A 140,959-nucleotide genomic window follows, 5' to 3' on the forward strand; every position below is an offset into this window, starting at 1 on the left:
CTATCATTAAGGTCGGATCTAGCTTGTCCTTCCTCTCCTTTCCTCCTAGTACTCCCTCCAAGCAGTGTTGAACGAGCAAAGCCATCATCTTTGTCTGCCACAATCCAAAATCATTCGTCCCATTGAATTTCTCCACCTCGAATCTAGCACCCGACATCTTTACCAGCTCCGAGACCCATGCTTTGATACCAATTGATGTTCTAAAGACGTCCAAACGAGATTAAAATCACGAGAAATCAAAAAATAACGACACCAAATATACGTAGTAAAACCCTCAAACGGAGAGAAACATCCACGGACAGAGCAGGAATATCCACTAGATCAAAAAACCGGAGATTACAACTTATATATCACTCCCAAGCCCCCTTACTGACCCGAACCTCACCGAAAAGAGTTTTTTTCGACCTCTCAATTCTCTCACCTTTCTCACTCTAAAATTGTAGAATTGCAGAGAAAATATTCCCAAGAGAAATCCCGAAAGATCTCACCCAACACTCACCGTCTCTTGCAAAGTCGTACGCTTGAGTACAAGACTCACTCCCTATATATGGATACAAGACCCCTCATATCTGAAAGATATCCTCTAGAATATTCTTCCATTTGAGATATAGATATTTCCCCTTCTAAATAATCTAAAGATATCATAGAAATATCTCTAATATCTCATAGGAATATTTCACTCTTCAAATATTCAAAAATATAACGAAATCTCAAGAAAATAGGAAACATATTGCCCCTTCCTCTTTTCGACCGATCTGATCGCCGCCTATTGGGTCTTCGATTCTTTGGGACTTTCGAGCTTAATGTGAAACATCTCTAACAATAATTATGTGGTGCGAACTTTGTCGGTAGTATCTCAGTAACTGCTGAACCATGTGCTTTGGACGCACACACAGATGTATATATTTGAAAATTCTGCAGATAACATCCGAGCAAGTTAACGAATCACCATTAAGAATATAAATGTGACATGTCTTTATCTTTTCTTTTATTAATGATATGTTGTCAAATCATTTACTTTGTACAATGCAACCCAGTAACCAATTAATCTAACAACTCCCTTTGGGGACTATACTAGTTCCTGAGTAATATAAGTCCTCACCAGACCATGGGCTAAAACATTAATCTATATTATGACCATCTTTAAAAAAGAAAAAGAAGCTTTGATCGGGAAATGAAACGTGTCTAAATTATGGAGATGTTGCCACGTGTCAACCATTGGGAGGAAAGCTCGAACATAATCATTAAAAAAAACAACTATGTCGGGCAGCTAAAGAAGGCCATTGTCGATCAATAGCTGTCAGATTAGTTTAGGTTTTGTGTATGTGTGTGTGCGTGTTTTTCTTTTTTTTTTAATTTCCTCATTCCGTGTTAGTTAAACGTGGAGGAAGCACCATGTGTACGAACAACTCCGAGCTGGGGATGGGAGCTGAAAGAAAAAACTAGAAATCATCATCCCAAATGACAGCTTTTCAAGAGAGTGATAAGGGGGGGAAAAAAGAAAACAGGGAAACCCTAACCCTAATCCTAAAGAACAAAATTTCGTACGTGCAGGCCGGCAAATTAAAGGAATTTCTCAGTGATGATGATGAAAACAGAATAAAATCAGATTGCGACGGTTCTCAAATTCCTCGACAGGTTATTCCCTACCCCGGATTTAATTACATACGCATTAATTCTTTCAGAAACCATAGATTCTTCGAGAGGATAATGACAGTTAATAAGGTCGTGCATATGGCCGGTGCAAAGTTCCAAGGATCATCAAGATTGCAGATTACGTGAAACTAGCTAGCATTAACTTGTTTATCATAACAGATATGGTGAGATGTCCTAGAAAGAAAAAAAAAATAAGTAGACAAGAATTTTAATGAGAGGACCAATTTGAAGTGCAACTCCAAACTGCGCTTCATGAGACTTTACTCGCAGCATATGGACTCAAAATTCATGACAAGTATCTCATGGCCAGCACAAGTTAACAACCGAGCATTGATTAGTCTTAGCTCATTGAAGGAAAAAAAAAAGGAAAAAGAAAAAGACCGGCTCCAAATCTTCTTTCCCGAGTGCATTGTCCAATTTCACGATTTGGCCTACGTTAGTATTGTGGTAACATAAATTACCATTAATCGAACATAATTCCATGATACAATTTCACGCTAATTAAAAGACTGATGAGATTCCTGCTCAAAGATGGTCTAATGGTAATGCTTGTTCTCAACTTGAAATCAGTTATGTTTACTTTCATTCATCATCAATACTTGGGTTTTTCGGAGCTATAATTCCATGGGCATTTCATGTAACATATATATATATATATATATAGAGAGAGAGAGAGAGAGAGAGAGAGAGAGAGAGAGAGTTCTACGAGCTGAAATGAAAATAGCAACACAGTCCAGGGATCGAATTGAATCATTGAAGAACTTTAGGGGCAGTAACGTATTGTCCCTACATGGAAACTTATTTATGTTTATCTATTATAAAATATCGCCCAGAATCCATTATAAAATATCGTCCAGAGTGTGTCATTTCATGACGCGTGGAGCTGATTGAGCTTAAAAGGCGGCAGAATCTGAGGGGTGGAGGGGAGCGAGGAAGGATCCGACAGTTGTTTTTATTGCGGCATTAATTTATTTTTCTTTTCCGAATGCCTTTGCGACTTGAGAATGAGCGCAATTCATCCAATGGACTTAACTTATTAAATGAATATAAAACACATTCTTATTCGAGTATGGACTTCACCGTGTTTACAAAGTATTTTCGGTATGTTACTGTCAGGTATTAGAAAATTAGTCCGACTCGTGATGCCCGACTTATCATCTTAGTTCCATATTGATACTCTATATTAGGTATATTAAATCTTATTGAGCATATATACCTATCTACATCTCTTAATATCTCTCACATTATCTTTAGAATATTTTCTTGATATATACATTATATCTTTATGAGATATTTCATATCTTTAATATATCTACTTGTTATATACAATCAAATATTCTATAAAGATAATATATCGATATAGATATCTCAAGACTTCTATAAATATCCATCTAGGTACTCGTAAATCTTAATTTCAATTCTTTTACCTTTTTTCGATAGATTCTCATTTAAGTATCGAAGTGAAAAATTGGAATTCTCTCCCGTTCTTCCCTTTTTTACAGGTCATTTAAAACTCGTAATCTGTACGTGATCAAGATTCGAAAACCAAGATCCTAACATTGACGCTGTTTGTGAGGTACTACACGAAATGCCGTGTTCCTGACTTCTTTGAGAGAGCTCAAGGATTTCGTTCACATAGAATCTCTACAACCATCACAAGCTTAGTCTTCGCTTCTCAACTTTCATCCTCATGATCTAGCCAAAAGAAAATCATTTATATTTGAAATACTAGTCAATATTAACTGCAGAAGTATTGCCGCAATTCCAATCAATTCCCTTTTCTCCACAAACTCAATCTCAGCTTAAAGGGGAAAAAAAAGAAGAAAAAAGAGCTTTTGTGTGATCAAATATAAAATATTCAACTTCTCCAATTTGATATTTAGATTATTATCTTAATCCTTGCATGTAATTTCCCATCAGCACGAACCTCAACCCGAGAATGGGGGCAGCAAATATTATTTTTATGAGATATTTTCTATCTTTAACCACGTATATGAAAAGTACATACACTTATTATGTACAATCAAATATTCTATACATATTATAATATTTCAATATAGATATTTGGGACATCTATAAATATTCATTCATTTACTCATAAACTCTAAGTTCAGTTCTTCTACCTTCTTCAAGATTCTCTCTTTTTTTTCCTTTTTTGCAGATCACTCGAAACTCGTAATCTACACGTGATCATGATCCAAAAACCAAGATCCTAACAGTTACGGACTTTTACACTATAAAGTAGTTAGCCTATAACAAACAACTCAATTTATGAATAAACAAATTATATTTCGTCTTACCAAAAAAAAAAATATTTCGTCGGATTGAATTCATTTTGTTTGTAAGATCTCGTCCCGTTAACTGTTTCACTAAATGAATTTCAATGGGTTCTTTATTTAAGTTTAGAGATCATATCACCATCAACACAATTAATCTTAAACGGAGATCCCACAGCTGTGTTATAGATTTTCTTGCCACAAAGATGAAATGGTAGGAGGGACTTTATTTTTCAAATTCTGTCAGGTTCATGCATCTGTGTACTATTAGTGTACCTGACCAAGGAGAGAAGAATAAGTATATTTGATTTTTCTTTTATAAATTAAATTATTATATTGGAAGTGTATATACTGATCTCGATGAAATGTATATGCATAAGGAAAACAAATTGACAATGATTATAAGCTCATGACAGAATACTTCGAAGATGCTAATTGATTGGAAGAGTAATAGCTAGTTGTTTCGTGCAACATATGTACAAGAAAATAAACAAGTTCTATCAATGGAGCGCAGAGGTTAAAATCTTTGTCGTGCTTAATATATAGTCCAAAGTAAAATTCTATAATTATTAATTTAAAATTATCGGCAATTAAACTGATCTCGTTTTTTAATATATGCGAGCTTATGGTAATTGATTTAAACCTTAATAAGGATCTGCTCCTAAAATTGTTAATTTGACCTTTTAATTATACGTAATTGGAAGTCTTCGACAATTACCTGTCGATAATTACGGTCGAAAGTCTATGAAGTATACTGTTTGGCTTCACATATAATTAATTGAATAACGTAGAATTAATTGAATCACCCATAAGTTCTTATCGTATTTTACCTTATGGTCCGATACCATTTCTATTTTTAAGACAAGGTGCTAATATTATTTATTTTTAATGGGTGGGGCTATTTCCACCATATTTATGACTAATTCACCCCTTTTATGCATAGGACTGATATACCCTCCAGTTTATAATAATAATCTCCTAATTAATATTGTAAGACTATCTAATCACTCTAATCTAATTGCTTCCAAAAACTAAGGATCAAAATTTTCATTTTTACCCTCCAGACCTAAAGAGCAATCTCTTTCTCCTTATTCGTAGTAATAAAATGTCACTCTCTATATATTCAACTAAAATAGAAAAAATAATTTTCACCTAAAATAAAACATAATTACCGTAAATTTCCTTTCCGGAGACCCCGCCTAGCAGCATATCTTTTTTTATTGAAAGGCAAAAAATATTATTTACTCAAAAGAATTCATGTCTCCAATCAAATGACTTATCCATTGTTCTGTGTGCGCTTATTATACTGATAAGTTGTTATATAACCCTAAAAATGATGTAGAATGAAACACATTATATTCAATTATTATTTTTCGATTAACAAAGAAGCTAGTAACTATATTGAAATATTCAATGTACTAAATGATGGTGGACATACAACTACGAAATGATAATTATTTGATTCTAGCTTCGGTATTTTTCCTATGTCATATTTACAAAAAAAAAAAAAAAGAAGTCGTGCATATATTTTGTCAGTTTCTAAATTTCTTTAGTTTATTTTTTCTTATGAAAAATATTGTAATTATTGTAATATGGATTTTATTATGTAAATCAACAAAATAATTGATAATTTATAAAGAGAAATATATTGATTGTCATTTTTTTTGGGAAATTAACTAAAAGAACAATATAAAAGAGCGTTTTAAGGGATTTCTTGAGTTAAACAAGACAATGAGGGTATGAAGGTCCTACAAGTCATAAAAGGAGTGTATTAGTCAAAATGTGAATGGAAATAGTCCCACCAATTTGTAATATAACCAAATATACTAATTATTGCAACAACCAATCCTTATTTTATTATAAATGTAAATTTACAAACTTGACATATTATATGTAATTAATATTGACTCCACATTTTTCATGAGAAAGGAAAGGGGTGCCGACTTCACTCCAACTTGTAAAGATGATAAGTTTGATATTGTTGATGCGTTGGACACATCCAATTTTCGGCCAATTCAATTGGCATAAAAATCTTCATTGAAATTAACTAATAGGAAATGAAAATTATTAGTAAATATATATTATCCAATTAAAAAAAAAGAATTATTATCTACTTTTGAAGAGAAGGGAAACAGAGAGAAGTGCTTGGAGAAGTTAGGTTAAAGGCCTTCTGGAAAGACAAGAGAGCGAGCAATTCGGTCTCTTTGTCGGGGAAGGGTTTCTAAGAATAATTCTATTCCTAGTCCATCCCACGATGCGGCCGTCCATGGCTTTCAATTTTTTTAGTTCATCCTATATATTTATTGTTTTCTTTATTTTAACTCCAGTTCTGTCTAATAATTTCATATTTCAATGAAAACTACGCGTAACAAAGTTAAAAGTTTAAATTCCCCGGGAAAAAAAGTTAAAAGTTTCTAGTTTGAATCTCGATCACTTTTGGTAGATGCTCTAACAATTTAAAGGGAAAAAGACAAAAATTCTCTTATGGTTTGGAGTCGGAATAAATTGCACAGTGTTATTTTGATTGAGACAATTAATCCCCTTGTGGTTTGTTCCATTAGACATAAGGGGTTATGACGTTAATTTTTTTTTTCAGTCCTCAATCTTTAGCCTTTTAATCATTTTGATTCTAAATCTTTTTCTTTTGTCATTCCTAGCCTTAACTTTCCATTTTATTTCATTTTATTCCTATAAAGAAAATCGAAAGGGAATGAGGGGTGGGGGCCGTCAATCGGCAACCCCAACCCCTCCAATGAGGTCGTCGGTACCCACAAACGACGTCGACGACCTCGATGGAGGGGTCAGGGTCGCTGATCGGCGACCCCAACCCCGAATCGACCGGCGACTCCGAGTCGGAGGTTGCCGGTCGATTCGGGGTTGGGGCTGCCGATCGGCGACCCTGACCCCCTTTACCGAGGTCACGGCACCCACGCTGGCGACCTCGGTGGAGGGGTAGGGGTCGCCGATTGGCGGTCCCAATCCCGAATCGACCGGGGACTTCCGACTCGAAGTCCTCGGTCTATTCGGGATTGGACTGTCAATCAGCGACCCCAACCCCTCCACCGAGGTCACCAGCGTCCTCCATGAGTACCGACAACCTCGGTGGAGGGGTCGGGGTCACCAATTGGCGGCTCCAACCCCGAATCTACCGGGGACCTCCGACTTGGAGTCCTTGATTGATTTGGGGTAGGGGCCGCCAATCGGCGATTCCGACCTATCCATCGAGGTCGCCAGTGTCTTCTGTGGCTATCGACGACCTCGGTGGAGGAGTCAAGGCCGCCAATCTTCCTTTTCGATTTTCTTTAAAGGACTAAAATGAAACAAAATGAAAAAGTTGAGGATATGAATGATAAAAGAAAAAAAATTGAACCAAAATGAATAAAAGACCAAAGATTGAGGACTAAAAATGGAAAAAAAAATTAACGTCGTAACCCCTATATCTAACGGAGCAAACCACAGGGGACCTAATTGTCCCAAACAAAAGAACATGATGCGATTTGTCCCAACCCCAAACCATAAGGGAGTTTTTGTTTTTTTCCCAAATTTAAAATGAACTTCCATCTTCTGACTACTGCTTGATTTCCATAATGGTTAAGGTTAATCAAATGCATTAGAAGGGTTAATAAGTATTTAAATCAGTGTTATCAGAACCGGACCGGACGTCGAACCGGATATGGTACGGGTTCATGGGTTTATGGGTTCAACCGATGGTTCGATGGGTCGGATCGCAGATTTAATTAATCATAATATTTTATTATTTAAAGTAGTATTAATGATAATTAAATGCACAATATCTATCTCAATTCATTAACAATGCATAATATCTAGGGAACAAAAGTAATTGAGGAAAAAATAAAGCAACAACCAGCAGTTGCCTAGTTTGTTAGTGGGTGTGCACATAGAGGGGGAGGTTGGAGGTTCAAAACCTTCCATCATCAATAATTTTTATTATATATTTGTTCAACCATTGAACCCATGGATCGGCCAGTGGATTTTTAGATTCAAACCGACTAGTTCTGTGGGTTCAACGATTCAATGGTGCTCAGTTCTGTGGGTTCAACGATTCAATGGTGCTGGGTCCTAGTCCGATCGGTCGAATCGGCCGTTCCGATTCGGTCTGATAACAATGATTTAAATGATTAGTTCATCGAAAAAAAATATTTCAATTATTACAAATTCTTTTTTGGGCCAAAAAAAAAAGTTTAGGTTTAAGTATTTATTGGACTAACTGAATGTATTAGAAGGGTAAGTTTTTATGATTAGAAAATTATTATTAATAGATGTAAAACATATTCATTTCTAATTTTTTCGGTCAACTATGGTATTTGGGAACACATTGAATCATGACTAATTTAGTTTGAGCCGGGTCAACTTATTAACAGGGTATCATTTCTGTTTTTTTTTTGTAGAACATTTCTAATTTTTTATAGAAATCACTATTAAAAAATCATGATTTAGCAAGGGGCATATATGTCACTAAATTTGTCGCTAAACAAGTATAGCGACGGATTAGCGATGGATTAACAAAGAAAAAGGTTCGCAACTAAAACTCTCCTCGCTAAATTCATTGATGGAATAGCGATAGATATTTCCTTCACTAAATTTAGTGAGGGAATTTCTGCCACTATTTCGTCGCTATTAGTAACGAAAAACCCTCGGTATATTCACCCCTATTTAGCGAGGGATTAGAGAGAGAATTCTCCTCGCTAATCCCTCGCTAAATTTAACGAGGGATTGGCAACGGATTATCCTTCGTTAATTTGAAGGAATTAGCGACAAAAGCGAGGGCTAGCAATGGAATTTTCATCTCTAATTCAGAGGGATGAGCGGCGAATATTCCCTTGCTAATCTAGCGAGATAATTTCCATTGCTAAATAGTAGAAATTCTAACGCGTACCCATTATCGTCGTGGGGCATGAGATAATATCTTCCATTACACAGCCCAGGCTCATCAGGCCACTACTAGGTCGTTAACGCAGGCACTCTCTGACTCACAGTACCACTACCTTCCTTTGTTATGTACGAGTATGTCCCTGCGTTAAATATTGATGCATGGGTGCCTCCGGGTGTTGAGTAAATTGGTTTGGTGAGGAAAACGTGTAAAGATGTAACAAGTCATCATACGACGTCTAAGAATGGAGACCTCCCTGACATGGGATAGAGTCAGGGGGCACCGTGTAGCGGGTGTACAATCCCGGTAACCACGATTCAGCCTCAGTGTGTTGAATCGGGCTGCTGGTAGTGTATCTACGTGTCTATAAAGCTCCGCCTGTGACTGCAAGTCCCGCTGGATACCAGACTTGTCTGGTCTATAGAATAGATGATCCCACTCTGGTACTTGCATCGGAATTTCCTTTCAACGGGACCCCGACAAACCAGCTCTAGTTGTGCCTTTCTTCTTCCTCTGCCTGATTGTTCAGACATCTGCATTGTAACAAATTGACAGAATATATTAATCGCAAACGATAACAATTCGCATATAATATTATATTGCATTAATTTTAAAAAATGACAAAACCACCTTTTAAGTTACCAAATAAATATGAGCAAAAGTTAAACGGATAACGATATTTCTCTTTGTTTGAAAATGCATCCATTGGTCATCGAGACCATCACCACCACCACCACCACCACCACCATCATCATCGTGACCCTCAGCATCATCATCGTGCCTGCACATCCCATCTTCATCCTCTTGATCAGTGCAAAGATACTCAACATGATTATTTCTATCTACCAATACAAGTTCACAATCATCTTCAGTTACTGGACGAACGTGGAGATGGTCTTCATTTTGATAAGTGACCTCCAACACCTCGGGAACTTCTACTTTGCCACTTGGTTTCGTTTTAATAACAAGCCACCATTGTGATCTCTTTTTATCTCAAGTCGGGTATGACATATAATAAAACTAGCCTTACTTGCTTGGCGATAACGAATGGATCATCATCCCCCATTCTGGCAACACGCATTACCTCGACAATGCCAGTGTCGTCATCTTTACGAGATGATGTCGGGTTGAACTATTAGCCTCTGAAAAGCACGACCGTCTTGCTTGGTAGTCCAACATAGTCCAACTCTACGATCTCCTTTAGGATACTGTAATAATCAATCTTAACACCATCACCACAATCCCCTGTAACCCATATGTCACTGTTACATGTCGCATTTCCCCAGCAATATCATCCTGGAACTTGTATCTATTCACGAAGTACGTGGTAATTTCCGTCACAATGAGGGTAATTTTTTCCACTCTTTTTTTTATTCAACTACCTCACACGTTCTCTCATTTGCAAAACAAGTGCAGTGTCTCTCTCAACATTCCCAGCCCTCCATGCCTTGCCTTTCAATTAAAATTATGCCAAGTCAAACATCGCATGCTTAAATTAGAACTGAACTTTATTTTAATATTCTGGGGTTTGTATGGCAGTTGAAAATCGAAAATTTCTTTCCAGCATGATATTTTCGACCAAGCCTTATGACAGAATGGAACTCCATATATACCGAAATTGTGTCAATTGTCAAGGGTTAGGATCTTAGTGCACATATGGTACATGAATGGAAATATAATATGAAATAATACCTCTATTCGGAACTGGTAGCATATTCAATAACATTTCATTCCATTTTGTCTATATATATATATATATATATATATATATATATGTATATCCATGTATGGAAGGTGGCATTCAAGAAGGGTAAGACAACAATGCATAGTTTTTGAGTCGGCATCGAGCTTTCTACGTCCTCATAAAGTGAAGCGGATGTGAATCTCAATTGTTAAAATGTGTGTGAAGTTGCTTAAATATATCTTCGTCATTTAATTAAATATCGAGCATGATTCTAATTGCATTCTCTCCTTTAGATTTTTGGTGAACTTATAATTGTTAAAAGTACTAGGGTGCAACATTGCCGTGATGTTGCATGTTGAAAATTTTTTCTTTAATTTTTTATTTATCATGATAGTTTGTAGAATAACCAATATAGAGTATAACTGAAGTTAATGAAAAAAATTACTTATTAACTTTCTATTGATAATAAATGATTCAAATTCACAAAAAAAGTACTAATAAAATCTTAAATTGAATTTTTAATATTGTCACAAGCAAGTCAATATCCAAGCGAGAATTATTCTCAATCAATAAGCTATCGTAACCTTGCGTGAAAAATAAGGGCATTTAAAACATCACGATTAAAAAGAAATATACTTAAATTGGTGATATATTGAAGTAGACTTTTTACTAACGTTGATTGGTATCAGGTGATTCAACATTTGTTCCCATTAAGTAAGGTCTGGATGTGAGTCTTGTGCTATAGCTTGATCTCTTAATGGGCTAACCTTTACTCGAACCTAGATTCATTGAACTTGATAGGTTTCCGAAATATCGAGCAACACACACCGAAAAAAGTTTGTATAATTCAATTAAATAAAAATTAAAAATATTAGAAAATAACTTTATTGGCTCCACATGAGTAGACCCATATAGTATTACTATCTAGTTCACTTTTGCAGGATATAACTTGTTTTAGGCAATCTTATATATTAATAAGATAAGGAAAGATATGTTAATTTTGAAATTATATTGGAGAATATGAGAAGAAATCAAATGAAGAGATAAGGATAATAACGAAAAACAATCAAAGATAATAAGTTAATTCTAATTGACTTTGGAGTGTAACTTGTTTTAGTTAATTTTATATTTTAATACAATAAGACATGATATGATATGTTAGTTTTGAGATTATTTTGGGGATATGATTATTTTGAATTAATTTAAAGATAATAGGTTTTAATAAGAAATTTTATATATTAATAAGATAAGATATGATACGTTAAACTTGAAATTATTTTGACAGTAATGAGAAGAAATCAAAAGAAGGGATGAAATTGAAATATCATCAAAGTTTAGAGAAAATTATTGAAAAAAAAAAGGAAAGGAAAGGAAAGGGTAGAAATGAAGAGAAGGAAAGAAGGGACATGTGTCAATTTCTCATTCAATGAAGACATAAACAATAGTTTTAGTATTATTAAAGATTGCCCACATTATAACCAAAAAAGGAAAAACTACCGCCCATAGTTTCAAACTATTAAAACTAGATGAAATTCACGCATAGCACGGAAATTTTTTATCAATAATAATGCAATGGTTATACAAAAAAGTAAATTATTTTGAACAAAAAATATATAAAAAAATTATCAACATCTAACATTTCATATTATATTTTCTCATTTTGATATAGTTATCGATATCATTCACCAAAAAAATATGATTATCGATATTCTAACAAAATCCTAGTCTCAAAATTTCTAACGAAATATAAGGCCCAAAATAATTTGCACTTTTAAGAGCTGATTTAATCATGACTGATCCCCTCTCAATGATTGCTTAAGACCCCTTTATGATTCTTTAGTTCTGCATTACATACTAAAAAAGTCTCTGAGAGGATGGCAATGAGAATGAACGGAACTCAATATAATATGCACCTTTATGTATATATGTATGTATGTATGTATGTATAAAGAATGAATTGGCTCTTATTATATTCCATTATTGAAATGAGCTTGGTCCAATCTGAGTTGTATTTGCACTGGTGAGTGGGCCCCCACAGTGGACTCCTGAAAGTTAGTTTCCTTCTGAATATGAAGAGTTAGTTTCATGAATTAGGAACAAAAATGAAAAACCCCTTCCAATATTTTAATGACAAAGTCAAATGCCTCAGTGAAGCCCTGTTGGGTATAAATGAGGTTGTCCTCCATTTTGTCACTTCAGAGTTGTCTTTTGCACTCATCAGAAACTTTTAACAAGAAGAGGCCTTAGCTTTCTTCTTCCATTACAGAGGTTGACATAAATGGAGCCAATTCAATCAATGTTGGGAGCTTTCCCTTATGGAGATCAGTGGGACCCCCTCAGCATTCTGTTCAACAATGAGGATCTTGAGATGACGCAGAGGCTTCTTGGTCAGTGCCCACCTGGCTTGGAGATCCCGACGGACTGCTTCTTCACGAGCCCGGAGGAGTTCCCGGAAGATCAGACGATGCCTGCAGGAATGTGTGAGGGATTCTTGAATCCTGCGCTGACTCCTAGCCGTAACTCCCTGATGGGTTCCTCCTCCCAGGACGGGTCTTATGCCAGCACTGGCTTTGACGGGCATTATTACCCCGGGATGTCCACATTCTCGATGGAGGAGAAGTATTCCGGCGAATCATTCGTGCCCGACTTCACAGGCATTCTTGCCGGAGAAGGTTTTTGCCAGAGCGACAACAATGCTGCTGGCAGTGATATTCAGGCTGAACCGGTGGAGCAACAAGCGGCGGTGAAGAGGTTACAGCCGAAGAGGGGGTACACGGGGTCGAACTCATGCACTGCAGAGAAAGACGACGCTGAGACCGATGCACCCAAGAACCTGAAGAAGAGGAAGCCTTGCGCCTCAAGATCAGATGTAAGTACTGGATATTCAGATGATTTCTCATTCTAATGTATTTGAATTGATATGGCCTATTCGGTCTAGTGTCACCATCCATTATAGTTTCTCAATAATTTGAGATGCCACGGCCTGATAATGCAGCGTGAATTCTCTCCTCATTTCTATGCGTCGTTTTATTGAAAGATGTGCCTTGAATCTCTCTTGGCAAGGTCGATATAAGACTCGGGTCGATCTAGTTTTAATTTCCAATGTGGTCGGCGGTGAATTATTTTGCGTATATGTTTGTACAAAATAGAAGCCCGAAGATATTGGAGAAAGTGTCCTAATGGGTTTTTGGAATGCATCTGCAGAAGGGGAAGAAAAACGTGCTGCCAAAGAAGAAGCAGAGGCTCGCCAAACCAAACGGGGATGAGGGAGAAGAGGGTAACGTTATCGTGAGGCAACAGGGCCAGAGCTCGAGCACTTGCAGCTCGGAGGAAGACAGTGTCTCTCAAGAGCTCAACAATGGAGAATCGGCTCAAAATTCCAACGAGACTTCGGCCCTTAACTCAGACGGAAAGACAACTAGAGCCAGCAAAGGCACTGCCACAGATCCTCAGAGCCTCTACGCAAGGGTACGGACCTTACATTCTTTCACAATCAGTCATTCCAAGTCCAGAACAATTAGCTTCCTCGATAAACGACGTACCTTGAAGGATTTCAGTTACTCATTCCATTCTGTTACATTCTGCAGAGAAGAAGGGAGCGAATCAACGAGAGACTGAGGATCTTACAGAACCTTGTTCCTAACGGAACCAAGGTAACATATACCGCTTAACTCAAAAAAATTGATTCAGAAGATCGACTTATATCGTGTTTTATCTCTTGATTATAACGACTGACCAAGTGTACCTTCTATGTTTGGGGGCAGGTCGATATCAGTACAATGTTGGAAGAGGCAGTCCAGTACGTCAAGTTCTTACAGATCCAAATTAAGGTATAATAACCCGAAGAACTACCAAAAAAAAAATATATATATATATATATATATATTAATTTATAAAATCATATGATAATATTAATTAAAGCGGGCACTTATCTTTGGTCTCCTGATTTGCAGCTCTTGAGCAGTGATGAGCTGTGGATGTATGCCCCGATAGCCTACAATGGGATGGACATTGGACTGAACCAGATGCTTCCTCGTCACCTATAGTAATCTCAAGTCAATCTCGCAATAATATACATCGAATCCATCCATCAGACATTTAAAGAAATAAGAAAAGAAAAACAATCCAATGTTTTCACCCCACAAAGTGGGATGACCTAACTGATTCGGAACCGGTTGTACAAAGATCAGTTCATCGATATTCGCCGTGCCTAATGTGTAGACCCCATAATTCCGGCTCTTCATCACAGCCCCATCTGGAAGCAAGCAAGAACTCCAGTGGAAGAGAGTTACCAAATCATATAGATATCAGCCATTTTTTCAACTTTTTTTTTCGGTTCAATTATACGTAGTTATTGTTCATGACTTTGTACTGGGTCGATTGTTAAGTTCCCCATTCAGAAACATGTGAATTATGGTAAATAATATCATATGAATGTCTACCTCTGTTTCTTGTTTCTGAATGTACTTTACCAAAGTTAATTAATTAATTCATTAATTATACGAAATTTGTATAATTAATTGCAAATCTCCGTTCCCCTTGTCCAATTTTACCTTGAAGAAAAAGACTTCTACTTTTTTTCTTTTTTTCTTTTTTTTTTCCTTCTGCTTTGACCCCAATTTGCATAAATATTCATGGGATTCCAACAAGGGAGGTAGCAGCAAGTATTTATCGATCATCAAAAAGAAACTTACGGCCTGTTTTGGTTGGATTCATGAGATTGAGCAACAGGGGGATTCTAATACAGAATAGTACAACAGAAAACACTTCCATTGAGTATTTGATCAGACAATCGTCATGAGTGATTGTAGTGTTACATATAATTACGGTGTTCAATGCGAGATTTATGTACATTATTTGATGTATGGTTCGTGCTAGTGCCGATACAGATACTGGCAGCCACGAGTTAACTATTGAATCGATAGAAATCTAGAGGGACTAACATATTTATTCCTATTGACGTTCGATATTGACGTCAACTTCGAACAATTAAATTGGGCCACAAATTACACTATGGCCCAGTACATGCTTGTTTTCCGAGTAATTGGGCTCAATTGGGCTAAGCATCGGAGCCCGGCCCACAATGAGCAAATGCTGCGGTGGGGTCACATCAGTCCTTTCACCCCGCTTTCGCTGAGCGCTAAAACCGACGAACTGGTCACTACTTCTGCTACCGCGTGCCCTGCACCGCCATGGCTTCGTCGGAGCAGCCTCTGAAGAAGCGGAGGCTCTACGAGCTGCCGCCGGAATCTCCTCCCCGACCGTCGTCTCCACCTACCTCATCCCAGGATGGCCCAGCAGCTGCCCCTCCGCCGCCTGAGCCAGCTGTCCTCCTGGCGGCGTCTCCACAGACGCCGTCGCGGGAGGATACAACGACGAAGCGGAGTAACAGGGAGGAGATTCGACTCGTCTTCGAGTCGTACAAGAAGCTTAAATTTTGCGTCTCCCAGAAGGAGGCGCGCCTCATGCCGGAGCTGGAGCAGGCTTACCTCTCCCTCATCACTGCTTCCCAAGGTCAGTCAGCTCAGGCTCCACCTAAAAATCGTTCTTTTAATTCAGTGAAATCAGTTGCGTTAGCGGCAGGTAAATTGATTGGTATTGAATTTGATCATTGAGGAGAAGCTTTATGGTGCTAGCTTCACTCCACTGGGATAATGACAGAGAGAACCTTGACTTATGTTACTTAGAGAGGCCTTCACCTAGTACTGGGAACTTCAGCCACTGTCATTTTCCTGTCTAGTAAGGGTTGGAGCATTTGGTTGATTGTTTATGCGCAGAATGCTTTTAGATTGTCCATCATTTCTTAGAAGCAGTCTGTTATAGATACTGTTATAACATAGAATGCTAATTGGTTGCAAGAATACTGATGTATTTGGTGAATCAAATCATCCTACTATTTTATGCTTTGTGGAAGAGGGAACTTTGGGGTGATATGTCTTTGGACAATGGCATTCATGACGCTCTAAGTTCGGATGTGATTAGATATGGAGCTAACAATGGTAACTGTTCGTAGCGAGCTTTATGAAACCCCATTAATATATAAAAGAACAGTCAGGTTCCCCCCATTAAATTGAAGATCATCTACTATCTTTAGATTTCAGATTTTTGCAAGGACTAGTCTAAAGATGGAGGACCAATCTGTGAAAGTAAACATATCTCTTTCTCCCTGTCTCTCGATCCATCTCTCTCTCTTCAGAGTGACTTTTGCAGTACTTGAACGCATGGCAAAGAATGAAGAATTCTAGCTGGAAGTGATTATTCATCATGACTAATCATGTTCTGGAAGTTACATATTCGATGTATGTTAGAAGTAAGACAGACTGGCACTTGGATCATTCTCATTTGGTTCAGTTGCTTTTGGGGAAAATTTATGCCAGAAATGAAGCTTATTGTGGTTTTGAAAACTATCTGGTGAAAATTTATAATCTGTCCTATCAAAATTTTGTTGAAAGTACATCCTTTTTTTTCAGGATGTACCAGTGTGCAGCGTGTTGTAGCTGATCTCATTCCTCGATATGCGTCATTTTGCCCTACTGCTCTTGAAGCTGCTGCAACTGTCCTAATCAATATGCATAACTGGAACTTGGCTATCATAAACAGGGGAGAGGATGCTGACGACGTTGCATTTCAGATTGCAAAAACCTGCATTCTAGGTCTCGTTGATATCTGTCGCACTGCTTCGTCAGAGGCTCCAACTTCATCTGTTATACAAGGCATCAGCTCCGCAGTCTTCCTTAATGTGCTTACCTTTTTTGTATCCTCTTTTGGGGGGAAAAATATTTTCCAGATTGTTGATGAGGAAAGGACAAAGTTGCCAGACACTGATGAGAGTTTTTCCTATCTAAAGATGAAGTTGTCAGACGAGGATGAATTACCCGTGATAAAGTTATCCAAGTTTCGGGCAATAACCATCCTTAGGATATTCTTTGCTTGTCCAAAGAGCATACTTGCCGCCTGTTTTGAGCTCCTGAAATCCTCTATAGCAGAGGGTCTTCAAAATGACGGACAGTATTTTCTTACTCAGGTAATGAGCAGGCTTGATGGTGATGATGTGGCTTGCATTCTGGATCATTCAAATGATAAAGCTCAATCTTGTATCGCTTCAACGAATAAAGAAAACAATGGGCAGCAACCATCAGATGGCAGTCACATTTCTGTACCCATGAGATGCCTGTTACGATTGGTAATTTTCAATTCACTTTTTGTACCTATAGCCTAATTCTTAATAAATTAACCACAGATCTGATGCAGATTTTATTGTTTGTATCCCTCAGTGTTTTCATATTGCTTGTCGAGGGACATAGTCTTCGTATAATATATCTCAAATGAATTGGATGGAATCTAGAGCCCTGGATTATTTGTTGATTGGGAATAGGTAATTCAATCAAGAAATGTGAGGGTTGCTTTGGTGAATACCTTGTCAATCATCACATGCCTGTATGATGCCCCTACAACTTTTTGTTATGACAATTTATTTTGCCCTAGGCAGCATATTAACAGGAAAGGATAGTGAATATGAACTTCATTGGCAACAGAAAGAAGAAGAATATAAGATCATATTTTATGTGGGCTGCTCTGACGCCACCTCTCTAGTTACGCCAAGGCTAGTGTATGTTTCATTTCTTTATTTTTGGGATATTGTGGCAACCTTTTTCTAGCTGATTAGTCAGTTTTTTTTTCTTTTTTCCTTCTTTATTTGAGGGTTAGATTGAACCTCTTCATAGTAGATAGTTAGCATTTATTATTTTGTAGGCGACTTCTTTGGCCTGCCTGATGGATCAAATGGGTGAATTGTGTTGGTTCTTAGTGTTAAGGTGCCTCACAGTATGTCGTCAAGTTATTTTGCAAGTAACTTAGTATCGTACGTGCACAATTTTTGTGTTATGGTTTCTTGGTGAGGTTATCCTATTAAGATGCTTCCTTCATGCAGGTTATTGATAGAGATCATTCCTTGAGAAGCTGGATCATTAAGAGGTACCATAAATTGAAAAAATTCTCACCCTCTAGATGTGCATCAGAAATTCTCTCTGTGTTGAAAGGATGCTTGGAATCATTTATTGATGGGGTCAACTGGGAGGATAGTCAAGTAGAAAGTGATGAAGATGCTTCTGAATCTACTGCATCTTTCAATCAACATTATTGGGCCCCTGGGATGTCAAGTCAGCAGGGTATGCATACTGAACCATGTGGAAGAGAGGATAATGGAAGATATCATGATGGATCACGAAACGAGGGTTTTACAGGCAAGTCTGGCCAATATACAAACTCTCACAGCTCGGCAGATGTTCGTTCTATAAGTGTTCCTGATTGTAATGGTGGGGGCTCCAGGTTAAAGGACTTTGAGATGTCGGAGCATGCAGATTATTCCAGTAGGCCCTCAGTGTCTACGGATGTAGCGACTCACCAGTCATATTCACCTGTAGCAAAACAATCAGACTTTAGGAGCAATTCATTTGAAGGAAGAAATCATTTTGTTCATGGTGATAAAAGTCATAATCCTAATACGGATGCCAGCATACCTCCCCTGAGATCAGCTGCAGGAAGTGCAAATAATGCTGTGTCATCTCCAAGACATAATTATGCAGTCCGATATAGTTCTCCAAATCAAGTCTTTTGGTTATCTGATGGGGACCCTGCAGCTATGGATATAGTCTCAGCTTCCAGGCAGCTCTTGTTGGGTTATCTGGGTCCTGATGTATCTGAAGCTCATGTAAGATACCAGCTTGACAGATTTGGTCCTATTGATCATTTCTTTTTCTACCCAAGGAGAGGATTTGCGTTGGTTGATTTCAGGAGTATTATGGATTCTATAAGAGCTCGTGATTATATCAGAAGACATTTCCCATGGCGCATTAAATTTCTGGACATCGGACTAGGGACAATGGGAGCGGTAAATGGTGTTGCCGTCGGTTATTGTTCTTTTATATATGTTGGAAATATATTGAGTCAGTGGATGAGGGATGAGTTTCTGAATGAATCGAGGAAGGTGCTTTACAAAGGCCCCAACATGGTTACTGATTTGACCAATGAAGGCGCTATGCTGTTGGAATATGAAACTTCTGAAGAAGCTGTGACAGTGATGACACATCTTAGGCAGTACCGGAAGGAAATTAGTAATAGGTCGCACATGGATCCATCCAGATCTGCTGCTGTTCCTGCTCATGGTGTTGGCTCACCACATTCTCAACTAGTTGCACATAACATTCCTGACAGCACTAGGACTAGGATGTCTCAGTTATCTTCTCTATTCTCTTCATTACGTTCAAAATACAACATCAGTCAAAGTTTTAGCTACTTTGACAATCATAATTCCCATAATGCCAACTCAAGAGGAGAAGAAATGGCATCAAACACGCTATGGATCTACCTTCCAAATTCAAACACTCCGTATCTCATGGAGGATGAGCTAATGACAATTTGCAAACTGGCTATTGGCGATGTAGGGTCCATTATTCGGCATGCACGCACAAATATGCAATCAGGCTCTGGCTGGTTAGTTGAGTGCAGCAGTGCGGATGCTGCAATTACTGCTTTGAGAAACCTCCGTGGTTGTCCAGGCACATTCCTTCAAGTTGAACTCAGGTTTGTGCCCAAGATCCTTATTATTAACTGCTTCGATTTGTGCCTTCCTATGATTTTCCAAACGGCCGGGGTAGAATGTCCATGATCCTCTTTGATGATAGAAACGTTAGACAATCATTGCTGTTAACCTCAATATAGATGCTTCATATTCTGTTTCATAACACAGATTAATTTTCTGCCATTATTTGCTGGATGCAATTTCCATAGATTTGCTACTTAGTGATGCCCATGATAGGCTTTGTACATACAAGTGTTTAAGCAGTCACATTGATAATCTGACTTCTCTTCAATTGGAGTAAACTTTCTAATCCGAATCAGATGACTTATTTGCTGTGAGTATTTTCTTGAAGAATTTTTAGTTTGTATTGCATTAAATTATATGATTATGCTTTTCTCTTGTCTATCATACTGTCAAGAGATTTATTCGAGAAGTAGGATCTGTCCATTTATAGTAAGCTATTGGATTCCATAAGCTGGATTATTAGACAGGATTGAACTGATATCCTTTCTGCTTGTTGGTCTTAAACCAGAAAAAAAGTGTTCTTAAATAGAAGCTGTGTTTGCATATAAGCTCTACTCCAGGTTGCCAGGGGTTTTCATTGGAAGAAAAGTAGCTTGATAGCAAAACTCTATTTACAAAATATTATCGTTGAACTCCCGGATGGTGCAAAAGATGATTTACTAATTCTATTTGATTGTATGTATATACAAGTAGCTTTATGGCAAGGCTAGGGCAACGTGTATGAGAGTTTTTGTAACCTCTATTCAAGCTTGAGATGCATTTTGCTTGTTTAGATATTTCTCCATTGAATGATTTGAACAGTTGCATCCTTGTAGAGCAATATTTTAGCATATATACTCTTTTTATAAAAATAAAATGATATATATCTCATTGCATATATTACTTCATGAAAGTATTTGTCCATACATGCTAATAAACATATGAAACCTTTTCGAATGAATCCCAGTTGTCTAGAAAACATATACACCCTTAACTGCCTGATATTGTTTATCTTAACAATTAATTATTGCTCTTCTTTTGAGCAGTCATGGAGGCCAGCCACCGGTTCCACCTGTGTCATCTAATCCTGACAGTGGATCCAGTGGCCTTGTATCTCCAGGGCTGAAAGCTGATAGCACCCCAGTACTGGGCCCACATTCTTTCCAATCAAACTGGACTTCTTCTGGCGGCACTGAGAACATGGTGGTGGATAACACTTCACAAGGTGATAAAAGCCCTTTCCTTTTGAAATTTTCTGGTTATGGTATGCTCCCTCTCCAACTGGGATAAAGGAAACTACATCCTCAAATTGGTGTAAATATTGTCTTAAACACGGTTAATCCACCTGTTGGTAGTTAACAATCCCACAATGATTGTATTAAATTATGCTTATTATTGCGGTTAATCTGGTCTAACAGAATCTTTTTAACTCATTTTATTGTGGAGTTATAATTGACTGATTATATTATGCAGGTAGCACCATGGTCTCAGGTGTGAGTTCAGCTGCGGCAAGCATATCATGCATGCCAATGGCACCTCAAGGACCCAATATACCACCTCATCAAATTCAAGCATCTCCGTTCATGCACCCCACTTATTTCCCCCCAACAAATCCATGGGACCCACAAGGTTCTAGTCATCACGTGCCTCTAAATCCTGTTCAAGCCGGCCCAATGCAGAATAATTTTCAGGTTACTGCTGCATCAGCAGCTCCTTTTCCTCCTCCCTTGACCCCTCTAGCACAAGTACCAGGAAACTCAGTGAAGCCTGAAGAGTCTCCTGTCCCTCCTGAGATGCCACCACCTCCATTGCCTCCATCCCCCCCACCTCCACCTCAGGCACAACCACCTTCCCTGCCACCTCCTCCGAGTTCTCCGCCCCCACCACCCCCTCCTCTACCTGCTACTGAATCCTCTTATCCTGAGACCTCTTCACCGCCTCTTCAGTACCAATGGCAGGGAACTTTATGCAAGAGTGGAGTGCATTACTGCATAATTCGTGCATATAGAGTAGATTCAGATATTTGCAAGTATCCGATTGGCCTATCTGAGCCTGCGGAGTAAGAACTTGAATTCTTACAGTGATTGAGTCTCTTTGTATTGTAAATGATTTGTAAACATGTTCTCTTGCTGACATTTGGTGCAGATGGCCCGTTAAATTGGACATGACCAAACGTACGGACTATCGGCACGTGAAGTCAGCATTCACTAATACTCCATCACATAGAGTAAGCCTGGTTGCATAATGTGATTTGCCTATTTCTTAGGGTGAATAAATTGCTAGACTATCTAATAGTGAAATACATCTCATAAGGCTATAAGGACAAACAAGGGAACTACATTAGGAAAATTTTGACCCTCGAAGAAGACAGTCAACATCGTGAAGTGAAGAGAAATGTCAATTCGTGATATAGTCTCCGCAAACAAACACATGCAAAAATACATTAAATTAGCACATCAATATGAATATTTCTCATCAAAATTTTGGCGGACAATGTTCACACTGAAATATGTTATTGGATGCAACTTGGAATACAACTTAGAATTTGCTATATATTACGTTATGGAGTCTCTTCAACAAGCATTCATTTCTTTTCATAGTTCTGGATGTTCGATAGGTCCATTTATGCATTTTCTTGAGTTATATGTTCTTTTGGCAAATTTGATCCTAAATTATTGACATCTGATGCAGAGAGAAGTATGCCGAATGGTTCCTGCTTCTGTTGCTGACCGTAAAGGCGTAAGTGCCATCCTCCTTTCTATGCTTATCCTATTGGTTACAAATTTTCCAGTTTGCTCTTCCCAGAAAGTCATGGAACTATGCTGCTCTTTCGGGATATTGTTTTTCAAATTCTTTTAGCCTGTGAAACTCCTATCAGTCATGAATTCATCTAGCAAATCTTATATCAGATAAAATAGATTGATTAAGGGCAGACCTCGGGCATCTAGAGAAAAAAGGTTGACTGTGATATTGAGAGAAATTCTCTCCAAATGTATCTGAAGCTTTTTCTGTTGGGCATTACGATGATTTAGTCCTCATGTGAAGATGATATCTGCATGTCATGCGACAGATTTCTAGGGTTCAAGTGAGATTTTTAAAGCTTTTACTTGATGAATTTAGAATGGAATCGGCATTAACTCATCCTAGGCTTTGCCATCACTTGAGATTGAAGGAAGTTTGAGTACTGCTGGATGTCTTATTCCTTATTCTTATCATCTGATTTGAATAAAGCGGTGCTCCATGTTTATCCTGTGGTTTTGATTCTGCAGTTCCAGGACTTCATATCTTACTTGAAGCAGCGGGAATGTGCCGGAGTAATCAAGATCCCTGCAGTGGGTTCCATATGGGCGAGGCTCCTATTCATGCTTCCATACTCGGAGGAGCTTTGCTCGATGCTCTCTATTCCCCTTGAGTCCTCAGATGCCCTCATTGTACTGGTCCTGCCCAAAGAAACAAACATCGAAGGGGTGTGACCTGAACTTTCTTAAAATTCTCGGGCTTCAGGGATCCTCTTTTGTAATGTTGTTAGAAAGAAAAAAATATGTCGAAGGTAGTAATACATGCTGCGGAATTTCATGCAACGTAGCTCCTCAGCTGTTCCGCAATCAGTTTTTGGGTAGATTTGCTCTGTATACGTCCTAAAACATTGTACAGTAAGCTTAATCAGCAATTTTGGGAATGTCCCGTTTGTCGGGTTTTGCTGAGGAACTGAAAATGTACATTTTGGGGTAAATCTGTAAAACTGTGTTCCTTGCCCCTCCTTGGTCGAGCTTCCTTATATGATGGTATCTTAATAAATGCAATCTGGTCGATGTTGTAAGTTTTTTTTGCTCGAAGGTCGATGTTGTATGTTTCTTTTGCTCGAAGGTCGATGTTGTAAGTTGTTTGTGCCCCAGTTGCTATCTTGCATTTTACTCGTTTTGATTCAATCACACATTTGCTCTTATCCCTCCCATTCAGTCGCCCTGTGTTGCATTTACTAGCTCGATCTGATCGAAACTCAATCGCATTTGCTTTCTGGCATTCGATTGCCTATTTTGCAATTACGAAGCTCAATCTGATCGTGATTCGATCGCGATTGCTCTTATCCTGTCAACTTTTACGCAGGGTGCACTCGAGTTGAGATTCTGCTTCCCGACTAGAACAAGAGGAAGGGGGGAAAAAAAGTTTTTTCCCCCCGAATATTTTGGAAGTCAAAAGAAAAAGAAAAGATTATTTCAAAGGGAAAAAAAAAAAAACAAAGACAGGACTGTTGGGCAGCAGTGGGGACGGTTCTTCTTCCCCAAGTAATAGAATAGAACGGAATAGCAGAGGCGGCGGCGGTGCCACGCTCTCCTTCGAGCGTTTCCATCAGCTCGGGCCATTCACCAGTTCAGTCCCGTCTTCAATCAATCGCAAGTTCATTTCAGACACGAGCAGATCCGTTGGCAGAGATTCCGATCAACAACAAGAAGGAGCTTGAATATGTCGAACCGATACTCCAACAATCGACCCAGGCAACATGACACCGCCAACAGGAATTTCCCGAATGCCCAGAAGAAGTTCGCCCCCAAAACGCAGAACCCCACCGTCAAGCAGCCATCCCCTGGCCCCACGCTCTCCACTTCCCTCCGGGGATCGTCCTTGGAGCAGGCCGGTGATGGTTCTTCCTCCAGCGGCGGCGGAGCTGCAGCGTCGGCAAGCAGGGTGCGGCTCGGGGAGAGTGGACAGTGGGTGTCGAACGCAGCTCAGAGTGGCAGCTTCGTCATTTACTTGCCCCAGGATGAGGCTGTGGCAGCTGGCCTCGGGGCCGAGGAAGGCGGGTTGGACCCCGTGGAGTCACAGCGAGTGGTGGATCTTCTGAATAGGGAGCTCTCTCGGTTGCTCAAGCTAAAACCAAGAGACTTTTGGAGAGAAGGTGCGGATACTGACAGCAATATGATATCTTTGAATTGTATATCATTGCTTCAAGACATGATTCGTGCTTGGAAGTCAATTTTGGGACAAATGATAGGATTATTATCATGTGATTGCTAATGCTATTTGTTTTCGATCTGGTTGATGAATATACATAGCTGTTCTTTAGTCAACAGATTGTCACAAAAACTGGTGACTCCGTGGTTTAGCCTGCGAAATAGACCCAACCTTATGTTATATCTTGTTGAGGCAATCTATGATTTTCTCCTTGTGTGTCGAATAATATTGCTAGGCTGTCATTTTGGTTATTTTTTAATGGGTTTGTGCTCACTGTTCTGTTCGTCCAATTATTTCAGTTGCTGGTGATTCTTCACTGCATGAATTTCTCGATAGCTTCCTGAAGTTTAGAAGTAGATGGTATGACTTCCCGCATCATGGTGCCAAAGGAATGGTTGCAGGAGTTATCGTTGGAGAACTTGAGCTGTGTCATCGTGTCTTTATGGTATTGTATCGAATGTAAGTTTTTTGCCCATAGGTGAAGTCAGTAGCATTTAATCTTCCTATATCTCGTCCTCTCTTTCCACAGATGTTTCCTTACAGATATCTGGTGCTTAATATCTCATTTCAGATCTTCAAATAGAGATCCTGGTGCTCGTTCTGCTGATTCCCTTAGTCCAAAAGACCATGGAGGTTGGTTGTCTGTCTCTCAATTGAAGTTTTTCTTCTCTTTTGAATTCAACAGGGTCCGAGCATTACACATGCTATTTCATGAAGTTTGTGTAGCATGATAACTTTATATTCTATTAAGGTACTGAAATGCTTTCTGTTTGTTCATTCATTTCAAAACAGTCTTTTCAGTAAATCAATCAAAGAAGAGCAAAAGAACAACTTTAACCTATATTTTAACTGTTTGATCTTGTAAGACCAACTGAATCGACCACAATTAGACCATGAAAGATCTAATTTGGTGGCTAATTGTCATATTGATTTGGGCTGAGTATCAGCATCAAGGTGCTGTGGGGAATCTTGAGAGCTCTTTATGAATAAGCACTTGGTTAACAATGACGTCAAGATTATTTTGACTGGAGCAGTCATCCCAACATAGACCTTTGCTTGGATTAAGTTTCTAATGGAGTGGCTTTATGGGAGTATTGACCTGCCTTTGTTGATTTAATGGTACAACTGTTGTCACTAAAAAAGGAGATACTGTCTAGTGTGCATTTTATTTTTGGTGCCTTATTGTTAACTAACTTCAAGTATAGTTATTTTGCAGGACAAGAAGTTGCTTGATTTGCCTAAGTTGTTGGATATTTGCGCCATATATGGTCATGAAAATGAAGACCTGACCAGATTGCTGGTATACAGTTTAGTCTTTTCTCTTCAGCATCGTTAAATTGGTGAAAAGTACTTAAAAATAGGAGACCATACACACATCATGATGCTCCTCAGATGGATAACCTCCAGTAAACTCATCTTCTTTTCCATTCAGATAACTTAAAAATCTCTCTTTCTTTAATCGCTTTGTTCTCTTCCAGGTTTCCAATGCTTTAAAAGCGCAGCCATGGATCCATTACAATCTGACAGATGTGAATTCTCACTTCTTGAGTATTGTCCAGACAATGCAACATCGATGCAGCTCATCTTTGAAGGTTATCTTTCTGATCCTATCATAGAGTAAAGACATCAAGTGATCCTATAGTACTTTAACGCAATATCCTTCGTCAAAGATACCTTATTTTCATAGGCTGTCCACGGCACTAGAACACTTTGCTTCCTGTCACACTATTTGCTTACTCTTAGTTTTGAACAACCCAGTAAAATTCATGGTGTGCTTTCATAATATGACACTGAAAAATAGATTGCTTGACAATTAGGCACATTTTTACTGTCTATCCTATGATATATAGCCAAAAGTGTTGTGATCCATTACAGTTCTCATCATATCCTCATTCCTCATGGGAAGATGGAGACCCAAATTTTTGGCATGAGTCCTGCGGGCTTGTTGGATTTTGTTTAGTTCTGGGTCTCTCTGTTTTTCCTTTCCCGATTTAGGTTATCTCGAAGCAAATATAAATTTGAACAAGTGGATGTAGTTAAGCTTGGCATTTTTTTTTTCAATTAACCCTTTCAAGAAAAAAAAATCCAAGGGGTTTGGCCCAGTAGTTAAGGAGGAGCCCATGTATCCACCTGATCACTGGTTCAAAACTCTTTGGAGCCACCGGAGCGTCTTTGGCATGATTACCGGCCTCGTATGCCGGGGGTTCATGGAGCCCCGGGATTAGTTGGCGAAGCTTGGACACCCCAGGTCTAGGGGGACGCCAAGGGAAAAAAAAAAAAAAAAAAAAAAAAAAAAAAAAAAAAAAAAGAAGCTTGGCAGTGGTTTTCGAGTGTTCCTTTTTTTTTTTTCCCTTTTTTGCACCGTCAGGTGTCCAAGCTACTTGGTATTTTTAAAACAGTTTACTTCTCAATGCTGCTGTTTTGTTTTTTGCGTCAGGAATGCTTTGGTTATATTTGTTGTATAAGCGTGCATGATTCTATTTCATTGCAAGAAGAGTAACATATTTCAAATGTGATGCAGTTACTTTTCTCTAGGAGCGAGGGAAACCAGGACTTAAAGCAGCTTCACTCTGACTTCTTGGAGGTGAGGGACTGCATTTGTGATGCGCCCAGGTTCTTTTTTAATTGCACATTTATTGTATGAAAATTGTTGTCTAATAACACACCAGAAAAGGCTAAAACTAATTGTCCATTGTTCGGTCATGACTCCTCCTAGATGATTTTTCCCCCTTCTTCCTATCTAGGCAATTTTACCTCAAGTGTGTCCATTGCCTCTGAACAATAATGGAAGTATCACAACTATTAGTTGTATTAATAGGACCAAGCCCTTTGTAGATCAACCAATTTAGAGAGATTGTGTTCCTTTAGTTATGATGGATTCTATGATGTGCATGAGATCCTGATTAGTCTGGCAATTGCAATTCCATGTTTCAGTTATTTGATATTCTTTCTTTAATAGGTAATGGACTTTATCAATGATGCTATATCATCAATGGATGCTTTTGTGTCTGCATACAGACCTGCAGCTGCATTCTTCTCATGCCCGGTAGAGACGAGGTACTTTTTCTTTTTTTATTTTCATGGGGCTCAGAGCAACAAGATAGTTTGTGCCATTGACATACTCAGTTTTCTATCTTGTTGTGCACTTTGATATCTTGGCTATGGTACTCTGTGATGAGACCTTCTGAGTTGCTGATAAAACGATTTAGTTGGTTGCTGTTGACAAATTGCTCTATTTGTACTGCAACACCTTTTGGCAGTTATGTCCCGTTCAATCAGATAATAGTTGTGTTTGCTTCCAACAGCCATTAATTATTGTTTGCAGTGATGGAAATGACGATTTGCTCTCCACACTTGTGAAGCTACATGATTCGTTGCTTCCCTCATTGCAAAAGGGTTTCCGATTCATTTGTTCATCAGGCGACGCTTTGGGAGATGGAATAAAATCCACAAGCTTTATAAATTTAAAGATGCTATCTACGAGATTGGAGAAATTTGGTTGGAAACTATTGGACTCTTGTTATCTTAGCGATGAAGTTTTTGAAGAAAGTCTCGATGTACCAGCTACCACGAAAATATTCCCTGCCAAAGTGGATGATCCAGTCATACGGACAGATATTATAGTTCAAACTTTTCGAGAAATGAGCAATTTGTCACACCAAATTGTGGAGAATCAGGATCAGATGACATTTCTTCAACAAGTTGAGAGGAGTTATAGAGTGATGAGCAGACTCAGGAGCTTACAGAGCAATGGTGAGTGCTCCATTATGTTCCAGCGTGACTTAGCATTTTGATCCTGCTCTGAGGTTGAACTCAGCAAGTTCAATATATATGCACAATCATCTGTATCATACGGCCAATCTTTAATTGGAATTGTCAGCCTGGTTCAGTTTTGTGAATTACCTAAGCTAACTATTTGTTCACCTAAAGATATGCAATTTGTGTTAATCTAAGCTGAACTTGCATGCAGGATGGATAATAATGGACGATGAACAGTACCAATATTTATCGGGCACGACGATGTCTACTAGTCTTCCTGCTCAAAATGAGGACCCACCTTACAAGTCCACCAGTGCAAACACAACCAGTGAGGCCCAGATTGATGAAGAGACAGCAGTTTTGGCATCCAAGATCAGTCAAATTAAGGATCTCTTCCCCGACTATGGCAAAGGTTTCCTATCAGCCTGTCTTGAAGTCTATAACCAGAATCCAGAAGAGGTGATTCAGAGAATTCTTGAGGGGACTCTTCATGAAGATCTTCAGTCCTTGGATACTTCACTAGAGATGGTTCCGGTACCAAAATCTGTTTCTGCAACAGGAGCAAAAGATAAAGGGAAAGGAAAGTTATGGGAATCTAGCCCGATACCTCCATCAACAAATCCTGTGGAGAGACAAAGTGGGGTATCCTCATCTTCCGGCGGACGGTTTGTTAGGAAGTCTAAGTTACAGTCGCCTGATACTAAAACCCTGGATACCCGAGATAAGAGAGATGCAGAAAAGATCAGTGCCCTAGCTTCACAGTACGAGTACGAAGATGAGTATGATGATTCCTTCGATGATCTTGGTCTGGGAGGAGTGGAGTCAGGATTCGAGGAGAGTGAAGGATTGGAAGTGGATACGGTCTCTAGAATGGGGCACACACAGAGTGCTCCCAGCAGCAGCTCCAAATGGGGTTCAAGGAAGCAGCCTCAGTTCTATGTAAAGGACGGGAAGAATTACAGCTACAAGGTGGATGGTTCCGTGGCCGTTGCAAATGCTAATGAGGCCTCGTTGGTCACTCGGGCACAGAGTGAGCTGATTTATGGCCTTGGTCGAGGTGGGAACCTACCGCTTGGGGCCGTGAAGAGGCTGCAAGAGGCTCAAGAGGAGGGGGGAAAACAATCGGAGGTTTCTTCAGTGAATGAAGTGAGAGGTGGGTGGAATCCCAGAGGAAGGGGAAGGAGAGGTGGAGGAAGAGGCAGGGAGGCTTACGAAAGAAAAGATAATAATCAATCCGATGGCCCTGAGGGAGAAGTGAGGGAGAATTCAGATACTAATAGGGGAAGGGGAAGAAGAGGAGGGGGGAGGAACCATTATAGGAAGGATAGGGCCATGAATAAGCACTTTTCGAGTCTAAGTGGTCGCTAATCGGTAGTTCATTGAAGAGTTTGGCATAGGTTCACGTCATCGGTTCTTCAAATCGGTTTGAAGAACCGCAATTCAGTGTCAGGAAAAGCTAGTCGTGTCTGCTCATTATGGAGCTTTTGATACATATACAACAGCAAAGGGGCAAATTGGCAAAACTCAGGTCATGTATTCGCTCATTATAGAGCTTTCTGATGAGTGCGTGCCTTGGCCAAAAGGGCCTTCTGCGCATAGAACAGCAGCTAAGCAACGCTAATAGATGGTCCTGCGAATTACAATATTGGTGAATTCTGAATCTAGTGATACGAACTACAACATTATCGAGTTTTCAGGTCGGTTTTTACTGTACAAGAAGCTTTGTCTGCCATCTAAAGGCCATATCTCACGGAGAGCTTGTCTTAATTATATGGCATGGAGGGCTTCTCTCTTTTTCTACCGATACAGCAGCATTCATGCTTGCGTTCCTTTTCAATTAATATAGATATCTGTTCTAAATTCTGGGAGGATGTTCCCGTCACCGAGGTTAATTCATTCATATCAACAGCAAAGTCCAGTTTCTCCGTTCGGGGAGGATGTTTGCGCTATGGAGAGGACATACATTAGAGCCCAATTACATAAACGTTGCTGCATGACATCACTGCAATCCATGTTCATGGAAATGGAAAGAATCCATCCATATCACATGTTCTGATTATTCTTTCTACCCCTTAATAGATTCACCAAGATAATAGGAATAAATTGAGTTTCAAGAAACTCCGAGGCACAAAGAAATATCAAGGTAACTAAGGAAAAATAGTCGTCACAAATGTATCATAAAGGTGCTGGAAACAATTATTTGACAACTGATATAGTGTTACACTGCACTTTTGACAGTATCTAATTATGAAGGCTAGTTCTTTCAGAGCCAATCGACAGGCCAAAGAATGTGAATGTTTGGATCAATGTAAATCTTACATATTACCTCTCAATGACTACATCAAATTGGCTCTGTTACCTATTAAACAATAAATTTTATGAACTAAAAGCTCAATATTTCTATTGACCAAGGCAGAGCAAGGATGGAATGGAACAGTTTCCCGGAAGCCAATTATCAACTGGGCTTACTCATCATCAACAGTGACCGCGTAATGCCCAAAATGCTTACCCTGATATTATTTAAAAAAAAAAAAAGGAAAGAAGAAGAAGAAGAAGAAGAAGAAGAAGAAGAAGAGGGGGGGAGATCAGCATACAAGGACTTACCACAAAAGCATCCCGTACAAATGACTAGGGAAAGAAGGTTTATCTTTGAACAGTAAGATATTTCGGGAAGGAGCCAGAGCGTAGTTACCTGAGACATCATGCGCTGCTTGTTGAGATACTGAGTCCTTGCCTTGTTCAGGAAGGAATTTGGCGATTTAAACATTCTCTGACACGGAGGAAAAGAGAGCTCATGTCAGAGGAGAGATCAAGAAAATTCCACCTCATACCAAAATGAAGAGAGTTGAAATTTTAGATGCTGATTTTTAAATCACTAGACTGACCTTCTCGCCACAAGACATTTGATGTTCACCACCGAGAAGGTACTTCTTCTTTGGCGTGAACCCAAAGACGTCATGAAGGAAATCATTTTCCTGAAAGAAGAGGAGCATTAAGAAGTTCCGTCAGAGGCTGACCAAAAGTTCCACTATCAGAAGACTGACAAAACAGCAAGAGATACAAACCTGCATGTGCTTCACAAATCCTCCACCGAGAAAGTGCTTTATAAAGTTCAACTGATCGAAAGAAAGGCCAGTGAGTCTTCAGCACTTCTGCTAAAGCTGAGAAAGATAGAGAAAATGACGCAGGAAAGGATGAAGGATTGTGACCTGTATCAATTGAGACCACGATGATGTCTGCAATGACTCCCCACCAATCTTCATTGAGGATTCAGGACTATAACCATCCTGAGAAAAACGTAAAAATATTTATTGAACATCATTTTTAAGAATTAAATTACATATACGAAAAAGAGCAAATAATGGATTCACAGGTACCTCAAGGAATTCAAGTACATCCTTGAATAGATTCCTCTGGCTGGTCAGATCTTTCTTCGCAGAGCCTTTTCCACCAGCCTCCACTGATAGGGTTCTCACTTGATTCAGAACTTTCCCCCTTAGTCCTTGAATATGCACTATACTATCACGACGTTTACTGCCATCTTGCACAGAGCCGTCTACAGAGCCTGAGAACTTCTCAAAATTTCCTATCTCAAAAATCAGCGCCAGTGCTTCTCCAGCAGCAATACGTACTAAGCGGTCTTCCTTGTCTAACAGACTCGAAAGATATGAAATCGATCTGCATTTCCAATCACCGGAAATTGCATTGAACAATTACCAAACAGAAGAGCATTTATAGCCTCAAGTTTTTAAGAAAGAATAAAACAATTTTGAGGTCACTTACTCCTGCCAAATTTTGAGTTCTAGTCTATAGGTATCTGCAGTGGTAAGAAGAAAAGCCCAAGCAGATACCATTGCAGCTATTATCGCTGGAGTAGGCTTGATTCCTACTACCTGTAATCGGGACAAGACAGTCAATACAGTAATACCAAACAAAGCAGCATGCACAAAACAAAATGACACAGAAGAGTTTCAGATCGCCATGAAACATTTTTAGGAATAATATATCCAATAAGTTCCACATATTATAACAAAGACATAAGCACCTACATTAGAGCCCAATTTGGGATGAACCACTTGCCACATAATTTGCATCGACTTCTCAGTGTCCTCTCCAGCATTGCCTCCAACAAAAGTGATAATGGCCAGACATTCCAATAACTATAGTGCCGACAACATAGAATTGAAATAAGCAAAAAAACCCAGAAACTCCAAAAATGCTCCAAAAACAAGTATCTTAAACTACTTAATTCATCGATCTTATACCGATGATATTTTGGAAGAATCAGAGCTGGATTTAAGGGCTTGAGAAATAGTAGGAACAGAATCTTCTAATATCTCTCGTGCATTGTCCCCACAACCAACAGTTAAAGCAAGGACCCCTACAAGAGGAAAAGAAAAACTGAGCATCCAGTACCACCATAAAGATTTGTGTTAGTTTTGTAAGGATGCAAATGCTCACCAATAGCATGAGATGCTAAACATATTTCTTTGGCAGAACCCTTCTTAATTGAAGCTAGACATTGATGAAGCAAGGTAGCAAATCTGGACAATAGCACAACAAGATGAGGTTAAAAGCACATGCTTCTTAGCTGGTGAAATTATTAATTGACTAAAGGGCTAGTCATCCCTGACATATAAAGACTTACTTCTTTTCCACAAACTCGTGCTGCAATCCATTATTGAATGCGTCGATGATAGTTGACAAAGCCTTCTCTCTTGTAGAACCCCTTCATCGAGGAGAAATACGTACAATTATAAAACCGCAACAACTCGACTAAACGATAAGCAAAAAAGCAGCCACATAATGTTCTCATGTCTTAAAATATTCCTGAAAGCGAGATATATTTTTAATCATATGGGATTCCAGAACCCTAGGTATTAACTATAGAATACCAAGTAGAGAAAATTTACTATAAATTGACTTGCTATCGGATGGCGAGGCAACGGAGCAATACAATTGGAAAGAACTAAGATTAAGAATACCTCTTCTCAAATAGAGCATCGAGGGCTTGGTCGAGAAAGCTATCTTTTTCTACCTCAACTTCATCATTCACCAACACCGAGTTTTTATCCGATCGGCTAGTCGATGATGAAGTTACGCTGCTATCGTCGTCGCTAATGCTATCCAGCATAGCAGCATGCCTACGCTGTGAACTACCTGTTATTATTCAGAACAGGTAACCATCAGCAACCAACCACATATGATCTTCATTCTTCACAGGTGTTAACTCATAAGATCGGACAAGAGATAACACACACACAAAATCACATGCTCAACTTGAATTCCCACAAGATTTAACTCATAAATCTCAAATTAAAAAGGGAAAAGAGTCCTGAATCCATGCGAAAAATTGGAAGTATTTTTTGACACAATAAGGGGGAATTGGAATGGAGGTTCTGAGATTGGACCCAGTTCACGGATCAATCCAAAGCAAGGATCAAGATTTACGCCAAAGGGTCAAAGTAATCTAACCAACCAGCTGATTTGCACAATCTGGGCAAGAAAACCGGACTACCCTAAAAGAGAACCAACAGGATCGAAATCCCATGAAAAGAGAAAAAATGTCAAGACCTGGCAGCTCCGGTGAAGAAAAACTTACGTTTCCCCATTGTCCTCCGGCGTGGAGACGGCTCTAGATGCTTGCGGTCGTCAGAAGGAGATACAGGGTTGACTAAAAATCTGAGGATGGGAGGACTTGGAGAGCAGGAGATCGATGGAATCGAATTGGAGAAAAACGAGGGAACAGAGCAGCTGGGTGAGGCCGTGGGACAAAGTATCCATCAAAATTCCGAGGTGGGCAGATGAGTTGGGAGGGGCAGAAGATCGCCGTCCGGGTCCGATCGTACTCGAGGAGATATAGGATGAGGAGGAGGAGAGCCCAAGCAATTGGCGAACGGCGTATAATATGCACACAAGATATAGAGAGAGAGAGAGAGAGAGAGAGAGAGAGAGAGAGAGAGAGAGAGGATTTTCTTTTTTCTTTTTTCTTTTTTCTTTTTTTTAATTCGGAGAATTTCGTGTTCCAAATATTCTGGTGGCTTAGAATATTCGGAGTTGCAGAAGCGAGTAGAGAGAGGAGCGGGGGTGCGAGTAGGAATTGTACGTGGCGACTTAGGAGTGGCAGAAGCGACAGCGTTGTCGGTCAGCCGATTTTCTGAGTCGGCTGGAGACCGAAATGCCGTGACGTCTGTCTTGAGGTGGGCGCACGTTTGGTTTTTGGTTGGGGGGTTCTTACGTGGGAATACGTTCGGTGGAGTATCGAGGCGACTTTTCTCGGCGGTTCTTCGGAGTTCCACACGTATTACGTTTTGATTATCCACTCCAAAGAATGAATCAAATGGGACATCTTATATAGTTCTTTTTTTTTCTAAACGAATCTATATCGATATCTCCATCTGTATAATTGCAAGAAGAAAGTTAATTTGTCTAAATTTTTATTCTCGAAATATTTTTAAGGTAAAATAATTTAAGAAATCAAGAGCCCCTTACAGGTTGTTCGGTAATGTGATTACTAGTAATCCACATTGTCTTAAGAGAGATTTTCACCAATTAAATTACCAGTTATCTGCATTATCACGTTTAGTATCTCATTTAACATTATACTAAGAATTTTATTTTATTATTCTTATTTTATTACACCACCAAGGTGGTAATCCAAGTCTCATACATTAACAGTCGAGTAAGAATGTATAAGTAAAAATGTAGATTGCCACAATACAACCAATATGGGAATCATTTGACCTAGGAAATTTAAATCAACTTTTCTGAAAATTCACATATACTAGAGAAACTTGAGAGTAAATTAAAAAAAAAATGCATTACTTTTTAGAAAATTACAAGCTCTACATTCAACCGAGAATATTCTGATAAATATATTTTTTAGACATATCAAGTAATTATGTCAAAAAATTATATAAATACAGCTGTGCAGCACGAGTCACTATCTGGTATTACCATATATGTGAGGAGCAAAATAGTTTTTAACATTCCTTCTCCCAAAAATACTCTTAATAAAATATAAACATAATTGATATAAATCATAAAATAAAGGTCATAATTTCAAATTACAACAAATAACTGCTATTTTCTATTAATATTTTCTTTTGTTCAATAACCCACTCACCTTATTTTCTCCTCCTCTCTTCCGCTCTCTTTCTTTTTTATTGCCTGCAGTCCTGCCCCTCAAAATTGTAATTACTATAATCAATTCTAAAATTATTCGTGTGCGAAAAAAAAAAAGACGCATAAATTAGAGTCTAATATTCTTTTTTTTCGGTGGTACTATTCTTTTTAATATTATTTATATATTTAATTAATATTAAAATATTATCAACATGAGTAAATTAATTTCGTGTATAACACGAGTCTCTATCTAGTTCTTACCAATATGTATATATCTATTTATAGGTTGATGCTGTTTCCGCAACTCTAATGTCCCTCCTATTTTAGATCAAAAAATATTCTTCAATAGGAAAATGGGACCTGCTTTCACTTCTTGTTTAATGTTTAATTAATGTTTAATGTGTGTTTGTTTAATTCTTTGCTATGTTGTAATTAACTGGTCGAGTTTTATAATAACCAAATTCGTAATTTTCTTTCATGAATTAAATAGAATTTCAAAAAGTGAGAAAAAGGGAAAACTCTCTCTTTATTAAGTACTAGAGGTGCCTTCCCCGCATTCCGCGTGAAAACACATATAAGAAATATTTAAGAGTGCGTTTGGTTTCAGAGTTAAAGTAATTTTGATTTTGATTTTGATTGTGAAAAATGACAAATGAGATGGTATTATAAATTTGATTTGGGAAACGTGTGTTTTTATTGTGTAGTGGGTAGAGTTAAAATCAAAATTATAATTTTAAAATCAAACGCGCCCTAAAAGATTAAATATGTGTCAGTATATTTCATATATTTTGCAAATTACTTTTAATTAGGTGGATGAATTACTTTAATCAAAGAAGAAATTAATTATTTAAAAATAAAGAAGTTAACTTTGATGTAGAAATTTATAATGCAATGGAACAAAACATGAATAAAAGAAAGGTATCAATGCAAAATTACAACAGAAAAACACGTTATTAATGTGGAGAAAAGCATCTAGGCATATACTAGAATCTCCTAGTTGCTTCCTCCTCTACATTACACGATTCAATCGACTCAAAAACAAAACAATCTAATTTTTGTGCTTAATTGTCGGAATCACCTTCTCAAAAAACAGTGGCTAGAGCTTCGGTTAACAAAATCCGGGATAACAAATTATCGTCAAGATCATAGGACTCGTCTAGGACTGAAATTGTAATCAGAGTGCAGTCTATTGCATTGAACATTGTCGTTGTGATGATTCTGCTGCCATTTCATGTTTGTTGCATCTCCTTCGATGCCCAATAGAGATTTCCTATCCCCACGTCATTTTTTTTCAGTGTACATCCTAATAGTCGGAGGTCCAATGAGTCCCGATTAATCCAATTCAATCCGAATCGACCCACTAAGGGATTAATTACTCTTGGAGTGGATTTTCGTGTCAAGTTCTAGAAAACAAGTAAAGAAACATGTGGATCAAATTATTTATCCCAAAAGAAATGTGTGGATCAAATTAAGCCCCTTTTTTTTTTGGCGAAGAATTAATCACAATTAACTAGTTCGAATGGAAACTTCCTATTAGAGGGATCAGTTACAACGACCAACAGCCAAAAGTAGAAAGGCAGTTGGAAAGTTGAGCAATTAATTGCGAAATCTTCATACAAAAGCTCTTCTATAACCCTTACGACTCCGAAAATACATGCGAAAGCCGGTTAAACACTTTGGTCGATTTCATGACTGATTAATTTCAGACCTTGTAAGGCAAAAATTTTGGGGCTACAGAATATCGAGATGTGGATGACTGGCAGCAGCCACATGAGTTAGCTTTTCGGTGATCGAAATTCGTGACGGACCATCATACCATGACATGGACTGTACAGCAGCGGCGATGCTTGATGAATGAAAGCCCCGCTAAATTGATCTCTGGATTTCAGTTAAGAACCAAAAAAAAAAAATAGAGAGATGATCATATGAATATAAACAATAGAGATAGATCTCGGAGTTTCCTTTCTTAAATTTGTGTATAAATCACAAAATTGATGCAAAACAAATATATGCTCAAAATTCTGAGCAATATTTCCATCTCCCATTCTTCTTGATTCGTAATGAAGTGTTCGATGTAGCTAGCGCACTTCGATTGAGTAAGACAGTACATGTCAATGTCGTCAAACATATCATCAAGAAGATTAACACAGCAGCTGGCCGTTAATATATGATTTCCAAGTTCCAACAATTGTATCACATCTCATCAGAAATCGACCATTTGAGCTTCCAGGGTATGGTTCTTGTGGGCTGACAGTTAGGATTGTCGATATAAAAAAGAGAATGTATTTATTCGCGATCAACAGTTGGTTGAATTGGAGGCCGCCCTACTTGTTGTCGTAATTGCTTGACTGCTACTTCATGTCGCCGCATTTCCTTCAGTGCCTGGAAGCATTTTCCTATACCCTCCTGTCAATTTGATACAAAACCAGAAATAGTAAGGCAGTTAAAAAGTCGGTAACTAACTGCGAAAACCATGTGCAGATCTAATGAATCGATATGAACAAGTTGAGACTTTAATTAAAAAGGCTAAGGCCTCACTATATCGAGATGTAGTCGTTCAGCATATTCATTTGTTAGCTCATCTTCCATCGATTTTCATGCTGTTTCATCGGGCCATGCGCCTAATACAGCTGCAGCAGCTATGCTCGATGGATGAAACTCTCCCAGATGAAGCAGACAAAAACGAGAGCATTCATATACATGCATACGATCAGTTTTCATCACTCCCAAACTCGTAAAAAAATGTGTCCGGACACATAATTAATTAACCTAAGTAGATGTATACGAAATGGCACCGAAGTAACTACCAGCGTGGTAGTGCTAATCAGTACTATATGAAAACTTGAAATGGTCTTTGGTCCAATAACCACACCTTTCACTAGGTCGTATATGTTGCCTTTGGCTCTGGAGACAATGCCATCATAGGCTGGATGATTACTGTCCTTGAGGAACTTACGGACAAAGTACGGTATGAAGGTGAAAGGAGTGACCAATTGAAGCCTCCATTGAAGCTTTTTCAGTACCAGAAGCTCTGCCTTGATCATCGCATTGGGCGGGGAAGAGTAGTACACTTCCGTGAAGATTGGTACTAAAGGCGGGACCATCTTCTCCCCCCTCTCCCAATCTTTGCAGCCAAAACCAGACATACCACAGCCACCACCCGGGGTGGCCAAGAGTCAGTTTTCTGTTTCTGAACGTAGGATATTTCATAAGACAAATTCCAATGAAACTTATACAGCTACGAGCAGATGTAGGTCTTCTACATTCAATGACAATAATCATTTCGAAAGTGAATTTATATGAAAGGAGAGCATCGGTTTTTTCTTTCATTTTATATTCCAAATAACTCAAAGTGAATGTCAAGAATCGTAATATCACGTTAATATATGGGGACTTTCAGGCTATGTATACACATTATAGATCCATGACATACATAATACAGCGGATGGAGAATGCACTTACATCGATAATGTATTGTTGCTGAAAGAACCGATCGAAGTACACCATTGCCATGTAAGCTGTCTCGGCTCAGAGAAGAAATTGCTTAGTAGTCTGGATCATACATATCAAGTCAATAAAAAGACACAGATGGATCTGACCAAGAAAGCTAGTTGTAAAGATTGAAGAAAGCGATCGATCAATTACTCGCTCAATCCAAGAAATAGCTTCCTTGTGAGCCCACTGGAAAACTCGTCGAGCACCATATATTTCTTTTTGCAGCAATCTTTCCAGATATTGTTCGTCTTCGAGTCTGACAGCTTCTTGCGGCACAGCTAGTTCATCTTCTTGATCCATACCGATAGGTATATAAAAGAGAAAGAATGTGTACTCCCTATAGATATTCAACTTCACCACAGAAGCAGAGGAATAGAGGAGGGGGACAAACTGCATTTATAGTTTTTGGGAAATCGTCTTGCATAGTATTTTTTGGATAAATTATCACAAAGGACATAACAGTTGGTTAGGTATTGTGGTTATTCACATGAAATTTCTTATGTATATGTAATTTGTATTGACGAAGGTAATTTCTATTGGGGCCCGTTTTAGTAAAGTGATGTCGCATACAATTCGTCGGTTGATGTTGTGATTGCTGTAAGTAGGAAAAATATTGCCTGCAATTTAGTACGCATTGACCATCTGCCTATTACTGGTAATTTCCGCCTCTCCTCCTTATGGTATGTTCATCTGTTAGGATCTGCCCTGTTCCTTCGGCTTGTTTAAGTTGGAAAAAAAAATCAGTTGATAAAACATGGTATGCTAAATCGTGAATGTACAATATATCAAGACCAATTTCATCAACTATCGGGAAAGCAGAAACTACAGTACTGGAATCCGCTGGTTACAGTAAGGTATACATATAGTCCGTAAACAAACAAAAACTTTAAAATGCCGCTTTTTGCTTTCGAGCAAATTGCAGAAACACAAAAACACGGCACGTATAGTACAAAGCTAGCATCCCTTGAGAGGAAACAAATTCGAGTGAAATTCAGTTCCTAGCCTCTCTTCCTTTTGATTCCCTGCCGCCTCCTGTGTTCCTCCACCCTCACGATAATTCTCGCAAGCCAATCATGTTCATCTGAGGCGAAAGTACTACCAATAACCATTACGATCACTAATCCACTTCCATTCCCCATCAGGACAATTTTCCAATCAAATTTGATCCAAGTTGGGTAGCTGAAATATTCTGCTCGGGAAAAAGAGACACTCAAGTCCAAGATCAGTGTCCTCAGAGGAGACAAGTTCGCGACGCTCCTGGGCACTTCTGATGATATGTTCACGTAACTCAGGTTGAGCAACTATAGTTTGGTCAGGTTCAGAACCAAGCGGCTCAAACCGGGCTTGTCAGCTAAAGCTGTTCCTGACAAAAGCCAAAATCACAGCCCAAATTGAGCGAAACCAATTCGGTCAGTTGGGATATTTCCGGAGGGACATGGCCAGAAAAGGATGAGCCAGAGAGGTCAAGCTGAGTGAAGCCCGAAAGGCGCCCAAACCCTGATGTAATTCGTGACCTGTCAAAGTCATTGTCTGCAAGGCTGAGCCTCTGGAGGTGGGCTAGCCTAAAGAGACTACTACGCGAGCCAATAGAGCCGTCGAGACAGCTACTGCTGAGGTCCAATACTATCGCATGACCCGTTTCCTCATCACACCCAAGACATCCCACAAGCAGCAGTTCATGGAAGTTCGGTTCCTTGGGTCGAGCTTCCATGATTCTGTACAAATTTACGATGCAAAGGAACAAAATAAGAAAAAAATATTAAAAAGAAGTATCGATGCGAAATTACTATAGAAGAACGCGTTATAAAAGTGTGGAGAAGTATTTACTATTCGGCAAAACAGAAAAGTGTGGAAGCATCTTGGCATATGCTATAATCTCCTAGTTGCTCCCCCCTATAAATTTGTGAGCTCAACGGTCGGAATCGCCTTATCAAAAAATAGTCACGCTAGAGCTTCGGTTAACATAGTCCGTGGATAGCATATTATCGTCAAGATCAAGGCACACCTAAAGACCGACGCCAGGGTCGAACTGCAATCTATTGCATTGAACGCAGTCGTTCTGATAAGTCTGCTACCATTTCATGTATGTTGCATCGTCTTCAATGCCCAATAGTGATTTCCTATATGCCTTCAAGTCAATCTTTAATTCAAAAAACAAGAAAAGAAAGATGTCGATCAAGCCTTCTTTTCCCCTGTTGGGTGAACCGTTAAGCCTTAATTATAAATTAGTTTGAATAGAAACTTCCCATTACAGGGATCAGTTACAACGAACAACAACCCAAAAAAGAAAGGCAGTTAGAAAGCCTAGCAATTAATTGGGGGGGCAAAAAAAAAAGGTTCACTTAATGCTCTGCTATGACCCGAGTTTTTTCCTTTAATGGACCGACCCGTTCGTCTCAGGCTGGATTAGTCATGGCTCATTAGACTTGAATACCATGGTGCACACCAACAAAAAGAAAGAAAAAGTCTGCTACAACCCTACAACTCTCTGAAAATAATATGAAAATTATATACTTATATATTGATTTAATGAATCATTATGGCTAATTAATTTCAGACTTTATAACCTGGAAATTTTGGGGCTATGGTAAGATATAGATGATTGGCATAGCCATCAGTTAGGTTTTTGGTGATCGAAATTCGTGCCGGACCATCATACCGTGCCATGGACTGCAGCAGCTGCAGCCATGCTTGATGTATGAAAGTCCACTAAATTGATCTTTGCCATTTAGTTTAGAATCTGGAAAAAAAAAATTAGAGCATATATATGATGATGTGAACAGTACCAAAAGAGATAGATTTCGGAGTTTCGTTTCTTAAATTTGCATAAAACAACATTTGAGCTTCCAGGTTGTGGTTCTTGTGTGCTGACAATTAGGATTGTTGAGATAAAAAGGGAATATATTTATCCGCCGAGCATCTGATATGACGGTTGGTTAAATAGGAGGCCCCGCCCCGCTAGTTGTGGTAGTAATTTTGCCCAACTGCTGTTTCATGTCGCCGCATCTCCTTCAGTGCTCGGTAGCATTTTCCTATGTCCTCCTGACAATTCGATACAAAACCAAAAATTAAGGCGGTTAAAAAGTCAGTAACTAACTGCAAAAACTATGAGCAGATTAAAAGAATCAATATGGAGTAATTAGAAAGCAATGGGGCTGAGGTCTTACAATATCAAGATGTAGACGTTTAGCGTAGCCATTTATTAGCTCGTTTTCCATCGATCTTCGTGCTGTATGATCACGCCATGCGCCTAGTACTGCTGCACCGGCTATGCTCGATGGATGGAACTCTGCCAGATTGATCTCTACAAATAAATGAATAACCAAACAAGAACGGGGGTATGTATATACATACATATGATCAGTTCTCATCCCTCTCAAACTCGTAATAAAACATGTCTGAATACATAGTTAATTAACCTAAAGAGAGATACAAAATGGTACCGAAGTAACTAACAGTGTAATAGTGCTAATATATCAGTAGTATATGAAAACTCGAAATGGTGTTTGATACAATAAACCTCACCTTTCACTAGGTCGTATATGTTGCCTTTGGCTCTGGAGACAATGCTATCGTAGGCCGGATGATTTTTGTCCTTGAGGAACTTACGGACCAAGTACGGTATGAAGGTGTGAGGAGTGACGAATTGAAGCCTCCATTGAAGCCTTTTCAGTACCAGAAGCTCTGCCTCGATCATCGCATCGGGCAGGGAAGAGTAGTACTCTTCACTGAAGACCTGTAGTAAAGGTGGGTTCCTCGCCTCCCCTTCCATCTTTGCAGCCAACACCAGGCTCGCCGCAGCCTCTGTCCGGAGCAACCAAGGATCGGTTTTCTGTTTTTGAACATAGGATATTTTATAAGATCAACTTCTAAGAAAGTTATACGACCACAAGCAGATGTAAAACTTCTACATGCAATGAGAACAATCAGTCAAAAGTGAATTTGAATGAAAGGAAAGCACCTGATTCTTCTTTCCTTTTATATTTCAAAGAACTCAGATCGAATATCAAGAATCAGTATGTCATGTTAATAGGGACTTTCACGCTACATATCTATATACATTATTGGTTGATGAAATGCACAATACTCCAGCGGATGGGGAGTGCACTTACATCGATAATGTAACCTTGCTGAAAAAATCGATCGAAGTATAGCATGGCCATGTAAATTGTCTCGGCTCGGAAAGAAAATCGCTTAATAGTCTGGATCAAATATCAATGGTCAATAGAAAAAAGGCAGAGATGGATCTGACCAGGAAAGCTAGCTGTAAAGATTGAAGAAAGCGATCGAGCAATTACTGGCTCAATCCAAGACATAGCTTCCTTGTGAGCCCACTTGAAATGTTGTTGAGCACAGGAGATTTCTTTTTGGAGCAGACTTTGCAGATACTGATCATCTTCGAGTCTGACTGCTTCTTGGAGTGCAGCTATATCATTTTCTTGATCCATAGTGACATAGATAAACCCAGAGAAAGAATCGACCTCTTTATTAACATTCAACTTCACCACAGAAACAGAGGGATAGAGAAGAGAGGGAAGAATCTAATGGGAAAACTGTTAGTTCAAACTGCATTTATAGTTTTTCGCTAATCGTCTTGCATAGTATTTTTGGATAAATGATCAAAATGGACATAACAGTTGGTTAGGTATTATGGTTATTCACATGAAATTTCTGGTGTGTAAGTAATTTGTATTGGAGGAGGTAATTTTTGTTAAGGCCCTCATTTACTGATGTCAAATACAAGTCAGTAATCCATGTTAAGATCAGTTAACGTTGCGATTGCTGCAAGTGTTATCCACAGGAATGAAATATTGCCTGCACTTTAGAATGCATCTGCCTGATCCCGGTAATCCGTCTCTCCTTCTTATGGAGTATGTTAATCGGTTAGGATCTGCCCTGTCTTTCGGCTTGTTCAAGTCAGAAAAATATGTTGATGAAAATTGATGCAATAACATCATATATATGCAATACATCAGCACCAATTTCATCAATTATCAGCAATATAAAAACTATAGTACTGGGTTCCGCTGATTATCACGGTAAGGTATACATTACAGTCCAATGCAAATGAGCGAAAACTTTGAAATGCCTCTTATTGCTTTCGAGCAAATTGCTGAAACATGCAAACACAGCGCATACACATAAATCTAGTACATAAGTTTTATGTCCCACGAGGGGAAACATATTCGATTGAAATTCATTTCCTACGGCATCTCTTCCTTTTGATTCGCTGCCTTCTCCTGTGTTCCTCCAACCTCACGATAATTTTTGCAAGCCAACCATGTTCATCCGAGACGAAGGTAGTCCCAATAACCACTCCGATCACTAATCCGCTCCCATACCCCATCAAGACAATTTTCCAATCAAATTTGATCCACTGGCCCGAGTCACCGTCATCTCTGGGAGGGACTCTAACCAGGATGGGAATGTGTCACTCAACTGATTGTTCCCAAAGTTGATGAACTGTAGCGCGGAACAGTTGGCCAATGACCTCGGTAACTTACCATAGAACTTATTCCGACTAAAGATCGATCATGTTCAGCTGAGACCCGCTAACAAGAAACTCAGGAATGGTCCCATGAAAGCTGTTGCTTCCAAGGTTCAATATTGAGAAAGAGCCACCGGTATTGCCCAGGCAACTCGGGAGTACTCCACCGAGGAAATTGAATGACAAGTCAAGTATATCTAAAGAACTCAAATTGCAAATCAATTCTGGAAATCGCCCCATCAACATGTTGTCAGAGATTAAGTATGACCGCATTGATGGAGGTGGAACTGGGACTGATCCTTGCAGCATGTTCGATGCAAGATCTATAGTTTCCAGACGTCTCCAGTTAAAGACTACCGGGTTCTGACCAAGTCCTGTCAGGAAATTATGTGAAAGGTTCATGTAACAAAGAGAATTCACACTCATGTTCAATACCCAGGGGGGTATATCTCCATATATGTTGTTGTTAGACAGGTCCAAGGCGATCAGCTGCTCTTGATTTCTAAGGAAACTCGGAAGCTCACTCAGATTGCACGAAGCCAACTTGAGATATCTGAATTGAGGGAGAGTGACATCTGCTTCCTTTCCAGGAAGGCATGAGAGCTTGTTCCCCGATAATATTAACATGTCCAATTTTTTGAGCTGAAGAAAGATATCAAGGTCTATAGTTCCACTCAAATTATTCCCAGAAAGGCGAAGGGCCTGGAGATTTTGGAGTTGAGAGACTGAAGGCAATATTGGGCCATCCAACTTATTGTTCGAGAGATAAAGGTTGGTTAGTTTGGTCAAATTCATCAACAAAGATGGGATATTACCCGAGAGTTCATTGTCCGCCAGGGACAGAACAGAAAGCTGGCTGAGGTTCATTAGCTGAGGTAATATTTGGCCCTTTAGCTGATTATTCAGCATTGACAAATAGCTAAGTTGGGACAGATTTCCAATCGAAGACGGGATTTCACCTTGTAAATTCATTTCGTCGAGGTTCAAACCGTCTAGATTGATCAGCTTCCAAAGCCAGGACAATGAATCAAGTGTTTGAGCTTTGTACTGGTTTCGTCCAACATCCAAGTAAATAAGCTCAGTAAGGTTACCGAACGACTGGGGGATGGATCCTGAGAAATTGCACGACCCTATGTCTAGGAAGTTCAGTGAACGAAGGTCCCCAACTGAACTCGGCAATTGCCCACTGAACTGGTTCCCTCTCACGACTAAGTAGTTGAGCTCGGTAAGATTACCGATGGAATATGGGAGTGACCCTGAGAATCCGCAGGAGTCTATACTTATGAACTTCAGGGGATAAAGCTTTCCAATAGAAGTTGGTAATGGGCCCGTGAAATGGTTCCACATGAGGTTTAGGTGGGTGAGCTTGGTAAGGTTACCGAAGGATGACGGGATTGGCCCTGAGAAATGGCAAGATTGCAGGCTTAGATAGCTCAGGGAACGGAGTTTTCCAATGGAGTCAGGCAATGACCCACCAAATGGGGCAAAATCTAATTCCAGTGAGACCAGTGATTGAAGATTACCAACCGTAGCCATTAGCTCTCCAGAAAAGTTCGTTTCGGACAACTTTAGCTTCCAGAGGGGACTGGTCAAGTTGAACTCAGGCAGGATCCCCCCTGCAGGAAGCAGTTATCAGCCAGACTGACGAACTCCAAGTTGGGTAGCTGAAAGATTCTGCTTGCGAAAACGCCACGGATACCACTCGAGTCTAAGATCAGCGTCCTCAGAGAAGACAAGTTAGCAATGCTCCCGGGCACTTCTGATGATATGTCCACGTAACTCAGGTTGAGCACCTGTAGTTTGGTCAGGTAATGAACCAGGCCCCTCAAAACTGGGCTTGTCAGCTCAAGCCAAAATCACAACCCAAATCGAGCGAAACCAACTCAGTCAGTTGGGATATTTCCGGGGGGACTTGGCCAGAAAATGATGAGCCAGAGAGGTCAAGATGGGTTAAGCCAGAAAGGCACCCAAACCCAGACAGAATTCGTGACCTGTTAAAGTCATTGTCTGCAAGGCTTAGCCTCTGGAGGTGGGCTAGCTTAAAGAGACTAGTACTCGAGTCAATAGAGCCATAGAGACAGCTACTGCTGAGGTCCAATTCTATCACCCAACCCGTTTCCTCATCACACCCGACGCCATCCCACAAACAGCAGTTCATGGAAGCTCGGTTCCTTGGGTCGAGCTTCCATAATTCAGTCCTGGGATAGGCGTGAGGTGCACGCGAAGCGGACCCTCTGGAAATAGAGAAGCTGTTTTTGAGCAGGAGAAGTGCATCCCTGTCTTACCTGTGACACCGGGATGCGATCACAGGATGAGACCGGAAACACGAGCAAAGCAGTTGAAAGAAGAGAATCAGAAAGTATAGATATGGGGCCATAGCCAATTATCTACTGAATGAACTCAATCTGATTTCCAAGTTCTAACTTGATCGGAGAAACCTCAACAGTTTTATAGACATTTCGTCTCTTTGAAAATGTTTTCTCGACTTCATTGGGCAGTTGACTCGGGTCTTCCCTGGAAAAGGACTTGATTCCATTCACATCGTGAATCATGGTCGACGGTCAAGTCGAGACCCTTAGTCAAGGATCACTATATCAGTCAGAGCATTTGATTAGAATGCAGAAAGAGGAATCCATAACAGAGACACAAACAGAAAATGCACTAAGTTTCTAAGAAATGCACTAAATTCCCAATGCAAAGATGAAGCCGATTCCAGCACTTCCAGCTCAGACCCTGGCTGCCTGCGTTCACGTAGAGTATGTCCCAGAGTTTGCAGGGCAGGTCCTCTTGTTGTACTCAGGCCAAGTAAGTTGACAATGGATTTAGTATAGCACTGACCGAGCTCAATGCCATTTCGATGATTGTCGATCGTAACACTATACACCATGGCCAAGAAGCGATTCACTAACCAGAAAAGTTGAGATGTACGGCATATTGATTTGTGACTGCTTTGTTGTTCATTAGAAAAATCAAGCTGGTAGGGTGATAATAAATTTGATGTCCATTAGAGTTGCACTCGGGCATTCCTTTCCATGCCCTTTTGCTAATAAAGGGCATTCTCTTCAGGTTTCTCCATAGTTCAATTATTGCAATTTGGGAGAAGATCAGAATTAACTCCGGATCGACTGAACCTGCAATGCTCAAGAGTCGCCGGAATGATATACCAATCTCAAGAAACCCGAGATTAGGGTACACAAATTCTGTCCCGATCGATATCAATAATTTGCATCCAACGGAGTTAGCCTACTGACTAGTCCTTGGTCCTCATCCAAATTTGAGAATTAGGATGATCCTGGAGTATCGCCTTCTTCATTGGCCACATTCAATTTCCCCGACGTATAACAACATCTCCAAACACAACCCCAAAGCGTCAATTTGACACGATGATAGAGTGCAACCCCCTTCACCGGAGGCCCATAAGGTCCTGGGACCGCATCTCACCTGAGGTCCGTATGGCTGTTCGACCTTGTTGTCATTGAGAATTTTGATGAGTATCAACTCAAGTTCTTGGGTTCGGCGAGTTATGATAATGATGGTACTACGACATATTATATACGGATGGCATATAGTCTATGTTGAATTATAATATTTTTGGACACCTAGGCCTTTGATGGTTAGACACATGCGGATGGCGCATAGTCTATGTTGAATTATATTACTTTAGGACACATTGGCCTTTGATGGTTAATAGCAAGGCTAAGGCGTTCGGTTCTTATAGTTATCGTGCTAGTAAAGATTAAGTTACATGCCATGGCAATGTGAAGCTCACCTTATACATAAATTCAAAAATCGCCTAGTAAACTACATAATTGGACTAGAATATTAACATTGCGTCTGGTAACGAAATTAAGTTTGATATAATTTGATTTAGTTTGATTTGAGGAAATGAAAACAAAATAGTTGGAAAAAATATGTAAGAGAACCTGAAGAAGAAGATAAAAAAAAAAGTAATTATTGTATTATTAAATTGAAGAAAATTTATTGAATTGAATGTTGAATAGTTGAGATAATTTAATATTAAAAAATTCAAAGTTATTTACATGACAGTGGGTCACGCACTCACGCTGACCCAACCCACCCGCATCAGATCCGTGTGGGGCCCGCGTTAGGCGACACATCGGACTGTGGGGGACGCGTGGGTCACGGTAACCAACTATTATGATAGATTTTCCTTAAAAAATTAATTGTAATGATAGATAAATAAAAGAATGAGAGAGAATTTGAAGAAAAAAAATTGTGTTGTTGAATTGAGAAAAAAGTAAAATTAACTTAAATTAAGTTAAATGTTATTTTGTAAACAAACATAGTTGTATGTTGTGACCCTGAAAAAAGGTATCGACTGCATATGTGCTCTCGATATATGCAACATTTTTCGATGATCTTTGACGATCCAACTGTTTAATGAAGTCAATTGTCCGTCATCTTGTATCACACCCTATTGTGGTATAATAATAAATGCCTATACTAAACAGGGCTAGAATACTACATATTTTAATAAATTAATATATTATATAGAAATTGAATAATATTATTTATTATTATAATTAAAATATATATATCCAAAAGAAACATTAAAGAAGGATTTTTAATCACTTATTGTGATTCTATAAGCAATTGCTATGTTACTATTAAGTGAATATACATAATTTTAAATAAATTAAGAATTATTAAACTTTACTTAATTGATTTTAAAAATCATTTTTAGCTTTATAAAAGTTAAATTAAATTATCTCTCATCCACGTGATTTGTCATTTTATCTAAAACTATTCAAATTTATAAAATTTAATATATGAAATATAAGTGAGGAACTTAATGTTAAAATTTTATATTCTCTATAATTATTAATATTTCTTTCATTAATTAAAGCTAGAAATTTCGTATTTTTTAAATTTTATAATTATTTTCTTATAAATTGAATTGATAATTGAGATCATGTCTATGAAATATTTTATACGAATTATTTGCTTATGAGCTCTTAAATTAATATTATCTAGCATGTGTATGAAATTTATCGTATTAAAGTTTATATAGTATAAAAAACATATAAATTAATATTAATAATTGTCTTATTATGTACATTTCGCAATAAATTTTCATTAATAATTTTATTTTTGCAATATCGGTGTAGTGCATAGATTCAATAGCCTAATTAAATACTAATCCAAATCATTTTAAGATTTCTCGAATAGGAGAGATTGTCCAACTATTATGAGTTAGGTAGAGATGTAGAACTAGGTGATGAATTTAAGCACGCCGTACACGTGGATGATTTGATACAGGCATAACACTACTTAGACCAATGCTATGAGGTTCAAAACCTCTTGGGTCTAGGCTAATTGATTTAATCATGTGAGTATCCTAGGCCGCCGGCAAATGGTCAATTTTTAATTCATGCAATCAGATCAATTAGTCGAGATACCTATCAATCGGTCATAGATGACCTGATATTATTAAGAAAAAAAAACGACGAAGTGTGGAACGAGAGCCCCCATTAACATTATGATTAGCAGCCCACTTTCCTTAATCCTTGTCCCTCTTTTTTCATCGTGTAGATGTCAATCTCAATCCGGCTCCCTACCGTCGGTTGTTCACATTATAAGGGAATGTTACAAGAAAAATAATAAGGGGCTAGAATGGAATGGTATTACAAGTTATGGCACCGAGGATCTGATGCACAATTTTTTTTTTTTCCATTTCCCTCCATCACAAACACGACTTGCTTTACCCTGCTTTACAAATTACAAACAAAGGGGTTGTGAAGGTATGGCTAAAAATCGTCAAGAACCCTATTATCCCATATCGATCAAATAAGAAGAAATTAATGGATTTACAAAATAATTGAGTCTACTATTCTATCAATTTAAACTTTGGGGTTGAACATGATCACAACTACTTGTAAGCCAAGTGCTCCTATGCTAGCGTGCCAACATCGCATCTCGTTCGGCAACGTAAACCATTTTGTATTCACGCTACGTGTGAGGACGGGCATTAAGGATCTTAATTACGATCCTGCAATGATAAGATAAGACAGGTAACAATTGAGTCCGCGGTCCGATCAATTTGAGCCTTCGGTTGGACAGTGGCTCGACTATTTGGAAGCCCCGGCGGAATTCATTTTCTTGTACGTTCAAATCAAAGGGCGTCGCCGGTATTGGTTCTCATAATTTAAGCAATCTGCAGTTCATGAGAGAATAATATGGACAGTCGATAGTAATCAGTATGCATGTGATGTATGTTTATTAGCCAATAGGATGTTGACGTTCGACCCAAAAAAATAAAAAATAAAAGGATGTTGATGTTCAGCTTTCCTCAAATGGAGCAACAGGAAGATGGAGAGGAGCGCGAAGATAGATAGATATGGCACGATCACTGCGGCTTCAGCTCTTGGAAGCCTTGGCCATTTTTTCCACGCACGACTAGCTCGTGGACTCCTCGGTCAGAGCTTGCACGAGAGACAAATGCAACGAACACAACCGCAGCATTCACTTTCCTTTCACATTAGCCCTTTGTCATGGCCGGGTTTTCTGGATGGATTTGGTGCACATGGCATTCACCCAACTCACTAGAGCGCTTAAGCTTCAATCACGTAGTCAGAGTGAGCTCTATAGATAGTCATTGCGGTCTAAAGCGTGCCAACAATGTCTCCTCCTTTATGCGAAGATCAGATGATAATTCATTCTGGTCTCCTCGCAATCAGTGGCACTAATTACACATATTTTTCAAACTTATGAGCCGGTAAAAGAGGCAATCTCAGAGCTTAAAGTCTCCCTTAAACCAGAAAACCCAAGAAACCTCGGATCAAAACAACACCAGACTCAAGAAAACGCGAGCTGACTTTCACGAGCCTCTGGCCAAACAAAAATGCTAAGCTGACATGGTTTATCACAAAGATATTTACAAGGTGTTTTTTTTTTTTTGTTCTTTTTTCTTGGGAGGCTCTCTTTCTCGTCTTTTTCTTTGATGATGATTCTCTTCTCTCTAATTGTTTCTTTACACAAAAAAAGTAAAGAAAAGAAGAAGATAAAGGTAAGGTAGGGAAGAGGAGTTGGGCCTCGACCGACCGACACTTGGGGGCTGCGGTCGAGGCGAGGATTCGCCTTTAAGCAGTGGTCCTGCCGGATCTCGGTTGCCGTAGGAGCTCTATCAGTGCTTCCGCCTGTCAACAAATCAATGCCCCCACATCCCGACAACAATCAGACACGCCTCGCCACCCAATCCATTAAAATATATATACATATGCACAAAATTAATTAATTAGAATAATTGGTGTTGGTGTCAGAGTTAACGTGGATTTCTTTTCATATGAAAAACTCCGCGATGGGGGAGGATCGAGGAGTTGTCCTGGTCCGACACAGTTCCTTCCTCCCACACAAGAATATACTTAGCTGTTCTAAGATTTTTTTTTTAAAAAAACGAAATTAAAATGTGTAATGTAATGGACATGATGACACGATTCCACTTTCACTCTCTAGCACGATTCCGCGAACATGATCTTGCATTATGAAATCGATATTCATGCATTTAAAAAATGTTTTGGTCTCCCTTCCCGCGCTTGTTTATTTTTTTTTTTAAAAAAAGAAGTTGAATCTTTGTCCAACTATGTCCAACCAATGAGGACATGACCAATCCATCAATTGTTTGATTTTGCCCTTAAAACTGATTAATCATCTGTTGCATACTTAATAATGTCTTTAATTTATTCTATTTATCAAAAGGGTTGCTTTTTGCTTCAAAATCGCTTACATAAATTAAAAAAAGAAAAATAAAATAGGAAAAGCAAAAGTACTTGCTTCCAACTCAAAGTTAGACAATCTTGAGGAAAATGAACATCTTCTTCCCTTTTCTTTATTAATTAAATTAATTTCTTGACCTTAATAATCCGCTCCCCTCGTCAAATTCGTTTTCCATTTTGGTGGAAACTGGAAACTTCATTCTTCTTCTTTTTTTTTTTTTTGGGAGAGACCATAATAATATGTATTCACTCCATTGACTAAGAGTAAGACTTACGCTCGGGCGGTTTTTTTTTTTTCTCATTTTTAACTTTTTCTATCTATTTGTAGATATTTTTACATTTTTAGCTTGTCCACATTACCGAATACTTCCCCGAGGATTAAGTGACGTGGCACAACATCGTTCTCTTCTTTTTTTCCCCTTAAATCAGAAAAAAGAAAAATATGCGGGAATGCATTATTACGAAATTTTCCTGCCACGTCACTTGCTTGCCGGAGCAAAGACGGGATTTCCGTTCAGAGGCACTGAGAAATGATCTCAACCGTCCGTACCTTTTGTTTGGCGCGCTTCGTGCCGGACTGCGACAGAGCCACCAGCGGCGGGATCGCTCCCTCCCGTGCCACCATTGTACGGAACACCACGCTCTCCTCGCATATCTGCAGGAGGATCACCGCCGCAATCTCTTTCTGCCTCTGCGTCCCCACCTCCACTATCTCCACCAGCACCGGGATCCCCCCTTCCTCCACCACCGCCGCCCTCGCCTCTGGCACCGTCACCAGCTCGCTCATCACGAACGCCGCTTTGTCCACCATGTTCGAGTCGAAGTCCGCCATCAGCTCCACCAGTGGCCTCATGATCCCCGCCACTACCGCTCGGATTTTGTTCTCTCTCACCGAGCAGAGCGAGTACAGGGTCGTCGACGCGTCCTTCTTGCCGCGGAAACCTCCGGTCTCCAGAAGGTCCACTAGGAGGGGAATCGCTCCCGACCGCCCGATCGCCGCCTTGTTCTCCTCCATCTGTGACAGTCGCAGCAGAGCGCAGGCGGCGTTTTCTTTCGCCGTTGGCGTTCCTGTTGAAAGCAATACAAAAGAATTCACACTCATCAGCCTTTGTGTGTCCCATACCTGAAACCGCTTCCGATCAGTATAACCGAATCGGAGGCACCTGCTCTGAGAGCTCTGACCAGTGGCCGTATCGCCCCGGAAACGGCGATGAGCTCCTTGTTCTCATCGCAGAGGGAGAGGTTCAAAATCGCGGTGACGCCGTACTCCTGGAGCTGGAGATCGGTGGAGGAGATGAGCGCGATTAGAGGCTTAATCGCGCCAGCTCTGGCGATTCTGAGGCGATTCTCCGGCTTGTTCTTGGCGAGGAGCCGAATCTCCATGGCCGCCTGCTTCTGCTCGTCGATGGAACAGGACTGGAGGTCAGACACGAGCTGGCGAATCAGCTCCTCGGAGTTCTCCGCGGCGCAGGCTATGAGCAGCCGGCGGCTCTCGGACGAGGTCGTCGGGAACTCCCCGGATCTGTCACTGTTGCAGTCGCTGAAGGCGGAGGAGTCGTCATTGACGCTCAAATCGCTGAAGTTCCTCCCGAGGTAGGAGTAATTCACCGGGCGCTCCGCCTCCATGTCCGGATTCCTCTGATCGCCGGTCATCGGAGGATCGTGTCCCCTGCGGCTGCTGAGTTGGATGAGAAATCAGCGGTCGGTGGGGGGTTTTGAAATGAGGGCTCAAGGCTATGACTTGGGACAGTGAGAGAATAGACCACAACTCAGCCCCAGGAACGAATATATAAAGGGCCAATTTTCTTTTCTGTTTTATCCCCAAGTTTCACATTATTATTGCACCCTTAACTTTGCATATCACCAAATTTACCCTCTGAAGTTTCATACTCGATGCAGTCAACACCTACAAAGTACTAATGGCATGATATAAGTTTGTTTTTGGAAGTTTTTAGTTCATGTTCAATTTTGTGAAGAACATCGATATCATCCAAAACCTCGTTCAACTAGAAATGACCAACTACTAGGAAGAAAACAGCACAAGAATTTTGACGAATTTCAACAAAATTTCGAAAAGATGAACCTATTATGATTATATTGGAGATTTAATGGAAATGAACTTAACAAAATTTAGGTATAATTAGAGAAATAATGAAAATGTATATGAATAAGAGAGAAGAAGCGCCTGCTAGCTTGGTTATGGTATGATATTTGGCACCCTTTGAATCTTCTGAATTCAAGTGCTCAAATGAGAAAAGGAACCTTTGAAACTAATCTCATGCTAAAGTAGCTAAAATTGTTAGAGGACGTGAATGAATTTGGAAGCCTCATGCAAGGGTTGAAATAGATATAATGAGAGAAGTTGTCGGTGATACATTACTTAATAAGAATAAATCAAAATATTATGGGTTGCAATAGCAAAAAGAGGGTTGTTATTTAAGTGGTTAGAAAGCTATTTGACAAAAAAGGCGGCAAGTTAATTAGGCTAATGTGTTATGATTTCAACTTAATATCCCTCGATTCTATTTTATTACAAGCTGTTTCGTGTGATTTAGTCTGACAAATTAGGTTTGACATCTCTTATATCATGTCTAGAGGTGAAGAGAGGAGTTGCAATTATCTTTTCTCTAAATGTCATTTCTCTCATTCGGTTTAGGAGAAAGTCTTGCAAGTAGTTGGCATGGCCAGAGAAGGGAGACACCACCAGTATGAGATCAGCTTAACCGGGCCACAAAATGCAGGCTACAGAGTAATGAAAAATTCTTCGAAATTTGAAAGCGCCAAATCGCTTGTATGTAGTTGGAGGAGCAAGGTTGATGAAAGGTGAAACTTTAGGGGTGCAAAATGTAATGCTCCAATAAAACGAGGGACAGTGTGAGAAGCCATCTTCTAGTCGGGTCGGGGCGGGCATACGGGGCTCGGGGTTTGGGTTGGGGGGTCCACAAACCAAAAAAGCCACGGCTGCCCAGACAGGTTTGCGCACGTGTGAAAGCTGGTCTTGGTTCTTTAAACGCATGCGTCCAGTCATTTTTCACTTTTTATTATATTAAATAATTTAACTATCGCCATTAAAAGTAAAGAATAATCACAACAAGAAAAGATCAAAGAGCTGCTTATGATTACAACGAACAACTGACCAACTGTATGGTTCCTAGCTAGGATATTTGCTTTAATTATTTTATTAGATTAGATAAGATATGCAACATAATGGGCAAAATTACTGTACAAGTCTTGACTCGTTGATAATATAAGCAATAAAAAAACAATAAATGAACAACTCGATACCGTAATTTGATTCAAATAATTCGACACTTGTTCCCTAAAACAAAAAGCAATAAATGAACAGCTCAATACCATCTTGGATTAGTTTAATTGGTTTAACGCTTCTTTTTTTTGAAGCAAAATCTCGAATTTCAGCCTTGTAAATGAAACAAATTCACAACCATGAGCATTTTATCCTTTAATGAGCTGAAACGACTTGAATCTAAATTAGTTGAGGTACATTAATTTTAAAAAAAATATGGCAGTGCATACAAAAAAAAAAACAGAGAAAGAAAATGAGCGACTCCATTGGCCCATAGATCCTACTTTGTATCATGCTGCTCTTAATCTATATTATTTATTCTTGGTTAAATTCCATAGTAAATCCATGAAGACGAGTAAAAATTCATCAATATATTTTTTTTCACTTATTGTTGCACGTATAGCTCTTCACATATAATTACTTTTGCCAGTGGCGGAATTATGAAAACAAATAGCACCGGACATGCGAACCCCCACAGCACATGAACATGTTTTATAAAATCATCATAAATTATTTTTTAATTAATTCTATCCTAAATATTGTTACATGAATGTTGTACATCATGTTACGGTAGATTGAGTCAATCAATAACCGCACATGCGTGAAATATCTTGTGATTAATTATAAAAAACAAAAGGATTAGTCTACGGAAATTTGAGAATAGCTAGGGGTAGTGTATTGTAATAATGTATTGAGGAGCATCTCGATTGACCGGGTAAGAGAGAGAGAGTGCGTACGTCTCTGATGGGATGGAAATGAGATCATGAAAAAGCTGAATGCATTCACGTTTTCGGGTATGATAAGTGATACGATATCCTTGAGCTAGGATACGCTTTGCATTATCCACGATTTTGGTCAACTTCGATAAATCTCGTAACCTTGTTTGCTTAAGGACACGAGAGATCTTATCGGATCCAATTGGGTCGATAATAGCTTGACAGTAATATAAGTTTTGATGGATCGAGTCACATGATAAAATTAACCGAATTGCAATCATGAAAGGATTCGGAATTATCTTGCATTCATGGCACGACAAGGAGTCACTTATTAAGAACTAAATTCGCGTTTTCAAGAGAATAAAAAAAGTTGAATTTAAGGACATCATTATTAAAATTACTACCTATATATGTGAGAAGATACAAATGACTATTTCCATAATTTACTCACTTTATTGACAAGCATCCAAACTTGCACGACTGATCCAATTTTTAGTGAAATCATGTAACTTCAAAAATAATAGACACCCAATATAAAATTTTGTCATTTTAGGAAACAAGAAGCTACTCGTATTCAAACAATTTAGTATTTTTGCTGAGGTTGATGACATCTTATATGTCGAAGATTTTCTTTTTATTGTTTCAATGTGGAACATCATCTCGGGTCTGTGGCCCAGCCTTACTTGAGACTCTAGGGACGACTCGACTCAATTAATTAGAATCACTTGCATAACTTGATCGAAGTCATGTGATAATTAGCACATAGTTGATGGAGAATGCACACCCAATTATTGATTAGATAACTTAATTAACCTCCCTCGTGAGCACATGATTTTATTTTTCTCCACGACACTGAACATGTGAATAATAAATTACTAGTAATCATAAGCCTTCTGAAATACATTTATGCGAAAAACAAAAAGGGCAATATGTAGCGCCCACACATCAAAAGATCGACCGACATGAAAATACGTTTCAACGACTAAGCAAGAAAAGCAGAAAAACTAATGATTCCTATACCTAAATATATTATTTATACGCCCTATATATTATATATATGGTTTTCGAGTGATGCCATAATGTAAAACACACGGGCAAGTGTAGAGATCAATCGTGGAGTTCAAGACTTGTCAGGATTTAATTTTATCAAATCCACCCGCTATATGAACATGTGATCACCCCTAGCAGTTCCTAGCTACATATACACCTGAGGTATATCCGTGCTTGAATTCGTCTCAGTTTCATATTGAATTAAATAGTTAATATGGATGCAAACCCATCATAGATCAGCCATTAAGTGGAGAAATTTGATAAAGACATTGGGGGAGTTGCTATGGACCCTGCGCTCTTCCCGTCCAGGAGATGTTGAAACCTTTGGACGGGACCCCCTATCACTACAATAAAATTAGGCTACGGTGACGCTTTCTTGGAGACGCGCTGAGCAAATGTCACAATAGAACGGAACGAATCTGTCTTCAGTGACGCCCTTTGAATGAAGTCTCCAAAGCAAGGGTTAAGAAGACACCATGAGCTTGCGTCTTCTTAGGTTTGGGTCTATGGTGACATGGAGATCTCTATTGTGGGAGTTGTGTTGATTTCTTGTTATTCATACTTTTAACAGCTCGGTACATTATATATTAATGGCATTATTCTTCATCAGATGTTCATGATTTCTTGTTGATTTCTTTTCTTTTTTTAATTGGGAAAAGACATACGGTGGTGCGAAGATGTGCCGTCCATTCTGGATCCTATATAGACGTGAGCATAGCGTCTCCTATTTATGGTATCTACAGAGATGAGAGACAAGCATCGCCGATGTCATAATCTATGGTGACATGAAGTAAACATCACCTCAGTATCCTATGGCGACACCTATCTTCTCGTCTCCATAGTTCCTACTATGGCGATGCTTCACTTTCCGCGTCGCCCGACCTAAGACTACACCACTATTAGTGACGCAAGCTCCAGCATTGCTGACCACGTCGTCATTGCTTAGACACTAATAATGCGTCACCATAGCTCCTTCGTGTTGTCACCATAAATCGCTTCTCTTGTAGTGTATAATAGAATGCTGACATCTATCCAATAATGCAGGGGCCTTCAGGACTGCTCAAACTCAAATACTGTTGAATAATTAGATTATAAATTCATTTGGGTTTGTATTTTGGAGGATTACTTGTAATTCACGCACATTTGATCGAAATCAAGGTTTTAGATATGAACTGGATTGAGTATCACATTCGGAGGAATAGAACTAAAACTAATATTAGTTCGAACCCAACGAATCCCATATCACGGTCTGGGAGCGAGAATGACAGTTATTAATGGTTATTTCATATGAAGGCTAGAAAATGTTCAAATATAAAAAATGTATGTCCGTATTGTTTCAACATAAAAGATATGTCCAATGCGAAAATAAACAAGTAAAAAAGCTCTTTGGTTTGTGCACATCGAACACAAATAATTTTAGGATATTGATGAGTGAGAGATTTAGGGAGTTTTTCGAGTTTGTTGATTGGAGAATCCGATTGTAAGATTCCGCTGTATTCCGAGAGAATTTTTGTTTTAGTTTTACCTTTTAGTAAGTTCGTACAGAGACGAGAATAATTCTTTTTCGAAAGAGTCATTCGCATCTCAAAGTTCATATCGAATTTCGTATTCACGTTCTTTATTGACCGTCTATGAAATTAGCCTTCTCCAACTGTCAATTCGGTTCCCTATCGATCTCCGATTTGATCATCTCAATTGATACCATCCCAACTGGACCGAGACTGAAAGATATTCCGGAGTTGGAACGTGCATTTAGGGTAGGGGAATGGCTGGCCTCCCAGTGGGGAACAGTGGCATCAAACAATATTAATGGAATAACGTGCAGAGGTTGGTCAATTTTCCATCAACAACCTCACACCACACATGACAGACCAATTTCATTCATCTTCCTCCGAGGAGACACTTCCAAGGGAAGACTGTCCCCACCCGATGGTGTCTCTGGCCAACAAGCTAGCTCACGATCTAATTATTATTTCTGCAGTTCTCTTACCACCCGTGAAAATAGATAGTGATGCGCATTTAAATTGTTTAGGTTAATTACTCCTTCATAAACTTTGAACAAGATCCGATTTGTTAACGTTAGTACGATCATATCGAATTTTTCTTGCAAAAAATGATTTCATATGTAAAAGATGAGATACGTAAAATTAAGGAGGAGCCAATATAAAGAGACTACCTAGTAAAATTTCCTAACGACTATCATGAATGATATTTCACATGTTTATTACACTAATAAGAGAAGGACAGATGGTATTATGTAGGTTTGACACAATAGATAAAGTAACGCTTTTCGGTAGATTATTAAATTAATATTAATATTAATCGGATAGAACGTGGAAAGTCCAACAAAAATTGTTATGCTCCGTTTGTTTTCAAAGTCGTGATTTAAGATTTTAACTTTAAATTTAATTCAAAACACTACACAACAAAACACACATTTCAAAAGTCAAATTGGTGGGCCCCATATATTATTAAAATACAATCCCATTATAATTAATTATTTCTACCTTCCATTCATTTTATATTTCAAAAGTCAAACTGGTGGGCCCCATATATTTTTGTCTTCTTTTACAATCACAATCACAATCACAAATTCGTGACTTTAACTCCGAAAACAAACGCATTGTTATAGTCTTTGAAATTAGATATTATCTTGGTCATTAATTGTATCTGTTCTAAAATACTGTTAAGGATATTTTGAGAAAAAAGGATAATAACTAATTATCATGTGCCCTTTCGATTATAAGGAATATCTATGAGCTTCATATATGAAAATGGAAGAAAAATTGAAGAAGTATAGGAAATTATTTCACTAGCAAAAGTCAGTTATCCTCTTCAACTTCAACAAATGAGTCCTCTATATTTTCGGATATAGGGGTCCATGTGCATAAAATAAAAATTTTAATAAATCTTAATAAATAAATATGGATAGCCTTATTACGAATATCCAATTTGAAACATTTTCGTCACTAGACGAGGTCCAATTCTTTCTTTCATGCAACACTACCCTACATCCTTATTCTCATCAAGTTCTCTATATTTTATAAGTTGTAGAATCCCCGTATCTTTCAATTACTTCTCACCAACAAAATGTTGGTTGAGTGATAAGCAACTCAAATCCCGTAAGGATGAGAACACAAGTTTGAATTCCGGGCTTTGCACCTGTTGAGAGATGAAATAACCTTTAATACTCAATTTCTCGAAAATTTTAAGAGTAACGTCTCCTACAATTTTTAATTTACCAAAAAAATATACACAAAAAAGAGTTACACCAAAGAAAGAATACTTTCCTATCTAAGTTTTTTTTTTCATTTTGAGTGCGCACTTTGATATTCAAAAGTTTAATGGTTTGCACAACTTCAATTTGAATCGATGAGCATACTAAGGGCTAAAATTCTCCCAATCGTAGTCTTATCTGTTTAAGGGGAACAAGTATTGAACATTTCAGATTTTTTTATTACATTATGAAGTTAAATGGAGTAAATTATTAAAATGGTCTCTAAACATTATCACTTTTATCCCTCAATATTCTTTGCCATAAAAAATGACATTACATTCTTGATCTGTCATTCAAGATGTTCCTACCATTAACAACGTAAATGGAATCATGACGAGAAGCCTACATGCTAGCTGGTGCGGCTAGCAAAAACTTTGTGAGCCGGTAAACGAATTACACGTCTTAAAACATTAATAGAAAAAAAAAAAGAGGAGAAAACGTGGCTCTTCTCACAAGCCTGCCGTCGGCTCCTCCATCCCCCACAGGTAATGTTGTCCCGATTTGCCCCTTTCCTCTCTCTCCAAAAAGATTGGAGAGAGAGAGAGATGATGAGGGGCACATCGGGACAAGGGCTTCTGTCTTTCCTTCCTTCCCGACAGGGGTTAAAGAGAGGAAGGGGACCAACTCGAAAAAGAAGCTCCCTTTAGCCTCCAATTCCACAAACGAGGTGTTTATACCGTTTGATTTGATTTCACAGTTAAAATTATAAAAATTTTAATTTTAATTATAACTTAATATATTATATAACAAAAATACACATTTTCAAGTAAAAAATTTTAATTTTAACTTTAACTCAACACACTACACAATCATTTGTCCTTTTCCACAATCAAAATCAAAATTACTTTAACTCTGAAACCAAACGCACTATTAAGTCTTTAGAGGTATCCGCGACCGTCTCCCTCCTTTGTCATTCTTTTTTTCAAACTATACTTATTTTTAAAATAATTAATTTAGATTCATAGATTTGTTCGTTTTTCATGGTGTGTGTGAGCCACGTTAATTTCCAGTCAGTCTCTCATTCCAATTCTGTTAATGCCATTGACATCCCTACCATTTTATATAATGAAATCGAGACTGTAATGTTCGTCATGATGGCAAAACTTTTTTGGGGGATTAAAATGATGACAATTTAAACATTTAGTGATCATCTTAATAATATCTTTGTTGGCCAAAACGATTATGATAGTGTATTCTTTAAATTAAGGATTTTTTTGGCCTAATTTAAATTGAGATGAATTTGATAAATAAAATAAAAAACTAGGAAAACATAAAAGAAGTCAAAAATGCTATTTCATACGAAATTATTTCCTCCGATTATGCCGAACAGTGAGGGATCTAGCTGCGTTTGGTTTTCAAATAAAAATTGTACTCTATCCAACTCAACTCCATTCTTTCCTAAATTTAAAAATATTATCATTATTATTCTGTCTTTTTCTTTCATTTAATAATATTTTTTCACACATACTTTTTTTAACTATTTTATAATTAATTCTCCATTAATTTTCACATCTATATACACATATATATTTTCTCACCCGTCCATATATCTATCAACACTCGATTGTTTTTTTTTTTTGTCTTTTTATTTCAAAATGCTAATTCTATTATAAAACCAAACATAAGCTAAATCGCCCTCCAACTTGATCAAAATTACTGCTGTGCCCTTGCATCTAATCGGCATTGCCGAATTCGGCACGAATAGCATTTCTCAAAAGAAAAGAAACCATACCTCCCGCGCCGGTTGATCTTTCCATCTTTCGAGGCGAAGGCGTAACGCCAACGCTGTCGTTTTAGCTTGCCGGGTCTTCTTCCCAAAACAAGACAAGACAGTAATTAAATCCCCTGCTCAAATACCAAAACCCTCAGAAAAAAGAAAAACAAAAAATAAATAATCCCAGAGGGTTTATACGGTCATAAACCCTAAACCCTTTCTCCTCCTCATTTCCACCTCCGTTTCCTCCATTGCCGATCTTCAGAGTCTCTACCCCCTCGGCAGACATGAGCAAAGGGCCTGCTTTCTTCTCTGAATTCGGAAAGAAAGCTAAAGGTATCTTCTCTTCCTCTCGTTCTGCTCGCTCTCCGGCGCTGTGGGTTGATGTGAATTTTGTGGATGTTCGAGCTATTACGTGTAGTCCTGTGGCCGTTCCGGCTTTGATTGATTAATCTGGTTTCATTTTCAGACGTGCTCACCAAGGACTACTGCTCCGATCAGAGGTTCACTGTCTGCAGCAAGAGTGCGACTGGACTGGTATGATCTCTTCTTCTTTCATCTCTTACTATTCCAAGAACTCTGTACTGTTTCATTTGAACTGGAGCCTGTCTCCTGTTATGCTCTGTTGCTAATGGTCAATTAGTCGAGTCTCTGTTTCTGTTGTCAAGATACTGTCGCTGTTATGCCATTTCAGGTGATATATGCTGGATTTTGATTCTTCATGTTGGTATTCTGTAATTCATGTCAAATTGGGTCAGTCAGCTACTTGGTCAGAGTCGTCATTCTTCTTCCTATTGAGTGGGGGAGATAGTTATCGACCGTTAATGCTTGCTTATCCGCTGTTCATTGGTTATCAATGGAAAATTTGCAATTCTAGCGATTTCTCTGTGTGCTTATGCCAGAAACTATAACAGAAGAGTAGTAGGTTGGCTATATCATGTTCTTATAATTAATTTTGCTTGAATCTTAGGGAAAATTTTAAAACGAGAGTAAGATCATAATGCGTTAAAACAATTGGCTATTATTAGATTTACATCACGTTCAAGATCGGATTTAATTAAAATTCAATTCAGCCTTTTATAGTATTTTTGGGGTCATTAGCTGCTCTTAGGATCATTACCAGATAGCCATCTATCAGGTTGTTTGATGCATGGTACTAAATGCTAATTGTTAAATCCCTGAACTGATTCACTCTCCTATTAAGCTGATTTCGCATTTTTGGATTTCTCTATCCATAAATTCGCCATTTACTGTGCTAGTTTCCAATGTGTTTTGAAGTATGAAATACTGTATGTTCTTCCAGGCCCTTAGCTCCAGTGTTGGGAAGAATGGCGGTCTCTCCTCAGGAAATCTGTCAGCACGATACAGGCACAAAAATGCTGTTCTCAATGTCAAAGTCGACACAGAATCAAATGTATAATTCATCTCAGCTTCTCAAAGTTGGCTTCTCGCTCCTGTTTGTCTAACAAGCATATTCTTTTCTAAGTTCAGCAGATCTTAACAACTGTCACCATTACAGACATCTTGCCATCAACAAAAACAGTTGCCTCTTTGAAACTTCCCGATTATGACTCTGGAAAGGTATCAAGTTCTTTGTCCAAACATAGATCCGGCTCCATTGATGTGTTTGATATTATTTTCTCAATGTTTTATACCTTATTTTGCAGTTGGCGACACAATATTGCCATGAACATGCAACGTTCAGCATCGCTGTCTCGACGAATCGTTCCCCAGCTGTTGATTTTTCTGCAACAATTGGCACCCCAAGTATTGCCTTTGGGGCTGAATCAAGCTACATGACTGGCTCTCGTAAGTTTCTGAAGTATAATGCTGGAGTCAGCATGACAAAGCCAAATTCAAATGCTTCAGTCATCCTGTGAGTTCCTTGACTCCACTTGATAGCAATACTTATGTTTTCCCAATTTCTCGGCTGCTTGAACAGCAACCGCCAGCAAACCACATCCATTTTCAATTGGATGGTCCTTGGATATAGGAAAAATATGTTTGTTCTTGATTAATAAAGAGTGACCTTAATGGAGCTCCGTTGTGTTGTAAATTGGGAGAATCCTTAACATCACCCTGTGGAGGAACTTATATGGGATGCTCCTAGACTAATATTTTAACCCAATCATATTGTGCAAGAACATGTGAGCTTGCTGTGGTCCCTGCAAAAAAAGGGGAGGGGACATAGGTCCCACTTGAATTCTTAAAACATAATTGTTTTGAACGTCAAGGTTCCTGCTGGAAGATCCACATGGAATCTTCTCAATTTATGGTTACCAAATTGAGTTCGATGAGGACTTTTGGGAGAGAAACGAAAATGCAAGAAAGTTGTGCTAGAATTCAACCTTAAATTTCATAAAGTGGAAAAAAGGCATCCTGTGATAAAGGATTCCTCATTTGTTTCCGTTTCCTTATTTTGCAGGGCTGACAAGGGGGACTCATTAAGGTTTTCATATCTGCACTATCTAGATCAGCTAAATGGGGGTGCTGTGGTCGGAGAAATCAGTAGAAAGTTCTCAACCAATGAGAACACACTTACTGTCGGCTGTTCATATTTGGTCGATCCTCACACAGGCATGAAGGCAAAGCTCAACAACCACGGGAATCTTGGGGCGCTGCTACAACACGAGCTCAGGCCCAAGTCATATCTGACGATATCAGGCTCCTTCGACACCAAGGCACTTCAGAGGAATCCAAAGTTTGGGTTGGCTCTCTCTCTGAAGCCCTGAACAGTACAATTCATAGACATCGTTGATTCAATGCAGCCGATGGGAATTCCATCATAAAGGATTTTTAAACGGAAGATATCTCTTCTTAGGTAATTTACACACAGTATTCTTGTGCGATACTTGGTTCGATTCTTGTAAGCCGAACCAATTAGACTACATTTTTGGGGACTCGGACGATTTCCTTGGATAAAACAATGTTATCTATGTGAGGCCATTGCCCTCTGATGTGGATTTGATGAGATTGGACTTTAGCTCACGGGAGGAGCCCTCTTGGCCCAATGCCACCGTCCCCCCGGGGACCTGGTTGAAATATCCACAGGGCACGACCACATAAAACAGCTCCTGACTATTTTGGCCAAGTTAGAATATCATACATGAGAAAAAGACGGGCAGGTCATTCGCGATTTGGCCCTGGGTTATTAAAGGTGATTGGTCAGGTCATGCGTTATACATCTAACCTTCCCCGATCGAGTCTTAAGATCAGATGATGCTGCTAGCCTAAATCCTAATGTAGGCTTAGTGCCAGATAATTGAATGATGCTGGTACTTTCAGTTACCGAATTTGGATCGATGTTCTGCGTCCCTCTTCGGAGACGGATAAATCTTCTCGAGCAGTGCACAATGCTCTTAACTATCAAGGGTGCCTTAACTTTTGATCGAATCTTGCAGGAAAAAAGGTACAAACAAAAAGGTGAGGACATGTAAGTCAGATAATAAAGCTTCCTCTGATGGCGCCATAACCTTCTCTAAAGATACTCCCATATTGTTTTTCACCCAAATCATTGAACCCTATTCTCAATTTTAGTGAGTTTCGGAGCTTTAAAGGTTTACTCATCAGCTCGAGCTTTTAATAAAGAGATTTTCTGAGCTCACTGCAGTGCAAACAATCGGGTAGTTCCTTTAAGAGGTAGTAGCTATTGCACTCATATTTTTTAGGTTCGAAACCGATAGTTGGAGCTCTCCGAGACTTTTAATCCTCGTGTACGTAACGATGCTAAGCTTCAGCCTAATTTTGCGGATGCGAACTCTATCAAATTTTATGAGCATGTTTATATATGATATGATTTCGGTGACTAAACCATGCCCATGATATCATGAGACGAGGAATAATCTTCTCCCAGAAAAAGAGAATTAACCTGGTTAATTGATTGTGAAAGAAAGTGCAGTAGCGGTATGGACCGCGTTTAATAGTATTATTATATCTTCCTAATAATTAACTTAAAAATCCTTCTAATTCAAAATTTTAAATTCAATAGTATAAGTTGTAATTTACACAATTTTCAAAGATATAAAATTTTGAATCATGAGAATTTTTAGGCATGTGACAGTTACGAGGATTTAGCATTTTTGTGTTTAATAATCTAAAAAATCATTTTCAATTCTCAGAAAAAGGATTACTTATACCCTTTGTTTAACTTTTCTTTCAATTTTCTTATACTAAAAATATTGTTATATTTGATAACAAAGTTTGCTTTTACTTAACTTAATTTTATTTTTCCTTCGATTCAACAACACAATAATTCCATTTTTTTTCTTTAAATTCTCTCACATACTTTTCTTAATTACTTTTATCTTTATCTCCTCCAATCAAATTAAATCTAATTAAATTAAACTTAATCCATTATTAAACGCTATGTTAATATCTTTCTAATGAAAAGAAAATTAATAATTCTCTTAATCTAACTTGTCAGCTAGGATTTGTTACAAAAAGTCCAACTCTGTGGCCACTTCACTTCAGCAATCGCACCGCGTTTGCTTTTTCACCCTCGAATTAAAAATTTTAAAAAATTGTCCAGAAAAGAAGAAAAGAAGAATAGAAAAGACAAACTGGGCAGTGCTTACCTGTCCCTATGATTTTGAATTCAAAACCGGGAATTGATGCGGGCGCCTGCTCCTTTTTTTTTTTTGACCTCCACTCTTCTATATTCGATTCTACGCGAAGTGAAATGCATGTTTTTCAAAATCGAATTCTAATCGATTCTGTACTTACATTTCGAGATTAGTTAAGTGAAAATGAAACATAACAGGAAGCGTGCGTTTACCTACTTGCATAAAGTTCATTTGGATTTCAAAAAACAGAGAACTAATTATTGTTGCATCGACCTAATATTATAAAAAAAAAGAATTCATGTAATATCCACTTGTTTTTGTTCAGAAGCAGAATGGTTAATACTTATTTTATTGTAAAATAAGCTAAAACAAATAGAAGATTTGCATAAAAGTTGAAAAGCAATTTCAAATTCAGACTTGTTCTCAAATTAATTCGGTCGTACGTCATCAAGGATTAGCTTACTTCCTTTCTGATCTGATGCTCTTAATAGTCTTTCTTGCAATATGCTCAAATCCATATATTTCATACGTCATATTTTTCACTTGGAGTTACCATATTTATATGTTAATTTTTATATAAACGACTCATTACTTTAAACATATACATACATACAACATCGGCACATCATGACGACATTGTCGTGCATGAGATGAAATCCTTGGTTTACTTCTTAGTAATAAGTCCGAATGTTTATGTTTCCATGCTAAGCCATAAATTATAAATTGCATGTATTCTCTTCGAGGAGGTGCCCGTAACAACTCGGTACCAGAGAGAGAAAGAGTGTGTGAGAGAATCTGCGTGTGAATCCAAACATTCATCATCATCATCATCATCATCATCCTCTTGCCATTTCTTGCATCCGTCCCCAGCTCAGCTCTGAGCTCTCTGCCATCTCTTCCATACTCACGCATAAGGCCCGACCTTCAGAACAGAAACAAACCAGAGGCAGAGAGAAGGAGAAGAGAAAACAAGAAAGACCCTTCACCTCCATCTCGTCGCAACATCAGATCTCTCTCTCTCTCTCTCTCTCTCCCCATTTTCCTTTCCTTCTCAACTGTCAATTTCCCATTTAGCTCAGTGCCCACATTCATGATTCCTTCATGCGGTGAGTGAGTGAGTGAGTGAGAGAGTGTGATTGAGCTCTGAGGAGTGAGGAGCCATTTGTCTTCTCTCCCCCGTCAGAGGAAGCTAGCAGCTCCTCGCTTTTGTCTTGGGCGAGTCAGTCCGAAGCTCTCTGTTCTCCTTCATTCGTCTCGTCCTTTTCCACTCGCAGAGTGTGTTTTGTCTGTTCCTGTGTCGATAACGGGGCCTCTGTCCCGTTCTTGTTTTTGACGCAGAATTTCCTCAGAGCTCTGTTTGTTTGTTTTTTTTTTTTTTGGGTAATCCTTCCTTTGTTTGTTCATATTGTGATATGATGTTCATGCGTGTCTCCTCCAATGTCCATTGCTTGAATTCGGAAATTGAGGAGGAGATAAAGTGGTTTCAGCTCATTCATTCGAGTTGGTAAACAAGAAAACATATTGCTGAACTGAGCGAGGCCTTTCCAGTTAGTTCTCAAGAAGAGCTGTTTTCTGTATCCTGGAAAACTGGAAAACATTGAAAGCCATTCATTCATCACACTAATCTCTGGGCAGTCTCTGAAACTGAAAACAGAGCCCCTTGGCCATTGAAACTCTGCGCGCGCGCGCTCGTGTGAGATTCAGATTCAACTCGAAGGTTTGCGGAGTGAATACGATCACCCGAGTACTTCGCCTCATAAGACGAGTTCTTTTCAGCTGCTTCAGGTGAAAATGCTGTGCTCTTGCTCTGGTGAGCAATTCAAGTTCGAAGAGCCCCCACAATCTCCGGAGTCGTTAGCCACTCGTGACTTCTCTGCCAGTGGACTTTCCTCGAGAACCGGTGACTGGGAATCTAAGTTTGATGACACCCAGGTCGAAGAAGTCGAGTCTTCTCTCAGGGAGGCTCTTTCCTTAAACTACGAGGTAGGGCTCGAATGCGGATTCTTTGCCTCACATTCTCTTATCAAACTAGCTAGTCGATATGGTTATATATAGCTTCATTGCTTTAAGTGGTGGCTAGATCACGATCTGATTGTATGGGCGAATGTGGTTCAGGAAGCAAGAGCCTTGTTGGGGAGGCTAGAGTGTCAAAGAGGGAATTATGATGCCGCCCTTCAGGTGTTTCAAGGGATCGACATTCAGGGCTTGTCTTCTGGAATGACAAGGGCTATTTACGAGAGGGTCCGACGGAGGAAGCCTCGTAACAAAGCCATCAATAATGTTCCCACTAGTGTCATGTCAATGCATTCTGTAAGCCTCCTTCTCGAAGCAATACTACTCAAAGCTAGATCTCTAGAGGGACTTGCGCGTTACACAGGTACATGCTTCTTTGTCTCAATAATCGAATTTGATCTGTTAGGCTATAGAATATATCCTGCAGTTTTGGCTGATAATGTTATAGCTAGCCCATGGTGTATCTTTTTCCGATATCGGGTTTTTTCCTTTTCTAGTTTCTCTTTACACTGAATATGAGCCTTGCAATTTGGTTCATGCAGTCAAATCTATTTTGCAAATTGGGTTTAATGTGAACCATTTCTACAGTTTGAAATTATGTCCCAACCAATTGATTGTGTTTCAGAAGTTCCTTAAGTCTTTTATTTTACAGTCAAAGCTTTAAATGATTTCTTCCTGTATCAGAGGCTGCAAAAGAGTGCAAGATGATCTTGGATATTGTCGAGTCGGCACTCCCCAATGGGTTGCCCGAGGGTGGTGCTGAAGATTGCAAGTTGCAGGAGATGTTGCACAAGGCACTAGAGTTGCTCCCTGAACTCTGGACAAGGGCCGGGTCCCTAGACGAGGCCATAGTCGCTTATCGGAGAGCTCTTACCAAGCCATGGAATTTGGATCCTGAGAAACTGGCAAGCATTCAGAAAAAGTTGGGGTCAAATCTGCTCTACGGTGGCGGTGGGATTGAAATGAGTCACAAAGCAGCGGGCCTGAGAACTACCGAAAATAACACGGAGGAAGCTATACTTCTGTTCTTGATTCTTATGAGGAAGGTGGCTCTTGGGCAGATAAAATGGGACGAAGAAATTATGGACCATTTAAGTTACGCACTATCAATCACGGGACAATACGAGTTATTAGCAGAGCATTTTGAGCTTGTTTTGCCTGGTGTATATGATCGAGCGGATCGGTGGTATTACCTTGCGCTCTGCTATGCTTCTTCAGGTCAGAACGAAACAGCCATTAACCTTCTGAAGAAGGTTTCAGGCCCATCCGAGGCAAAGCGCAGGCCTCATCTGCATTCTTCTCTTCTAGGTGCAAAGTTGTGTTCCGAAGATCCAAATCATGCGCGTGATGGGATAAATTTTGCCCGTGGATTAGTCAGCTTGGGTGATAGTAAGATGAAGCATTTCTTGGCCCAAGCCCATAAGTTACTTGGACAATGCTACGGGCAAGCGGCAAGAATCTCTGTATCAGACTCTGAGAGGGTTCGATACCAGAAAGAGGCTCTCAGGTCTCTTAATGAAGCAGTTCTTGAAGGGAAAGAGGATCCTCTAATAATGTATAGCCTCGGGCTTGAGAACGCAGTCCAGAGGAATCTCGATGTAGCTTTTGATAGCATGATGGTGTGCTCAGATATGGTCGAGGGCAACTCAGGGAAATGTTGGAAGTTAATTTCCCTCATACTCTCTGCGGAGAAGCGGTTTCCTGATGCCAGAGAGATTGTAGGTTTCGCTCTGGATGAGGTTGAAAGGATTGATCAGCTTGAGCTTCTACGGATCAAAGCTTTTCTCGAGATAGCTGAGGAAGAGCCAAAGCTGGGAATAGAGACCTATAAGATGTTGCTGGCCTTGATCGCAGCTCAGAAGGAAATCACAGCAATAAGTTCGGATCAAGTCAAACACTTAAATAAGATGGAGGTACTGAAGTTTTGCGTTTCTGAATTACATCTTAGTAAAGACTAAGCTCTGTCTCTTAAGTTTTGTTTTGCATCCTACAGGTTGAAGCAGAAAGGAAATTGGAAGCTACGGCGTGGCAGGATTTAGCAGCAGTTTATGCCAAACTCGACTCATGGGCCGATGCCCAGATTTGTTTGGATAAAGCAAAGTCATTGGATTTCAATTCTCCAAGAAATTGGCACTCTTCAGGTAGAAATATTGCTTGCCTCTCATCTATCCTTGGAACAATTTTTCATCAAGCTGGATTGGGCCTGTTGGTTTGGTTAGAAATAGGTCATAAGGCCAACACAGTTTATTAGACAGTCCGATACACGAGCCGGTGGAAGCTAAACCCAACTAATCCATTTACAGGACTGGACTGAATCAGCCAATTCTATATGCTTCGCATTTTAGTATAAATCTGATTCTGTCGACAGACCGTGGACATGAGCCAGTAGAACATAGACCCAACTGACAGATTCATTCACAGGAGTGGACTGAATCAGCCAGACCTTTCGATGGACTAAACCCGGAATCAGATGATTTTATACATTTCATATTTTAGCATAATTCCTTTTCTATATTATAATATAACATACATAGGCAGTTCGACGCGGTGAACCTTGGTTAAACCTACTATCCCTCCCTCGTCAGTTTAATGCCCAATCTGGTCCTCAAGGGATGCAATCTACTTGAGATCTCCACAATGTTTGGAACCTGGAAGTACTAAAAGTGCACCAAACAATTGCAGGTTTGCTGTATGAAGCCCGGTCACTCCACAAGGAAGCCCTCGTCTCCTACTGCCATGCCTTGGCCCTTGAACCAGATTATGTCCCGAGCATGGTTTCGACAGCAGAGGTACTGATGAAGCTTGGTACCTACTCTCTCCCCATAGCGAGAAGCTTTCTGATGAGTGCCTTAAGATTAGAGCCCACAAATCATCAAGCGTGGTGGAATCTCGGGCTGCTCTCGAAGAAGGAAGGATCCTTGCAGCAGGCTGTGGAATTTTTCCAAGCTGCATACGAGCTTCAGTCGACAGCTCCGGTACAAAGCTTCGTGTGAATGTTGATCTTCCCTAACTGTATAGGATTTCCATTCACTTCCCTGTCATTCTTTATTCACCAACACAGAAATCCACCTCCAGTATCTAGCAGAAGCTTGGCTATTTGTGTATCACGATCGTATGCGTGATAGAGAATCGTGTTTTCTTAGTTGGGCAAGAAAAAATATTGCACCATAGAAATCAAGTTTTGAGCTGTTAGCTGTAAATGATCCTTACCTTCGAGGAGATTCATGCTACTTGATGCAAATTTAGACATGGCTAATACAGTTCCTTTCTAGTGCCGACCAACTGTAACTTCCGTTGATCACTAGAGAGGATATTTTTGGAACAATTTCCTAAGTTGCAATTCACTGAATGTGGTCGACGGGGTCGCAGGAAGAGTTCCCTCCCAAGCTCTTATTAAGACAATGGTAACATTAACAATGATTTTTTTTTATTATATGAAAATGCTGTTGGATCCGATGAATCAACCAACTTGAGATATATATTGCTGTGATATTAACATTTCACGTTGCTGTACAGTAACATCACCGGACTTCCTCTTAGCACAAACGATTCATACAATTTCCTGCACCATACGTTGTATAACCTACTCTATGTTCTAATGCTTCTAACTTCCACGACCATCCCAAAAAAAATGGAACTCCCAGAGCTTTTACATCTCAGCTCAGTCCAACGAATAAATTCTGTATGAAGAAAGGAGAGTTGGGTTTCATTTGCCCTGGTGCACCAAACCTGGCCTTGTCGCGATTGGAGCTTCGACGCTTTCCTCTTCCCGAGGGGTGGGAGGAGAAAGATGCTCGGAACTCCCCATCTGCTTGGATATCAAGGTAAACTGGAAATAGGCCTTGTGCAAGTCCCGGTGAATCTCTTCCATCCTCCCGCTCTGCTCGTCTTCCTGGTCCATCTCAATCAGTATCTACCAAAATTCCACACCTCTAGTCAGACAGATCAGACAGAAAAGTTGAGCCCTCTTCATACAAGTGATTTCCAAAACTTCACCTCCTTTGTTTCTAGAAAAACTGAGGGAGGTTTTCAAGTTTCATTTTTGTGCCATCAGAACAGGAAAACAAGGAAGAACATTCTTTCCGGATGGCACTTCGATTCATGTAAGATGGAGAACATTTCCACCATCATGCCAAATTTCTTAACTTTCTTCATCGTTTGTACATAGAAAACTTAAAACTCAAAATATTTTCCAAATTCTTTGGAAATAAAGCTTCTGTCATGGAAAAAAATTTATGTAAAACTGCAAAAGACCATATCAATCATGAAGAAAATGACGAACACCACATGTGAATTGGATACATGCTTGATGAGATCTTATGAAGGGCAATACCTCTGCAGCGGTGTTCTTAAATACAGGATAAAACCTCTGCCTGCAGTACTCGTTGAATAGGATAGTGCAAATAACCAGCAGAAACGTAAAAGTAACTGCTGTTTTTGATCTTTTCAGCCCGAAAACACACATAGCTATCAACTGCATAAAAACAAGAGAGAAGATTGTTGTGTTGTGCACAGTAGGCCAAAGCTGCCCTCCACTCTCGTACTTTGTAATATATACATTGAGGATCTGAAAACAGATACCAGAGACATGTCAGAAACAATGAAAAGAGAACCCCACCAGAGGAAACAATGAAAGCAGAACAACACACGCAACAAACAAATAATTTCTGCAAGTGATTATCATGAAAAAGTGCATAAGTTCTTCGCAACATTAGAGAAACTTCAATTTGCAATTACTGTTAAAAATCGGTGACCACAAGACCACATCAATCATGCAAGAAGTAGGACCTACGTTCTCTAGTGACGCCTAATGAACACAACAGAACATCAGCTAGCATTTTTTGGAACATATTATGATGGTAACACATATAATATCAAATACTGTGGTCATTCATAATGGCTTGTAATCTACGCTGCCCTAAAGACAGAACACAGGGCTCAAGCGAGGGACATTGCAAAGTACCAAATTCACATTGACTACAAGGTTCCTCTAATACTAGTTGCTTCAGAGATGGTCCAATGACTATATAAAATTTATTGTATCCTTATATACTAATACTCTTAGAGAGAGCCATGCTGGACCTATGATGACTCAAGACAAAGACTTGCACTAGGACCAGAAACTTTTAGATATTGGCTTAATGCCATGTCAATAGAGCTCACAGAGCCCCAAATAATGTATATGATACCACGTGAGTAAAATCAGGGTTACAGAAACCCGATCGTTGGAGATGGATAAATAAATAAAAGATAGTTTTGGAGAAGAGTCCTTAGAACCTGGTTCCGATACACGAGAAATGCGAGGAAGAAGTAGACCAGCAGGCAGGGCAGGATTAAGGGTGCGAGGACGGAAAAAGTGAAGCCAAGAAATCCAAAGAGCAGCACTCTCGGGACTTCGGTGTGGTATGGAAAAGAAAAAGCAGTCAAGTCATCCTTCCGTCTCAGAATGGCCCTTTTGAACCAGTTGCATATCAGCATCATTGGCTGCATCAGCTCAGATGATAGACTCGCCCAACCTGATGTTAAAACATATGTCATGAAAAAGGTCGCCTGCAAATAGTTTAACACACTATTAATTTTTGGAGAAAAGCAATGTTCTTAGACTTTACTTCCAAAAATAAATATAGTAAAGCATAAATGGTATTATGCATTGAATGCTATAATATAAATGATATATAGATAAATTTTTCTGTGAGAAAAGTAATCGATTTTAGATCAAACTTTTTATGAAAATGGTTTATACAACAAATCCTAAATCTTTTCTACCATGATCAAGGCAAGTCTTAATAATACAGGTCCATAGTCTAAATTATTTTTACACAAGAATATATACATGTAATAAAAGATCTAAGATCTTTTCATATGAAGCATTTTCCTAAAAAGTTAAAACTAAAATTGAATTACATGTTGTAAAGAATGTAATTAAGTGAATAGTGGAAGCAATTTGAGTAAATAATTGTAGTAATTTAAGTGAATGTTAATGTTAGGTCATTGTAAGTTGATCAAAATTTTCTTTTATAGTTCATACTATAATAAACTAAATTACATATTTAAACTAAAAATCACATATCAAAAGTTAGTTGTGTATTGGATATATATAATTTTCATCATAACATGTATCAGATATCTATATAATCTCTTGAGATTACATACTTACAATTATTACAATAGAAATATCAATCGAATCTCATTCCAAAAGAGTTTTAATCGTATATATTTTATCTATTTAATCAAAATTTTCTCACTAGACACTGACCCGCACTATGCATGACACATCAAATCATATGATTTACTAACAAAATGAACCAAAAATAGAAGACTATTTCATTTTCATTGTCTACATTTGAGTGTGGTTTTTCAACAGCATCAATCATAAAAAAGCACATTCAATTATAATGTGAAGTTAAAAGCACATATTTAGAAGGAGAGATGGGAATGGTGGGAGGTTTTGACATATGGGAGAGGGGAAGTAGCGCGTAGTTATCTCTGTGCATTTTATTAATGTAACCTTATTTTAATGGCTTAAATGAATCAAAGTATATCAACTAAGGGCAATTCTGGAATATAGAAGTTACACCAAAGGTTCTTCTGCCTCTATTACAGTATAGAATAGATATAGATAATAGCATATTAACTGTGTTTCATTCGTTAATTATAAAATATTGAACTATGATAAATAGCATTTAACTTTATCTCTTTATCAAATTTACTCAAAGTTGAAGGTACCAAAAAAGAAAACACTTCAATCATAATTTAGACATTTAAAATATCTCAAATACAAAATTAAAGAAAGAAAATGTGAAGACATGAAAGCCTATACATTGCATGGGCAAAAAGCTAGTAATATGAGAGACGAGGCGAAATAATCAAAAAATGGTTCAATAAACATGCAGCAAATGCAAACTTCTTTCCAGTAGCACTACCCCCGAAAAGCAGGGGAAAAAAAAAACACCCATGACCAGTTGAAGATGATGTAACTGAATAAGTGGGAGAAGACTCACCTGAGCTGGTACTGTTTGTGCAAGTTCATTAGGCACATCTTTGGCTTTTTTAGCCAGGGTATTTTCTATATATTTAATGACATTATTCGCGACAATGTTGAGAAAGAACACATTCCATATCATGAAATAGAGAACTTTGTGGCATGCGCTCTTTTTCCTTCCACTACGAGATATAGACCCTTCAATCCTTGCAAGCAGCATCATTGTGGGAGGGACAGTATAGAGGAACAGTATCAAGATCACACTTGGGAGGTAACCCGTAAAAATCTGTTTCATATGATTCCTACAGCAAAAAGTTTATGCCAAATGTCACGAACAATGCCTAAAAATTATATATATGCAGATGTAGATTGTGTAAATATATTTCCAGGTCGTGCGAACATTCTCCATTCATTCTTCATCAATGTTAGTCAATAGAATCAGGCCAAAACATCTTATAATCAGTTATGACTAACAAGTCCAATGATCATTGCAAAGAGAAGACTAAACTGCTTTTGGTGATAAGGTCAAGCACCACTGAATGCTAGGTAGCACCATTAATCAATAGAAGCATCATGAAACCTATACTGGACAAAACCAAGAACCCAAAGAAGAGAGAGCATCCTTCCTTTTTTTTTTTTTTTTTTTTTGGCTGTAAGAAAAAGAAAAGAAGATTATGAAGAGAATGCAACTTTAATTGCAGGTAAAGTAAATATTAAGCGAAATATCTTCACTTCAGGCACCAATAGACATTTCAGGCCCCAATCTTCACAAAGATGAACCATTATTCAAGAACAACTGGTTAATCTCAGTTAAAGATCAAAACTTGCATGATGGCATTCCATGTCTTGACTCATTAAGAAATCTTCCAGGCATATCACACCACAGATGAAATGAGCACTTCCCCATGTAAATTTTGCATGCTTTTTATTCGAGGATGCTCAGAGTCCCATGTCAAAATATTTCTCACCCTAGGCCACCATCTACACCAAATCAGGATCCATGAAAGAAGTGTAATGTGAAAATTAAAAGGCTTACTTTTCCAAGAGTCCCCTGAGAGCGGGAAATTTGTGTTGCAAACGATTTAGTTCAGTGAGTGATTGAACAAAAGTGACAGGTGCGATAAACACAACTGAGAAGCCAATGGCAGTGAGCAGAATAGCTATCTTTCGAAGCCAGAGTTGTGCAAATGGAATAGAGAGGTTTTTCCAATACACATCGTGTGGCTCTGGAGCATAGTTAGTCACCCACGACATGGGATTAGTTGATAGAAGAACCTCTGCAGCAACATCAGCAGCATAGCGAGTCTTGAAAAAGACAAATGCAGCTGGAACTTCCTGTTTGAAGATCCAAAATGAACGTGAGATGGATCTTCGTAATAATAATCGATGAACAATGGATAGGCAGTTGAGGAGAATAGCATGAAATGAAAATCCTTGATCAGTCATATCTAAGTAAAAGAGAAACAAGAAATCTAAAACGTCAAATAATCTCATAAGAAAATTATATAGCTGCTCTTGAAAACCATGGTTTTAGTAAAGATTAACCCCACAAAGTTTAATTTTTGACGAATCCCCTAACTATTGAGCAAATACCAATATCATTCTCTGTCCAATTTTACATGTTGAAACAACAATGTGCAATCTACTGCAGATAATTATAGTTATAGAAGAAAACAGAGGATCCATGCACTTCTGTCGAAGAGAAATTCATCCCAAGATAATCTTTCACTATTCCTGCTTAATAACATTACGAGTCGTGCTGCAAGTGAACCGATTTCATCTCAAGTTTGCGAGTACAATCAAAATGGCTATGTTAAGATCAAAGAATTAATCAAAATGAATTTAAGTTTATGTGCTTAATAGTTTAAACTGGAGAACAGCCCAAAGGAAATTACTAATTTAACAGAAGATGCAGAGAGTACAAATCTTTAATACGATACTAACCAAGCAAAAGCTAGAAACCAGCCTTCCCACAATTTACTTTCTTAAGGTTTACTTGCTTAAGCAACCAGAATGTTAAATATGCGTCATGAAGACCACTTTGACACAAAAAAAAAATCAACAAATCTAAAAAAGTGTTTATGCATTTGATCAAAGTAGTTATATTGTCATAGATAACACAAATGCAATTTACATATCTCGAGCAGAATTTTATCCGATTGTTCCAGGAGAAATTATTTTTATTACCTTTGCATTTGAAGCAATTGCTGGATCACTAAATGGAGGCTTTCCATGGATGCTCTCTGGTTCTTTAGAAAGAATCCTAAAAGCACTGGATGAAGATGGGCCAGTGCATAAAGCGGATCGTAATATACTTGGTGTTCGAGCAAAGTCATCAGATATTAATACTTTGCACATCTTCTCTGTGTCAGCCTGTATGGCATGAAAAAATAAACATCACTAACTAATTGATTAGCATGAAAACCACTAGAAAATTTCGAAAATAATGAGAATATTTGCAAATCCACTAAAATGCATAGCCAATATACCCTTAAGATTGGGGAAATTGCCACTTAATAATAAATAAAAGAACAAGAAAGAGAATATAGGTGAAATACAGTCGAGGACTTTGAGTTGTAATTCAAATGATGGGATACTCCTCATTGCACAGGTTGTTATGACAGTAGGATAATCATACAACATTGATGACAGCAAGCAATTTCATTAAAATGTCCAATTACCCCACAGGGAGGATGGCAAGGGACTTTCAGTAAGGTAGCCCCTTTAATTGATAAGGTGGTGATTTCTCAAATGTCAACACCCATCAGAAGCGACACCACTAAAATAATGCTCAATCTTAGATCATGCCAACATTTCTCCAGCTCGATGGATCTAAACCAAAAGTTGTTCATAACCACGATAAAGCATGGCAAAAACAACCATTTCATGAAATCAAGTTGTTCAACTGTAACAGATGTTCCAGAGATCAACACAGGCTTTATTGAAGTCAGTCTACCAAGAATAAGCAAGCACTAGGGTAAGTCAAGGCCTGAACATGTTTCAAACGGTGATCCTCCAGAGCACAAAGATGATCCTTCACAACACTCACAGAATTAAAAAATAATTCGCACAAATCAGAAAGAGCCTAAATGAATTAGATAGAGCAATTGGAGTCCCTTATTGATAAATATTATGAAGCAAGTTCCATACCATCAACTTTTGAACTGTACCACGCCCATATACCATTTGATGTCCCAAATAGCTTGCACCATGATACTTTGTGAAAAATTTCTTCACTTTATCACTGTATGACTCATCCGGGGACCAAGGAATACCACGGACAAGCACGGCAAAATGTCTTGGGTTTGGAGGGGATGTTCTTATATGTGCGAGCCTCATTTTAGCTATGCTCTTGTACTCCTGGTTAAATGGAAATAAAGGCATCAGAATTTCATAGGATATGCTAACCAAAAAAAAAAAAGGTAGAATATTGGAGATCACTTACAAAGTAAAGAAGCAGGCAAGCTGTGAATGATATGATGTACAATGCCAGACAATGAGTCCAAAGCCTGAAATGCATTTGAATGAGGAAAACAACGAGTAATTTTGACACTCAGAAACTACATCTACAATCAATCACTGCCCCTTTTCCGAACTTTCAAGTTAAGCATCTGGCTACTGGCTTAAGAAAGAAGTAATAAGAAGCAGCAGAGGACAAACTTATGCTTCAATAAGGTTGTTTTCTTTACCACTTTGATCCTTGTTTGACATTTGCGATGGTAAAGACCTCCAGAGATTCACTATGGATCTGCTTGTGGCGCATCGCTTGCCCATAATAATTCACCGGAAGAACTAAAACAACACCGACAAAAGCAGCAACTGCAAAGATTCGGAGACTGCACAGAAAGTCAACATATATCTATATAAATACGCAAGCACTCAATCATCCAATCAAATAAAAAATGATAAAAGAAAGCTAAAAACTGTAAACCTGGATAAAATGGAAAAGAATCTGACGCCATTCTTAGGAGACCAATGGAAAAAGGTGGAAGTGTTCGTGAGTAGTTGCAAGGGAGATAATTCACAGAGCATGAAATACTCTTATCGCTCTTATCAATTCTAAATCCGAAAACTGTTGGAAAGTAACTTCATAAAGCTAAAAGAGTTCAGGTGCACCACTTTTTCTTGGAAATTAGAGAGAGAAGATAGAAACCCAGACAAGACATATGATAAGTGCTCGGAAAGCAGCGGAAAAAAAAAAGGCCAGATTTATCTCTTGAGTCTATAAATGCTATTCGGCATGTGTTGTTGGGCAGTCATAAAAGGGTCATGGGGTTCTATAAATAAAAGAGACTCCCTAATTTAAGATGTGGCAATATATGAAGCTGCACTGTGAAGAAGCTTCATTTTGCCTAATTTACGACTGATGCTAAAAGAACTGTAAATCCCGACAATTACAATAGAATCACCATAGTCAGCCCCCACACTTTCTCCACTTCATATGATAATTCAGTAATCACTCATGTGCCATTCACCGAAGATCAACATCCGCAGCTGCTCTTATGCTCATGAATGTAACCCCAACCCCACCCTACCACACTAATCACTGATAAAAAGTAAACAAAATAAATGGGAAAACGAAATCCTAACATGCCATTTTCAAAAAAAAAGGGCACTCGATCTTAAGGTGCAACCACTAACTCGTAAAAGTAGTGTCGCAATTCCCTCTAAATAATTGATATTGCCAAGAATCATGTCAGATCATTAGGAAAGCAGTGAGAATAACTAGAATACAGATTGAATAGTTCCAATGTTAAGAAGGATTATTGATCAAACACAAACCACATTACCGTGAAGTACTGACAAAATTGCCTGCAACACTTAAGATACAATCTTAATCTTTGAACACACGAATAAGCTGCTGAAGAATGTTTAAATCACCTGAAGACAATTAGCCTGAGGAAAACTACAGCATCAACACCGGCGCCAGCTAATATTTCAGCTTCCGGCGTCCCCCATGCCTTCACAATCCAACTGGGGGAAGGGACAAATCTCTGGAAGCAGATATGCTGATTGGGCCTTGTTGGATATACATGGGTAAGCCTCCGTCCAAAGTACACACTCAAGTTGCCCGGCTGTTTTCTCAATACGGAATAAAGTGACGAGAGCACCACACACACAGCAACATTAATCCCAGCAGATGTTAAGAGAGCAGAAAGTTCCATCTCCTTCAACTTCTAGCAGGAGCGGCTAACTACTATCCAAGTATCAAGACCCGACTGGAGCCAGAGGACAGAATAAACTCCATTTTCGGATAATTCCGGGGACCTTTGGATAACCTTTATGGCTTGAGCATAGAAATTGTCCCCACGCAAATCTGCACTATCAGGAACTAATTCTAATTACATCAACTGCAAAATAAAAAGAAAAAAAACCAAAAACAAGTTATGACTGACATCAACGGGAAACTGATGCAAGTCAAAAGGCCTTATCAGACAGCTTGTACTTATATTACACCCAGCAATTCATAAAAGTACTCAAATCAAAGCTTTGGAAAGCACGATCATATATTCGGTAGCAGTTCAACCAAGAGCAGTGCCAATGTGAAGAAATAAATCATCAGATTTTCAATCATTTGAACTCAACCCGTCCCGATGACAACATCGGTCTTTTCTTCCGCAACTCTGTACCCCACACTGGAAACTCACATCACATCCTTTCCATTCCATTCCACCATTCCTGCCTTCCCCTCTCACCCGAACAAAAACACAAAACACATTTGAGAAACTTTACCGACTTTCTGCACTGAAAAAATCACGCAACCGAACCGGAAGCCCGAGCAAAGAACAGGAGATAAACACGACAAACCAATGTAAAAGCAGGACTCACCTGGGCAATCTGACCACCGAACCGCGCAGGAGAGGACGGAAAGCAGAGAACGGCGAAACTCAGGCGAGAGATAATTAATGATCGTATTTATACTTAAGTAAGCAACCCACCAATGGCTGGCTTCCCTGACTCTAGAGTGAAATCGAAGCCACTTATCCTGCGAAGCGACGGATTGGAGCCAGAAACTTGCACGGCATTGCCAAAAAACCTCCTCCTTCAGCTTCACAGAAGCAGGGGAGACGGAGGAACGAACAGCGAAGCGAGGAGATTGATCTGAACAGAGAGAGTAAACCCAATGAATCGTCGCCGGAATCAAACTCGCCGGAATTTGGAGATCGCGGGAATCGAAATCGACGGGGAGTGAGTGAGCGATTTGGGTTGCAGAGATTTATTTTTCTTTTCAATTAAAATTCAAATTTTAACGAAATTCGGTTCCGCATGCCACGTTGTATTCCTTGATCTCGTGGAGAATATATTTTTTTAATAATTGATTCATTTAATTAATTATATATTTTTCTTTTCGTGGAGCAGAAAAACGGGAATAATCGGGAAGAGAGCGACGGATGCGCCACGTGGACGAGAACGGAATGAAACGGACAGACACGCGGGACGGTTGGGTAGGCGGCGAGGCAACCGCCATACCACTGCGCTCAACTGTCGCTATACGAACCGTCTAACTTCCCGCTTAGCCTGCCTCGTATTTTTTTTTCCCTATGCACCTGCCCCGTATCCACAGATCCAATGAATCCCGACTAATTGAGTTCGAGTACGACCAATTCATTAAAAGTTTTCCTCATATTTTTCTTTGTTTTTCTCTGTCTTTTTCCATTTATTAGTAGAAGATAAATTCATATCTATGCACAATAATAAAATTGGGACAACACGCCGGGAAGAGCTAGTAGAATGGAGGGGGGCCTTCGTTGCCCGGCCTTCTATGTCACTGACAACATGAACAACACAAAGGATGTAAAGTCATAAGTCACGTATTTATATATTACATTCATAACATATTTATATTTAAGCTATTTTAAAGGGGAAGGAAAGTAGTTGTTGTGACTTTCCTTCTTCAAAAAATACCCATAGCAAGATTTCCCGTGCATGCACGGACCAAATGGTGCTGTTAACATGGATAATGCTAGAGTAAGACGTGTGCTACGCACGGAAATGACATAAAACATGTAATGAAAAAAAAAATACTTCTAACTAAATGTTCGAATTCTGGCTTAGCAAATACGGCAGACTCTCGGACCGTATTAATTTTTTCAAAGATTATTACACAAAATAATTAAAAAAAAAAAAGAAAAAAGCAAAACAATTGGAAAGCACGGATAGGGAGGAGAGGGGGAGTTAGGAGAGAAGAGAGGGAGAGGAAGTGAGAGAGTAAATATCGGAGAATGTGTAATTACTTAGATAAAATTAGGAATATATCCTAAACCATGTTGGTCACTATTAATTGTTTTTATTTTTCTGGGGGCTTTTTTTAGACAAGTAAAAGTTAGGCCAAAGTCTCCCTTCTAACGTTATAATAGTATAGATAGATATAGATATAGATATAAATATTATCGATCATTACTACGTATAAAACTTTACCGCTAAGGTAGTACAAATATACAATCTTAGCCTAGTATAATATGTCCACCTATTTGTTTTTGCCTTACTATGTGTTGTATTAATTGGGCTTATCAATCAGAATTTTCGGAAGGATATACATGTAGAAGGATATGAAACAATAGTTGTGTATAAAGGGAGAAGGAAAGTAGTTGGTATAACTTTCCTTCTCCTAAAAATACACATAGCTAAATAATATAACTGAATAAGAATCACTAATAAGTAATTGAAAGTCAAAGGTATTCGGAAATTAACGGGTCCAAACTAATTCAATTCGAGCTCAATCGGCCTATTAAGAGAGAAAAACTCTCCTCGAATGAATTTTCTCAATTCATAATATTCGAATTCAAAATCTTGTTTAAGAAACAAGCGTCAAAAGACAACCCATATTGGTAATTAAAGAATGATTTAATCAATTTAATTATAATATATAAAAGCTGAGCAACGCTTATGAGACGTCTTTTTTTTTTTTAAATCCTCAACTTGTGGTTATTCGTCTTTTGAATTACTCGAATAATTTAATTCTTAACTAGAAGCTTCGTATATATCACTACAAGAAAAAAGTTCTAGAGCAATGTTTGCAGGAACCTAGGGTGACCCACACAAGCGTCGTAATAGGTTTCGCAATGTTTGTGCCGACCCATACCTATGGGTCGCCTTAGGTCCAGTCAAGATAGGGGCATCGCGACGTTTATGACAGGCGTCACCATAGGCTAATCTATGCCTACTCATAACAGTAGTTGTCGCAACCCCTAGTCGGCGGAGGACCACCTAGGGCAATGTTTGTATGGGTAGCCCTAAACCTGACTATGGCGACATTTGGTAAACGTCAGGCATGATCACTCTTTGACTACCCATGCTAACGTCGGCCTCAAATAACCTACACCGACGTTTAGCAGATGTCGCCTAACATTAACATGGGACGACCCATGTTTGTGTCGGCTTAGAATCACCATGATGGAGCATCCCATTGCTTAGATGAAAGGCTTTCTGTCATCAAGTGTCAGCTTGGTGGGAATTTTTTTTTAATCTGTCAACAAGTTGTGAGTTTGTTATCTAGATATTGTCGTGAAATTTATTTTAATCAAACACAAATAATTACTACATATATGTAGTTAAATTCAACAATTACATCACAGAATTATGCCGAATATTATTATTGCACCATAATTATCAAACCTAATGTTACAATTCCCAACCAAATTAGGCCAACATCACAAGTTCAACAACAATAGAATATTACCAATAACATCCCAACAACTTAAAAATATGTCAACACCCATACAACACGAACCTGTTACTTAGTTGATAAGCTAGAGCAATATCGCATCTAGAGCTTTCTCTCGAGCCGTAGCCTCCTTTTGCATTTGTCTTTGTTGAGCTCATTATTCTTCTCTAAATTGTTCTTCCCGATATGCTAGAGCCTCCTCCTCCTTCGGAGTTTTTCTTGTAGAGCTCGTTGTTCGACTCTATATTCTTATTCCCTTTTGATGTGGTAGAAGAAGCAGCAAGTCGGTAACTGGAGAAAAACAGGTTCTGACTACTTTGTTTTATGGGAAACGGCATCCGGAGCAAAACTCACGCATTCGGCTGTGAAATTACGAGATTTATGCCGAATTTCATCGTTTAGGGACTCAAATAGGCATTTTATTGTTATTATGGTGTTTTTTGTAATTTTAGAAAAGTTTATGTTTTTCGTGCAATTTAAGCGTTTTTAAGACCTATTTAAGTTTTGTACAACCCTAAGGTTGAAGACAGTTATTTTTCGGATTATCAATAAAGTTGTGGAGCTACCGTGCTCTTTCTCCCAATCTCGAATTTGATTCGAGTTTGATGCCTATTTCCTGGTATTCGTAGAATCAACAGGTGATAGAAGGTTGTTGTCTAGTATTCATGCGCAAATCAACAGATCGCAATTAGTTCCGCCGCGTCAGTTGGTATCAAAACCTACGGTTTGATATTGAATAATCATGCCACCCAGGAGAAGGGATCGTGTGGACGACGTTCATGACAGTGACAATCTGCGACATCTTGAACAAAGGCTAGAACAGATCGTGGATCAGAGGATGGATCGCATGATGGAGCAACTAACACAGCAAATAGCTGCACTTATGGAGAATCAGAATCGGAGAAACAATAATCCGAATTCTGGCCCTAATCAAGAAGAAACTGAAGAGGAGTCGGAAGGAGAGAAATCAGAATTTTTGCTGCATGATGGGTTTTTGTTCAAGGGCAATCAATTGTGTATCCCAGATTGTAGCCTTCATTTGAAGATTATTAAGGAGTTGCATGGTGAGGGCCATATTGGGCGAGATCGGACGTTACTGTTAGTGCAAGGCTCATATTTTTGGCCAACTATACGCAAAAAGGTAGAGAAGTACGTGCAAAGGTGTCGGGTCTGCAACGTATCCAAAATGACGGCTACCAATGCTAGGTTGTATATGCCATTACCAGTTCCAGCGCAGCCTTGGGAGGATGTTAGCATGGCTTTTGTGCTGGGTTTATCGCGAACATAACGTTGTAATGATTCCATTTATGTTGTTGTTGATCGGTTTTCTAATGATTCCAGCGTGGTAATGATTCCATCTTTGGGTGGCTCAACTGTACTTTCGCGAGGTGTATCGTCTTCATGGATTACCGAAGTCCATTGTTTCTGATCGGGATACCCGGTTCCTTAGCCACTTTTGGCGTAGTTTATGGAAGATGGTGGATACACAACTGCAATTCAGCAGTGCTTATCATCCCCAAACCGATGGGCAAATTGAGGTCGTGAATCGGTTATTGGGTAACTTGCTGCGAAGTCTGGTGGGGGAGCATGTGAAGAGCTGGGACCTCAAGTTGTGCCAAGCGGAGTTTGCCCATAATCATGCAGTCAATCGTAGCACGGGTTTTAGCCCTTTCCAGGTTGTGTATGCTACTATTCCCAAGGGTCCTCTGAATTTAATTCCTTTGCCTAACCGATCTAAAGTCCATGGTAAGGCAGCAAATTTTGTGGATAACTTGCGAGAGATCCATCAAACAATGTATGATCACTTGACAGCAGCTAACGCTAAGTAGAAGCAAGCTGCGGATAAGAAGCGCCGTTTTGTGGAATTCGAAGTGGGTGATTTTGTGTGGGCTATTCTTACTAAGGATCAATATCCTGCAAGGGAGTACAACAAGCTTTCAGCAAGGAAGATTAGGTCGGTGGAGGTCATAGAGAAGATCAATCCGAACACCTATCGGCTTAAGCTTCCTAGTCACATTCGTACTACTGATGTGTTTAATGTGAAGCACCTAATTCCTTACACAGGTGACAGCTCGGATGATGACGATTTGAGGGCGAATTCTCTCCGCCCTTGGGAGAATGATGCGGTAGAAGAAGCGGTAAGTCGGTACCTAGAGAAAAACAGGTTCTGAATGAAAATTTTATGAAAAATGTAAATACAATATCGTAAGATTTTAGGACTTGCATAATTCCATTACATTCGTTGAATTTCGGGGATTAGCGTCTTGTATTTATTGATAGTGCCATGGATATTTGCTATCCAATAATTATTACATAATTTAGGAATGCACATATTTTTGGGTGAATTAGGACCGCACATTCATAGTTATTATTATTGTGATTCAAGATGGTACTCTCTCTGTTCTTATTTATTAATTGTAATGTTTTTCCAAAGTAGGGTGCAGCACAATCTATCAATATCTATATAGGTAATGCTAAGATAGTTAGCTGAAAAATAATTATCGTGATTTTTTTTTAAATCTCATAAGTAAAATATACACATGTACAAAATCTTTTTATCTGAAAATGCACTTCTTATACTTTGACTTTTGATATTTTCGACTATGCATCTTCTCGGCTACATCCGCTCGCACCCTGAGTCAAGTCCGATTCGATATTAAACCTAACGAAATCTACTGGTTTCAATGAACTAATTACAATTTTATAACTTTAAAACTAAAAGAAAAAACAAATAATAAAACAAATAGTTTTTTATATCATCGTTTATTCCCCTTCCAAGATTAGAACAGAAAACACTGGCAATGTCAAATCAAGTAATCCCTAAAATTCAATCGATAATTCAATCCGATAACGGCGTCGGTTGTCTCTGATCGCCCGCTTGTCCTCAGCTGGCTGTCACAACTCCGTGGCCGTTTCCTCCCCTCCCATCCCTCCCTCCCAGTGACGTCCGTCGAATTAGGAGGTACTTGGTACACTGTGAATTAGAATTTACTGCGGATTTGACTTTCAATGGATCCGATCCTTGCCTGCCATGTCATCCTCCAAATCTACTCTGCAGTCAGCGGCCACTCCTGAGCTCATCCTCCTCCCGATGGCTGAAAATCTTGTCAACAATTGCTTTCATATAAATGACTTTGACTTCTCTTGTCTACCCAACGCACGAAGATTAAGACCCCTTCCAGCAGAACAAATACTGAGCAGAAAGATGAAGCAATCAGAATCGGGGCTATTGAAGTCCACCTTTGCTGTTTCAAGTATATCTCTCATCCAAATAATTATGTCATTTTATCTAAAAGTGTTCAAACTTATAAACGTTAGTATAATATAAATTATAGTAAAGTACAAGCAAATAGTAGAGTTTAAAAGTTCCGATAGGCTCTAGCAGTATTGTACTTTCATAAATTTAAACTAATAATATTATCTAAAAGTATTCAAATCCTAAATTAATTTTCTTAGAAATTAAATTATAAATTACAATGATGTTATATTACACGAATTTCTAACTTAAGAACTTTTGATATAATTTGATATATATTCTTCTATTACAAGTCTAAATTTACCGCATTAAAATTTATACAATATAAAAATTAAATTTTTTACATGTTAATATAAACTATAAATTAAATAATTCAAATTTTGAATTAATTTTCTTAGAAATTAAAATGATAATTGCAATGATGAATATATTACATGAATTCCTTACTTGAGAACTTTGATATATCCTTTATGTATATTCTCTATTATAAGCCCGAATTTACGGCATTACAGTTTTTACAATGTAAAAATAAACTTATATTAGTAATTATTATAAATTATAAATTTATAGCAATTATTGTTATTATTTTAAACTTTTATAATAGAAATTTCTTTCTAAAATCCGTGCAAGGCACGGATCCAGAAAACTAGTATATAAATTAACTAAAGATCCATTTTTATTCATTGCATAAGTTTTTTTTTTTTTTGTGTTTCTTATTAAAAAAGAAATCTATTCAATCGACGAGCTCAACTCTTTGTCTGGCTCGGGACCCAAAATTGAAAGGGAAAAAAGAACTTGACATTTGAAGGGAAATTTTTTATATTTCTTTTTATTGTTTATCACTTTCTGATTTAGAAAATGTATTATGGATACAAAATTGGAAAGGGACATCCTTTTCTCGATTTTTTAGATTAACCGATTATGCTAGTTTTTTGTGACCATTTTTTTTTAAAATTTTCCGTTGTGTAAAATGGGAGATGGGAGTAAAGGATCTATAAGATTCATATTTGCAATTCAACCTTTCTAAAAAAATAAGTCACTGTTGCATACTCATTGCGGCATGCTTCAGTCACAATAGCACTATAGTAATCATCCACAGTATGGGACCATTTATTTGACAAGCCATCCTATTCAATGTACCAAAGACAACATAAATAAGTCTTTTTTTTCCCCACTTGATGACGTCAACATTGTCGAGAGTCGAGAAGAAATTGCAGATATTGGGCGACATTATCATGGAAGAATGTAGTTTCTATCAACCACTGGATGACATCGACATTACCACGGAAAAAATGTAGTTTCTATCTCCCACTTGATGACGTCGACATTAACATGGAAAAATATAGCTTATATCTCCTTCTCTCCTGATGAAGTGAGAGATGGAAATACCATTAGAACTAAGGAGGCTCGAATCAAATATAATACAAAGGCATATTGTACTGCAAAAGACTGAGTTTTCTTAACATTCATTACACGGCATTATATATCAATAGATCTTTGACTGTCATACGTTTAGCAACATTTTCATTTAATTGATATTTCTTCCGTGAATGTAAGGTATGCACTATTTTCAGCACGACATGCTTCATCCAGAGCAGGATGGTGGTATTTATGAACAGCATGGTAGTATTTCTCCTTTATGGATTCAATGCAGCCCAAATCACGAACGAAATTAGTCCTTTCCCCAAGAAGATGCCATGCCACGATCATAGCTGGCGAAGCCGATGACGGCGGCCTAGAGTCTCTTCTTCCGTGCAGTTCATGACAAGCACTTTGTTTAAGTGAACGGTAGTTGAAAATAGAGGTTCTCAATGGGTCTATGACAATGGGTCATATGAAGAAACTCTGCCAGATGATTGTCAATGATGAGGAGGTCGATTCCAGGTGAAGGAGCTCCCCACCTCCGACTAGCAAGGAATTGTGCAATGGAAATGTTTTTTTTCCAAAACTCTTGGGCCTCCATGTGCAACCTTATTTTCCTTGAAAAATCTCGAAATTCCGCATGGGTCCTTCTCGAACTGCCTCACCTCCCTCCGCAGACTCGATATCAGAGTCTTGAACTGCCTCACCTCCCTTCGCAGGCTCGATATCAGAGGTTGTGACTGGAGGTCAATCTGCTGCCAGATTTGCTCGGCACCAAAACCATTGATCAGGAGCTGCTCAAACGACGATTTTGGGCAGAATGACTTCAGAGATTATAAGAGTGACAGAGAAGAGTTATCTTACCTCAATATAGAGGCATTCAAGGATTTGAGTCGAGGAAGATGAGAATTGCGAGTGGCTCGGGCCCATCCCTGAAAAGGTTGACAGGCTCATGGCACTACGCAATCGAATTCGCGAGCATGTTGCGGTTGCGGATGCTGGGGTCGGGGATTCAAGAGAAAATTAAGTGTATGGGTTTGATGGTTGTTGGAGTCTATGGGCGCATACTATGTTTTCAGAATAATAATGCTCTATGAACCGTGATTTGTGTGGATTATTACGATTTGTTAGGTTTTTTTTTTTTTTTTTGATAAGAGATTTGTTTGGAATTGGATTATAGAGGATTTTTTTTAGACTTCTGTTAAATTTTTTTTTTTTTTGGTCTCGAGCTGTCTGCTTGAGAATAAATCAAGACAAGACAGAGGTGTTTTGTGGAGATCAGGATGACGACAATGTCATTGAGCCATTGCAGATTACAGGTTTTAGAAGAGGTTTTCTCACTCTCAGATATTTGAGGCTTTCCCTTATCTATGGTAAGCTTTCTCTTGCTAATTGTGAAGGTTTAGTTGAAAGAGTTGTTAAAAAGTTCGAAGGGAAGATAGTGATACGCAAGAAGAATGCAGCTAGTGAACTGTGTAATTTTCAAAATGGCAGCATATTGGTGTCCTAATTTTATTTTGCCAAAGAAAGTGATTTACATGATCAATCAGAAATGTCGATCTTTTATTTTGAAGGGTTTTAGTGATTTTAAAGCATGTTGTGAAGGTGGGTTGGGCATTACAAATTTGGAGGTATGGAATAAGCCTATGTAAAGTGAGGAATAAGTGGTTGATTAGTTTAGTCAGGTTCTTTATATGGCTGGTTTGGGTGAAGAGATACTTGATATGAGGCAGGCGTTTTTGGACTCTGAAGACACCTAGAGATTGTTTATGAAATTGGAGAAAACTTTTTGATTTAGGTCTTAACTTAAATCCTTTTTTGGTTATAAGGTTGGCTCAGGTGAAGGTATAAATTTATCGGCATGATGCTTGGCTCCTGGTGGGGCCTTTGTCATATTACTCACAAGAGGAACTCAGTGTTTCCCTTTTATAAAAAAGAGTGAGCAGGTTAGTAGAGTTCTCGGAAGAAATGGATGGCAGCAGCCCAGGAGTGCTGACCCACAAGCTGAGGAGATGAAAATGCTCGCTGATGGAAATTACTTTGGCTCCTATGACACAGTTGTTTAGCTTCATAGCAGCTCAGGATACACTACCCCGTGTGCTTGGTGTATATTTAGAGACAAAGGCCCAAGAGTTCCATGGAGCTAGGCACTGTAAATTCCCGGCCATTTTGCTAGAGCATATCCTTCATAAGCTGGTTGGCTGTGCTTAATCAATCGGGCACCAAGGACAAATTGCAGGAATGGGGGATTTGTATTTTTTCTCCCTGAATGTGAGTTCTGTTGCGAGGAGATGGAGTCCAGAGACACCTTTTCTTCAACTGCATATTCATTAAAGTGGCTTGGAGGAGCCTACTTAGCAGAATAATCAAGGACAGGCAGGTATCTATTTGGAACTCTGAATTGCCCTCAGTCTCCAGCTTGAACGGCAAGTCTGTAGACTGCACTAATCAGAAGCTTTTGTGGCCTATATATATATCAGATATGGGCTAAAGGAATGCAAGAATTTTCCTCACGAAGACAGCCACTTCTGCTGTTATGGTTCCGGGAGTAATTGAAACTCTTATCATGAGGATATTGTCCATTCCTGGAGCTAGTTTTAAGTTGGCCAGCTCTATTGTCGCCAGTGCTAGGGGTGTTTGGATTGGAAACTTTGTCCAACTCAACTCAACTTATTTCATAAAAGGACAAAATATGATTGAAATAAGTGAATATAGTGGGGCTTATACCCCATGACAATTCCTTCCAAGGAATTCTTCCACATGAGTTGACCTCAGAAGGCCACGGCATACACAGCAAGCGGTTGCCTTTAAGGGAATTTTTTTTTTTTGCTTTATCTCCCTTTGACTTTTTTTCGGGTAAACGTGCTGCAACAATCGGGTAATTGTACGCATGAAAAAAAAACGCATGCATACAAAAATCAAACTGCAACAAGGATGAATCATAACAATAATTATTATTAATTTCAAATACAAACACCTCAGTGTATGTCATCGCCCTCCTCGCTCCGCACGCCATAACCGATTAGCGATACGGTCGCGTACAACATTCATTTCCGCGCTACTCACGTCCACATCAACTCTAATTCCGTGTTGTTGTGGTGGATTGCGAAATTCATCATAATCCGCCCACACATCGCCATACTCCATAAATAATCTGTCATGATAATTATTACGGCGTATAAAATTATGCAAAACAAAACAAGCAAGGACAAGTTGTCCTTGAGTATACGGTTTGAAGTTCGTCATGGCAGTCAGTATTGCGAATCTCTTTTTCAAAATGCCGAAGCAACGTTCGATAACATTACGCACTGACGCATGGCGCTGGTTGAATAGCTCTTTTTCCGATGTTGGTGGATAATGATTAGGGAAATCGCTTCGGTGATACCGTTCTCCCTTATATGGAGCCAAATATCCCGGTATATTTGAAAACCCTGCATCAACAACATAATATTGTCCTGCAAAAGAACAAAAGGAAAATTAAAGATAACGAATTTCGGTAAGCAATTTCATTGAAAATTATAAAGGTAAAAGCAAATACTCACGACCACGCGGTGCTGGAAAGCGATCAAGTGACGCAGCGTCAGCAAATATTCTTGAATCGTGTGTTGAACCCTCCCAACCCGTCATCACGTATGTGAACATCATGTCGTGTGTACAAGCAGCGAATACATTTTGTGATATATCGGCATTACGATCGCGATAAGGTACTCTGTTCGCATGTGGCATGCATGCATCGACATGAGTTCCATCGATAGCTCCAATACAATGCTGCATGAAAAAACGCATAATTATATCTAACTCACATATTATACCGAATACAGTTCTATACAATATGAAATTAGTAGATAACATACCCTAAAGAAGCGTCACCTTTCATCATTTTCAATTTCCGGCTGGACAATAACATTCCGCGGTGTTATAAAATCGGCAGATAATTCTTGCATTCCGCGTGCAATTTGTTTGATAACTCGTGAAACCGTTTCCTTCGAATGCTGAAACCTTTCAGCCACCATTGAAAATCTCATACTATGTGAAATAACAAACATGAACATGCCGACTTGCTCTTTCACGGTAATACATTTTCTAGTATCTGTGATACTACAGCGCAACCGCAATGTGTCGCATAGATTTCTAAACACGTGTGGTTCCATTCTGAAGTTTTCGAAGCACCGGACGTCACTCCCTAATAGTTCAACAATATACTGTCGTCCTTGAAGTGCAGAATTTCTACACGGCAAGTTCTGTGGAACGGGATCTTCCATCTGATCATATTGCATCATCAAGGAGTAGAACATAAGTTGCAGACGTTCATTCTCGTTGTCTCCGGGGTTATTGTCATTGTCTGAAGACGTGCCATAACGAGACATATTGTTCGCCAAATGATCGCCTATAACTGTGGAAATGAATTCATGAATAAATCGTTAACAGTGAAACAACTCAATTATAATCATAACACAATAACATGCAACACACACATAAAATAAAAACGCATCAGCATAACCAAACACACATAACAAACATCAGCAGTATGAGTTCAGTCAGAAAAATTTTAAAAACGTTGTTTTTCAATGCTACGAAAAAAAAAAAAGAAAGATCTGATCATGCTTGCTTCAAGGATGCTCCAGCTGCAATATCCATTCATTCGTGACTCCTCCTTGAACCACATGAAAAACCTTCAAGAGCCCGGATAAAGGAGTGTTTTGCCTGCTTTCACAAACAAGGATTGAGGGATTCTCGATTCCAATTTAGCCAACTCATTGAGGGCTTCCTCGATGCTATTCTTCTCAGGTTTCTCGGGGCTCGATACGGACTTGCTTTTCTTTGCCGACGGTGGGGTGTCCTGTTGGTTCTTCGTGAAACTCCCCTTGAATATGTCCATGCACTCCTGCATTTGTGAGCTCTTGCTTTGCGATCTTTTCGGCACTCGACGTCGAGACTCGGTTAAAATGGGCTTTGCAACATGGACATGGTCGTCACTCTCGTCGGATCCTTCTTCGAGATCGACATGGTGTTTCTGCTTTCCCTTCCCCCTAGATAAGAATTCCGCATTCAACTGCCGTTCTTCCTCTAAAGTTGATGGTGGATCGATCGAGGATATGCGAAGAACACCGGTGGCCACGGAAGAACTAAACAGTTGCTTCTGCATATCGTAGTGCTTGCAGCCCTTACTCCGAAAAGTCTTGTACGCCCTATTCTTCTGTACCAAGAACAACGACATGATCGAAGGAGATCAGTGACATATGCTGGAAACAACAGTAAAAGCCGAACAAACAAAGAAACAAGCATGTACCTTTATAAACATATCCCAAACATCTGAGTCGGCGGTGATGATGTTTGTGTCTGCATCCCATCCGACGCCTGTATGCTTTACTATTTCAGAAAATCGGGTGAAATTTGTTTTCATTCTTTGATACTTGTCCTTCACCTTCTGCAAGCACAGATGCTTTTCGGGAAAAAGATTGATCATTTCATCTGTGATCTCTTTCCAAGTGCTAGTCTTCCATGTTGTAGTGTGTGTTCTTCTCATCTTCTCAAGCAGTACGTTTAGGAAAGCTAAGTCCATTTCATCACTCCATTCGATGATATTTTCCCCTTTTTGAGCCATGCTGCATGCAGTTGCTGTAGCAAAACCTCAACAAATAACATGCAAAACAAAATGAATAACAGCCAAACAACAGTTCGCATCAGAAAGACAATGCAGAAACAGAGCACTTATAGTGACTGCCATCTTGTGTAAATCCATGAGCCTATTTCATTGTTTAAAAAGAAAGGGCGGCAGTAGGGTATCAGTCAAGATACAAACTTCTATGGTGTTTTTCGCAACAAATTGATCACAAACACTCACGATTTTAGCAAGTATTATAACTCCGTATAACAAAACAATCAAAGTCCTCAAACTGACGCTTGCAAACTGAAATTTGACTGACTTGCAGATCGTTCTCTCATACAATTTCTCAGCAGAACAGATGCTTTTCGAACCAGCAAAAACACATCAACATGTCTGAGCCTCATAGCAAGTTATCAAACGTTTAATTAATCAACATTTCATTGTTTAGTTTACCTAATATTACTTGTAGAGAACACACAATATAGTATAACATGCAATTTCAAATATACATTATCATTCGTGCATGTCTTGTGCCATATCTGAAGCATGTTTTGATTGAAATTTCCTATAAGAACAGAGACATAGTAGTATAAGTGCAGACAGAAACCGCAATCACAGTCACGAGTTGAAGCTTTCAAAAATCGCAGAATTCAATGGCCTAACAAACATCAGCAGCAATCAGTCATCAAGTGCATCGCAACAATGAGCTAACAAACATTAGAGTGGAAATTTTCAGCAGCATGCAGCTCAGCCCACGAACAAGCAGTCAACAAAGAAGAACGACAACAGAGCACTTGGAGACAGATGCGAGCGAACATACCTGAACTGAGGAATGCTTCGGCTGGGATTCGCGTTTGCCGCTGCTTAAATAGGCAAATTCAGCCGAGAACAGAGCACGTCAAGGGGCCCCTACAACTTTGCAAGATGCGCGAGATGTCAGACAAGTGTGCTGATGCACAGAAGAAAATCGAATAATTCCTGACAAGATTCGATCTGATCACTGTGAAGACGATCCTCTGCTCGTCACGGACGAACAGTGTCTACATTCGACGCCATTGATGGAGTGGAAGTGAGAAATCGATGAAATTGAAGGTATGGAGGTGAGTAATCGATGAAATTGAAGGAACCCACTTACCAATCGGCTTTTTCCGCGCTCGATTTCAGATTATTGCAGCCAATTTTGTTGATGCTATGCAACCCTAAGGACGCTGGGAACGGGATCTTCACGGCTTCTGTCGTTCTTCGGTCCAACGGTCATCTGTGGGAAGAAAATTGGTAAATGCCACTTTGACCCACCGACAGAAGAAATTGGGTCCCACAGCAAACAAATTTCAATCCAATTTTGTCGTATAGCCATATGGATGGAGTTGAGTTGGAAAATGTTTCCAATCCAAACAAGCTCTTAGGCTTGCGATGAGCATCTCTGGATTGTTCTTCTCTTTGTAAATACCATTTGATCATTAATACTACTTATTAAAAAAAATGGCTAAAGTTCATCTCAATTGCTCAGAAACCAGTAGATGGGTTCATACTAACATGAAGAAATAGATATTATTGAAAGTGTCAGGCACTAACTTTTTTTTTTTGGGTATGAAGTCAGTTGCAGCACATAAAAGGAAATAGTAAGTTATAGTTGACTGTAAATTATACATTGTCCAACATTAAATTTTCGAAATTTGCCATGCAAGGAGGTGGAGAAGGGAAAGGGATGGCGGTGGCTCAATGCCCGCTACCACCACCCCGCAAGGCCACTTACTGACCTAGGGGTTGCTTACAAGCTTGTCTGAGGTAGTGGTGGCCAACATCGAGCCATCGTGGTCAGCTGTGCAGAATGATTCTCAATCACATGGATCATGACAGAGAAAGTAATATTATGTCGATATTTTTTTATTGGATTTCGGACAATAAAGGATAAGGAAAATTTGGAAGCAGCAAGACAGAGATGCTATATGATGTGGTGAACACTGCAACGAGATTGGTCCATATATATATATATATATACGGTCCTTTGATCCCTTTTGAGTATTAATATGCGATGATTTTCACTAAACGGTATTGAATATAATTTTTCCGTACAAATCGGAGCCGAAGCTCTATTGAATATAATAATTTAGATGGGAGTAAATGAACGTACGGTCGAAAGGAAAATTTCATAGGAAAATACACTCGAAACCTTTGCATATATTAATAAACTATCTCTCGTCTGGGACCATTAATTTAGGACCCACAATGTGAATATAGCATGAGATACTTGATTATCCTCAACCCAACTAATTACTTCTTATCAGTCGACATGCATGGAGACGGTGAAAGCCTTAATTCGCGTCACGGCAACCTCGAGGGTCCGTACATTCATGTTAGCGAAGCAGATTCGGAACCAGCCGGGCTCGGAGCAATGGCAGGCCAACCCAGGGGAGACGTTCAGCCTGACCTCGTAAATCAGCTGCCTCCATAGCTCCATCTCTGCCTCGAACGTTCTTGACTTAAGCAACCTCCTCATATCAACCCAGCAAAACAGGCCCGAGTTCCCCGGCAAGCACTCTATTCCCGCTTCCCTGAGGCCCATAACCATCTCCTCCTTCCTCTTCCTCAGCCTTTCTCGATTTTCTATTATGTACTGCCCCGTGAAGTTCTCATCGGAGAGCATCCCTGCAAGAAGGAACTGGGTGTGGGATGACACAAGCCCGAAGCTCGACATCTTGGTCGCGGTGGATATGAGCGCGTCATTCCCAGTGTAGATCAGCCCAGCCCGGAAGCCTGGAAGTCCCAGGTCCTTGGACAAGCTGTATACTAGATGGACCTGGTCCAAGCCTATTCCGTTGTCCCTTGCCACTTCGGAGATGCTCACAAAGCCCGGTGAGTGAAACACCGTGCCTGAGTAGATCTCATCACTTATTAAGTGGATGTTCTTGGCCAAGACGAATTGTAGAATGTTGTCTAGCTCGTCCCGGGCCATGGTCGTGCCAAGCGGGTTCGAGGGGTTCGTGATGAGGATGCCCCTTACCGTGAGATTTAGGGTTTCAGCCTGTGAGAAGGCTTCTTCCATGGCTGAGGCAGTGACCCTGAAGTTGTTCGATGAGGATGTGTTTATAGGAACAATTTCCACCCCAGTTCTCCATTTAAGATCCCTGTCGAACCTGCATTTGAATCTTAATATATTACTATGCGTGCTCCGTACCATGCAAATGAATTACGGCGAAGAAATCATTCGACAAAATATGCATCCTACAAAAATATAAATGAGAAAATATACATAAGAAGATTACAGGGAGAGATTACCCAGGATAGTAAGGCGTAGGGACAAGGAAAGCATCTCCCGGTTCAGTGAGACAAAACATTAGAATTTCATTAGCTGAAGTTGCGCCTGCTGTGAGAACAATCCGGTTGGGATCAAACTTCACCTTGTTTCCTCTTATCTTTGCCATGAAATCTGCCAAGGCCTGCAGCGAGAATATACGTATGTACAAACAAATTATTTAATTGCCAATGATCATTTCCAGCTAGACAACTCGATTAAATCCCTATCATATATATATATATATATATATATATATATCTTGTTTGTCACAAATTTCAGATTGGAGGTTATATTCGCATGTGTATACCTCCTTGAAAGCGGGCAAACCGTGATAGTCTTGGAAGAGGGCAAGTTGTTTGAATGCGGATGTGAATGATCCTCCACGTCGCAACCCGGTCGCTTCTGGATTTCTCTCTATCCATGACTCTATCAGGTCGAGAGAGAGCTGTGCAAAAATATGGCACAAGAACCCAATTTTTTTTTCAGTAAATTAGCAACTGAGGTTAAACATATGAAATTGATAAATACATGTTATCACTCTTTTTTTGCCTCAGACCAGTAGTTTATATGTATATGCCATAATTAAGGAATATATAACTACCAACGTTGGTTAGTTAAATCATTTTAATACTTATTCTATTTAAGTAAGGTTTGGATTCAAGTTCGAGTTCTTGTGAATGCAAAAATTTATGTTAAGAGAGCTTTAGCCCTTAGTGGACCAATCCCGATCGACTAGATTAGTAGGTGCTCAATTAGACTTTCGAATATCAGAGTTTACACCGAAAAAGAAATATATAACTATATATATCCAAAAAGGGCTATATGCCGTTGAGCGGGCTATCTTAGGGAGAAAGAAAAGAAAAAGTCTTTTTTTTTCCTTTCTAACTTGGAATATATAGGCTTTATCCGACTAATTTTAAGGATTCCGAGAACCCCCGACAACGCACGGAATGGGTAATCACGCCAAAGGCGCTCCGATGGCTACAAGGGATTTTGAAATCGGGATCGGTTGATACTTGAACTCCTCCTTAACTACTAAATCAAATCCCTTGAAATTGGATTTTCTCTTACTAGGCGTGTGGTATGAAGCAATCTATCCTCGTTAAGCTACCTTTTAAATTCTTGCGGATGCTTAAATGGAAAATATGATAATATATATATATATATATATATCAAACATTTTAGATGTATATATATATATAGCTGTTTCCTGACTCGTGGCCCGTGGGTCGTGAAAAACTGCTCAAGATGCATGTATGTGGATATAATTGCATGCATGTGAAGGAAGATGAAGGGGCATGCAGCAGCTATAGCTAGCGACTCGAACTATATAATATAATTCACGTCTCATGCCCAATTGATCTAAATTCAAGTAGTTATGCTAAACTATAACTGCATGCATGTTAGGAACCTGATTTTCGGCGAGCCCCATTTGAATTATTCCACTGGCGTTTCTAGCTTCGTCGTACGGATTTTTCTCATACTCCTGCCATCCTAGGAAGTAGGACGAGTCCTGCCCATGCGAATCACAACTTGCTTTTCTAGACAACATCGTTATCGTTGCACACTCTTGTACCTTGGAATATCGAAAAGGATTTCCTAGTAAGATACAAATATCACAGGGAAAGCTAGCTTGGAAGAGGAATACAGGTCCAATGATCTTGGCTAATCCATCTCCTACATTTACTGTGTATATATACATGGAGAAGTCGAGGAATTCAAAGAGAGGGAATTAATTAATGACGTAATTCGTAAAGTACGGGGCTTGACTTTGAGTGGTTCTGCTCTTATGGAGGCCATTGTTGTGTGCACTGGTGGATTTGATTTGATGGTGTCTGCTGATACTTTTTGACCACAAGTGATGTTCAGTTACAATTTCTATTTCTTCTGTGAAATTTCATGTCATTTCCCTCGTCGACTATTTTTGGAAAATACATATCATGTATGCCGTAAGATTATCACACCTGGTCATGTATATCGATCATAGGACCACGACTTTTTCCCCCTCGTTTTATATGTGCAAGGTTGATTACCTTAGGGTAGTTCAAAGGGGCTCATTATGAGCCAGTCCTCTCCGAATATTTTGAAAAGCTTGTCGTTCACTTGTTCTTCTTTTTTTGTTTTAATTTATGTTTCATTTCTCTCTAGTCTCACCATAAAAATCCACATATTTGTCCTCGCAATATGGCTCATGTGCTCATCGATAATTAAGAAATTAAATAACTCAGTACCTTATACTATATGTCACATGGTATAACTGATAACCAATATACATAAAGAAACAAATGCATAATATTTCACAAGTCAACAAAGAGTTTCACCGCTAATCTCTTACAATATACTACACATATGGTACAATTAAGGTATTGGCTACTATTGTCTCATCGCTAGTGTATATGTATATATATGACTAATGGGTCTCTTTATACTGAACTGTCCACCACGATCTGCAGGTCCTTTTTAACTTGTTTGGATAGCCTCTATAAACACCTCTCCATAATCCTTCTGACCCGCAATCCAAATAAGCTATTAGAATTCATACATGCATAAAAAGTCAGATTTGTTTTTTCTCTTTTAATTAAGTGATAACCAGCTGCAAAACATTTACTTGTTCTTACTGCTCTCCCGTCGAGCCATATTAGCTTATCTTGGGGCACAGTTTCCAAGCGTTGAAAATTCAATCCCAGAATTAAATCACAACGTGACGTTACTGAAATAGAAAGTAAGTTGGTGGAAGGTAATTACTTGTTGGATCACGGCATGGAGAAAATGGCAATGTATTCATGTGCATGCAGATAAGAGCTTGTGAGGGCTTGCCGGGAAGCTCCAGATAGAGAAGAAGCTAAGAAAAAGACCCACTGCACCGACAAAGTTTCAGACGTTGTGGACTTTTTCCGATAATGTCTGATATGCCTATGTTGCATAGGCAAGCCCTCTTCTGAGTCTTCTTTGCTAGGTGGGAATGTATAGCAGACCATCAATAATTGACTTTATAGTTCTCAATTGTGTCACATCCGAGTGGAATATTTTGTACTCTCGGCTATCATACAATTGATTCTTGATCCCACTGATGGCACATGTAAGCGCTTCATCGACCATCGGGTATTTCAATGTCATCCCATGACTCATATCGATCTGACTTAAACAGAAGAAAATTTCGTTTCTTTCATACCGCACTCACACAATGGTTCTCACCAATTTCACATAATAAATAACCACCGACGAGATTAGTCTCAACCAATAAAATAAGAATAATTATTATTAAAAAAAAAACCTGTTAGCAAGTTTACTAATGCATTCCTCATGGAACAGCTCTTAGAGTGATGCATTCCTCATCGAACAGCTCCAAGCAGGTTCATCTACACACTAGCACGGCCTTCCACGATGACATTCCACTTCATAATTCTATTCCGATTTGGGTGCTGGGAAAATACATAATAGCTAGGCACAACAAGTATATATGTATATATCAACATCGATTTTGAGTCTTCCACTTGGTATCCTTGTATCCAGAGGATGCATATATATATGTATTGCCTTAATTAGTCTCTCCATAAACGTTAAGAGTGAAATCCTCATTTCCGCGATTGGCTGTTCTTCAACCTCCGTGATCGGGATACTTATCGCAGCAATCTTCCATGGTCTCTCATCTTCGGGGTGGGCTATTGACTTTTATGGTCCTGGAGAAAAAAAAAGATTATTTGATGATAATTTCTCATATCCCTCCACCGGCTCGGGTATTATCCTTAAGATTGCGAGAGATTTCTCTAAGGCCTGGAATTTGAATAACCGAGCTAGCAAACCAGCAAGGGAATGGCGTTTAATAGGATGGAATCCTCCACCTGCTGGTTGGTATAAACTTAATACTGACGGTGCCTCGAAAGGTAATCTGGGGCCAATGGGTATAGGGATTCTCACATGATATTGGCTGGCTACTGCTGTTACAGTGGAGTTATGGGGTGTACTCATCGGGTTAGAGCAGATATGGAGCCTGGGTATTCGTTAGGTCGAGATAGAAGTGGATTCACAATTAGTCAGTACGCTCATACTTGGTGCTCGTCGTAGTGGTCCACCCACCGCTTCTTTGGTGGAAGGTATCCAAGCTCTCTTGGATCGGGAATGCACTGTTAAGGTAGTTCATATGTATCCTGAAGGCAAGTGCTGATTGGTTGGCAAAGAATGATTTGCAGTTATCTCCGGGTACTCATACTTATCCACGTCCACCAACTGCGTTAGGAGCGTTATTATTCAGCGATATTATTGGGATTTCCATGCCCCGTCATTGAATTCTTTTAGTGTTTCTTTATTCAGGCTTCGGCCTCTTTACTTAACGAAAAAAATCCTTATTTCCATTTGCGAGCCATCAAACTCCTTAGTCATCAGTTTATCTTGATGGGTGTTGTCTTCCCCCAAAATGCGAGCAACCGTATTCCACTATCATATCCCAATCCAAATGGTTCGTCCATTACTAGGTGTTCTTTTTACTTTCTTTTTCTTTGTGAATTCCTGTCTTGTCTTTCATATTTATTTTTGTGTTACCAATCTATTTGGACTCACTTTGACGATAAACCTTTACCCAGTTAACACGTAGCATAAGCCAAAGTCAGCCAAGATCTTAAATGGAAGCAAAGGAATCAAGGGGGTGGACAAAAGTTTTTCCAAATATCAGCTCAGGTTGAGCATGATTACATTAGAACCAAAAAGGGTACTTGTTTCCATGTTCAAGGGCTCAAAATTCATGCTAAATGAAGTCGATCATGACTATTTCCACTGGAATTTTCATGAAAAGGATACTCGATTTTGATATGCGAATGAATCAATTTGCCCATAGCTCATGGCTGGTTAGGGTTCATCAGGTGTTGAAGGTTTTAATGTGTTGAATATATAGCTCAATATATGCAAAGATTAAAGATGATAGACATCTCTCACTAAAAAAAGAAAAGATGATAGACATCAGATATATCTCTCATTTCTCCAGTAAATATAAGGCATACCGAGTTATCCGATACTTTACATTGTACGCGACCGATTATTCTGACATGGAAAAAGGAGCTACTTGTCAATAGGATATCGGTAGTTAAGGATAGTACAAGAAACATTAATAATGCAACGAAGCGCACCATTAAGAACTCTTCTGTCTGAGTATATATATATATAATGTACTGTTTTGAAGTTATCGCATGTTAACAAATAAAACACACAACAATAAAAATGTTTTATTCATCCCGCCTGAGCCGAGGTTTCAGCACCGACCATTAATGCGTCGAGTGGAAAAATGAGCAAATCTCTTTCTCGGGGCAAATAAAGCTGCGCCCTCATTTGCAGAATGAGAACACTCAATGGGATTCCACAAAGAGCTGCTCGGGATATGTCCTTTATGTTTCCCAAAATTGCAGTTCGTGTGGAAGTTGCTTACCACTTCATCTCATTTCCATATCCGCGCCAAGTTACTTAATAGCCCGACCAGTGATAATCCAACCGCTAGGATGCCGTGGACCCCTACTCACATGCAGCCATAAACACACAAGGGACCTCTCTGACGAACGTACGTATATGCTGGGCCATGTCGACCTAGAGATGATAGTAATGTGGGCAATGTCGTCGATGGATGATCTTTATATGTTTGTACTTGGATGACGAAGAGGTCCACCAGAACACTTGGAATGCATATATATGTGCCGAGATCGTGTTTGATTGGCTAGCAGATAACACATATGAGATCAATTATATAGCTATAGGAGCTCATCTGGAAAGTATCTCATGCTTTGCATATTGATCTACGCAGTAGATCGATAATTAGGGAAGTTTTACTACTTTGCGTTCAATTAATTTATAACTGTTTCACCCAAAAGGAAATCACTAATAACAGTATGATTACGTGTTGATTAGACGTATCAGAATTAGCCTATCAACTGTCAAGTGATACAACTGTGATATTATCGTAATATGATCGATGACCTTCCTTTCCATTTAATATTTGTTTATTCATGATAATTTTGTTCCGCCAAAACTGTTCATTGCATCAACTGAGCTAACATCTCGCGTTGTGTCTTTCTTTTTATTTATTTATTATTTATTATTTTTATTGTCTTAATCTCATCTCATGTCAAATGTTAAATTAATGTATCTCTTTCTTACGTTGCATACAGATATTATGATTGACATATAATACAGAATGACATATATACATGTCACAACAGATGCCTCATATAATTCTGGCCGAGGAGCTGTATATAATGTGCAGCATGTCTTCATATTGGGGGGTCCAGGGCCGCAACTGAGAACGGTGACCGGCCAACTCCACGTCACCATGTAGATAATATATCGTACTTAATTTTAGCTCCCTACTATCGTGTAACGGGAGGCCTCGACTCATGTAATAATACTCTGCCACATCACTAATTTCACAAATTTAGGAGACTCATAACGATAGACTCTTCATATTCTTGTATTTAGTTTATAGGGCCAAAAGTAAACAATAAAAAAAATTTAAGAAAGCGAAACGAAAGCATGAGTTTGATGTTGCTGCTATAATGGTACAGACCTGGGTAATTGTGCATATTGTCAAATGTTTGAAACTCCTTATTCAACTTTTCTCATTTTTTTATTCTTTTTCTTATTTATATTTTTTATATAGTAATTTATAACACTCTCACGGGAGTTTACGATTTTTTTAAAGAAGAGCTTCTGCATAAGCCTTCTCAATAAACCCCCAATTTGTGGTTTAATCAATATCTATTTCCAGAAAAATATTCTTATAGGTTGAGTAAGTGTTTTTCTTTTACATATTGATGGGATATCATTTAATTAATTTGAGCTTTTCGACTAATATCCTCACTAATTTATATTTCATGTACTTTCATCTGATTATTTGGTCGAAATCTACTATTATATTAATATATAAGAGATTCCTAAGTTCAAGGAAATTTAAAAAAAAACACAAGGCAAATTGATAAATTAAAAAATAGAGTAAAGTGCCTACAAATAAATTGAGAAATATAAAAATAAGAAGATTATATCTTATATTTTCACATTTTTAATACTATTTTCTAAGCTATTTCAATATTTTTTTCTTAAAATTATTTTTTAGGTTACATTATTTTTTTCGTATTATTTTTCAAGTTTTGATTTCAAAAAGTTCCCCCTAATTTGCATAGTTTTATACTTGACTATATAATATTTCATTATATTTACTTCACTATTTGATATATAACAAGCATTTGAATTGTCCATTTATTATTATATATTTCATGCCATCTACGGTACCATTAAAAATGCAAATTACAAAATATATAACTAAAATCATAAAAATGCAAAATTAGTTACAAATAAATTACAAATCAGTATCGAAATAGTTTTGTCGACTAATTGAATAAATTTACTACAAGTCATCAATTAAATATATTTGCAAAATATATTGCACAAAATATTAATTAAAGTATATAAATATAAAAAATTCATGCAACGAGCGGATAAGAGGTTTAGGCCCCGTTTGAAATTTGGGTTTGATTTTAGAATCGTAATTTTGATTTTAACTCTACTCACTAGACAATAAAAACACACATTTCCCAAGTCAAATTTATAATACCATCTCATTTGTCTTTTTTCACAATCAAAATCAAAATCAAAATTAAAGTTACTTTAACTCTGAAATCAAACACCCCCTAGTTATTTAGGCCCCATTTGAAATTTGAGTTTGATTTTAGAATCGTGATTTTGATTTTAACTCTACCCACTGAATAACAAAAACACACGTTTCCCAAGTCAAATTTATAATATCATCTCATTTGTTTTTTTCCACAATCAAAATCAAAATCCAAATTAAAATTACTGTAACTCTGAAATCATACCACCCGTTAAATATTAATGCCCCCACTCGTGCAAGGAGGTAGAGCAACTATTATTGATCCCACTGCCACGTGTCCGTTTCATAAAGAGGACCACCATTACTATCAGTTTATTTATCATGACGAGAGGCGGCCTTCTAATTATGCACCAAAAAAGAAAGAGGCGGCCTTCTAAAGATCAAAAGATTGTCGTCGCCGGTCACATCACCGGTCGTTGCCGATCGCTCGTTGGAGGACTTGGATCAAGGCCGGTGGGATTTTTAGAGCCGCAAATAAGATTATAAAGTTTTTTCTAAATTAGGGGCAAGAGTATATGTAATTTTATTGAGAGTCGAAAATTTAATGTGTAAATTTTCATTAAGTATCAAAATTTTAGAGAGATGATTGTCCCTTCTTGATCCATCCCGAGCCAATTGGCCGAGTTTTCTACGCATTATTTTAACACCGTGCAAGAGAAGTTTGCGCGAGGGAGCTTCTATGCATGGTGCATTAGGTAATGCTTTTGCACCCTTAATTAGCCGTTGAATGGCACCCATGCTCTTTAATTTTCCCTCTATGGAGCACTACAATGACTGTTAAGTATGGAACACGGTATTTTAATGACATCATAGAATTTGCCGAAATTCGGGGGATTATAATCATTCATCCTGGCTATAGTCTATCTATCAATAAGAGAGTGGCTAGACAGGGAGTTCGAGACCCATTAAGTGGACAATACATACATGCTCTCCCAACTGGCGACAGCCTCTTCTTGGTTTAATCAATTTCTTCGCCTCATATCATTGCTTGTATTGCTTTGTCGAGACAAAAGTGTCTAATTGAGCACAATATGATAGAGATCGATATGTATAGTATCGGTTGACTTTCGCTTCGGTAGGGGACCGACCCATGAATTTCCCTTACTCCTTATGGAGTGTCATGTCTAGCTATCCTTTCTGATCTTAAGATAAAAGTCACCTATCGGTGAAAATTTTTGCCAAAAGTTACGTCAGAAAAGAAGCCGGTATTTCACTGATATTTCAAAATCCGCATACGAGAAGTGTATATTATCTGATTTGTCATGGATCTTTTATGCGTCTTTTTGTAACTTAGCTTTATCGGTTTTTCGCCGGGAAGCTCGTTCGTCATGCAGAATTCGAGTCTACCTATAATTGAGCTCGATCGACTCGCCCCGACTACAACCATCACCCATATATCCACCTTCACTGTACTGGCCTATTTTATTTTTTATTTTTTGGGTAGGTAGATACCGGCCTAATCTACCTTAAATAAATTTAACTTGGATCATATAATTGGGCCGGTTAAAATGAGGCCCGGTCTACTAGAATGAGGCCCAGATTAAAAAACCGACCTCTCTTTTGACGAATCCAATCTTTCAGGAAATGTGATCATGGATCGCATATTTGGGCCCTGACGCCATTTTGCACCCTACATTTTTTACTTTACCAAATTATTCCCCTAAACTTTAATTTTTTCACTTTTGCCCCCATAATACCACCATCCTGCAATTTAGCTCTGATGGCGAGCGATGTTGCGACATTCGCGTGCGCTGCGTCGAATGATCATCAAGACAAGAAGAAAAGAACATGTTTTTTGCATTATTCTGCCGTGGACTCTCATGAGTGCGGCCGAGGTCTACGTATTGCATTTGTCTAAACAATTATGAGTTCAAGGATATACTAATACTATGATGATTAGTTAAACTTGCTGTGGAGATGCCGAAGACGATAGGAGCGGCTGCTGCTGTTCAACATATCATTCACATAGTTAGATTGCGAGTTCTTTTTTTTTTGGTCAAAATTGAAATACAAGTTAGAAGTTTTTATAAGCAGTTAATAAAAGATTAAAGGCTTTGTCTGGAAATAAAGTGGAGTTTAACTCCACTCCTTTCCAATTATAAATAATTATATTTATTTGGAGTTGTAATATTGTATTTTTGAATTATCAAAAAAAGTATGAAAAAGTAATGAATAAGTGAGAAAAAGTAATAATTATATTGTTAAATTGTAAAAAATGTAATAAATAATTTAGATATTTTAATATTAAAAATTGAATTGAATCGTAAGAAAAAGAAAAAAGAAAAAATGTAATAATAGATAAAGATAAAATTGAGTAAAGTTAAAAAAAATTACTCATTTGCCGAGGCTTATATTTACTTTGATCAGTCTGTAAATACTTTGTTAAAATTCGTAGTTGCATAATAACATTTTCTACTTGTACCAAATATTATTTTTCGAGTCAGTCGATTACATCAACATGGATGCGATATGTTCCCGGCGATAACTTTGGGATGCGAAAAATAAAATTAAGATTTGCCAGTGGCTTCTTCCTTATTTTCGGAGAAACAAACGACCTGCCGGTCGTGTTCACCTCCAGGAACACCGATTCCCGTCCGGAAAGTGCTTAATCAATTGACAATCGTACCGTGAAGGCGGTGAACGGCGAAAGTCAAGGTGCTTCTTCCGGTTTCGGCGGCGCGGGGCCGGTTCATGGTCTTCAGTTTTCAGTTGCAGACACCATATTGTTGAATTGGGACCAAGTTTGTTCGTTCGTGTACTAATAACAAAATGGGGGGCGGGGACGACAGCCCCAACAGCGGGAACAAGTGGACGCCGAACCGAGGCCACCACCGGAAAGAGGCGGAGGAGGAGGAGGTGAGCCTCTGGGGAGTCCTGGCGTTCGGTCTTATTGGCGCCACCGCCACCACTCTCGCGGTTAGCTTCTCCCCTGAATTGCTTCTTTTCCACCATTGCTGTTCGATTCTTCTTTTTTCTGTTATACTTTGTCAATCGAGATCAAATGGACGCGCTTGTAACGTTGAGATGCATTGTCGACCTCGACTTGCTAATTTAGATGTTAAAATTGAGGGGTGGGATCTAATTAGTGGAACAAAGTTAATTCCTTTTGCTCTGTACTTGCTGAGATTGTAGCTTTCTTGCTCGTAGTAGATGTGTTTTCGGTTGCTTTTGATGAAACTGATCTCTATGCTGATCCTTCGTTGCAAATGTGACAGGCCACGAAGCTTCGGCGAACTATCGATTGGGTCTACTCTCAGGTGTGTTTCCCCATTTAGCGCTTATGGCTTGTTTCTGTGATGTGCTGTGTACTACAATTAGCAATTAGTGTTCTGATTTTGTTTTTGTGGCGCTCCCTTTATGGGGCGTTAATCGCTTGATAGGTGGTAGAGTAATGCTTGACTTCACTGTGAATATGCTACATAAAGAGAAAATGGATTGACAATTTTATGATTTTCCTTGGTAAGAATTTCTTAAAAATTAAGTAGATGAGCTGACTGATTTTTATTTATTGTTCGTCAAAGTTTAACAGGACTCGATCTTCAGCAGAGTCCTTTCGAACATCTTTCCAAGAGGGAGCATGGAAGAGGTACAATCGGCGAATGCAGGAGGAGTATGAAGAAGAAATGGAGAGAGTGGTGAGTCTTGTACTTTGGCTGCTTTTGTTGGTGATTGCATTATTAGTAGTAATGACAATGAAAAGCATCGTTCTTTTGTTATCTTTGTTTGGGAAATCTTCCCTATGAATTTGCCTGGTCACAGCTGCTTCGCAATTTAAACTGTACACACTTCCTTCATGATTTCAGTCCTTTCAGATATAATGCTGCAAAAGTAACACAGCAATTGCACGTGATTGGGCAAATAATTAGAGTCAATACAATGAAAGGGTGTTACACTTTTGAATGGTTATTTTTTAGTTGTGTTCTTGATTTGGCCTCTGTAACAATGATAAGTGCATATTGGTTAAAAAGAAAGACCTGATATTAAAATGGACACTTGCTGTAAATAGTTAATCATGCTCTCTCTTTTTCTCTCTCCTCCTCTCTCTCTCTGTGGGTATAGTTCCAAGTATTTCATGTGGTTAGCTTAGTGATAAACTAGTCCTAGTCTGCAAGGTATTGATTTTAGAGTTCTAAATGTCACGTAAGCAAGAATTTCAAGACCAGCCGGAGAATCTGACTCTGTTCTCTTATTACTCTTTCTCTGGGGACAAGATTTTGCACATACTCGGAGCAAAACATGTGAGGCTGGTGAAATAGATTACTTTTACTTAATTTAATTAGTTGAACTAGTTAAAAAGATATCAGTTCCCAATATTATGTGAGGGCACATCATTGGGTAAGCTCTTTCATCTAAGATGTTGTCATCATGCATTATAATTCAGAAGAATTAGAACCATCGTCTTAGCAAGTGAAGTTATTATTCTTATTTTCTCTGTTCTAAGTGATATGATGAGCCATTTCTTTATCGATAATTTGGTTCTTTTTTAAATTTCGGCCACTCTTTCTACATCCTATTCTTTTGCAGGAGCGTATAAAGCGTATGCAGAGTGTGTTTAACAGGGAAAGAAACAAATACAAGAGGGGTTATGAGAGCTGGAGGGAAACTGGTCCAGGTGCATATCAACAACAGTTCCAGCGGGATGATTGGTACTGGAAGGCTGACAATTCCTTCAAAGATTATAGGACCCACTCTCGTGGACCTCCAAGAGACGGTCGAAGCCATCATCCACTATCACACCATTACTTGGTGTTGGGTCTTGACAGGTGATGATACATATGAATCTTGACCACCTTGATATGAGGAATTCTGCCTTTTAGGTGCTGATGAAGCCATGAAGATGATATAATGATATGTTGCTGTTAAATTATCTATCATGGTAGCTGATCATGCTCATTTTGATTTTTTATTTCCTTTCTAATTAATAGCACATAAATTTGACTGGGGACCTCTGTAACCGTTATGTCATCCTTGACACTTGCATATAAAACGAAATAACCTTGTCTTAAATTTCTTTGCTGTAGGTCTAGGACAACTCCTTACACAGATGCCGAGATTAAGGTATGAGTGATTGCATGAGCTACTTTATCTACTGACTTTGGACGTTCCTGTAGTTTATTTGTCTATTTTGTTACTGTGTGATTTTTCAGTCCCAGAATCTTGTCACTTTGTTTTTGAAGAAATAGACTTTACCCTGTCTCTAGCTCTTGTTGTCTGATCTAAATAATCATTGCCTCTTGACTAATTTGAAGTTGGAACATTTTCGATAAATTAGAGAAGGTTTGGTTTAATTGGATGGAAAAAGAAATTATTTGTGTACAGACATGGAGATGGGAAATTTCCCTTCTTCTTAACACTTTATTCTTTTTATTTGTTAGATTAGAGTAGTGGCAGTTTCCAAGAGAGTGTTCTTTTGAACATTGATGAAATTTTCAGAATGTCAATACCAAGATTATTTTCTAATTATCTGCCTTGCATTATTAGCACATCATTGCCGTCTTCTAAAACAAGCTTGTAACTTTTTATTGCTGCAGACAGCATTTAGGGCCAAGGCTATGGAATTCCACCCTGATCAGAACCAGGATAATAAAGGTAATATTTGCTAGTAAATAAAACTTCATTGCGGCAATATTACCTCTTTTGGGTAATGCTGAATTTAAATTTACTGCTGTTTCGGCTGCAGAAGCTGCTGAGGCAAAGTTCAAGGAGGTGCTTAAGTCATACGAGGCTATCAAGCAAGAAAGGAAGACCGGGAAGTAGTGCATGTGCTAAACATTGCTTTTCAGGATTGTGCTAAATGCACAAGAGCGAGGTGTGCTCAGGAGGCATTCTCCTGCACATTCCTAGAAATGCAGAGGCCTTGGGGGTGTGGTAAATTCTACTTTTTGCCATATCATTGAAGATTTTCTCGGGTCTAAGCTGCTGATGCGAAGATTCGTCATTTGAATAAGGTATACTACAGCTTTAATATCATTAGTCCAGGAAGAGTATGTATATAAAGAGCAATAATGGTTCGATGCTGACATTGAAGTCGTGGCCTGAGAGTTGTCTTTAGCACTGGGTTGATGTATAGTAGGTTCTCTTCAGTACATTACCTCATTCTGCGGACAAGGGGGGAGAGTTCAGAGGTTGGATCCGATTCTTTATATATTTCTTTTTCTTTTTCTTTTTTGCCTTTCCATATAAGCAGTTGTACAATAAGGATACGAAGCGAAAGGAAGAAAATTTTCCGAGCTTGTTATTTTGCTGTGTCTCGGGAAATTTCCCGTATAATCTCGAAGTTTGAGCTGATTATCAAGATGTGGCTTTATGGCATTCAATTGACCATTTGGTGGTCTGAGAATACTCCTTATGGGGCTGTCTAAACGATACGTTGCGTCGGACTTATAAATTCCGTGAATTTGCGGATTATTCACAGTTGTGTGAATGTCGGACGGAGCCCGTATGGCGTTTATCTATCGTTATGAAAAGAAATATATATATTTCATAAAAAGGATAAGGTACATTTTGCAAAAATTAAAAAGAACAAAAATAAAAGGAAAAAATAAGATTTAAATTTTCATATTTATGAAATTGGAATTGAATTGTTGAAGCTTTGGCGGGTTAGCGCTTAGCAGTAGCAGAGGGTGGCAGAGGAAGATGGAGTTCAAGTGCTCCGACGTGAATCTATGGAGAGAGGCTCTCTCCGCCTACTCGGCTCGGATCGAATCCCTCAACAAGCCCGACCTCGTCTCCCTCGACTCCTTCTACCGCCACCAGCTCCCTCCTCTTCTCCGCGGCCGGAACCCTAACCCTCACATCACCAAGTCGGAGCTCTCTCAGCTCATGAAATGGAAGCTCACCCGCGGCAAATGGAGGTGAAGCACCGAACCCTACCCACTCCTCTCTCTCTTCTCTCATTCATGCACCGCCAGCACTTGGTGTAACTGCGCTCTTCTGATTCTTCAAAATCAATGGCTCCATATTAGTTTCGATTCATCTCAACGTGAACGATAAATTCAACTCGGTCAAGTTAAACACGACGAAGGCGCAGTTAGTTCTATCTGTGATGGAATGTCTGAAGTTTGAAAATGATTCTCTCTTATAACCATGTTCTGGTTAACATTTCAAGTTTTGTCAAAGTGATTGAGACGCATTGTTAAGCTTGATGAACTTTCCAAAGCTTGTGTTTTTCTGCTGAGATTGAGTTTAGGCCTCGATTGATGGACTTTGTGTCGTCATTGGACGAGGGAACGGTCAAATCTGCTTCTCAAAAGGCTTTTCAAGCACTTCCAGATATCTCGAAAGTTGTATCTGAGCTTACGGTATTGAAAGGTGTTGGCCCTGCTACAGCCTCAGCTATTCTCGCTGCATACGCGCCTGAGGTTGCACCGTTTATGTCTGATGAGGTGCAATTGAAGATTCAAGTTGTTCCTTTGTTTCTGCTTGATTCCGTATCAACTGAAATTGGGGTGTGTGATTACGCTGATTTGTAGTAATTGATTGTTATTCTATTGGTGAAGGCTATGGAAGCAGCTCTTGGTAGCTCGAAGGATTACTCCTTGAAGCAGTACATGTTATTTGTGGAGAAGCTACAGGCCAAGGCAAAGGCGAGTGATATTTTCTTTGCAGTGTATGTGATCCTATCGTCACTCTTATTAGAGGACAATATATTCCATCTGCATACAAAATCTTCATTGCACATACTGCGGGAAGAACCAGGAAATTGAAGTCTGACATTTATTATTGAATGTGCAACAAGCAACCCCTGTGGCTGTGGCTATAACCTAAATCATATGACGACCAAAAGCAATCAAATATTTATAGAATTGTGTCTATTGATGTATATATTGGCAAAATGATTTGCAGGAATTGAGTACCGAGGTTGATGCCTTCACACCATCTGATGTAGAGAGAGCTCTGTGGAGTTCTGCTGCGGGAGCCAAGTTGAGTGATCCTCCATCACTGTCCAAGACTAGCGTGCAAAGTGGGTCCAAGAGGAAGAGAAAGCCTTGATTTTGGTGAAAGCTGGCAACGAATCTTGTAAGTTTATGTAAAGCCTTGATTTTGGTGAAAGCTGGCAACGAATCTTGTAAGTTTATGTGCATCACTTTGTTCTCATCCTTAAGACCAACTGCACTTGACCTGTAAACTGAACATCCAAAACGGATATGGAAGGCAACCTTTATGCATCCTTTTGACGATGGATCTCCTTGAATGGGCTTATTGGGTTCATCTGGTTAGTTGGTAGATGGGCTCCTTTAAGTCGAAAGTGTTGAAACGGTTGCTATCCATCTGATGTAATTTCACTTAATTACTTTATTTATTCAAGTGAATGGCCAGGCTTGATTATTCTTTAGAGTAAAAGGATTTAGAAATTGAGCTTCAGCTCTTAGAATAATTAGTATTTGCAAGTCCAGAAATTTGCAATTTGACCTTACTGGTATAATTGGGACTTAGTAGTGCTGTTTTGTCTTTGGTTTTAACTCTTGTATTGTATGTAAGTCCACTATGTTTAGGCGTCTTCCTTTGTCTGCTATTGACTCCTTAGTCAACATAGGGAAAATATTCCTTGTCTTTCTGGGAATTGCTTCTGAGAAATGTATGCTAGGGAAGCAAGTTTGCCTTTTGAACACGCTTTTATTTGATATGGATACCACTGAAAATATCTTCTTCCAGGCAGCAATTGAAGAGCATTTTTGTCCACATAGCATCTGATTCTGGACTTCTCTGTCTGCATGCAAACTTGGTAGTTAATTACTTCCAAGCTGTTGGTTGATGGGTTTGCTGTGTACGAGGGGGCTGGATTACTCATCATGAGTTTTGCATTCCCATCAATTTAACACTGATATCTCTTGGAACTCGAGATTGGATGAGAGATCCCGCATTCTGCTTTTGAAAAGATTATATGCCCTTTGGCTTCAATAATAGGAGCAGACGGTCAAAGCATGACCTCTGCCCTGTTTTGGTCCCCATAATATGCAAGGGAAGCTTGGAATTTTGCGCTCAACCTCTTGAAGTCTGTCCCTTCCACTGGGAGCTTTTGTGAGGTTGTCTTTGGAAGTACATGGTCCCCAGACTACCACTTGACGCCATCAGGTAAATGCCTCCAACACAACCAAAATTCCTTGCATTTTATCCGCCGCCTGCATTTCAAATTCAACGGTTCACTGACCGTTTGCTGGGCCTTATCACATGCTCTAATGTTCTGCCTCTGGCTCTTTGTCCGGCATGCCATATATGTCCATTTGTCTTCCTGGGTGTTCCTAAATTCCCTATTGTGCAAATTTCCTTTGCTTCATTATCGGCAAGAATGCCAGCCTGCATTTGCAGAATGGCATTATAAAGGGGGCACTATTTAGATCACTGGGCATTGTGCATTGGCTATACCCCCGACCTGACCAGTCACGAACATGAGTATATGTCGTATCTATTTCCTGTCCATGGCACGGTCCAACTTCCTTGTGATAAACATCAACTGTTTGAGCTTTAGGGAGCCTTTGCATGGGGTTGGGCCTTCTTGTTTGTGGGCTTCCATTCTTTGATGTAATTATCTCGCTGTCTTAAATTCCTACGTTGGTAGGAAATGGAAAATCGGCTATATGTCGGTGTATGTATAATGGGTGGGGATCATATAGTATTGGACCGTTATCCACTAGGCACAATATTATTAGATCTGCGACGTCAATCACGGGCCTTTCACACGCCGGTCTCCATCACGGTGCGTAGATGTTTGGTCGAGCCAGAGGGAAGGGACGTGAAAGGTGCTGCCAGTTTTCTTCATAAATACGAGTAGGTAGCATCGGAATCTAAAATGAAAAGGGGAGCGTGAAGGAGGAATATCCACTCGACTCTCCGATACAACCGTCCTCCCCAAAGAATGGTCCCTGAAAAAATTACAGAAAATAAATAATAAGTATAGTAATTGTTTATTATTTTTAAAAAATATGTAAAAATTGATTTTTTTTTTTAAATTAGGAAGGGGACAATGGTTCAATGATGGGGCCAGAGGAGTTCGTGCATTTGTCGACTTGTGTTTTGTGAAAAGAGTCATTCAGCCCTAATCACAAGAACATGGCCTCTCATTGTTGGTTAAGAAATCCTTTTCAATCCTCCCTTTTGTTTTATGTTTTTTTTTTTAATTTTTTTATGATTTTTTTTTTTTTGAAAAATTTTTGGGGTCGGTGATAAAGATGTTTTGGCCATTGAGAAAAATAAACTAACTTAAACAAAGAAACATCTCATATGGCTCAGCTTGATTTCCGGAGCTTGTGGTGGCATTGGCAAGATTCAAGAATCGAAACACTTAACCTTCTACTTGTCTTCTTATATGCCCTTCCAATGCTAGCAACAAAAGTTAGGCAGGAACCGAACCCTCGACGATAAAGATGCATACAGCGGCCGCGGATTTGACTTTGTTACAGTCGACAAGGACAACGTTTTTCAAGCACGCAATGAACTGCTGGATTGGCAATTGCTCCATTCTTGGCATGATCGTGGAACTATTATGTTGATGCAACATAATAGCAGAGTGCCTTACAATAATTTTGGATCGTGTTATTTTTGCCGTGCAATGGCGATGCTAGTGAATTCTTTACTGCTTAATTGGTTAACTTAATTGAAAACGAGGCTGATGCTTGGGGTGTTATGGTGAAGTACAAGCATAAAATTGCAACCACCTTCCTATAAATATTTGTTTCAGTTTATACATATACTACACATATTCAGGGAAGGACACACGATTTGGATATAAGAGCAGGATCTTTAAAGGACGATAGGAACATAAATGTTCCGAATTAAAGCAGACGAATACATATAAACGTGGGCCATTGTCAGTTTTCCCCCATATTCTATTTTATTAAAAAGTGATATAAAAAAAAAAGCAAATTACAAAAAAAAAATCAAATTTTATAAGAACTCTCAGTTTTGTTTTAAATTTTGTTTTGTAACAAAAAAAATTATAAATTTTCTAAAATGTCTCAATAATGACCTCCGTTATAACTTCCGTCAGTTTTTGCTGCTGATGGTGGGTCCCTTTAACAGTCCACGTAGGTCACACGTAGGTAAAAATTGACAGAAGTTATAACGGATGTCATTTTTGAAACATTTTAGAAAACTTATGGTTTTTTTTGTTACAAAACAAAATTTAAGACAAAAAAGAGATATTTTATAAAACTTGGATTTTTTTTGTAATTTACCCTATAAAAAATGTGATGAAAAAATATTATATAATTCAAAACTCGATGAGAAATGGGAACTGTGCATGAATCGATCATTCATAATATCGAACAAAACTAATAAAGGAGTTAGATGAATGCGTGGACTGACTCACGTTCTTCAGGAAGACTCTGTGTGCTTGTGTGTGTGTGTGTCAAGTCTTTATAAACATGCTCGGCACAAACAACACGTTTACTTGTTACCATGTCCATCACCAATCATGACTTTTGACTTCAACCCCCCCCCCCCCCCCCCCCCCCCCCCCCCAAAAAAAAAAAGACGGAAACTAAAGTGAAGGCTTCTAGATCGGGACGGGACATAGGATTTAAGTCAGGAGGGGAGTTTTTAAAATATTAATATAAAGTTTCTGAAGCGTATTTTCAGTACATATTTAGTTTATTACTCGTGCGTTATATCAAGAGGATTACCTTCATTAATCCTTTTTTTTTCCCTTTCAATTAAATGAAAAGGCCTTCACGAATTTAGCAGTATGTATTTTTCCTGCATTATGCTCGAAATTGATTTTTTTTTTTATTTGAAAGATTAATCCAGGAGCTGAGATATTTTTCTAGTTATATGTATATATGGGATCCCGAAAAAATTATTAATAAGCATCGCCCACCGACACCCTGATTCAAGTCAACCTTTCTAATGTATGTATGTAACGAGAATAAACATTAACAAAATTCATATTCAATTAAAATTATATTTTCGCAAACTTTGGCCCCTGAATTGGGGTAACCGTCCACTTGTAGGACCATTACGGGCTTGATGATTAATTATCATCTAAGACCATTGTCCTTCCCCTTTGTCTTTTTTAAATACGCAACCTAACATGTCACCTCTTCCCTTAATTACATTATTGAAAGTTTATTAAACAATGTTATAACACAAACCACATAATTTAGAAAATGAAATGTCTCTTTTGTTTTACAAACGCGCATAACAAAAACTCTGTGATCTTAACTGAGGCAGGTGATGTTGACGATGATATCAATTGGATTATGTAACTTAAAGTCATGTAATATCGGGTGTCGATATATCAGAACGATCTATTTGGATAATAATCATATATAGATGCGAGTTATAAATATATATATTTATATACATATATTGCATTATTATATATAACGTTAGATGCTTTGGATCCCGACATGTCTTGATACACTTTTTTTCTTTCCCTTCGGTTTAATTAATTGTATAATTAGCACAAGAGAAACTTCGATAATTCTCCATAGAATACTGAAATCCTCGGAACAATCATGTGCGAAAGAGCTGTCAACCATTGCACTCTTTTCATCTTTTGGTCCCACCCACAAATTAAAGGGAAATAATGATCTTTTTTCAATATTTTTTTATTTTTATTTTTTTTACTTGGATATATTATTTTATTTCTAGTCCAAAATGAACAACTGATGGACTGCATTGCATTTTGCCTAAGCTTTTAGAACGATTTTTCTTTTTCCTTTTTTGGTTTTGTTTGGTGAATGCTTTCTTGGAAGTTTCTTATCAGGTGATACTGTAGAAATATATACATGATTTATGTGTGTGTATATATTATACATGCATATCGTAATCAACCATATTAGTACGAAACAAAAGAGATGATTTTGATGATGCTAGCGAGTGAGTTGTCCTGTTTTGATGATCTGATGCTCACCTATGAATTCACCTACTGTTTCTAAGTTCAAGCACTGGTCCTTTTGTTGTCCCTCTGAGATCATGTAATAAAGGATATAATAGTTTTAGGACTTGAATTTATATTATGTTTCATTATAACAGTTGAAATTCCTTACCACTCAATCAGCACTCGTTGATCGAACCAGGAATTTTAATTGGAAAAGCTCTTTCCATAGCAGCGAGTAGGAGAGTAAATAGTCTGAGCTAATTAATTTTCGGGGAAGCAACTGTTCATGCTACATTATATTGCGTTTAAAGAGAATTTTGTGCGAAAAATTCTTACGTTTATTTATCTGTTAAAATGATTTTGACAATAAATGTTTGGATATCCAAACATTTATTGTCAATATATCACCTTTTTTTAATGAATATTCGCTCAACTAATACTTGGTTTAAAGTGACTCACAATTATTTTTACGGGTGAATTATTTTAATTATTTCTAACTGAAATATTACCTTTTATATGATTAGTAATTTATTTTTTAGATAAGTTAAATAATTTGTAGTTTAAATATGAGTATTAACGACAATGACAACACATATTTGACGGTAAATGTTTCAGTGTGAAAAACAATTCACAAGAGATTATGAGCTTACGCATGGATTGATTGTATTTTTACATAGATATAAGTAACATCAGTGTGGTCATTCTTATATTCGGACTATTTAATCGTAACACAAGATACTCTAAATAAGTTTCGAATTCGTACACTGCAGTGAAAGTTCGTTAATCAAGGTGTACGATTTGCTAACTATATATCATGCGTTGTGATTGTGGTCTAATTCGATCTTCTCTAGTCCAAGAAATTAATGGCAAGAAAAAAGCAAAAAGAAAGTCAAATATTTAATAGTTACAAAAAAGAAAAAACAGAGGGAGAACGGCCAGAGTATTAATTGCCGGGCAGGAACAGGGGATGGGAACAGTGGTGCCGTGGCCTCCTGCCATGACCGACGACCGCCTGGCGCCTCTGACTGCGCCGCGGGCCGGCGGTGGCGGGGGGCATCTCGGCCCGTTCACGCCACGTGTCAAGTGCGGCAGCCGTTGCTACTACACCTGTGCGTTATGCCTTTCCTTCTACTGCTGCTTGCGTGGCAGCTCCTGGAGGCCCCACCACAACAGCGGCTGACCTGTCATCCAACACATCGAGGGAAACCCAACTGATGTGTCAGATTTTGAGATGCTGATTTTCCATTTTTACCCCTCTCGTCCTCTACAAATTACAGTACAAAACCGAAATAAATTTAATTTGGATGGGAAAACTAGTTGATTATCGAATTTGTGCTGCAAGCTTTGTGGATGTCTTCGACAAGATTCAGTACTGTGCGAATTCTGCAATTCAAAGCTAAAGATGAATCAATCAAGAGACCATTTGTTCTTCGGGTGAATAGCAACCGATGATATATGGGTAGCTTTGGCTAGTAAATTTGATATTAGGGAACCTGGTGTTGCAAATCGTAGCACGACTTTAAGGGATTCAGTTCAAGTTCCAATTGAACCGATTACGCGAGCACGAGCAAAGAAGTTTAAAGATGAACTCAACAGCCTGATTCAAGAGGTTTGGGCTCAAGCAAATTCGTGGAGACCCATTGGACATTAATCACGTGATCCACAAAAATCCATCAACATGATTCAAGTTATAGAAGATTCAGGATAAGGCTAAATTCAGCAAGTGTTTGATGAAATTTTTAGAATATTTGAAGATCAAGAGAATATATCATCAGATTTGTTTAAAGTTTAAATCTCATAGAGATATTCTCGAGATATTTAGATTTCATATTTTTATAGATTATGCCATATCTCTATCGATATTTTAGGTTTTATTTTCCTTATCTATAGGAGGAGATATAGCCAGATTAGAATTACTTTATGTTTATATATATTAATCTTAGTGAATTTTTAATAAAAAAATAACATTCAGAAAATTGTGAGAGTATTCTCTTTGGTTCTTGAAGAACTAATTCGAACTTATCGGAAATTTTCGTGGCGTTCATTATCGACTTATCAAACGGCTTTCCACCACCGTTTGTGGAGTCTTCATTGACTTATCAAACGGCTTTCCACCACCGTTTGTGGCGTCTTTCTATATACCGAGGTTCTTGTTTCGCAATAAACAATGGGTTGAGGTCAGTTATACCAAGGTTCTTGTTTATGTTGGAAACAACGGGTCGAGAGTTTGTCAATCAAATCTGATCGTGGAACGATCTTAGGTTCCTTTAGTTGTTGGGTCTCGTCATTCTTGGCAAGAATCGCATCATTTGGTATCAGAGCACCAGGCTCCAAATCAAGTTTTCGTTTTAATCCTTTAACTCTATTGGATTTATCTCATTTACCTTTGACTGAGCATGTTAATTTAAATGGCAAAAAGAAAGCTGAATTTGTTAAGCAGATTCATGATAAAGCAAGACTCAATATTGAGCGAAGAACGGAGCAGTATGCAAAACACGCCAACAAGGGGTGTCGTAAGCTGATTTTCGAACCTGGATATTGGGTTTGGTTGCATATGAGGAAAGAGAGATTTCCGGCGCAATGACGTTCCAAATTACTTCCGAGAGGGGATGGTCATTTCCAAGTCCTAGAGCGCATCAATGACAATGCTTACAAACTAGACTTACATGGTGAGTACAATGTAAGTGCTACTTTTAATGTTGCTAATTTGCTTCCTTTTGATGTAGGTGATGATTTGATGGCAAATCCTTTTCAAGATGAGGGGAATGATGCAAATCGTAGCACGACTTTAAGGGATCCGGTTCAAATTCCAATTAAACCGATTACGCGAGCACGAGCAAAGAAGTTTAAAGATGAACTCAACGGCCTGATTCAAGAGTTTTGGGCTCAAGCAAATTCGTGGAGGCCCATTGGACATGAATCACGTGATCCATAAAAATCCATCAACATGATTCAAGTTATATAAGATTCCGGACAAGGCTAAATACAACAAGTATTTGAGGAAGTTTCTAGAATATTTGAAGATTAAGAGAAGATATCATCAGATTTGTTTAAAGTTTAAATCTCATGGAGATATTCTCGGGATATTTAAATTTCATATCTTTATAGATTATGTCATATCTCTATCGATATTTTAGGTTTTATTTTCCTTATATATAGGAGGAGATATGGCCAAATTAAGATTACTTTATGTCTATATATATTCCTCTTAGTGAATTTTTAATAAAAAAATTCAAAAAATTGTGAGTATTCTCTTTGGTTCTTGAAGAACTAATTTGAACTTATCGGAAATTTTCGTGGCGTTCATTATCGACTTATCAAACGGCTTTCCACCACCGTTTGTGGCGTTTTCCTATATACCGATATTCTTGTTTCGCAATAAACAACGGGTTGAGGTCAGTTATACCAAGGTTCTTGTTTATGTTGTAAACAACGGGTCGAGGGTTTGTCAATCAAATCTGATCGTGGAACGATCTTTGGTAGCTTTAGTTGTCGGGTCTCATCATTCCTGGCGGGAATCGCATCACTTGGCGAGAGCTGTCATGTGATAATATGTTATCGCTGTAAGTTAGAGAGGAAGGAGAATAAAAATTATCTTCAAAAAAGTTATTTCGGACATTATTTATTTATTTATTATATCCGTTGATATTTATGAATTTCACATCTAAAATATATTAAAATGAATATTAGGATTAAAAAAAAAAAAGAGGTTAGGTATCACCACTTGATAATTTAACCTTTTGTGGTGCATATGGGTTTAATTCTTATAAGCCCAGTGAATTTTGAAGATGGTATCAGGGTTAAGCCAAGGTCATGCGCCGGCATGCTGATTATGCATCCAGATGGCTTCGTGCTCACGTAGGTCAAACATCTATTTTGGCTTCGCATCACGGGCTCGCACTATGCATCTCTTTACGTGACACTATGCCTATGATAGCTTGTTGATTTCGCGTCTCGTCCAATAACATTATGGCTTTGTATACACACCGCACGCGGGGGAATTCATTAACGATTTCGGCTACTATATCTATAATATATTGAAAGACAATCCTGAACTAATAAGAGGACTAGGTATCACCATTTGATAGCTTAAATATTTTAATCGTAATGAACCCATTCCCTTATAAGAACATCTAGAAGAAAAGGAACTCAAGACTCCTCAGCAGCAAGGGATTGAAAGACAAAGCACTGGTGCAGCTGATTGTAGATAGAGGAAGTGTTAAGGCACCATTTTTTCACAACTTAAAAGTTAGTAATTAAATCAATTCTGCGTGAGAAAGATGATTTGATCCAATCATTACGTCCTAAGTGAACACATGCGAGTCTGCATAACAGGTCGGTGCAACAAACATGGGATAAAAGAGTGTTATCTTTAATTGTTTTTAGAGTGACTCGAACTTGGATATTAACCGAGGTAGTCCCTTATTGACCACTATCCCATAGAATTCACCAATAATTTATTTATTGCAATCTTTGTTATTTATCAGGCAGTGAGACGATATAGAACTCTGGAAAAAAATTTGAAATAGTAATGTGAAAAATAAGATCCCAAAATTCTACTACTCTTTTGATATCAGCATTCACGCTTAAAATGCAATCTAATTAGTCGTCATTCCACATAATGAGATATAATGGCCGTTTTTTTTTGTCAAATAGTAATTTAGAATAGGAAATCCCCCCCCCCCCCAAAAAAAAAAAGAAGTTTACTTCGGTATTTTTGCATCAGCTGAGACATTTTCAATTCAGCTTCAAGGATAGATCGTAAAGAAACTAAATAAAAAATTCTGAAAGAAAGTTCTCAGGTTTTCTGAACTTAGCATTCTTTTATCCACATTTTATTGTTTATTATTATATAATTTTTAAAAAGAGCCCCCACAATTATCATTAATTAGCTTATAATAAAAAACGTAATTAAGTAGACAAACTGAAAAGTGCAGTGCATGGAATTTATGCAGTCATCATGTCACTGATTTCAAGAATCTTTTTTCCAACTAGATTATGTATTTGTTATAAGGGAAAATCAATTACCTCCAATTGAAAATTTCCAAAACGCTAAAAATACTAAAATCCCGATGCATTGAAAAGTGCCCCTTGATACTTTGAATAATTACAAAAATGCTACCTCTAAGTGATATGCATATGCCGAATTAGAGAGAGCAGCATAACCCTTGTTATGATAAATAATGGAAATGATTTTTTTTCTCCGAGCTGTTGCTCGCTAAATAATAGTTCCCTAAAAGTAAATAAAAAGGCTCTCTTAGAGACTCATGCCTATCTAATATGTATATTTTTATATGTAATTTATAACTACTGAAACCATCACCGAAGAATCACCGCATGATCAAAAACTCAAATTTCTAATTCCTCAGTCTCCGACTTTTCATATACTTTAACTTAATATCCATTAATTAAACCATGATATTAGCTAAACCTATATGAATTTGCAATAAATAACATAAAATTAAATTATCCATAATACTTATTAACACGCTGCATTGAAATTATTACTTAATAATATATATATATATATATTAATATATATTAATATAATAATCGAAGAAATCATTACAATCGGTCACATATGCAAGAAATATAAACCTTGAGTTCCTCATTAAACGATCATTAGAATTACGAAAAATGGCACAATATCGTGGTGTCATTTGACTCATGGAATTCCAAAAATCCTTAGACTACGGGAGTCTAAAGGTTATAATTTACAAAAGTAAAAAATATTCAAACTGATGAAAGTTCAATGGTCCTAATTCGCGAAAGTCCAAAGATTTAAATAATTTTAAGTTAATGTATCCATTAAATTCAAAAGCCTTCTATAATGGACCAATATATGTCTCTTCTACTAGAGGATGACATGATAAAATTTGTTCTCTTGATTTTCTTAATTGTAGAGTTTGTCGTTGCCGCTAGACGACCAAGCACTTGTGTAAAAAAAGATTTAGTTGAATTCTTAATGGCTTTAAGTTGATGAGATTATGATTTATTATCTTGATTTTGTTAGTTGTAAACTTCTCCGTTTTCAATAGACAACTATGAGAAAGGAGATGATTGAAATGATTGCATATAATGCGGAACAAATAGAATTATATTTCACTTATTAACTATCTTGATTATTGTTATATCCCGAAAGATTATAACAGAGATTTAATGAAGAAATGGGAGAAGAGATAAAGAGATATAAGAAGAAAAGAAGAATGAGAGAGATAGAGAGAATCAATAGAGTTGAGATAAAAGCTGATATTCTTTATTGATATCCCCATGTACAGTTTTCTTCATTTATTTATGAAATCATATCCCCAATCATGTATACATCGCCTTTCTTAACGACTTACAACTATAAAGGAAATTAAAATTATTTTCAAAAATTGAAAGTAAATTGGCATAAATGGTTTGGGTCTGACAATTATGTTGCATATAATGTGGGACTACTAGAATTCCATTTGGGAGGCGTTTGGTTCGATGTAATTCCCACCTTGATTACGCCCTCAATTATACCGTTTGGGTGTAATTTGGAGCCCGATAATTTCATTTGGACTTTCCCAGGCGTTATGAGATTATACCATAGGCCTTATGAGCTTAGTATTTTGAGATTACAACATGGGTGTAATCTCTTTTTTAATATATTTTTATATAAATATAAGTATATTTATATAATCCAATATAAGTATATTTATATAGATATAAACATAATCTACTATAATATAAATATATATTTATATCTAAATATATACAAAATAAATATAAATATAAATATAAATATTTTTTTTATAAATACTTATAAATATTTTTTTGATAGATTTTTAAATAAAATATCTCTATATACATATATTTATATAAATATAAATACTTATAATATATTATACTTATATATTTATATTCATATTTAAATAAATTTATTATATATTTTTGTATTAAATATTTATATTTATATTAAATATTTTATATTATATATATTTATGTTTAGATAAATATTTTTATAAAAATATTTATAGTAAATGTTAATATAAACAAATAACAAATACTTATATAAAAATATATTTAAATTTAAAAATTAATAATAAAATATAATGTATAGGGGTATGTTTGTAAACTACTTTCCCATCGATTTACTCAATATACCCAACATAGCAATCTCATATTACGTTATATTTTTCCAAATATATAATAATTTATCAAACACAGTAATGTCATATTCTTTGTAATATAACATTCTTGGACGTACTTTCCCTACAATTTAACATTCACTATAATCAAACATTCCAACGACCCTTACCTACTACAATATAAAAGCCGAAGGACGCTTCAGAAAATACCATGTAAAACGAATATATTCTCTCCCATTGAATGACTTTTCAAGTTACCTCCAATAAAAGTGAAACACTTGGCACAAAATCCTGGTACCATATCTGATGTAGAAGTCGAAGAGTCTATCACTTGGAAGTCAATTGAATAGTCGATTGTATTAATGTAGTTAATATTCTGAATTTGAAAAGGTATGTAGGAAGTATAATAGAGCATCGCATTGCTTTTAATTTCCTTCACTTTCTTTAGAGATCGTGAGGAAAAAATGGATAAGATGAAGAAGAGAAAGTGGTCTTTGAGCAACATAAGTAGAAACACTCTTAATTGGTATGTACCACTTCGATTGCTTATGTGTTAGCAATTATAATTGAAATCATGTGATAATTACAATATAGTTTTGTTGGTAATAGTTTCCAGCAATGTTAGCATGATCGAAAACGATATTATTTTAGAGCTTTTGGATCTTAAGTATCATGTTTTAATAATATCGATAACTAGTATAAAATAATTATTGAGACAATCACTGAAAGTTGATATGTGTACTTCAAATTCAAATCTCTATCTTCTCCCCTATTTTAATTTGGGGCCTTGACCTCGTTTCCTACCAAAAAAAATCAAGGAGCCGTATGGTTATGGATTGAATCACACTCCACTCCATTCCACTCCCCTCCATTCTTTCATCTATTCAATAACATAATAATTTTTTTTTATCTTTTTCTCTCATTTAATAATAAATTATCATATATGCTTTTTCTAATCTTTATTACAGTCTTTTTTTATAATAAATTTCTTACATACTTTTACATATATATATATATATACACACACACGTACTTTTTTATCTTTTCTCACATTTAATAATAAATTCTAATATTTACTTTTTCTAACAATTATTATAATCAATTTTTTAATAATAAATTTCTCAAACATTATGTATATAAAATATATACTTTTGTCAGATTAGGCTGGAGCGAAATGGAGTAAAATTCCAACTCCAAAACCAAATGAAAGTCTCTATCTTCTCATTATCTGACTTTTCATATTGCTTAAAACTCAAATATTCATCTCCTCATACTTTCCATATTTCTAATTAATTATTTAATAATTAATTAATATCATGCCTACCCAACTAGTCGTCTTTTCTTGAAGCAAAAGCAAAGGGAAGGAGGCCAAACCCTAAGGCACCCAAACCTTCTGCCGCTGTCGCCTGCACGTCCAGCAACGATCCTTCACCTTCGATCTTTAGTCCTTCTTCTTCTTTCTTTTGTCTCCATTAGTTTCCCTGCCATATCCCCCAAATCCAACTATTTCCTCCTTTCCCCTCCACACGTTGCTCCCACAATGGCTCTCTACCTCGGTCCTTCACCTTCCCATCCTGACCAGCTTCGCCACCCCCTCACCGCATCCCCTGGTGCTTCTCCACCGTGACTTGATGCCCGCTCCACCTCTGGTCCACGATGCCTCTCACTCGCTTCAATCCAGTCATCGCTACGCTTCATATCCGCCTGATCTGTCCTAATCGAGTTGGATTCCAACCCTATCGCCCCAGCTCTGGGTCAACGCTGACCATATTTGGTCAGTCCACATCAAATCTACCTGGACCTGACCCTCATGCTAGGGCGATGTTGGCTTCCCACCCGGAGTTGTACCTCTTCATCAAGTGTTAATATAGATTTGGCTAGGAATCTCTTACGGTCATCTAATTTACAAATAAAAGAGCGTGGGTTTCGGCTTTGATCGTCGACCTATAACCGATGTAGCCCAATGCCCGTATTGTGTTCATTACAATATTCTATATGGTGCCTGTCACGGCAGTCCCCAGATCGTGTTAATGTGTGATTGGCTAGATATGATATGGGTTGAATCAACGCATATGGCCTAGGAGCGGCTGTGTATAATTTTATTATGGTGTTGTTTGCTTTTTTGTTTCAGAATAAGACTTCATTGCTGTTCAGACTCCATTAAGATCAGCTCAATGGCTTCTCAATGCATTTTGGCAACTACCCGTGTTGGACGCTAGTAAGGCCACCTCCCCCATTTCCTGGGATTATGTTGTCGGACTACTAATTCAAATCACTTTATACGAAAATTATGAATATTTATAATTATATAAATAAAAAATTAAATAATAATACATATTACAGTAATTAGTAATAGCATATTACTAATACTTACAATTATATAAATAAAAATTAAATAATAAGACGTATTACATTAATTAGTACTAGGACAATGAAAATCAAGAAAATATTAAAAACACTTCTAAGAAGAATTCAAATCACATGTCATTTTAATAGGAAATCACATATAGTAGAATTAAAAAAATATTAATTTATGCCTTTCAATACTAATAAATCAATTATGAACGATAAACTCTAGTAATTATTTGCATTAAATGGGCTCATAATATTATTTTATCATCAATGTCATAATCTAAATTTTACCACCAATGCCATCAATTGATAAAGGAAAACATAAATATAGTCACGATTAAGAGGAATTGTATTATCATGAATATTACATTTTGAATTATTTTAATTGCATAAATATCTCTATATAAGTTTTCTAATGTATATATCTCTATATAAGTTGCTTTTGGAGCTCATATGCAAGTGATGATGTTGTTTTGTCAAGATCAATATAAACTCTTGATTCGAGTATTCGTATCTATTGGGTAAAATATTTACAATATAAGTAGTTTTTTCCAATTGATTGATAATTTTAATTTAAAATCTCTTGTCAAGTATGGTTCAATTGGCATATTTGCACCAGAGCTTATAAAAAATGGAGCATATTATCAAATTCACGATGATTCAAGATTCCAAGCAACGAAGTGAATCGTATTGTTTCACTTGACTACAAGTGAAAGTATATGTAGAATCGTAAAATAAGTAATATGTTATGGTCAAATTGTGAAATGTATGAAATTAATTTAATGTAAATATGCTAATTCTACACAATGAATGGAATTTTAAGGATCTACTCAATTAATAAACATAAAAATATTTTACATTGATAATTTTTAGTGTGATAAATAAACGAGTATGAAAATAAGTATATATTAACCAATTATATATATTAATATTATTAAACGCATATTATTATTAATTTATTTACATTGATTGCATTATATTACAAATTTTTGGAAGTATTACATAGCTACTCTTTTTAAATATCGAATAAGTAAATCATCCATCGAAGTGATTAGAACATTTCATCTCAAATTATTCAAATTCACGAAGTTTAATTTTTGTAATGTTAGAAGAATAATGTATAAGGAAATACTGAAATTATAAAATGTATGCTATAATTATCATTCTTTCATCATTAGAAATTAAAGATTTTGAATATTTAGGAATTTAAATTTTTTTCATAGATATAAGATTGATAATTGAAATGATGTATATGAATTTATTACTTAAATTCTTTATTTACGAATTGAATAAAAATAAATGTTTTGCATAAATCAATAAAAACCATAAATTCATATTATTTGTTATTTTCAAATTTAACTTCTAAATATAAAATTATTTTCACAAAAACTGTGCAGCGAAAGGATTCAATAACCTAGTTTACTAATAAAAGACAATCTAGAATATTAGCAACAACTTCAGTTTCTTTATCGAATAAAATTTAGATACATTAAAATTTTAAATAAAGAAAAATTTTTAAGAAAGAAACAAAATATTATATTCAAATGACGAAGAATTAGTATAATTGAAGTTAAGAGTTATAACAATTCCCTAATCAACATAATATAACTCTTTGACTTACAGTAAATTATCATCGAAAAAACTAAAATTTGATAAATAATTAGTCTCAACATGATATACTCCAAAAGTTAAAACTGAAAATATAAATTGATCATGGATATTTTTTAAAATATAATGAAACAAAATTTACTTAACTTAATTTTACTCTCTCTTTTTTCAATTCAACAACACAATCATTTATTTTTTATTTTTTTCTTCAAATTATCTATCGTATTTTTTCTTATCTATTATTATAATTAATTTTTTAATACTAAATTCTCTCAATTATTCAACTTTTTTTTCTCGATTCAACAATGTAATCATTACTTTTTTATCTTATTTTTCAAATACTTTCACATACTTTTTCCAACTACTTTTGTCTTCATCTTCTCAAATCAAACTAAATCAAATTTAACTTTATTACCAAATGTTATGTAAATAACTTCTAAAGCTCGCTACATAGCTAAAAACGTAAACCTCAACTCTTCATTTTTTGACTCTTCATGCACTTGAACTTAATAATAATTAATCACAAATTACCTATAATATTTTTCAATTATAAGAAACTTTTTAAACTTAACATTAATTAGTCATAAATACTTATTATCCAATAATATTTTTTAGTTCCAATAGAATTTTTAACTTTGTAAGTTATTAATTATTTTTTAGAAAATGTAAATGAATTTCTAAAATTCAGAAACTTTTACCATCCCAATATTATTATTAAATACCTATAAAATTTTAAAAGAAATTCAAGTCATGGAGCAAAGATTAATAATTTCATAAAATTTTGTAGAATAATATATAGTTTTCCGCGTTATATAGTATATCAAAATGTTAAGGATTCCCCTGTGTACCACTGACATTGACAGTCGGCCAGTGCATTTCTAGGTAGATGGAGCCTACATATTTTGTCTAATTAAACAACAAAAAGATAAAGAAAAAGGTGAGGGAATGGAGATTTTATATATAGATTTGGTGGAAAATAAAAAATAAAACTATAGATTGTAAAAATTATCTGTCAGCTCGAAAAAAGAGTTTCCTTTTGGCCGCGGGAGTTTCCTCATATGTTATTTTCTGCTTTTTCTGGAAACTAATAACATAATTCATTTTTCAAGCCCCCCAAAAAAAAATTAGGTAAACAACACGTGAATTTGCATAATATAAAACAATTAATATCAAGGTCTGAAGTACAGCATAATTATGCTCTTTAATGGTAACCTACCAACACTGTTTTACAGTCCAATATTAATCTCAGCAGTAGTTTCTTCCATCAACCCTTTTTCTTTTTTTTTTTGGTGTTCGGGTTTCGCCCGAGTAATTCCCGAGACTCCGTGAACCCCCTGTGACGCACAGAACGGGTAATCAAGTTAAAGATGCTCCAATGGCTCCAAGGGGTTTCGAACTCGAGATCGGGTGGATACTTAAACTCCTCATTATCACTAGGCCAAATTCTTTGGAGTTTGCATCGACCTTATTTAGTAATTTGAGATATGTTCTAATTTTAATCCAGACTAGCAATACGGGAACGTGAAGTATTGCATCCCACACAATAGACGAGTTGAGTTACCGAATGGACCGTACTGCCTTATTTACCACGAGTTAGCTATTGGCCATACATGGGAAACATTTTTTTTAAAAAGTAAAATGGTGCATGGCTATGATGGCAACCTTACCGTCCGTCGTTGCACAATGTTCAAGTTATCATGTTCAATCGCGAAAATATCATATAAATTGAACAACCAGTGCAAGTACTGATCCAATTAGCCTAATATCAGCAAAAGCTTAATATAGTTCACAGAAGCCGGTGTCCCTCAAACCCAAATGAAGAGCACACTTCTAACAAGTGTTTTGAGACAAATACAAAAAAGAGATTCGAATTAAGGACGTTCAAGTTATCCAACGATATGAGAGTAAATTTTAAACCATTAGACCATCAAGTTTTGGTGGTACCATACATGGGAAATTAACGAAAGGGACTAACGTCCAAACCCGTTTAATCTTGATAATAATGACAATGGACTTTAACCGTGAGACGACTGATTTTGACTCAACGCAAAATCCATTTCTTACACGTTGACAATGTTTTATTTACAGAATGGGCCTATGCATGTCTCCCGACTTTAATATTTATTGGGTTACTTACGCCGTATAGCGTAAAAAAAAATTTAGTTATAGCCCAAGATTTTTTACTCGAGATATCATAACATTGGCTGTTGATTTCACATCTATCCCGACGCTAATTTTCCGTCCAAAATTGACAGAATTGCACACGTGGCACATTAATTTCACATTTATCCTAACATTTGTTCCAAAATTAACGTGTCACGTGTGCAATTCCGTTAATTTTGAATGAGAAATTAGCGTCGGGATAGATTTGAAACCAAAACGTTAACGTTGGGATATCTTAGGTAAATAATCAAGTTTGGACTAGAACTAAAAATTCCTTCAAACGTTAGGCTATATGACGTAATTATTCCATATTTATATGTAGGTCGAATATCCAAAATACATTTTCTATTTACCGGAAAATTCTTCATGTAAATTTTGATAAATATAAATCAAGATATATGGTTTTACGGAAAATTGAGATATTTACGTGTTGATTTTATTTTATATATTTTCATTGTGGATGTTTGAAATTCACTAAAACTGCCTCGTAAACGTATCAAATTAAAGATCAAAACAAAAATTCAGCCACACTTATGAACTGAAAATATATCGTAATTTAACTTAATAATAATATATGTCCTACCTTTCGCCCCACTTCTTTGAAACTCTTTGTCCCGAAATGCTCGTGTCCGGGTCCCTTACTTTTTCGTCTTCTTGTGTTAAGCCTTATTGCACCGACGCAGTTTCGCTTGACATGATTCAAACAACACACATTCATATACATATATATATATATGTGTGTGTGTATTCTTTTTAACTTTTTTTTGGATAATTAAATTACATATTTAATTAGTATCAACCCCTTTCCCAATATCACGAGCAAAATCAATCTGCAAAGACCTCATATGCTTCAATTAAATTACACGGCATATCGATTCCAATTAATTCTGCAATCGGGCTCCGATGAATTTAGTTGAGACGAATTGGCCCATTGAGAATAAAGGTCTACCAACCATAGATTTTCTCCGATTACAATTTTTGAATGCGAAATTTTATTTAAGATGAAAAAGAGTTGAAAATTGCTTGCACCAGCTCATATTATTGGTAAAAATGTTTGAATTCTTGAAAACGGGGTGTCTCAGTCCAGCATCAACAATACACTCCCAGTCCCATGACCCATCCGATGTCACGTGATTACAACTAATGTAACTCCTACTTCTTGCGTAGCCATTGCGTAATGCTACAGTACGGTCGATACCACCAACTCCCCCACTTTCAGCTGGCGATCTGCCGCCACACGTTTCGATCAAAGGGGAAGGGTAGCTTTGCCCCTCGCGATCTGCGACGATTGGCGTGTGAGCTGTACTCCCTCTGTGGGCCCTCAAAGAAGAGCAAGCGAGCGACAGGCAGACAGTGAGATGAGATCGATCTGATCGCTCACGAGGTCTTAATCGCGACATTCATTCATTATTACGCACAGAGACTCACCGTAACCACGTGGGGGCGGGGCGCGCGTAAAATTTTAAAAGCCGTAGTGCGTGGTGATATTACGAGATTACCCTCAGGGAAGTGTCGCTCCTCCCGGCATGAAACTGTCGGTGCCCGTTGGGAGGGGCAAGGACAGCGTGGACTTTTCAGCTAGCATAGCGAAACGGAATCCCGCACCCGCACTCAGTGGCGCGTGCTGTCACCGTTTGCTTTTATAATTACATTTACGACAATGGTACAATAATATGATGGGATTTTTTTTTTATTATTATTTTCCAGGAATTTTCATAGAATTCCCATGCCACGTCTTCAAAAAATTAAAAGGAAGATCATTAATTGGTTAAAGAGAAATTATTAATAGGCTCTAGTGTTGCTAACAGTGGTTGTTATCGTGACTTTATGACCTAGGAGGAGCTTTCACATGGAGGTCAAAACTGTTGAATTTGACTAGACATCTCAGTCAATGCCCGGATTTCCCTTTTTCCGCAACAAATAATTTGTAATTAATCAACGTGAATTAATTTAAGCGATTCGATACTTATTCTTTTTTAATAAGATCTTGAGTTTGAGTCCTTGTGAATGCGGAAAATTCACGCTATAAATATTTTACTTTTTAATGAGCCGATCCCAGTCGAAGAATTAGTTGAAATCCCATTGAATTTTCAAATATTAAAATTTACATTAAAAAATAATTTATAATTAATATTTGAGATTTTACGTGGTAAATTCTTGCAAAGATGCCCATCCAAATTACAATTTGACGCTTCTAGTTAGAGTCCCGACGCGAACCTTCTTCAATTCTTTTTGGATCTCATTCGGAATGCTTGGCAACCGATCATTGTCGCCCTCGCAAGGTCGCCAAATTTGGGCACCGGGATCTCGATACTTGGGCAAAGGGCTTTGTTGTGTTGGGACTGCTGCTGGTAAGGCCTCCGATCCCCTAATCGAGATGCTAAGAAGTTTGACCGTGGCTGGCGGTGAGGCCTTGAAATGAAGGGCATAACGTAATTTGTAGGGCAATATTTGTTTACCTCTATCCTCAAGAAAATTGAGGGCACGTGACAAACCCCTTATTAATGAACTATCTATGACGGGTATAATAAGATTTGATTAGGTCTTAACCGTGTGATATTAAATGTGCTCCCGCATGGCTTGACTTCTGTTGTCCAATCCATTAATAAATTATCCTTAAAATAGATAATTAAAAAATTAATGATTTATTGAGGTTCATGGCATGAATGTATATTGAGCCAGAAATTTCACAGGCCGGTTCTTTCCAGAGCCCCACTAATTCGTCAATTAAGTCTCCTAATGACCTTTTAGCTTTTACACCTATCCCAATTGAAAATGAAGAAAATGTTTGATTATAAAAAGAAGAAGAAAATAAAGTGTTTAAATTAGCAATGATTTCATGTGTTTCATTATTACTTGCTTTCACAAAAATTGATCAATCCATTGTTGTATTACGGGGCTGGACAATAATTACCGATGAAGGCGACGTATCAATTTGTCAACCGTGTAAACTACTAATACTATCAACTCAAAATTCAGAAGTAAATTACGAAATAATATGAGTTCTATGACGTTAAGGTGCGAGTTGAGAAAGAAACGTGGAAAGGGAGGGAAGTACGAAGGATATATATATATTATAGCTAATTCGAAGTGTTTAGGTTTTGTTTGACTAATTTTCGGACCTCCCCGAATTCTTGATGACGCACGGATCGGATAATTAAGATAAAGGTGCTCCGGTGGCTTCAATAGATTTCAAACCCAAAATTGAGTGAATACTTGAACTCCTCCTTAATTACTAGTTCATATTCGTTGAAATTAAGACTGATATTACTTGAAATCTCCTTGATAGAGATCCTTTTGAATTATTTAATTACTAATTATTTTACCCTTTACAGGTGAAGAGATCTTTTTTAATCTTTATTCAATTAATTATTTAATTCTAGCCTTTTAGAGTGGGTGATCTTTTTATTAATTTTTGTGCTAATTGCTCATAAAATTCATATATGAGTTTTTGGTCTTTCGCTATATTGAATTCATCTATAATTTTTTTTCTTTTTTTTTAAAAAAAAATTTCATTTTAAAATTTCCTCCTGTCCTTTGAGTAAAAGTTTGCCTCTTTTTTTCCTTATCCTTGGGTGGAATTTTTTTTTTTTTTTATAAGTATCCTTGGGGGGACTTGTTATAGGCAAAAGAGAAACCCTAATAGGGCATATGGCCTAATTGAATGTTCTCAGGGCTCAGCTGGTTTCCCTGTGCCAAGGGGTTATTATTAGAGATAAAGTCATCTGTTTGTCTGATCCATCCATCAAGTTGGATTTACCCAAATAAAGCAGCATTTTTATCCATTCCACCCCCTTTATTCTCTCTCTCACCGCCCTCTTTTTCATCTTCTTTTCTCTTCAATTTTTCTTTTTCTTTTTACTCGTGACATTCATTTCATCCATGTCACTGTGTTCAGATATGCACAACGATCATGCAACTTATCATTATACGCGAAGAAATTTACTTCTCCCCAGTTCAGCTTCGCTTAGTTATTCAGTTTAAAAAATATGTAGCATAGTTATCCTAGATTCCTCGAATACGCATCATGTTCTCATTCCGTTACAACGCTTGCCTCTCTCGACCATGTGTACAGCTGTTACCCTGACATGTCGATATCGGTAGAGCGGAACGAACGACGGATGAAAGCACGGCGGCATTCGACCTCTGCGGACTGATAGACTCGCGTACAATTTTAGTCGGTGGACTTAAGAGACTGCGTACTATATATACTATGGACAGAAACGTGAGAATGCGGGTGTCATTTACTAAGAAAAAAAGGCAATTTAGGAAACATAGATTATATTAGATCGAGATTTCAAAGGCCAATTATTTCACCTTTTGCGCATGGATACACGGGCAGGTTGTTGGATCATGGTGCCCTGCCAGTCCCCCCTCTCAACCTTTGAACTTTCTCGACATTTGTGGATTGTCAATTTCTTTTTTTGAACTTTATTTTCATTTTTGTACTGGAAAAAAAAATATTTTCATTGCTTTTGGCTGGCGAGTAGTTAATTATTACCGGATAACCCCAGAAAAGGAAAATGGATAAAAATTATCCTTGGCCTAGATTTTCTTCCTAATCCGTTTGGGACAAGAAGAAAGGCAGAGAGCAAATACGACCAAAAACCCAGAAACAGAATCCCCCCCCCCCCCCCCCCCCAACCAAATTGAAGAGCCTCAACCTTGACTTCCTCAATCAAACATTAATCATTCCCAACGGTTGGTTCGCTCTCTTTCCTTCCTCCTCCCTCCTCTGCAAACATTTTCGTCCCTTTCGTTGCTGCATTCAGGGAAGGAATATATATATATATATTGTAGAGATTTGGGTGTGTTCTTGCTTTTTCCCTTGTCTTGCTCTGGTTAGGGTTAAGAGGCGCATTGCCATTACTCAAACAGGGTTGGTGCTGTTTTTATTGAACCATAAAGGGAGTGGTTGGACGAGAGTCGGCCCGGTCTTGTCCCAAAGTTGCTGTCTTTTTTCCAGCAACAACAAAAGAAAAAAAAAAAGAAGAAGATTGTTTTGAAATTGTTGTTCCTTCCCAGGAAAGATTGTTCATTCGTCCGAGGGATTGTAAAAGGGTGTCTGTTGCATTGTAGTATGGAGCCATGGATCCGTCGAAGGGTAGGATTCCGGGGTTGAATTTGATCGAGATCAGGTTCAGAAATCTGCTCTTGACGAGGTAGAAAGAGAAGAAGGGCCGGGGAACGTGCCCCCTCCTCTGTTGCTGCTCTTGTCTTGTCCCTTCGCTTTCCTTATTTACTTTTTTTTTTTTTTTTGGATGAGTTCTTTCCTTATTTACTGTGAAAGGGGAGAAAAAGGAAATTCCAAATTTATTTTATGTGAAAAATATTTGTTTTTCCTTTTTCTTTCGAATTAAATGATCGAATTTGGAATCAAAATCAAAGACGTGTTGAGCTGTTCCCATCTCCCTCTTCTCTCTCTGTCCTTTCTTTGCCTTCAAAATCCCTCTGTATATCACTTCTCTCTCTCTCATTCTTCCTATTTCTCCCCCCTTCGTTGCATTGCAAGCTGTAATTGAATGGGAGCATCTTTTGGACTCATCTCTGTCTAGTCATAATACTACCTTCCTCTCCCTCATTCTCTCTCTCTCTCTCTCTCTCTCTCTCTATCTCATCTTTCTCTTCTCTCTTTCTATCTATTTCTTCTGTATTATAAGCTTCTCTCTCTGACCTCCATTGTCACTGTGATCTAGCGAGGAGAGGAGAGACGGACGCCTTGCTCTGTTCCTGCTTCCACGCGTCTCGCTGCTGTTGTTGATTCATTTCATTGCCCTCCTCCTCCTCCTCGTTCTTCTTCTAGTTCTACCTTCAGAAACAGACAGGGGAAATCCTCTCGCTCCGACAATGGGGTCAGGCAGATTGTAGCCCCAGAGAGGAGAATCCACTCACGACCCGGGTCTTGATTCCGAATCTTGCGAGGTGGGCTCGTCCTGTTTTGGCCGACTAGTGAGGAGATCGAAGGGGAGGAATCGGGAATGGCGCCGTCGTTTGATTGGTGGGCGAGTGAGGGACACAAGGGGACGCCGGTGGTGGTGAAGATGGAGAACCCCAACTGGGCCATGGTCGAGCTCGAGGGCCCCTCCGAGGACGACTTCATCATCTCCCCCCGCCGCAGCGACAAGGCCCGCAACAAGAACGCCCGCCAGCTCACCTGGATCCTCCTCCTCAAGGCCCACCGTGCCGCCGGCTGCCTCACCTCCCTCGCCGCCGCCGCCCTCGGCCTCGCCTCCGCCATCCGCCGCCGCGTCGCCTCCGGCCGCACAGACCACGACGACGACCAGGAGCCCGCCGAGGGTGCCGAGCCCTCCACCTCAGCGGAGGACGCCCGTGAGGTCGAGAACCCGGCCCTCAAGTCGAGGTTCTACTCCTGCATAAAGGTCTTCCTCTGGGTCTCCCTCATCCTGCTAGGGTTCGAGGTCGCCGCCTACTTAAAGGGCTGGCATTTCGGCTCCGTCCCGCAATGGCAGTACCTGCTGGCCGCTCCTCTCGGGGTGAAGGACGCCTTCAACTCGCTGTATTCGCGGTGGGTCCTGATTCGGGTGGAGTACCTCGCTCCGCCGTTGCAGTTCCTTGCCAGTGCCTGCATTGTGCTCTTCCTAATCCAGAGCATGGACCGGCTTGTCCTGTGCCTGGGCTGCTTCTGGATCCGGTTCAAGAAGATCAAGCCTGTCGCCAAACCGGTCGGGGCCGACCCCGAGTCCGGCCAGTCCGGGTACTTCCCCATGGTCCTGGTCCAAATTCCCATGTGCAATGAGAAGGAGGTACAAAATTTCTACCTTTCCAGCTTGATCTTGAACTCTTAAAACCCAATTTCGCTTAAAAACCGAGTTCGACCAAAGACCCGGGAAATCGCATGATGTTGGTGCATAATCTCGTGTTTTGTTTGCGTGTTTGTGGTGGGTGGGGAGCAGTCAATGATGATACCATTATGTATCCACGATTCGGTCTAATAGCAATAGTAACTTGTTTACTAGGATTGAATCTAATTAATTCCATCTTTTGGCCCTAAAGTGCTCCTTTTTGCTTGCTAGAAATGGTCATATGATGATGATAGCGGTATTGATTATGCGCAATTTTGTTCCAGGTGTATCAGCAATCAATTGCTGCCGTGTGCAACTTGGATTGGCCGAAGCCGAGTTTGTTGATTCAAGTCCTGGATGACTCGGATGATCCCATGACGCAGCTGCTGATTAAGGAGGAAGTGCAGAAGTGGCAGCAAGAAGGGGCCAACATAGTGTACAGGCACCGTGTAATTAGGGATGGTTACAAGGCAGGCAATCTGAAGTCTGCAATGAACTGCAGTTACGTCAAGGATTATGAGTTCGTCGCCATTTTCGATGCCGACTTTCAACCCACCCCGGACTTCCTAAAACGGACCATCCCTTACTTCAAGGTATGTGCTCGAACCTGTCTCGGGTAGTTACCATTTTAGGCATTTGTCGGAAAGACTATTTCCGAGAAATACTATTATTTGATATCCCAAATAAATTCAGGTAAAAATAGTTCATCACTTGATGGATCTATATAAATATACGGTTTCATCCCATTGAATTGTTAAGAATTGGTAAATTAACAAATACCAGTAAACAGTAATTTATGCGAAGTTTGTAGAATTTATATGCGTTGATATTTCTAAAAAGAACTGGAACTTGCTGGTTTTTCAGAATCAAAATGAACCTTGTTGCTTGTACAGTTCTTGGAAGTTACTCATGCTGCTAACATTTGGGGGAATTCATCAAGTAGGAACTGTTTTTCTGTGATAACTGACATCCAACACTTATGCAGGACAACGAGGAAGTTGGGCTTGTACAAGCGAGGTGGTCATTTGTGAACAAAGATGAGAATTTGCTGACTAGGTTGCAGAACATTAACCTCGCCTTCCACTTTGAGGTGGAGCAGCAAGTGAATGGCATTTTCATTAATTTCTTTGGGTTCAATGGGACGGCGGGTGTTTGGAGGATTAAGGCATTGGAGGAATCAGGCGGTTGGTTGGAGAGGACAACTGTCGAGGACATGGACATAGCTGTCCGAGCCCATCTCCATGGCTGGAAGTTCGTATTTCTCAATGATGTCGAGGTATTAATCACAGTTTAAACTTCTGACTAACATAAGAGTACAGGACTCCAAAATTAATAGATGCTAAAAATATCTTCCTATTTGTTTGGTGTGTTTTAGTGCCAATGTGAGTTGCCAGAATCTTATGAAGCCTACAGGAAACAACAGCACCGATGGCATTCTGGCCCTATGCAATTGTTCCGGCTATGTTTGCCTGATATCATTCGATCCAAGGTAATTCATTTCTCAAATCTATAGAAGAGTTTATCGTTCATTACTTATATGGTTTGATCAAATTTGCACATTTGGCATTTGTCTTCATCTGCATTTTGTTCCAGAGAACTCAAAAAGGTTTTCCATCTCTCTTTCCCCGAACAGCAAGAGTGAACACCCCTTTTCCTCGTTTTTTCTCTCTTTCTCATGAACACAAACACATACAGCTGAAGAATTTTTTTCGGTTCTTCAGACTTGAACATTACATTTGGAATTCAAATTCTGCATTCTTTAAATTTTTCATTTGACTTTATTTGTCTTGATGCTATTGCAGATCAGTGTCTGGAAGAAATTCAACCTCATCTTCCTGTTCTTCTTGCTTCGGAAACTGATCCTGCCCTTTTACTCCTTCACTCTCTTCTGCATAATCTTACCAATGACAATGTTTGTCCCCGAGGCTGAGCTCCCAGCGTGGGTCGTTTGCTACATCCCTGCCACCATGTCCTTCCTTAACATCCTTCCTGCGCCGAAATCA

At 38.3% G+C, this 140,959-nt stretch overlaps 14 protein-coding genes and 1 long non-coding RNA gene across 19 annotated transcripts in view; 7 read left to right on the forward strand and 8 right to left on the reverse strand.

Annotated features, from left to right (window-relative positions):
• The first annotated feature begins 12,732 nt into the window (after nt 1-12,732).
• On the forward strand, nt 12,733-14,916 carry LOC116212034 (transcription factor bHLH85-like). The gene is made up of 5 exons (XM_031546614.1): nt 12,733-13,376; nt 13,712-13,975; nt 14,095-14,160; nt 14,272-14,337; nt 14,461-14,916. Exons 1-5 carry the CDS (start codon nt 12,786-12,788, stop codon nt 14,551-14,553), a joined length of 1,080 nt encoding a protein of 359 aa, XP_031402474.1. The 5' UTR covers nt 12,733-12,785; the 3' UTR covers nt 14,554-14,916.
• A 742-nt stretch (nt 14,917-15,658) lies between these two features.
• Nucleotides 15,659-30,662, forward strand: LOC116212051. The gene is made up of 17 exons (XM_031546638.1): nt 15,659-16,021; nt 16,978-17,690; nt 18,438-20,089; nt 21,137-21,315; nt 21,564-22,149; nt 22,236-22,317; nt 22,782-22,829; nt 23,360-23,559; nt 24,524-24,987; nt 25,343-25,502; nt 25,615-25,676; nt 26,249-26,343; nt 26,522-26,635; nt 27,565-27,627; nt 28,003-28,100; nt 28,369-28,796; nt 29,014-30,662. The coding sequence occupies exons 1-17, from the start codon at nt 15,700-15,702 to the stop codon at nt 30,168-30,170; spliced, it is 6,423 nt and encodes a 2,140-aa protein (XP_031402498.1). The 5' UTR covers nt 15,659-15,699; the 3' UTR covers nt 30,171-30,662.
• A 276-nt stretch (nt 30,663-30,938) lies between these two features.
• On the reverse strand, nt 30,939-34,787 carry LOC116212043 (interferon-related developmental regulator 1). Its single transcript, XM_031546627.1, has 13 exons — nt 34,405-34,787; nt 33,788-33,962; nt 33,451-33,531; nt 33,264-33,346; nt 33,068-33,183; nt 32,852-32,962; nt 32,586-32,695; nt 32,180-32,480; nt 32,012-32,089; nt 31,868-31,918; nt 31,688-31,777; nt 31,495-31,572; nt 30,939-31,312 (listed from the first exon to the last, which is right to left on the reverse strand). The coding sequence occupies exons 1-13, from the start codon at nt 34,412-34,414 to the stop codon at nt 31,268-31,270; spliced, it is 1,329 nt and encodes a 442-aa protein (XP_031402487.1). The 5' UTR covers nt 34,415-34,787; the 3' UTR covers nt 30,939-31,267.
• Nucleotides 34,788-40,192: 5,405 nt separating this feature from the next.
• On the reverse strand, nt 40,193-41,450 carry LOC116192805. Its single transcript, XR_004154152.1, has 2 exons — nt 41,250-41,450; nt 40,193-41,137 (listed from the first exon to the last, which is right to left on the reverse strand). It is a non-coding gene; the product is annotated as an uncharacterized LOC116192805 (long non-coding RNA).
• A 930-nt stretch (nt 41,451-42,380) lies between these two features.
• On the reverse strand, nt 42,381-43,870 carry LOC116202919 (cyclin-D5-1-like). Its single transcript, XM_031534559.1, has 4 exons — nt 43,721-43,870; nt 42,948-43,254; nt 42,590-42,726; nt 42,381-42,464 (listed from the first exon to the last, which is right to left on the reverse strand). The coding sequence occupies exons 1-4, from the start codon at nt 43,868-43,870 to the stop codon at nt 42,381-42,383; spliced, it is 678 nt and encodes a 225-aa protein (XP_031390419.1).
• Nucleotides 43,871-44,943: 1,073 nt separating this feature from the next.
• LOC116202929 (receptor-like protein 6) lies at nt 44,944-47,462 on the reverse strand. Its single transcript, XM_031534569.1, has 4 exons — nt 47,302-47,462; nt 46,823-47,144; nt 46,610-46,703; nt 44,944-46,526 (listed from the first exon to the last, which is right to left on the reverse strand). Exons 1-4 carry the CDS (start codon nt 47,460-47,462, stop codon nt 44,944-44,946), a joined length of 2,160 nt encoding a protein of 719 aa, XP_031390429.1.
• A 4,177-nt stretch (nt 47,463-51,639) lies between these two features.
• On the reverse strand, nt 51,640-54,409 carry LOC116192346 (U-box domain-containing protein 4). The gene is made up of 3 exons (XM_031520883.1): nt 53,807-54,409; nt 53,194-53,711; nt 51,640-52,067 (listed from the first exon to the last, which is right to left on the reverse strand). Exons 1-3 carry the CDS (start codon nt 54,294-54,296, stop codon nt 52,011-52,013), a joined length of 1,065 nt encoding a protein of 354 aa, XP_031376743.1. The 5' UTR covers nt 54,297-54,409; the 3' UTR covers nt 51,640-52,010.
• Nucleotides 54,410-62,852: 8,443 nt separating this feature from the next.
• On the forward strand, nt 62,853-65,675 carry LOC116196418 (mitochondrial outer membrane protein porin 2-like). Of its 2 annotated transcripts, none has more exons than XM_031526233.1 (6): nt 62,853-63,040; nt 63,174-63,241; nt 64,008-64,118; nt 64,199-64,285; nt 64,372-64,580; nt 65,130-65,675. In XM_031526233.1, the coding sequence occupies exons 1-6, from the start codon at nt 62,992-62,994 to the stop codon at nt 65,434-65,436; spliced, it is 831 nt and encodes a 276-aa protein (XP_031382093.1). In that variant the 5' UTR covers nt 62,853-62,991; the 3' UTR covers nt 65,437-65,675. The 2 variants fall into 2 exon arrangements, with proteins under 2 accessions (XP_031382093.1, XP_031382021.1); XM_031526161.1 differs by having other exon boundaries at nt 62,855-63,040; nt 64,196-64,285.
• A 2,364-nt stretch (nt 65,676-68,039) lies between these two features.
• LOC116201734 (protein NPGR1) lies at nt 68,040-72,561 on the forward strand. Its single transcript, XM_031533136.1, has 5 exons — nt 68,040-69,249; nt 69,382-69,643; nt 69,964-71,192; nt 71,273-71,420; nt 71,962-72,561. Exons 1-5 carry the CDS (start codon nt 69,058-69,060, stop codon nt 72,270-72,272), a joined length of 2,142 nt encoding a protein of 713 aa, XP_031388996.1. The 5' UTR covers nt 68,040-69,057; the 3' UTR covers nt 72,273-72,561.
• Nucleotides 72,562-72,737: 176 nt separating this feature from the next.
• On the reverse strand, nt 72,738-82,547 carry LOC116201723 (CSC1-like protein RXW8). Of its 2 annotated transcripts, none has more exons than XM_031533121.1 (11): nt 82,091-82,547; nt 81,143-81,612; nt 79,951-80,097; nt 79,707-79,770; nt 79,412-79,621; nt 78,449-78,634; nt 77,298-77,596; nt 76,281-76,563; nt 74,557-74,829; nt 73,613-73,846; nt 72,738-73,192 (listed from the first exon to the last, which is right to left on the reverse strand). In XM_031533121.1, exons 2-11 carry the CDS (start codon nt 81,424-81,426, stop codon nt 72,986-72,988), a joined length of 2,187 nt encoding a protein of 728 aa, XP_031388981.1. In that variant the 5' UTR covers nt 81,427-81,612; nt 82,091-82,547; the 3' UTR covers nt 72,738-72,985. The 2 variants fall into 2 exon arrangements, with proteins under 2 accessions (XP_031388981.1, XP_031388973.1); XM_031533113.1 differs by having other exon boundaries at nt 72,819-73,192; nt 81,143-81,578; nt 82,091-82,546.
• Nucleotides 82,548-94,020: 11,473 nt separating this feature from the next.
• LOC116192778 (uncharacterized protein At2g29880-like) lies at nt 94,021-95,154 on the reverse strand. Its single transcript, XM_031521419.1, has 2 exons — nt 94,835-95,154; nt 94,021-94,741 (listed from the first exon to the last, which is right to left on the reverse strand). Exons 1-2 carry the CDS (start codon nt 95,147-95,149, stop codon nt 94,220-94,222), a joined length of 837 nt encoding a protein of 278 aa, XP_031377279.1. The 5' UTR covers nt 95,150-95,154; the 3' UTR covers nt 94,021-94,219.
• Nucleotides 95,155-97,305: 2,151 nt separating this feature from the next.
• Nucleotides 97,306-100,130, reverse strand: LOC116198088 (1-aminocyclopropane-1-carboxylate synthase 8-like). Its single transcript, XM_031528422.1, has 4 exons — nt 99,862-100,130; nt 98,758-98,895; nt 98,432-98,592; nt 97,306-98,289 (listed from the first exon to the last, which is right to left on the reverse strand). Exons 1-4 carry the CDS (start codon nt 100,000-100,002, stop codon nt 97,437-97,439), a joined length of 1,293 nt encoding a protein of 430 aa, XP_031384282.1. The 5' UTR covers nt 100,003-100,130; the 3' UTR covers nt 97,306-97,436.
• An 8,482-nt stretch (nt 100,131-108,612) lies between these two features.
• LOC116187716 lies at nt 108,613-112,383 on the forward strand. The gene is made up of 7 exons (XM_031516626.1): nt 108,613-109,011; nt 109,311-109,352; nt 109,617-109,730; nt 110,620-110,858; nt 111,117-111,153; nt 111,627-111,684; nt 111,776-112,383. Exons 1-7 carry the CDS (start codon nt 108,865-108,867, stop codon nt 111,850-111,852), a joined length of 714 nt encoding a protein of 237 aa, XP_031372486.1. The 5' UTR covers nt 108,613-108,864; the 3' UTR covers nt 111,853-112,383.
• A 273-nt stretch (nt 112,384-112,656) lies between these two features.
• Nucleotides 112,657-115,854, forward strand: LOC116187722. Of its 3 annotated transcripts, XM_031516639.1 has the most exons (5): nt 112,660-112,949; nt 113,255-113,480; nt 113,595-113,681; nt 113,941-114,114; nt 114,751-115,854. In XM_031516639.1, the coding sequence occupies exons 1-4, from the start codon at nt 112,732-112,734 to the stop codon at nt 114,085-114,087; spliced, it is 678 nt and encodes a 225-aa protein (XP_031372499.1). In that variant the 5' UTR covers nt 112,660-112,731; the 3' UTR covers nt 114,088-114,114; nt 114,751-115,854. The 3 variants fall into 3 exon arrangements, with proteins under 3 accessions (XP_031372510.1, XP_031372499.1, XP_031372504.1); XM_031516650.1 differs by lacking the exon at nt 114,751-115,854 and having other exon boundaries at nt 112,657-112,949; nt 113,595-113,704; nt 113,941-114,385; XM_031516644.1 differs by lacking the exon at nt 114,751-115,854 and having other exon boundaries at nt 112,664-112,949; nt 113,285-113,480; nt 113,941-114,385.
• A 21,740-nt stretch (nt 115,855-137,594) lies between these two features.
• LOC116209524 (probable xyloglucan glycosyltransferase 12) overlaps nt 137,595-140,959 on the forward strand; it is a 4,254-nt gene continuing 889 nt past the window's right edge. Inside the window, exons 1-5 of the mRNA XM_031543184.1 lie at nt 137,595-138,917; nt 139,241-139,549; nt 139,942-140,232; nt 140,332-140,445; nt 140,759-140,959. The exon at nt 140,759-140,959 is cut by the window's right edge and continues 889 nt beyond it. Of these exons, the coding sequence (XP_031399044.1) occupies nt 138,132-138,917; nt 139,241-139,549; nt 139,942-140,232; nt 140,332-140,445; nt 140,759-140,959 (1,701 nt within the window). The 5' untranslated portion in view covers nt 137,595-138,131. The remainder of the gene's footprint in view (nt 138,918-139,240; nt 139,550-139,941; nt 140,233-140,331; nt 140,446-140,758) is intronic.

This window comes from Punica granatum, chromosome 1 (genome assembly GCF_007655135.1).
Source record: "Punica granatum isolate Tunisia-2019 chromosome 1, ASM765513v2, whole genome shotgun sequence".
Taxonomy (NCBI): Eukaryota; Viridiplantae; Streptophyta; class Magnoliopsida; order Myrtales; family Lythraceae; genus Punica; species Punica granatum.

Excerpts from the sequence above, each read along its gene's own strand:
- LOC116212034 (XM_031546614.1), top strand. The coding sequence starts at position 12,786 with ATGGAGCCAATTCAATCAATGTTGGGAGCTTTCCCTTATGGAGATCAG. Across the intron at positions 13,377-13,711 it reads CTTGCGCCTCAAGATCAGAT|AAGGGGAAGAAAAACGTGCT; the intron begins GTAAGTACTGGA and ends ATGCATCTGCAG. Across the intron at positions 14,338-14,460 it reads TCTTACAGATCCAAATTAAG|CTCTTGAGCAGTGATGAGCT; the intron begins GTATAATAACCC and ends CCTGATTTGCAG.
- LOC116196418 (XM_031526161.1), top strand. The coding sequence starts at position 62,992 with ATGAGCAAAGGGCCTGCTTTCTTCTCTGAATTCGGAAAGAAAGCTAAA. Across the intron at positions 64,286-64,371 it reads CCGATTATGACTCTGGAAAG|TTGGCGACACAATATTGCCA; the intron begins GTATCAAGTTCT and ends CTTATTTTGCAG. Across the intron at positions 64,581-65,129 it reads TCAAATGCTTCAGTCATCCT|GGCTGACAAGGGGGACTCAT; the intron begins GTGAGTTCCTTG and ends CTTATTTTGCAG.
- LOC116201723 (XM_031533121.1), bottom strand. The coding sequence starts at position 81,426 with ATGGAACTTTCTGCTCTCTTAACATCTGCTGGGATTAATGTTGCTGTG. Across the intron at positions 80,098-81,142 it reads CTCAGGCTAATTGTCTTCAG|TCTCCGAATCTTTGCAGTTG; the intron begins GTGATTTAAACA and ends CTTTCTGTGCAG. Across the intron at positions 78,635-79,411 it reads GTACAGTTCAAAAGTTGATG|GCTGACACAGAGAAGATGTG; the intron begins GTATGGAACTTG and ends CATGCCATACAG.
- LOC116202919 (XM_031534559.1), bottom strand. The coding sequence starts at position 43,870 with ATGGATCAAGAAAATGATATAGCTGCACTCCAAGAAGCAGTCAGACTC. Across the intron at positions 43,255-43,720 it reads CTATGTCTTGGATTGAGCCA|AAAACCGATCCTTGGTTGCT; the intron begins GTAATTGCTCGA and ends GTTCAAAAACAG. Across the intron at positions 42,727-42,947 it reads CATATACGACCTAGTGAAAG|AGATCAATCTGGCAGAGTTC; the intron begins GTGAGGTTTATT and ends ATTTATTTGTAG.
- LOC116202929 (XM_031534569.1), bottom strand. The coding sequence starts at position 47,462 with ATGATTCACGATGTGAATGGAATCAAGTCCTTTTCCAGGGAAGACCCG. Across the intron at positions 46,704-46,822 it reads GCTCATCATTTTCTGGCCAA|GTGCTCAACCTGAGTTACGT; the intron begins GTCCCCCCGGAA and ends ACCAAACTACAG. Across the intron at positions 46,527-46,609 it reads GCTGATCTTAGACTCGAGTG|GGGGGATCCTGCCTGAGTTC; the intron begins GTATCCGTGGCG and ends TGCTTCCTGCAG.
- LOC116192346 (XM_031520883.1), bottom strand. The coding sequence starts at position 54,296 with ATGACCGGCGATCAGAGGAATCCGGACATGGAGGCGGAGCGCCCGGTG. Across the intron at positions 53,712-53,806 it reads GGTCAGAGCTCTCAGAGCAG|GAACGCCAACGGCGAAAGAA; the intron begins GTGCCTCCGATT and ends TGCTTTCAACAG. Across the intron at positions 52,068-53,193 it reads CGAAGCGCGCCAAACAAAAG|GCGGAAGCACTGATAGAGCT; the intron begins GTACGGACGGTT and ends ATTTGTTGACAG.
- LOC116198088 (XM_031528422.1), bottom strand. The coding sequence starts at position 100,002 with ATGTTGTCTAGAAAAGCAAGTTGTGATTCGCATGGGCAGGACTCGTCC. Across the intron at positions 98,593-98,757 it reads GTTTGCCCGCTTTCAAGGAG|GCCTTGGCAGATTTCATGGC; the intron begins GTATACACATGC and ends TTCTCGCTGCAG. Across the intron at positions 98,290-98,431 it reads CCTACGCCTTACTATCCTGG|GTTCGACAGGGATCTTAAAT; the intron begins GTAATCTCTCCC and ends ATTCAAATGCAG.
- LOC116212051 (XM_031546638.1), top strand. The coding sequence starts at position 15,700 with ATGGCTTCGTCGGAGCAGCCTCTGAAGAAGCGGAGGCTCTACGAGCTG. Across the intron at positions 17,691-18,437 it reads TGAGATGCCTGTTACGATTG|GTTATTGATAGAGATCATTC; the intron begins GTAATTTTCAAT and ends TCCTTCATGCAG. Across the intron at positions 22,318-22,781 it reads CTAATACTCCATCACATAGA|AGAGAAGTATGCCGAATGGT; the intron begins GTAAGCCTGGTT and ends CATCTGATGCAG.
- LOC116192778 (XM_031521419.1), bottom strand. The coding sequence starts at position 95,149 with ATGGCTCAAAAAGGGGAAAATATCATCGAATGGAGTGATGAAATGGAC. Across the intron at positions 94,742-94,834 it reads TTTGGGATATGTTTATAAAG|AAGAATAGGGCGTACAAGAC; the intron begins GTACATGCTTGT and ends TTCTTGGTACAG.
- LOC116187722 (XM_031516639.1), top strand. The coding sequence starts at position 112,732 with ATGGAGTTCAAGTGCTCCGACGTGAATCTATGGAGAGAGGCTCTCTCC. Across the intron at positions 112,950-113,254 it reads CTCACCCGCGGCAAATGGAG|CTTGTGTTTTTCTGCTGAGA; the intron begins GTGAAGCACCGA and ends AACTTTCCAAAG. Across the intron at positions 113,682-113,940 it reads AGCTACAGGCCAAGGCAAAG|GAATTGAGTACCGAGGTTGA; the intron begins GCGAGTGATATT and ends AATGATTTGCAG.
- LOC116187716 (XM_031516626.1), top strand. The coding sequence starts at position 108,865 with ATGGGGGGCGGGGACGACAGCCCCAACAGCGGGAACAAGTGGACGCCG. Across the intron at positions 109,353-109,616 it reads TCGATTGGGTCTACTCTCAG|TTTAACAGGACTCGATCTTC; the intron begins GTGTGTTTCCCC and ends TGTTCGTCAAAG. Across the intron at positions 111,685-111,775 it reads TCAGAACCAGGATAATAAAG|AAGCTGCTGAGGCAAAGTTC; the intron begins GTAATATTTGCT and ends TTTCGGCTGCAG.
- LOC116201734 (XM_031533136.1), top strand. The coding sequence starts at position 69,058 with ATGCTGTGCTCTTGCTCTGGTGAGCAATTCAAGTTCGAAGAGCCCCCA. Across the intron at positions 69,250-69,381 it reads CTCTTTCCTTAAACTACGAG|GAAGCAAGAGCCTTGTTGGG; the intron begins GTAGGGCTCGAA and ends AATGTGGTTCAG. Across the intron at positions 69,644-69,963 it reads GGGACTTGCGCGTTACACAG|AGGCTGCAAAAGAGTGCAAG; the intron begins GTACATGCTTCT and ends TTCCTGTATCAG.
- LOC116212043 (XM_031546627.1), bottom strand. Across the intron at positions 32,963-33,067 it reads ATTCTTCCAAAATATCATCG|TTATTGGAATGTCTGGCCAT; the intron begins GTATAAGATCGA and ends TCGGCACTATAG. Across the intron at positions 32,696-32,851 it reads ATCCCAAATTGGGCTCTAAT|GTAGTAGGAATCAAGCCTAC; the intron begins GTAGGTGCTTAT and ends TCCCGATTACAG.